We start from the raw sequence: 116,230 nt of genomic DNA on the forward strand, positions 1-116,230 counted from the left end.
CCAACGCTCTGGAGGGATACCTAACTTCCGCATGCATGCATGCAATTCATGGCCATAGTCTCTCTAGCATCTCCGCAATGACAACAGGTACGTGCAGCCTATAGATCATCCGATGGTACAACATGGACCGTAAGATTACTTCTGCCTAAGCGGTAATGGCATTTAAAGGAAAACTGGATCTCGGAATCCTGAAGCTCCCTGCTGACGCATTTCGTCTTGTATCAGCAAGACTTTTTCAAAGCCTACCCACCATCTTGTCAAGCCCAGTGGTTGAAGCAGTACACACCACCTTCATTGGAGCGCCAAGCAAAGTGCAGCATATAGGTGTGCCTTGCCTCTCCCTGAAATGGTTTTTCTAAAGTTGGCAAGTATGTTATATGTATATTCTATACATATATATTGTTTCTCCTATTATAACAGGCACTGTGTTAGCTCTGCAGCCAGCAGAGTGTGTTAGACCACTGACCACCAGTCTGACCAGTCCTGGCAGCCAGAGGCTATGCAGCCAGGCATTTAAAAAATAATTAATTCTAAACAAATATGTGTGTCCAGACCAGTCAGCAAGTGGGCAATAACCTTCAGTCTGTTACGGACTTACCTCTACCCTGTTCCAGCACCGCCCGTCGAATGTCGGAAGCCGCACTTTCAGGTATCGGCGGTCACATGACCGCAACTCGGGCCGGGAAATTTGAACTTACCTGTCTATATAAACTTCACTCTGACACTCGGTGAGTGTCAGAGCAACATGAGTGCTTCCTGGCTCCAGTTCTCTACTAGGATCTCTGTGCTCTCCAGCTCCAGACTCTTTTCTGTGTTCCAGTATTGCCTGTGTGACTATTCTTCCTCTCCTGCCCCGTGTAACGACTTGCTGACCACTCTCTTGTTATCTGGTGCCTCTGACTCGGCTTGTTGACGCTGCTATTGCCTCCTGTCTTGTACCTCTGCTCCCAGTCTGTGTACCAAACCTGTATATTGCTGATTTTGCCTGCTGCTTCTGTACTGCGTTGCTCCATTGTGTACCGGTCCCGGCTGTACTACGTTCTCAACTTGCTTTCCCTTCCGCTATACTACATATTGAGGTGTACCAAAAGGGCCGCGACCTGCGGCTCCTGGCAGCTAAGCCCACCCCGCCTTGCGGCGGTTCTTGGTGAACACCGGGGAGTTCATTAGACTCTGCACCTCAGGTTAAGCCAGTGCCAATCAAGATTACTATCAGATCCAGCTTATCCGTTACAGTTTGCTCTGACGGTGGATTCAGCGGCAAGGGATCTCTTGAAACACTTGGTAGGAAGCGTGGAGAAACAAGAGGCCAATCAAGAGCAGCTTCTAAAATTCCTCCAGAGTTTATCTGCCCAGATGGATACGATCCAGAATACCTTAGTGGCTTCCGGACCTCCAGCACCCGTGGTTCCTGCTCCTGACCTTTCCCCCACAGCCGCTGTTACTACCTCTCAATTGTGCATACCCAATCCCCCTAAATTCAATGGAGACCCTAAACTATGTAGAGGTTTCCTGAACCAATGCTCCATTCAATTTGAGCTTCTGCCGGGGAATTTTTCTTCTGAAAAAGCCAAAGTGGCCTATGTAATCTCACTTTTGTCCAGTCAAGGCTTGGCTTGGGTTTCCCCATTGTGGGAGAGAAATTACCCAATTTTGCACAATTATGCTACCTTCTTGTCTACATTCAAAAAGAGTTTCGACAAACCTGGGAAAGTATCTAATGCTGCCACCGGTTTATTATGTGTACGCCAGGGAACCCAGTCTATGGGCCAGTATGCGGTCCAATTTTGGACTAATTACGAGGCTCTCATGGCTACATTCTGGCAGGGGCTTTCATACTGTATGAAGGACGACCTGGTGTCACAGGAACTTCCCGCATCCCTGGATGATCTCATATCCCTCTGTGTCAATATTTATCTACGTTTCAAGGAACGTAACTCTGAAAAAGAGCAGTCTCTTCACACTTTGGTTCGTCTGGCTCCTAATTTTCAGACGCCTGTACTTCTTCCCGAGGAGCCTGTGCAATTAGGAAGAACTCGCCTATCGGCCGAAGGAAGAGAGAGAAGGTTTAGAAGCAGATTATGTTTGTACTGTGGAGAGAGCGGTCATCTCCTGGGGTCCTGTCTAAAGCGTCCGGGAAACGACAAGACCTAAAAAGTTCGGGAGAGGTTTAATTGGGCCATCCTAGTCAGTCTCTCTCTACCATCCGAAGTAAGGATAGTCTTATTATTCCTATTTCTTTCCGGATGGGATCTTCTACCTCTTCTCAGTTTGCACTTCTCGATTCTGGAGCTGCGGGTAACTTCATCTTGGCCGCCTTGGTATAACAATTCTCCATCCCCTCTCAACCTTTGGAACAACCTATGGGGTTCGCCAGGGATCTCTGATAGCAAATGATACTTAGGGGCACATTTATCAACAGTTGCATAAAATGAAAAATAGTTTTCAATCCTTATCGCATTGGTAAGGATTGAACTATTTCTCATATTTATTAAAAAAATCCCCCCAGGAGCAGCAGTCACGAAAAACTGCTGTTCCTGTGAAGTTAAAAACTTACCTTTTCACTGCCTCTTCGTTCCCGAAGCTGCTGTGCATTCCACAGAAGCCTTGTGCGCATGCTCCGTCTGAAAACTTCTCTGCACTTCAGTGTTGCAGAGAGCGGAGTGTGACAGGGAGGGATCATGTGATCCCTCCACACATGCGTGTAAAGCTCTGCTCTTTGGAGTAGAGCTGAATAGTGCTGAAAAATAGCAGAAACCGTAATGTACACTAGGCTGGCGTACATTACCGTATGTGTTAAACCATTTCTATTCATTGTTAAATTACGGTACATAACAGTCCTCATAGACATCTATGGGGACCGCTATGTATTACAAAAAAAAGTGCAAAGCAGCGATGCACTGTTGATAGACGAGGCAAATACTTAATTTGGCGTCTATTGCTCGAAAACTGCTGTTTTCAGGGAATAGATGCAAATTGAAGGTTTAATAAATAGGCCCCTTACTGCCATGAACTAGCCACCAATGTAAAATAGAGCCCTACTTCAGCCAGAAACTTTGGGGGGAATTCAGTTAGCCACAATGTCCCTCAGAACATCGCGGCTGCAGGATTGTTACATAAATCTCTGCTGATTTTTCCTTGCACCCCATAGCGGTGCGAGGAAAAATGAGCAGATATTTTACCGTAGCAATGGTAAAATTGCACAGCCGCGATGTTCTGAGGAACATCGCAGATTACTGAATTACAACCTTTGTGTTAAGCATAGGGCAATGGAGACAAAATATAGTTGGATAAAATTAAGCTGATTATAAATTGTATCTTCCTCTTCGCTTTCATATTAGCAAAGAGATATTTTTTGTAAAAATAATAATTAAGTGCCAAAAATAGAAAACCTATAACATATACGAATCAAGTGCCCTGGACAAGTCACGTGCTGTTTGCTGTCGTTTACATTTGTCTACATAATCCAAATATCAACAGGGAGGTCGCAAACGAAAAACATAGGGGTGGTAAGTGACATACCAACCAAGGGAGTTCGTTTAAATGATATGACAGTTTAAAACAAATCAGTGTCACTGAAGTTGTAAAAATGAATTTATCTGAATCTGTGATGTAAAGAGATAAGACTGTAAAATCGAAGGGGGATAGAGAATGGTACGGTCCAGGCCTGTCAGCTGCGGCCCGTCCTTTCATCAGCTGTATCCAGGGAGCAGTGGAACGTTCGGAGCACTGTGACGTCACCCAGCACAATGGAGGAGATCGAGTGTACAGCGCGGCGCGAAATTCAAATGTTACGACGGGGAGAGAGGTGCCGTGCTACCGTGTCCAAGTGCTCTGCCCTGGGGATGGAGATCAAGCGCAAGAAGATCCGAGAGAGTGCGATCTTCCCCTCGCTGGAAGTGAGTTTGAATGAAACCTGCGTTATCGCTAGTACACAGACTGCCTACTGTACTGATACAGGAAGGGGCGTCCATGTATTGTGTGCTCTGTGCACAGCGGGCAGCCTGCGGCTTTCCTGTTAGATCATTGTACTAGATAAACACAACGGGCTGGAGTTATCTATATATTTGTATGAGTACAGAAACAATGTGTCATTGACTGTCAGCAATGAACTGTTGCTATAAAATTGAACAGAATATCACCATAAATTATTTCCTGTGAAACTTACATTTTCAATGACATTGGAGCATTTTAGTAAACAGGTGCAGAGTTGTCACCCCCCTCCACTTTGAAAATCCTTCCTATGTTTATTGTGCAAATAGTAGGGCGTTTAAAGGGTTGGTAGCAAAAATCAAAAAAGTAATGTGCTCCACTGTTGTTCCTGATCAGTATGCCAATTCAGGTGTACCCCTTAAACATGTTTTACATGATTTACCATCAGATCTGTGCTCTTTATCTGTCATAAGCATCGGCTGAAAAAATTATTACTCTGCACACTCCATAGAGATCTATGGACACTGCAGGATTGGAACTACATTGTTGAAAGTCATTTTTTGTCTGGTTTAAAAATCAAATGAAACGATGCAATGTACTTTTGAACAATAATCGTTGTAGCATACACACTAAGGCGATATTGAGTCGAATGGCCGTTTATCGTTTGGTTGGCCCGGTTAATCAGCTGAAAATACTGTAGTGTGTACCACCTCCACCCTTCCCCCACAAATAATATTGTACCACTTTGTGAAAAGTGATCTGAAGGTAAATTGAGTAGGTTGTGTACGCATAAATCGTCATCTTTCAATTGTTGATGAAATTGTTACAGAAATAGCAATTGAAGTTGGATTGCATAGGTGTGTACCTGGCTTTACTCCTATATTCTTTGGCAGCAAATGTTAAAAATCCTGTCCTTTACTGTCAAAGCCATTGTGACTTTTTCCCCTTCTTATTCAGTTCAGATTCCTGTTTTAAGATTTTAGTTTCTGTAAACTTGAAATCTGCTAGAGAGCTCTTGTTTTTGTCTGTCACTTAATCCCCTTAATCACAAAGCACATCTGTCATACTTTATTTATTTTTTTATGCATGTGAGATAATGATCTCACAATATTACAGCTTGGTTGGGGGTGTGCACAGCATCAATGTGTGTGTTATGATGTCACTGGAGCCATTCCAGGCCTTGAGGGCCTGAAAGTTATACAGCAATCACCACACCTATAAGTTTGTTCATAGACTGTACAGAGAAGTAATAGTGTTTTCTCCACCTATCAGTTTCCATATTTTAAGCACTGGTTGTACTATGTTGCTGAGTTGAACACAGATCGGGAGATGGCTTGTTCGCGGATAGTGTGTTGCTCACTCAATGTGGGGCTGCCAGTTATAGGAAGAAGTGATGTGTAGCTAGTGATAGTACTATATGTTTGTAGGTCACTGTTGCTAATGTAATTCTCGAGTTAGAGCCAATTAATTATACATTTTCTACAAATTTGCAATGTTACAATTGTATTGTACGTTCACTGAATACATTCAAGGTGAAACAGCAGGCATAATAAAAACAAAAAGAAAACACACAGCATACTATATGGCCATAGCACTTACAACAAACATTTACTATTTTACAAGCACTTAAAATTTGTCTTAAAGTTTAATTCAGGCCTGTCCAACCTGCGGCCCTCCAGATGTTTGTGAAACTACAAGTCCCAGCATTCCCTTCCAGCTATCAACTGGTTGTCTACCAGCAAAGCATGCTGGGGCTTGTAGTTTCACAACACCTGGAGGGCCGCAGGTTGGACAGGCCTAGTTTAATTGTCTCTCCCATATATTTCTAAAGCTTTGGTCGGAGCACCTGTGGTTGGCATGTTTGCTTCTCATATTGACCATATCTGTAGTCTGGTTTATAGGTGACTGTTTATTCTGTTTCTACTGTTCAAACTAATGACTTTTGCCCCCTATTAAGCCTTGAGATAACATTATTAGAATTTAGCCTATCCAGTCCAAGTCGCGAGCATGTCAAAGCCATGTAGACTAACTTGAAATCCCACTTTGTTGACAATGTACATGTTTTCATTCAGAATCTTTGTGGTAGTGCAGTGTGAGAGTCTCTATCCTTCTGCATTTCCTGCAATGTAATTAGAGGCATCTAGATGTTTGTAATCCTATTATCACTGCAAATTATAAAAATTGTCATTGCATTTTCTAACACACTTAGGATTATATTTAACTGAATATAAAAGTCTGACTATTACCATGTAACAAGTGTATGAAAGGCCGTTTATCACTTAATCATAGTACAGCATTCAGTACAGTGGATAGTGGTTCTAAATGATCACATGAGCTCAGTGTCATCTGCTCACACTAACAGCTAATTTAAATGTTTTTGTGTTTTTCATAGCACACAGAGGGAGAGACGCAGTTTTATGGGTGGTTTATCTCAATATTGATATGTGTGTAAATTACACATTGCCGTTAGCTGTTTATTCTGCCTGTACTGTTAATGTTTGATTTTTCCAAACTGCATGACCAATGCACTTAAATTTATTGCCCCATACTATGGGGTCTATTTAATAGGTGGTGAAGTTGTTTGTTGTTAGTTAACAGACAGTTAACATCAGTGATTTCTCCGCCTTAACATAAGTTCCTGGAGTACCAATCAATTAGTCAATTTATTAAGCTGCAAATTGCTTCTCACAGCAAAGAAACGGCATCTCGGGATAGCATTATAGATCCTTTTCAAAGGGATCCAGCCAAAGGCTCCCAGTATCTGCTGGATCCGTTATGGGTGCAAGTGCTATGTGCATGAGCAGGAGGGAGAAAGGAAGGGGAAGGAGGGTCTTCACCAAGGCCCCAAGGGCAGCCCCGGCATGGTAAATTGTAGCGGTAGTTTATTATGTATCGCTGGGATTTGGATCGATACACATTCATAATTGCCACGTTGGGGTCATAAATAGACCCCTGTATCTTTTTTAAGCGGTGTCAGAGGCCTCTCACACATTCATCAAAAATGAATATTTAGCGTAACTTCCCATTTTATAAATATGAAGTGTGTGAATTGGGTTGATGCACATATTTAAAGCTATTTAAGCCATTTTTAAATCTGAAATGGTAATTGCAGATATCATACTTTTAGGGTGCAAGTTCTGTTTTATTTTACATTGTCAGATGCAGTTACATGGCTAAAAATGCCTATATTTAAATTTGCATGTGTGAACGGGTTCATGGTTTCATGCTTAATAAGTTTATTCAATACTTGTTTTGTTTGTTTATATAATTTTTGCTTTGTAACAGGGTAAAGTTCTAAATAAACCACAAAACAACTGCAATAACAAAGCAAATGTATGAATGGAGTTTAAATAATACATGTACACAACAAAGAACATATTGGGGGGGATGCTGGACATCAGCGAATGGTGGTTTCGGGATTTACAGAGACCCCATACAACACATCTATGGATGGCAAACAATGCCTTGTGTGGCAATTTGCAAAATGCTTTTGTAATCAACATTATGTTTTTAACTGCTTATGTGACTTTAATTAAAATGAACATTTTAAAATTGCTTTGCAAACAAATTAATGTCCACTTCCTTCTGAATTTGATTGACCAATTAGGCATAATTATTTCTAATGAGTTAAAGGCACACAAACCCTATATGTCAAAGATTTCCCATATGGTTTATGTGATATAGAGACTATATATGTTGTACAGAACTGCTTTCTTGTGCATTCTGTGCCTACTACAGACAGCAGGTAAACACATACTGTTCTCAGATTGTCTCTGTGTAACACCTTAACCTGGTGTGTGCTTTGAAGCCCTTCCCCTGCCCCACCTCTGTCTCCTCACTCCCTTTACACTGGGGAGATAGAAGGATGGGATGAAGAACGGTGGAATAGCAAATCACTGAGGAGAACTCATGGCTGCCAATAAATATTCTCCCACAAGAAGCTCTCTTCCAGGTACAACTAGAAATGGGCTGTATGTTCACATTTACTTTCCTACACACAACACAAACACTGAAAAACTGAGCTTAGAGTTTGATTGGGTCCCCCTGTTCTCACACACCCTTCCTTTCCACAGAACACATGGGGGAAATGTTTTATTGTATGTCATGTGCAGTGTCCTCCCCAGCACCTATTTCCTCGGTGTTCCACCCTTCTGGTTTTACTTGCCACCCGACTCTTGGGGCCCAGCAGAGTCTTGTTATAATAGAATAAACCATTGTTTCTCCTATTAGAGCAGGCACAATGTGAGCAATACAGCCACCAGTGTATGTTAGACCACAGGTCTGACCAGTCCTGGCAGGTGTGGGCAATAACCTCCACAATTTTTCAATATTATTGCAAAGTATTACAACTGCCCCCACCCGTCTGGCAATATTTTCTGGGTAGAACACTGATGTGCAGTTGGCACTTTGGTAATACAAATAATATATATTTCTAAATGTTTAAAAATGTATTTATTTGAAAATCTCTTTATTGGTTTTAAGGAAGAGAAAACAACAATAATAAGGACTTTGAACTTTTCCATAAATTAAGGCATCAAGTACAAATGATAGCATCAGCTTAACTTATCAGAATAAAAATTTGTTAGGTATATCAGTCAAAACAGGCATCATATGTGCATAGGCATGAACAACAACGATATTATAATGGAATGCTTTGGAATCTTGAGCATTCATAAACAAGAAAAGAGTCCAGGGGGTAATAAGGGATATAAACGAGACAGTGACTGAATGGTAGTTGTTTACGTCAGGGTAGGGCCTGGTTATATCATTGAGGGTGAGACCACCAGGTATAGGATGAATACATGTACGTGGGGTGGGTGGGTGGGTGGAAGACCCCCACAACAGGGAAAGTAAGCACGTCTGCCAAAGACCAGAAATCCGCAGTGGTGATTTTAAATGTATTTGGAAGTGAAATGTTTGTCTAGGGGGTCGTACTGACACTCATTCCAGAGTCTGGGGACTGGCATGTAGCCACATCACTGGTGGGCCAGTGGAGGGGTAGCGGCAGCTGCCCTAGGGGCGCTCAGTGGTAGTGTGCCCTTGCTCTACTGAAGCTGAAGGACTGCCACCCTGGAGCCAAAAACATGTTTGAGGCGGTGCTGGACTTTGTTCTCAAAGTCTTGTAAGTCAGTCTGTGTGGCTGTATGTGGGTAGGGGGCACCCACCTCACCACTGAAGAGAATGTAAGTGCATGGTCCAGACTTATTTTGTGTAGATAAAAGGATCAGTCTGAATTGGATAAGGATGATGGTGGCCGGTCACCCATCTCCAGCCCGGTGTTAATAAGTTGTATAAAAACACGGTCTGCTAACCCCTCTAACTGTGCAGCATCACTGCTTTCAAGTGGTGTGTGTAACCGATCAGCTCTTGGCTATATGTTTCTGTGACCAACAGATTAATGAGCACAGCTCCCTGGCTGTTCTATCTCAGCCCTCTGCCAGCTACGTCCTGAACCAGTAAGTGATCAGGAGGATTGGCCCAACCAGCACAGAGGTGCTACCGCAAACTACACACGACCCAGAAGCATTTGCAGGTTCTAGTCAACATATTACACATACTTTTGTAACAATCTTTCCTCTCTAAAAGTGCCGCATTGAAAAATTTCTTGCTTATTTCATTGCTTGTTCAGAAGACGTTTATTTTGAACCATGTGACAATTGCTTTCCAGTGTATCATCCTTTTTAAGTTTTTGGATCCACTGGCAGAATAATTTGATCATTAATTATAGTATCTATTTCAAAGTAATCCTTGTGTTACACCTCTCCTGAATGTTTGTGTGATATATTTAGGGTGTTTTTCAATCTAGTACTTTATTTTTATTTTCCTCTCAATTTTGCTATTCATGTCTTCCAATCTTAGGACAATTGCATTCAGGAAAAGCTTGACTTTGAAATTCGAATGCGGGAAGGAATATGCAAGCTGCTGTCAGTCAGCACTCAGAAGGATCAAATCCTGAACGCAGTGAAAAACCTTATGATCTGCAATGCACGTATACAGGGTTATATGTCACGGCTCCATTCTCCACTGGAACAAAGTAACATGATGAACATCGGGCGAAGGTGAGTTTATTTAGAGAAGAATAATGTAGTCCTTTTAGACTCCATATGAGTGTCTATCTGCAGTGTGCTGTTTTAGCTGCGCATCACTGAACTTCACTAAACTGCCTTCATGTAGCTGCCTTCAAAGATTCTTTGCTAGAACTGTACAACTGCGTGAAGTCCTCTCCACATATGGAGCCAAGGCCACATGCAGAGTGTGACTGGATGTTGTGCAAGAAGTTACAGAGCTGCACACGTTTGGTTGGAATTTCAGATCACAGTATAATGTAAAGAATGGAGGTTTCACATCAGGTATTATATTTAAAGGACAGAGGGCTCAGTTATATAGTTATCTTGTAACCACAGACCACTCGGGCAGATTATTTGGAGACCAGTTATTCCAGCTGTGCTGTCAGTCCCTCATAATGGAGCAGTTCATGCATTTTGAGAATTGCAAATAGTCCCATTCACCGTGCAGATACCAATTCACTTCATCAGACGATACAACATATAGGTGATATTTAATTTTATCGTGCCTTAATTTTTGTCAATCTGTGTAGAGTGAATATTTTTGAAAGAATGATTTAAAATATGTATCGCCTGACTGGGGCCTCGGATCCTTCTCTGATCAATACAACATTATATTGCTTGATCAGTATCAAGACAAAGTAACCATTTATGACAGAAGGGATCCCTGTGAGATCTCTTGGTGAGTGGATGACTATATATTCCATCACCGCATGCCCTGCATACTGATTGAACCAGTGCATGCTCTCCATGGGAAGGAACTTTCTCAGCACTCTTTTGGAGTAACTGTATTGAAGCCTTATCTGTCATGGTCTGTCCAATGTCCTGTCGCCACAATTCTGTACATAACCATTATCATTTATTTATATAGTGCCAGCAAATTCCCTACTGGGTAATACAGAGAGACAGATGGGACATTTTTAATCGTTATCTATATGTGTAACTTAAGCTATCTGTATGGGAGTGTTTGTAATGCAGAATTACCTGTCTTAGTACGGTGTCACAGCAAAATCTCTTTGTGGTTCAGTGTGAAAGATTGCTGTGTGTGTTTTTCATTAAAACCTTCTTATTTATTTTTTTTGCATGTTATTAATGTAGTGATTGCTTTCTATGTCTGTCTATACTTCAGTGAATGTCTATTTCTTCTCATTAATTTGATTCATCTCCTGTGTAGGAAATAAATGCCACAGGTATTATTTTAGCATTGGTGTGCTTCCTGTGCTTCTTCCTCTTTGATAATTATAATTATGCGCTCTATTTATTAATAATAATCTCAGGCAGTAGCATACCTCTTTGCCGTGCCATTCTTTGCAGATATACACGAGCTCCCTTGCTCACTCGCACATTCATAGTAGAACTTAAAGCCCACATTTCAGCTTTCAATTCCAGTTCTTTTAAATAAAACGCATTTACAAAAATAAGTTAGAAATGGACAAAAAAAGTAAAAAATAAATAAATTAAGAATCCTTTCATATTAAAAAATATAAAATAAAGTAAAAAAATGCTTTATTCAAAACACATGCCCCTGTGATGGTAACAGGTATTGTGGTGGTATAAATTGGATTAAATATGCTTCCCCCAAGGCATACTGCCAACGGTAATACTTTCAAGGGTGAAGCTAGATTAAGCCCTAATGTTGCTCATCAATATTGTAAACTCTAAAGAGTGGTTTCTTGGTACCATCTGCTGGCCAAATCCTTCAACTGCACAATTCATGGTTGTACAAGCAGTCTTTCTTCTTGGGATTCCAAAGTCCTAGTTACATTATTTTTAATCTATTGTAGATTGTTACTCAAACTTCTTGTATTCTCCGGTAATGAAAATATAATTATACTTTAAGCATGAATATTTAAACGTCTCAACCTCTGCAGTCTCTGACTTGGAACAATAAATAAAAAGGCATGCCCAATATATGATTTATATTTTAAGGTGTGTTATGCTGAAAAGCAAAGCGGGTTAATCCAGATAATGTATTTATGTATTTTATATTTATAAGAGAATATTTTCTTTTCGCCTTGCTCAACAAAGCATTGCTCAGGTTGAGACACCTCAGCGTGACAGCTCTCAAGTCAACAAAAACTGACTGTAGACGTACCATAATTGTAAACGCATTGCGATGTGTGTATATCGTATCCATTCTGTGCAACAAGAAACATTTGGGTTATTGTCCGTTTAAGAAGCCTCAAATTTGTGATATCTGACAGTACAGTCAGTACGTTTTACAATGTCCTCTTAGCCATCAACTTTGAATAAAATTTTCTCTAAACATTTCTTTTTTAATAAATATTCATTCCTGTTCGTTTGTAGGTCATCAGATGTTGGAATAAAGGAACGCTCAGTTTGTCCAGGAAAACTAGCTATATCAGGTACCAAAATGTTTCCTTTACTGCAGATCTATAGTTGCTAGCCATGCTTGTTTTGCATTTTATGTTGTGAGTTATGTTTGTTTTATGCTTTTTGTTTTACTTACTGAAATATAAAGAGAAAATAAAAATGTTATGTTTGTCTTCAAATATTGTTGAGTAGGGAAAGCTCAAATAAAGGCTTATGAGTATTAAGAGACTCGTACAAAGTTCTTAAACTGCATTTTTTTGAGACACTAGAGTACTGTATTTACATGACTACCACGCCTGCAGTTTGAGACATGAGTTGTTCATTAGCTCACAGATAAAAGGATCGCCTGAACTTTTGTTTGTTGATAAGATGGGTTCGAAGGCGATGTCTAACGTCTTCTGGATAATTACTAGGAAGTGTTTTATCAATTATAAACTTCACTGCTGAATGTTAACCTTTGTAGTAAAGCTGGTCATGTGCCACAATATATCAGCCTTGGCATAATATTACAGGGTATGTTGGCCGACAATGCCTGTGCCGGATTGAAATCTATTAGATCTTTATTTGCCATCTTGGTAAATGAGGACAATAGATGAGACGATGAACCCTCACCCAAAGCTATAGCGGTCCTCTTCCAGTAGACCCCGTAAAGTGTCCGGACTAGTTCAGGTTGGTCATCTATGTGTGATCAAATTATATATTGTTCCACAGAGCATCAGGACACAGTTTTGTGTGTTTAAGTCAAAGCTGAACTTGGGATATGTGTAAACCAACAGACATGGTACAACAGTCGCACTGACTTCGTTGGATTGAAATTATTTATATAGCTGTGGCAAGAAAATATACACCTATTCTGTTAAACAGCAAGGTGGTCTGCAACTTTTCATTGTTTTAATTCGGTATAGATGTTTTAGTTATGCCAAAGTCTAGTCCTTTTTACGAAATAAAAACAGGAATTGGATTAGTCCCTCTGATTCCCCTAAAAGCAATGGGAAGGGGGTTTTAGCTGAAAGGACAACGGAAGGATATGGCTAAATACCACGTAACTCCTAAAGTAACGATTTATGTGTTTGCTGTACTGTAATTGAGTGAAGTAAACATAAAAACTTTGTTTAAATTTAGCTTATAATATTAAAGTGCTTTGTTTGATATGTTATATCTCAAGAAAATAAGTGAAACAAATAAAATTCTGCAGCATTGTGTGATCCACTGTAGGATTTGTAAATCGCTTGTATTCTCTCTTTCTGTTCTCCACTGTTGGTCAACATTTTTCTGCTCAGTTGGCAATCAAGCTCTATTCCAGCTGCGATGAGCAACTCTGGGTCCAGGAGTCGACCCCCCCCCCCCCCCCCTCCCCTCCAATCATCAGCAGCAGCATTCATTTATATTGCGCCAAAAAATTCTGTAGTGCTTTACAATTGGAAACAAGCACAGTAATAAAAAATACTGGGTAATACAGACAGAGGTAAGAAAGCTTACTCTGGCACTCCCCTGGCATTCGGTGTGTGTATAATAGAAGATTAAGGCACTTCATCCAGAATTGAATCTTCCCCCTATGGGTTGAAGAGAAATGGGAAAGACCAGAGGTCCTTCATGTTCTAGGCAAGGACAATGATGGAGGTATTCTAGATATCCTGCTCATATTGTGAGCACATACTCGGCTGATCTGTTAACTACAGTTCATGCAGAAGTTGTTTAATGTTTGCTGCAATGTTTCGGTGAATGTCTTTCTAACACCCAGAGTTGCTGATTTAGGAATACATAAACTGCTCTACATGCTTCACCTTTTACACTCTTTCATTTGTAGGCTCACCGCATATTCTAAAAATGATCACAAAAAGTTGGAAACTGCAAGGTGTTATGATTCCTGTGATAAGTAATACACCCACACAGAAGTGGAACGGTGGAGGAGTGACCAAAAGTTTTGAGAATGACACAAGTATTGGTTTTCACAAAGTTTGCTGCTTCTGTGTTTTTAGACCTTTTTGTCAGATGTTATGGTATACTAAAGTAAAATGACAAGCATTTCATAAGTGTCAGACTTTTATTGATAATTACATTAAGTTTATGCAAAGAGTCAATATTTGCAGTGTTGACCCTTCTTTTTGAAGACCGCTGCAATTTGCCCTGGCATGCTGTCAATCAACTTCTGGGCCACATACTGACTGATGGCCGCCAATTCTTGCCTAAGCAATGCTTGGAGTTTGTCGGAATTTGTGGGTTTTTGTTTGTCCACCCGTCTCGTAATCCCAGTGAGAACTTGTGGTCAATCCTTAAGATCTGGGGAGTTTCCTGCCCATGGATCCAAAATTTCAATGCTTTGATCCCAGAGCCATAAGGCAAAAGTGATCAATATGCTGGAAAAGGCATTTGTTACTACACTGTTTTTGGATGGTTGGGATAAGTTGCTCTTGGAGGATGTTTTTGTACCATTCTTTATTCATGGCTGTGTTCTTAGGAAAAATTGTGAGTGAGCCCACTCCCTTGGCTGAGAAGCAACCCCACACGTGAGTGGTCTCTGGATGCTTTACTGTTGGCATGACACAGGACTGATAGTAGCGCTCATCTTTCCTTCTCCAGATGAGCGTTTTCCAGATGCCCCAAACAATCTGAAAGGGGATTCATCAGAGAAAATGATTTTATCCCAGTCCTCATCGGTCCAATCAATGTACCTTTTGCAGAATATCAGTCTGTCCGTGATGTTTTTCCTAGAGGGAAGTGGCTTCTTTGCTGGCCTTCTTGACACCAGGCCATCCTCCAAAAGTCTTCGCCTCACTGTGCGTGCAGATGCACTCACACCTGCCTGCTGCTATTACTGAGGAAGCTATGCATGGTGTTGCTCTGATCCCGCAGCTGAAGCCGGTCCTGGTGCTTGCTGGATGTTCTTAGGCACCCTGAAGCCTTCTTCACAACTATAGAACCTCTCTCCTTGAAGTTCTTGATGATTCGCTAAAGGGTTGATTTAGGTGCAATCTTACAGGCAGCAATATCCTTGCCTGTGAAGTCCTTTTTGTGCAAAGCAATGATGACTGCACTGGTTTCCTTGCAGATAACCATGGTTAACAGAGGAAGAACAATGATTTCAAGCACCATCTTCCTTTTAAAGCTTCCAGTCTGTTATTCTAACTCAGTCAGCATGACAGAGTGATCTCCAGCCTTGTCCTCAACACTCACCTGTGTTAATGAGAGAATCACTGACCCGAAGTCAGCTGGTCCTTTTATGGCAGGGCTGAAATGCAGTGGAAATGTTTTTGGGATAAAGTTCATTGTCATGGCAAAGGGAGACTTTGAAATTAATTGCAATTCATCTGATCACTCTTTATGACATTCTGTTGTATATGCAAATTACTATCATAAAAATGGAGACAGCAGACTTTGTGGAAAACATTTGTGTCAATCTCTAAACTTTAGTCCATAACTGTATAAATCATGAATCTAGGATTAAATGAGGTACCTGAACCATTTAATAACCCTATTTTTTATTTTTTTTATTTCATTTTTTACAAATTTCATTTACATGCCTGTTTCTCAGCATCTTTCCTGATCCTCTAGTGGGTAACACCATTTTCATTATCAAACAAGGCAGGTGAGCATTGCTTTATGCCAACAACATAACTAATTATTCAAAATGCTCCCCTAGGTGCCAAGTTGGTATCCATGCGCGTTTGCGGCTGCTCTGAGTTAATGCGACGTACCAAAATGTGTCACGGACAATGCAGGCGGGATTACACCCGATGACAGAAAGGGTGGTGCACAAAAAACAGCAGTGTCAATCAATATGACTCTGCTGGTCTCTCGGAGTTTTCCTCCATGCTGGCTGCCAAGCCGTAGGGGAATCCTTATTAATGCCTGAAGTTTCCATTGTACTCCAGATTCAGGCTTCTCCTAATTTTCATGCATTACGTTTCATTTTACCTCAACAAGGGATGCCGACTTGGGAGTACTCAACATTTTAATTGGCTAACGCTGTAATTAGACTTCACAGGGTGTGATGCAACTGGAAAATCTATAGATTCCGTTGTAAATGTATGTGATTTATACTGTCATTTCTTTCATTTTTTTTTTTTCGTTCATGAATTGTCCAGTTCAACGGTGCAATCCATGACTGAATGAGATCTTCATGTACATTGGTCAGTATGGTGACACTTGCTTGCAAAACCACAGTGATACATTTAACAGCAGTCAAGCTTTAATGTGGCATAGAGAGAATGTAATGGCTGATGCAAGCAGATAGCGGCTTTCTGTCAATGTAAACATGATTTTATACAGGTAGCCCACTCGCCATCATCAACATTTATTTATATAGCGCCAGCAAATTCCGTAGCGCTTTACAATTGGGAACAAACATCAATGAAACAATACTGGGTAATACAGACAGACAGCGAGGTAAGAGGGCCCTGCAAGTTCACAATCTAAGGCTTATTTCTCTCTTACCATGCTTGGGATATACACTTTTTTTTTTTTTTTTTTTTTTTTTTTAAGTATGCATTATTATTTTGGAACAAACGTCTAAAGAAGTACCTGTGACCGTAATGGTTTCTTCTTGACTATTTCACAAGTTTTGTTATATTTAAGGCAGACCACGTTGAAGAAACAACTGCTTTTTGGGGGCAGCAGGCAAATAGCGAGTATATGTTATTGCAGCTAGTGCATGCATCAGTCTCCTGGGATACAAGTTATCCCTTTCAGGGCTTAAATGGGTTAAGGCGTGAATAGCAAGATTCTATAAAAATAAGAGCTGGCCTAGATGGGCAAGCTGTTTTTGTTCGCAATGTATCAACATGTATCCTCTGAGACACATTACATAATTACCTTCTTGTAGCTGAAATGATTAAAGAACAGGCTAAGTAGAAACACTGAAAGAAGTTACTGTTGCTTTAGCAACATCGGATTAGATCATTCATAATTCTGCCAGCAACGTTTCTTGCAGTGGATACCGGCAGCCTGGTTTTCACACCTGTGATTTATCTGTAACAGAAACACCAGCTCAAATTTAATGGTCATAAAAGGAAAAAAACAAATCAAAATAAATTCACACCTTTTGCAAATGCCAAGCATGAGCTGTGCTGTGATCATAGTTTAATCTCTCAGATGTAATTTAGTTTCCTGCAGTCAACAGGTACTGAAAATGGTTTATAGGTTTTTTAAATTGAGTATTTTTTTTTTTTCTTTCTTTCCGTATTTTCTTGCCCATCTCCCCAGGGACACCCGCCCCTCCCCTGCTGTTGTTTTTTGGGCTGCGCTTGTACCGGCAAGCAATACTCGGGGTGGCTGATGATAAACACTGCCCGCAATATGTCAGTCGATCGTTTCTTTGTAGGCAAAATATTACAGACCCTATGAAAACATTACTGCATGGTTCCATTTATGGCTGTTATGTATTGAAGGGTCTGTTCCAGAACAGGGATGGGGGACTGGTTTATGACCACATCGCCAGTACCTGTCATCAGGAATTGGGTAATCAAACCCTACTTCAACAAAAACAAAGCTTCAGAGTATGACTCGCAGATTCTTAAATGCAAATTGCGTTACATGAAGGAGCGCCTTGTAACTGCTTCTTGTCACACTAACAGGAGCTGGAGACAATGGAAATGCTTCCACCATGAACGGCAGCCTTAAGTATACACCAGACTTCATGTCACTGGGCTTACTGTAGTACATGGCAGGGAACCATCCTAGCTATAATATGTTGAATAACTGAATAAAAGCCTGGCTGCAGGTAGATGGCGAGATTACACCAGATTTAAAGTAAAAGTTCTGTCATGCTAAGACACACATAGCAGCTGCCCTAGGTGTGAGTAGTCCTCACATTAACCTTCTCAAAGGTGCACACAAAACAGGGTGTAACCTTTGCCAGAAGATACCCGTGTGCGACAAAACATGATATACTTTTTTTTTAGATCAGGGTGTCCAACCTTTTAGCGTCCATGAGCCACATTGGAAGACGACGAGTGTGTTTGGGCCGCACATAAAATACACTCACACTAACGATAGCTGATCATCCAAAAAACCATAGAAAACATAATTAACATATTAAACTTACTTGGAAATGAATTTAGTGAGATGTTTGACATTGTTTCTGAGCCACCAATGCTTCCGTATTTGCTTTGATGGAACTTGTTGCAATTCTCAGTGAGTTCTCAAGGTGCTCATCACATATTTTGGTTCTAGTTTTATTCTTCGTGTGCTTTATCCTTGAAAATAGCTGCTCACAAATGTAGGTGCTTCCAAATAGCGATGACATGAATAAGGCATGATTGTGAAGAAAGGGATATTTTTCCTTGGGAAGATATATCTTATAGAAGTCCATTAAAGAGACGTGATCAATTTTTTCTTTCAGTTAAATGTCAGATTGGAGCTCTATGCATTCCATTTGAACACTGGCAGAGTTCTGAAAATGGACGGGGGATGCGCGTTGGCGTCACTGTTGTGATGCCTCCCATTTACGTCAGATTGGGCTATCCTGGGTATCCTCCCTCAAGGTCAACAAGTATAGAGGGGTGAGGAAGACTCCTCCTGGCTTTTAGTGCAGTGGCTATAAAAAAAACACATTTCTCATCCAGTCTGGGGGACACTGCTTACCATGGGTTGTGGAGGGGAGCTCGGGAGTTGGCACCTAGCTAGTTAACTTTAGCACTGTTGACAGACCCCTCCCCTTCAGTGCTTGTGCTAATTTATTAATTTACATTTAATTTTTAACTTTTAATTTTTTTAGTACAGATACTTTTATTTTGAAGGCAGACCTGGGAGTGTGTTCTACCATAGAGAGCACATTCCCAGCCCACAGCGCAGACACGGCTCTGTCGGATGAGAGCCGAGGGCTCTCGCTGGCATAGCCTTGGGTGTCTGGAACAGAGTGACAAGCGGTCTCACGGACCGCTGTCACTCTCAAAGCCTCCCCGATAACCGGCGCTGCCACTGCAGGCATAGAGCGCCGGTTATCGGATTAAAAGAAATGCCGGCGGCCATCTTGGATCGGACCTCCGGAGTTAAGACAGTCGGCAAAATGGGGGCTATACCAAGATCCCCCCTCAGTAATAGGAGGGGCATCGGGGTCAGAATCGCTGCAGGAGACCTCCATCTTTTCGAGGTCTCCATTACTCTGCTATTTATTATTTATTTTTCGACAAAAAAAATGGAGACCGAATATGGAAGAGGGGGAGTTAAAATTATGTAGAACTCCCCATCTCTTTAATTTACGGGCAGTATTCCGGTCTTCTAGAGCATAAGAAGAAGCCCGGGAACAGAGACTGCCTTGTGGGAGCAAGCATCAGGACATGGCTGGTGGACGTCTCTCCTGTTGGCCTTTTGGCTAAGTATTCTTTTTTTTATTATTAAGCATTTATAAAAACTGTATTGCTTTACTGACAAAGTGGGGCTAGTATGGGTAATATTATAGTACTCTTACTTGCCAAAACACAAATAACATTGCTTATTTAAAGGAACAAGTGCAACTTTTACTGTAGATTACTTGATTACTTGTTTTCCTTCAAGTCAATGGTGTGCTTGTGACGCTTTCCTTTGTAAAATGTTAGATAAACGAAAAGGTCCTATGGAAAAATATTTTACCTGTTATAACTGCAAGATTTACTTACCGTAGTCAGTTTACTCTTTAGCTCAGCTTCTCACTAAATCTACTTAGTTATTGACAAGCTCAGCAACACTTTCTTCTATATTGGATAAGGCGGGGGGTCCTGCTGCGGGGAACGGCTGTAGCAGGCCCTTCTCTTTTTCATAATGGATCAGACCCATGTCTCGACAAGCTAGACCAGTTTCTGAATCCACATATTTGGCCCCTACTAAAAGAAATCTGTGTAGATCTGCAAATCCTTTTCTGAGGAAGGGGAAACAAAATTTAATCCTGATCAGGTTCACGTGTCTAATCAGGAAAAAACTGCCAGATATCGGGCCATTGATGATTGCTATTAACGGTAAAGCAGGCCTTGGACCTCCCAGAGTCAGACGATCCTAGTCCTATAAACAGAAGTCTCGTTAAGAAGCCCAAAAGAAAGGTTATTCGTTTTCCTCCATTGGTGGAATTGCACAATGTTGCTGAGGGAATATAGAAACAACTTGTTTTAAAGGTTTCTATTCCAGAAGATTCTCTTCCTTATATCCATTACAGGAAAAGGACCTGGCTCACGGGGAAGGAATCCCTAGGGTGGATACTCCTGTAGCCCGTATAGCCCCCCATGCTACCTTGCTGGTCCTGGACACTGCAGAACAGACTAACCGCAGAATTGAAGCGCAGAAATAATCTATATTGTAACAGCGGGTTCTTCCTTTAGACCCACATTTGCTTCGGCTAGGGTCCCTAGAGCCATGGAAGCATGGGCAGAGCATCTGGCTGAGGCCTTGCAGAGCTCCTAATTGCTTTCCCAGCCTTTACATTTTGAAAGGGGTAGCTCAGAGTACAGCGTCTGTGTCTTCCTCTATTCAGGCTTCGAAAATTTCAGCAAAACAAATCTTATGGCCTGTCTCTTTTCTAGAACAGTGGACAGCATCTTAGGATCCCTGGGTTCGGGGCAGTATAACTAGGAGATACAGGATAGATCTCTTGGGTCCTGTTCCGCATGGTCTTTGTGTAACTCAAGCTAGCAGGGTTACAAAGTAGGCGGGTAATACAAAATTGGATCGCCTCTCTTCTTTCAGCATGAGTTATTTGCAGGGTCCCAGTAATCCAGAAAAGGGAAAGGCTTTATTCAAACCCTTTTTCTTGTCAAGAAGCCGTACGGTTCCTTTCGACCCATCTTAAATCTAAAGAACCTAAATATCCACTTAAAAGTGGGTAAAATTCGGACGGAGTCCCGGAGGTCAGTAATAAACGGATTGGAAAGGAATCAGTTTATGGCCTCCAATAGACCTAAAGAACGCATACCTCCACGCTCCTGTCTGGAACGGTCATCAGTCTCTCCTGAGATTCCGAGTGGGGGCCTTTCACTATCTGTTTAGGGCTCTTCCCTTCAGCCTCTCCTTGGCTCCAGGGGTTTTTCACAAGGGGAGTTCAGGGCGTGCCTTACTTAGACGATCTTCTCATAAGATCCACCTCAGAGATTTGCTTGCAATTGCAACAGCACATGTCCTTCACATAGCTTTCCTCAAGAGCCATGGGTGTTTAATACACTCAAGGAAATCCCAGGTGATTCCGCGCCAACGCAGGATCTTCCTGGGACTCTGCATGGACACCAAACAGCAGAAAGTGTTTCTGCCAGAAGAGAAGATCAGGTCGGTTCAGAGGATAACATCGCAGGTCTTGTCCTCTTCCAGCCCTTCAATACTCTTGTGCATACGTCTCCAAGGGAAGATGTTGGTCTCCTTCGAAACGGTCCCCTTCGTGCTTGTAGTGGGATCTCTTCACAGGGGGGTCGGGATCCCACCTACATTTGGAGCGCCAGAAGTCTCTCTGTTTCCGGATACGAGAAATTCACAGACACCAGCCTCAAGGGTTGGGGCGGTATCCCTTCATCTCCGGCTCCAGGGTCAGTCCAGGAGTCCTCTCTATCCATCAACTCATTAGAGTTGAAGGCGATCCTTTTGGCCCTTCGGGGGGCCCGAACCTTTCGCCAGGGTCATCTTCTCAGAGTTCAGTCCGTCATGCCATGGCTGTGACATAGGTCAACAAACAAGGAGGAACGAGAAGAGCAACGGCAATGCGGGTATCGGCTCAGATATTAGCTTCGGCGGAACAGTGTGTTCCAGCACTCTCGGCTGTGTGCATTTCAGGAATAAAGAACTGGGAGGCCGATTATTTCAGTCACAATGCGATAATGCCAGGGAAGTAGTCCCTCCATCCGGAAGCTTTTCAGTCTCTGGTTCAGAGGTGGGGTCTACCGGATATAGATATCATGGCCTCCATACACATCAGGAAGTTTCCCAGGTTTTGCGCAATTCCCATATTTCCTTGAGTACTCAGACGAGTGAGGCAAGGCGGTCTGTCGGTAATTCTGATAGCACCTGCATGGCCGTGGCGAGTGTGGTACGCGTACATAATCTTTATGGCAGTAGGGCAAGAACTTCGTCTTCTGCACTGACAAGATCTTCTCCTTCAGGGTCCTTTTTCCTCACCAGGATTTACCTCGGCTAAATTTAACCGCATGGCTGTTGTAGCCAGGCTCTGGAGGGCTAGGGTTTTTTTCCCCCAGTGTAGTGAACACTCTGCTATGAGCTTGTAAGCCTGTTCGGCTCACATATATCGTCGCATTAGGTGAGCCTATGTCACCGGGTGTGACAATAGGTCTTGTCATACGTCCTCTTTTCTTCTTATCCGAATTCTGGCCTTTTCTTAAGGATTGTCTTGAGGCAGGTCTCTGCTTAGGCTTCTTAAAGGTATAGGTTTCTGCCTTTCAGTTTCTTCCACCTGAAGTTAGTAGATATGCCAGACATCAGGACGTTTCTTCAGGAGGTCTTGCATATCTAGCCTCCTTTCACTTCTCCTACAACACCATTGGATCTTTTCCTGGTGCTTCATATGCTTACAGGGTTTTCTTTAAATCCTTACTTTCGGCAGATTATGTCTCTAACCTGCAAGGTTATGTTTCTCTTAGCCATTGCTTCTGCTCGTAAATATTCAGAGTTGGGATCTCTGTCCTGTCCACAACATAATTGATGCTACAAAAATGATGACAGAGCGGTATTCAGAACTCTCCCTTCTTTTGTTCCGAAGGGTGTTTCAGCTTTTCTTTTGAGCCAGAAAACTGTGGTTCCGGTATTTCGGACAGCTTTCGTATACACCTGTCTGATCAGGTGTATACGGATATATATATTATATGTGGTTAGGGCTCTCCGCTTATATGGTAGAGAGCTTCCCAAATTCGTTGTAACGTGTTTCTGTTTATTCTTATTGATTCTCATAGAGGCATGCCAGCCTCTAAGCAGTGAATTGCGAGATGGATTAGGGCAACAATTACTCAGGTTACATCAAGGCTAACTATCCTGTTTCAGAGAGATTTAAGGCCCATTCCACCCGGGCGGTGGGGGCGGCTTGGGCAGTGAGAAGTGGAGCTTCTGCAGACCAGCTTTGCAGGGCAGCCACCTGGTCCTCTGTCCACACCTTTACAAAGTTCTACCAATTTAATGTATTTGCATCCGCGGATGCAAATTTAGCTCGTAGTGCTCTACGAGCGGGGCTTTCAGAGTGGTCCCACCCTTAGGGGGCTGCTTTAGAACGTCCCCATGGTAAGCAGTGTCCCCCAGACTGGATGAAAGAGAAGAGGATTTATGTACTTACGTTAAATCCGTTTCTCTGATTCCGTCTGGGGGACACTGCAATCCCTCCCTTCTGCTTTTCTTCTGTGTGCTTTTGGTTGATTGGCTTTTTCTCCTTTTGGCTTTTTAATTAACTGACAGAAAGAGGAAGAGGCAGGGGGATTGTAGAGGGGAGGGGTCTGTCAACAGTGCTAAAGTTAACTAGCTAGGTGCCAACTCCCGAGCTCCCCTCCACAACCCCATGGTAAGCAGTGTCCCCCAGACGGAATCAGAGAAACGGATTTAACGTAAGTACATAAATCCTCTTTTTGCAGGTATGGTCACAATTGGGGGTTCCACCATTCAGCCTTTGCAAGGACTATTATACATATTTAAAATGGACTGGTTAGAGGCCACACTGGTAGTGGAATCTAGAGTCGGGATGTTTTTTGATATGTGCAAGAGTTACATTGACTCCTTTCAGCCAGATGTTAAGTCACAGATATAATGCTGCTTCTTATCAACGTCTTGGTTTGAACTAAGGGTCATTGCAGATGACCCTCCTATTCATATACAGGGGAGGAGACCTTTCCTGTGCGGATTTAATTGCCTGGTAGCTTGTCTGTTACCAATAAGAAAACATTTCTATAATATTTCTGTTATTTCGTACACCTATATCTATGTTTGGACCACCTTGTAAATAACTATACTGTTTGTTTATTCAGCAATGCATTTCAGATTGTAATGATCTGTTCTGCCTTGCTTTGTTTTGGAACAGTGACAATAAATAAAATAAAACTCGGGCCAAAACCAAATTTACACATGACCTAAATGCCCACTCCATATGTTTTTGCTGCATCCAATGACACAACTATCCTGTGTCTTGCTTTGCTATAGGGGGATCTGAATATGTGTCTTGAGTTGACCATTAGGGGTGGATTTACTTTGTCTGATTCCAGTTTGGTCTTTATGAATTATTGTGGTAATGACATTGTTCAGTCTTATCACTACAATTTTTGCCAGTATTTTAGAATCTGTATGTAACCATGAGATTGGACAGTATGACTCGCGCTTCTCTGGATCCTAGTTGTTTTTTTATAATAATAATTTGGGCTTCTGCCTTTGTGAGAGGCAAAGTAACCACCTCTTACACCGTATTGTAGGAGTTGTGGGGCTGTTTATGTCAACATGTTGTGGTGTGTGTGTGTGTGTGTGTGTGTTTTTTGTTTTTTAAATAATATGTTGGAATGCCATCAGGACCTGGTGCATAGCTGTAGGGCATTGCTTTATAGTATCCAATATCTCTTCTATCTGTTTAAGAGCATCAAGAAAGTCTCTATTGTTACCATTGAGAGCCCGGTCATTCTCCACTGTCCCTCTGTAATGCCTAGACAATGTGGTGCTATAAAGGTAGCCATAGAAGGTGCAAAATCCGTTATTATTAGTATTTTATCCCTAAGAATCCTTTGTAGCAATGGTAGGTTGAATGTTATCCACCTGCCTACACTGTAGTGTCGGCAGTCTTCCTGCTTAGTGCTCATGTTAAAAATAAATGCTTGCTAAGTCCAATCTTCTTGCTTTTAGAGACATTTAATCATCTTAGATAAGTTTGCCTCTCTGTATTCTGCAGTTGTATATTCTCATTGGTTTTCTGGGCAGTGTAGTCTCTTTCTGCTTCTGCCAGGCCCTTACCTTGCTTGTCATCTTTATTCCATTGTGTTTTATTATTTGTACAGGTGGATGTTCTCTGAGCTGCAGTATTGGTTATTTATGTAAGGTTTAACCTTGAGGGGTCTATCTGGCAGCTTCTATTTATTGTGGGGGCCCAGAGCTCAAGTTCCACCATGACTATGGTCCGTTATACCTCGAAGTAGGTATAGGGCATCCTTTACATTGGGAATAAAAGCTGTGGAGACATCAGAGTAAGTCAGTCTGTGGAACGCTCTGCTCAGTCACAGAATAACAAGAGTTTGTCCTATGTGTAGGTTATGTAACACTCCGGACACTTGCAATTTGTACGCCGGTCACAAATGAGGGAGCCAGTGGCAGATCGCTGGACATAGTAGATTATACTCTGTCTAACAGTGGGTCAATTATTGCATTAATAATTTCCTGTATGGTTGAGCGATACATCGGAAGCACTTTTCGCAAAAATCATAAATGCAATCTTGGCATGGGACCGTGAGGATGGAGGTGAGGTATACATGGAGCAGAGCAGGATTAGGATGTATGAATGAGACAATTAAGAAATACACAACACCCAGATGGGTCTGAAGCTATTTATATGGGGAGGAAGGCTCTTTTTGTCATTTGTTTGCTTGTTTTCATAAATAAACCACAGTGAGACACCTCTGACATTGTTAAAGTGAATGAAATAGAATCCAGGTTCTGTTTATAGCCCTACTCTTATGTGTGTCTCTTGTAAGCACAACGTGTGGTGCATATCTTTCGATAAGTTCAAAACACACACAGCATTTTAATTAGTCTCCAATTCCCCTCAAATTCTATGGTACAATTTTTACTATATTGGATATTGTCCCAAGTCTAGCACATTACCTCCGTATTCTCTCCTCTCTCTCTTACTGTGATAACCATAATAGTTGATGCTCTATGCTAGCTGTGATTCTTTGCTTCTACGGGTTAGTGCACTATGTGCTTAGTGAGCACTCCCATAGAAGTCAATTATGTTTTACTGAGCATTAAATCTTCAGGCGGTGTTGAAAGTGACGAGAAAGTCTGTGTACATAACCATTTATTACAGGATATTGTTTGTAAAAGTAAAGCTTATACTCACTACTCTGCCTACAGCTTTCATTAAATCTGTTTTCTGTAATTACTTGATGTGGATCCTGCTGCTTTAAAGGGAAGTCACATGTACGTTTTCTGAATAACTTTTAATCTTTCACTTTTTTGCTTCCTTCTGCAGGTATTCGAATTCCCCTGATGTGGAAGGACACCGATCATTTTGGCAACAAAGAAAGTATGTATAATGGTGGAAAAAATGTTTTCAGCATTTCATCCGTCACCTCTTTTATATATGAATACTGAAAAAAATAGATTTTTTATTCACAGCGACTAGTACCTTATTTATTATGCTTTCCATTCTTTCAATGGACCCTTGTCTAACCTAAGAGATAGATAGATAGAGATATATATATATATATATATATATATATATATATATATATATATATATATGTCTCCTACAATTGATTGTAGCACTCCCCTTGTCTCCCAATGAGAGAGAACCTGTCACTAGGTCCTCTTCTGTCATTTGTTTGCTTTACTACATAGACCATTGTGTTCTAAGTATTTATCCAAAGGTACAAGGGCCCCCCATTAACTCATTCTCCCTGAGGGAGGGAGCATTGAATTCACCATGCTCTTTATGTCCTGTGCTCTTTCCTGCACCGGCTTCCTGCAAGGCTGTCCAGCTGCACAGAATAGCAATGTGAGGCTACTATAAAACAGAAAGATGGTGGTGTCAAACGCACACCTCTGTGAAAGAAACTTCATACGTAAAACTGGAGCTGTGTTAAAAAGAAGAAACAAAAAACAAAAAAAACAATGAATTTTGTTTTCTGCGCGAGAGATTAGTATTTTTTATTTGCTATTGTGCTTGTTTGGAATTAGAACCTATACCTCCAGCATATGACTCAGGCATTTGTGTTCTCTTTCTCACCATACAGTAAATATCTTTATTTTATTTATTTTTTGTACTCATGGACCACGAAACCATTTGTTTAGACACATGGCTTAATTCTCCATTCTATACTCCTTTTACAATGCATGACACCCTCCTATTTATCGCCAAATAATCGCTGTGACTGATTAAAACCCATTCTTTTTGGATGCTGCTTCTCAGATTTGAAAATTGAAGCCAATTATCCCCCCCCCCCCTTGTGTGGTGACATTATCTGACCTGTGTCCATTTTATATTGTAAACCAGATCATTCCAATGCCAGAGGAACTGGAACTGCATACATGATGTGATTTAAGCTGGGTGATAAAGAGTACATATAACTGAAATGATTCTCTACCTAATTATTTTTGTTTTGTTTTATTCCCTAATTGATAAAACAATTTGCCAATTTTTATTGAAATTGGGAGATATTAAAGTATTTCGAAACTTATACTTGTGAGCGGAATAGTTCGTCTAAAATCTTAATTCAGCCTGAAAAGAAGTATTCTGAGTTCGGTGGTACTCACAATTGCAACAAAGGAGCTTAGTGGTACTCACAATTGGGACTAAGATAATCCCGACACCCCTGACATTGGCACTAAAATTCCGAATGGTGTAATGCAGACCTGCACTGAATTTTGACTTTTTTTTTTTTGTCAACATTTACTGCATGAGAACATAGCATCAGTGACATTGACGTCACTTGAAAGCTCGACTGTTAGATTTATGCTATTAAGGGGGCAATGCAAGAACCCCACGGGTGTGTAATGTGTTGTACGAAGGGCTGGATAGTGGGGGTCCTCGCATTGCCCCTTTAATAACAGAAATCTAACAGTCCAGCTTTCAAGTGACGTGAATGTCACTTACACTCTGTTCTCGTGTCCGAATGTGGACAGTCCTTTCCGTGTCGAGTCGTATTTCAGTGCACTCATCGGAAGAACATCACGTGGAGAATACCGGACCGAGTGTCAGCAGAAAAAATAAATGACAGGGTAAGAAATAGAATTAGAATAGAAATAGGGTCAGTATTCTGATCCATCTCTATGGTCTCCGCTGCGCTAAATACTCTATAAAAGTGGCTATAACATTACTATATGTGTATTGGGTTGTAAACCAATTGCATTAATAGAAGCTGAATGTATTTTTAGATCCCATTGGTTTAACCCCTTAAAATAGGAGCAGAATATTTTAAGTGCCCATTGCTTTATACATAATTTGAGTGGACATCTCTTTAACTAATATATATTTGTTGTTTTTTTTGCAATGTGTGCTTGTATGACTAATGGACTTGCTGATCAGTGAAGATGAGAACACAGTAGTACACAAAATTAATGCCTCTTTTTAGCAATAACCTCCAGTGGTTACATAAGATTCCTCCTATGCAGTCTCTGCAGCTTCATCAATGGTTCATAAAACATTTTCAAGCACCATTTATTTAGATGTACTGCAAATCACTGCAGCGATGACGTGAACTGCAATAACACATCGTCTGTTACCCTTAATGTGTGTAACATATATTTTTATACATTTCTCTGTTTTGATTCACAGTGCAAATAATTCTAGATGCAGTAGAAAGAAAATCTGTGTGAACTGGGTTTGTTTTAATTTATTGTATTTTTTTTGTTTTTAATATACTTTCTCCAGGCTGCGCTGTACTGATGGCAGCAACCCGTTCTCTGAAGCCAAACACATGAAAAACTCTTGAATGTATAATTAATGAAAACAAGAGTGATTTGACAACTCCGTGGTGTATTGGGCTTAACCGTTTTATTTGAAACACATCCTGGTTTCTCTACATACAGGAAATGCCAAAGCACATTTAAACCCCTAAAAATAAACCCTGAAAAATCTTGAAATAGAGTTCGAATTACTGAGAATCTTATGTAATTGTATCTACATTTTTTTTTTCTGCTGCAATAAGTGTCACAAATTGCTGCACAGCCGTCCTGAACACAAAAAACCCTTTGTCTTTGATACTGTAATCATGTTCTATATCTTGATCGGTAACGCTAATTACTGATTGAGTTACTGCATGTTTGTATTTTGTTAGTGTATATTGTTCAATGTGTGTCTAACATACCAGTGAGACATAATGCATGAAGTCATCAGTAGACAAGCTGTTTCTGATAGCATTTTGTCAACAGTGTCCATCTTTGTTTTCCCCAGGGTATGTCCTACTCATACCTATATGAGAGAGACTTTTCACTCATTCATGGTCTTTAAATATAATTTGTTTTCCTGTTTGTATTCTGTTAAAGATTTGGCTGCCATGCAGGGCTTTCCTGGATGCCATGCAGGGCTTTCCTGGATGCCATGCAGGGCTTTCCTGGATGCCATGCAGGGCTTTCCTGGATGTCAGAACAGCTGTGTTTGCAAAAATAATTTAAAAGATGCCCCCTTCACAATGTCATATTTCACGGACTCACAAGCTCATGGGATCTAAAAATGGGGTATGTCCACCAACATGGCACAATACCTATTTAGGTGCCGACTTGCTAGTCCATTTTGTTTAAATCAAAAGGACCGGTATCGTAAACTATAGAACGCCATATGGTGAGAATCTCCATGCAGTGCAAAGCTCAGAAATTGGGAAGATACTGGAGGCCAGACAGAGGGATTCTTATAGTTTATGAGAAGGAAATAAGGGGGGGACATTCTTAGTTTCCTTTTTAAGTCTTTGTCTATTTTACATAACAAAATACCCCTGTAAAAAAAAAAAAAAAAAGAAAACCTAATTCACACAATACATGAGATATCAAGTGCAATATCAAATTAGGGTTGCATTTCCGATATTACAAAATAAAAATCTGCAAACCTTACCTACCATCAGTCCTGATTTAGGTGGGACATGGCGCAAAAGGGAGTAACAATTTAAGAACTTCGGGCCTGATTCATTAAGGATCTTAACTTAAGAAACTTCTTATTTCAGTCTCCTAGACAAAACCATGTTACAATGCAAGGGGTGCAAATTAGTATTCTGTTTTGCACATAAGTTAAATACTGACTGTTTTTTCATGTAGCACACAAATTTCAACTTTAAATTTCAGTGTACAAATAAGCTATCAAGTATTTGTGTGCTACATGAAAAAATACTCCGTATTTAACTTGTGCAAAACAGAATACTAATTTGCACCCTTTGAATTGTAACATGGTTTTGTCCAGGAGACTGAAATAAGAAGTTTCTCAAGTTAAGATCCTTAATGAATCAGGCCCTTCATTATTTAGTGGTGTGGCCTCACCCATTCAGGGGCATGTCCTTGTATATCCTTTATTTCCAAATGACAAATGTTGAGAGGGTCCACATCCACCCAGCCATGCCCCCCATTTCCCATGACTATTCCACCAGTTTGATTAACCAGGTCCCTGTAAAACATTCATAAAGCAGTCCTGTTTCAATGTGCTGATTGACATTCGTTCGCTAACTACTCCAGTCTGCCCGAACCAAGTGGCCCATAAGAGGTTAAAGTGTAAACCGATCATTTATTACATATAATAAATCATTTCATTCCAAAATAAGGTATTTTTTTTTCTTTTTTCCAATACATTACATTTATACTTCATATTCACGAATATCTTTTTCCATGGTGCTCCACTTTAAAATAAAGGTTTTATTTAATATTGATGTTACTAAGTGGATTTATGTTTCAATTTAATGGATGTGCTCTGTAATTGTAGCATGTACAGCTATTGAATGTGTTTAGAACTCTCCAAGACAATATGATCAATAGCAGGCTAGGATTATATAGCCAACTGCTGTGTCTTTATTGCATTTTCAATATATGTTGCCAAGAGGACATGGTACGGGTTACATCTACCTTGAAGAACCACTGAACAGCTGGGGGACTGTATTGGATTTGCAATAGAGAGGAACAATTACATGTATAATGAAAGCTACCATACTATTTGATGCTGAGATAAAGAAAGTCGGAAAGATAGCTCCTTCTAATAAGGAACCACAACTGTTTACTTTAAGACATCATAAACAGACATTAATTGGCGCAATGATGCAGGACATTATTAATGATAAGATCAGTCATTGTTCACAAAGTACATGTAAATCGATTGCATTAATATATGTGAAAGGAAGCAGCAGTATTTTCATAGAGAGAAATAGCATGACTGCCTTAAATTTTCATAACCTTGAAGGATTGCATTTAACTATGTTTTTGTTTTATTTCCATCCCTAAGACAATGGCTAAGGCCAGTTACTTACAATGTCCCAAAACGAGGCGGTATGGCTGATTCCTATTCCTAATAGCCCCTACACACACACACACACACACACACACCCCACCCCCCCACTGCCGCCTCCCTTACAGTGACACGGAATACTAACCATTAATGGTCAAAGAAAGATTATCTTTATTTTACTACAATCAAGTTCCAATTAACTGGATGTGCTGTGCATGTAGGGAATTTGGTTTTATTGTGCTTTATTTTTTTTCTTTTTCTTTTGTGGTTCTTAATAGAAAACAGAAAATACATTTTCATAAATAAGACATCCATACATTTTTATTTTTCTATATTTAATATCTTCATCTTAAAATGTTTAGTTTTTTTAATTTACAGTCTTTCATAGCACTATAAGCTGCTTTTGCTTGTAATAGGCTTTTTATACACTGCCAGCAGACTTAATCTCTTAATACTGCCAAGATAATGTTTCCATTAACGGGATAGCCGTGCTCTTTAAAGCTCATCTTTTAATATACTTTAGTTAGTTGGTATAGAGAAAATGAAGCTTACCTTTATTTATCTGAGTATGTATGTATGCATGTGTATATATAATATTTATGTATATTATGTTTGGGGAACCATCTATAACAGATACACAGAGAATTATGTATGAGTATTGCTGAAAGGTTAGAATGTACACTACAACTATATCGGCCAATTGGCTTTTCTCTGTATACTGAAGGTTAGGCAGTTAAGCCGAATGTCTGTTTGCTTTAAACAATGTTCGTAAATAACCCTCATTATCTGATGTCCATAAAATAATTCTCTTTATTAGCCTTCAAGTATACCAACATCTATGTTATATTCAGTTTACTTTCTGGATACTGTGACGGCTCTGATTTAAAAGTGTGTCTTTTATGTGTGTTTATCCCAACAATGGACATTGCCTGCTAAGGTTTAGCAACTGACATCAACATGTCATTAAATGAATGCCAACTCTTGGCGCCTTTGTATAATCCTGGTGCCTAGGACAATGTGCTCCTGCAGTTTGTCAGCATGCCGCCTAATTTAAAACCCATCTAAAGGCTTGTACACACGTTGTTTAACATTTCTACAGTGCAGGTTCCAGCATTAAATAACTTCATTCTTTTTTTTTTTTTTTCTTTACAGAATCACAGCGCTATGCAGTATTCTGCATGTTAAAACTGGGGCAAGAAATATTCGACACAGACATGGTCATTGTGGACAAGACAATGACTGATATATGTTTTGATAAAACCGTTTTATTGTAAGTATCTAACTACTGCTCCATTGTTATGTTTTACTGATTGCCTCCTGAGAGGTTTTCCTCCTTCTGATGACACTTACACTCTGTAGTTTAGTAAGCATGTGCAAGTGTGCACTAACTTAGCAACCAATCAGACATTTGCTTTCATTGTCTACCTTGCACTTAATAGATCTAAACTAATTGCTGATTGGCTGATATGGGTTACTGTACATTTGCTCTTTATTATATAACCCACACCGCACAGTATGTCATTTTTAAGTATTTATATTCTTTTGTTTTTCATGCTAATTTGTGTTTTTCTGGCATGCGTGTATATAATCGGACACTGTGCTTTTTGTGCCGTGTATTTTGTAGCGCTGTTTTCATCAAAACCTTTATATCGCCTTCGGTGGTGCGTTTTTACTCCTGCCTTTACATAATTGAGGCGTGTACATGTCAGTCATGCATTTATATAATCAGCCATGGTTATCTATTTATATCATCCTGGTAATAGGGACAAAGCTGCTCTCTGGATAATATTGTATCCAATAAAGAAAGCAAAACAGAACTGTATATATCCCAGTATGTTTATGGAGAGAATAGAAATGTTAGTTATAACATCCCTTTTCTGTTTTAACCAAATGTCACCTAGACCTGTGCTCTGCAACTTCCTAGCCATGGAAGAATGTTTTTATTTATTCACTTAGTAACGGACAGAAAACAATACAAAGAACCAAGTCAATTGTTTTCCTCCATATAGACATTAGGGTAAGTGACACCGTGAAGGTGATTTCCATTTTTGGTGTCAGCAATTTTTCTTATCCCTATGAGGCTAAACTGGCAAAAGTCACAGTATATGGTTTTCAATTTGTCTATCTCTCGATCAACAAAATTTAGAATTTAGGAAAGTTTATTTTTTTTATTATTCTTTGTTTAAGCCTTACTGTGTAGCTGTGTAAAGTGCATATACTGTATGTTATACACATACCGATATGGGATCTCTTATATGGAAAACACTTATCCAGAAACTTCCAAAATACAGAAGGTAAATAAAGTTAATTATTGAATTTCATTGATTTTACCATACGCTTACATAATCGGAAGGTTTCTTTCCATTGTTATAGTAAACTTAGATGGCTAGAGTCTTGCGCATATCGTGTGGTGAGCAGAAATCTGGCCAATCCCTATGGCCATGCACTTCCCACCTCTTGACGCACACAAAGGCACACACGAATCAGACTCGTAACATTCCGCTTCTATTGTCCTCCAACACCACCACTCCTGACAGCTTTCTGTCGGGAGCGGTGGTGTTGAAGGAGAATAGAAGCGGAATGTTGCGATGTCACTTCTGTACACTCCACACGCAGCATTCTGAATGTAGAACTGAAAGCTGTATTGTCTCCCCACCCCACTTTTTCTTTATATTCTTTCCAATATTTAGAGGGGGCACTTTATTGCATGGCTACAGATCCAGGTATTTCCTGGCCTCAGCTCTTTTCCTGCCCCTATACCCCATACCGAGCCACCTGCTATATTCATCAGCTTTAGTGTATAAAGAGGCTCCGTGTGAATGAGCCACACCCAGAGCAGCTATAGCGATTTCTAACAGTGGAGGGATCCTGGAGCACATATATATAAAAAAAAATGTACTCAAACATATATAAAAATTACACACACCTCTACATCTTTTCAATCCTCAGATAGCAAATAATGTTTTACTCTGGGACACGTATGGCGCGCAATTAGCAAGAAATTAGACCGATCTTTTAACATCACTAAATACAGCACCATATGGGGTAATCCCACTTTTTATCCTGGAATAACCAACAACAATTTCTTGAAGTGGAAAGATAAAGGGATTTTTCCTCTGTTAGGAATGTGTTCGATCCTGGAGGATTTTTATACTCATTTCAACAATTATCTCAGAAACACTCGTTCGATAATAAACAGTTCCACATGTATTTACAAGTTCGCCATTTTATTACAACCATGATGCTCAATACAACCAGATGGCAAGCATCTGACAAGTTAAAAAAAATGTATTACATTTTCTTAAAACGAATACATTTATAATCCGATCTTGTACCAGAACCTCTTATATTGTGAGAATTCTAGACTCGGGAATAACACACTCCAAGGTTGGAGTCGCGATATCCCTTCAGTAACAAACCTGGACACTTTGATGAAGTATCAAGGTAAAACATTGAAATGTTTAACCTCAGTGAAACTACAAGAGTTAAATATTAAAGTATTACACAGAGCTTATATATCACAATCACAAAGAAAACATTTCATATCAGAAGAGAGAGGTTTATGGCCAAAGTCTAAGCAAAGCCCAGCTACCTTTTACCATAATTTTTGGGGATGCAGAAAAATCTCTCTCTTGCTTTTGGAACAAAATACTAGCTTTCCTGAACTCTATTTTTAAGATCACACTATTCAGGGATCCCATCTCATTACTGTTTTGTAACTTCGACACCTGGAAGGATAGCTTGAATTCTTTTAATATTATTCTAATTCTAACAGTAGTTTTGACAATGGCAAACAAAGTAATCTGGACTTCCACTTCTCCTCCATTCTTAAAAGATGTACAATTGGAATTATTAGAACTCCTCTTCTTTGATAGACATGCAGCTATTCCAGACATTGAAAAGGGAGTACTTAAATTCTATTGCAAGTGGGGTCCTTATTCAAGTGGGGTCTGTAATCATTGCCAAAATCCCAGCAGGATGACATTCTTCAAGTATTTAGTATTTGAATCTACTAAATGGACCTTATATAGGCGTCTAGGTTCAGATGATTAGTGGTTTGTTTTTTTTGTACTAAACATTTTCTCTGGTCCGTCATACATAACTTGTACAATGTACTATTTTGGGGAATTTAGTTTGTGTCATCTCTTTACTCCCCCTCTATCATTCTTCCTCCCCCTCCGCCAATATTCAATTTCCAATACCAAACACACAGTATGAAATAGACGATACAAAGCACCAAAATAAATGTTTGCAGTATGTAGAATGCAGTATAAGTGTTGGAGAAAAACAAATGAAGATTACCTTATGCTCCGAGTTTGATTCTGATTATAATAAGTTATGTATGTTAGTATATATGTCTGATATATGTCGCTATTTGAAAAGTATTGAATATCTAGAATGGTTTTTTTTCCTTGTATTTGAAAATGTAAATAAAACGTTTTTTAATTTAAAAAAAACAAACAAAAAACATATATAAAAATAAATGGTACCCAGTGCTGCCAACCACCCTGTAATTCAGGAAGGATAGAGACAGATTTCTCATTTACCATAGAGATGAATAATCTCTCTAGTGCAGGGGTAGGCAACCTGCGGCTCTCCAGGTGTTTGTGAAACTACAAGTCCCAGCATGCTTTGCCAGTAGATAACCAGCAGATAGGTGGCAAGGCATGCTGGGATTTGTAGTTTCACAACACCCGGAGAGCCGCAGGTTGCCTACCCCTGCTCTAGTGACTACCACAGACCGGTTGTGACACAGTCCCACCATGCGACAGGTTTAATGCCAGGTCATTTAGTATCAATGACCAAAGGCCATTTCATGGTCAGCTCCAGTTACCCCTCTCCCCCTTTATGTGCTGGCATTGTCCTGCTCATTCCATCCTCACACTTCAACCATATTGTGCTCTTGTATAAATAATCGGGAGCGGTGGAATGGTCAGACATTAAGAGCAGTGATGATGGACGCAGTACAAGTCCATGTGAAACATGTTGTGTTTGAAATCTCACAGAACCACACTTTAAATCCAGGACAGTACTCATTTATATAATCCTTGGCTTCATAGAGTATATAACCTTTTAAAAATAACAGTCTTGAAATTTGTTGTGATAAAACCATTGTCTTCACTGCCCATTCTTTCTGTGAGGGAAAACATGAGCCATTGTTTATAGGAATATCAGCAGAGATCAGACATTGACCTGTTATTAGTCTCACAGTAGAGCTGTGTGTATAATTCATATAATAGCTTTAGGTAGATGAGAAGCAGAGCAACCTTTTTCCATTATGCTGCACTCCCAGCTTATAATATCACTCAATTATTTCCACAAATCCTTGTGGTCAAGTACCCCAAAGCTTGGTAATGTGAAAGCTCTGCACACTTTAATATAAATCAACAGATTTCTCACCTTTTAAAGTTAAGCTGAGATTTCACAGCTGATTTATACTGTGTAATGTGTCTAAATTTTATTTTATCAAAAGGCTCATTGTTTAATCTAATTTATCCATTGCCTGTTTTATTGTAAAATGTATTTTCTCAACTCTTGAGGATGTCACCCGCTGGCCTTTAAACACTGCAAACACACGTAAAAATCAAACCCATTCTATTTCGGGTCCCCATGTCCATTTGCATACATACTTCGTCCCTATGCATTACGCCATTTTTGGCTGTTCCGTTTCAGTGTGTTAAAAGAATGCCAACACACTGGGAAAGGTCCATTGATCTCTAAGGGGTGCACTGTGTACATAACACTTGGGGCTAACACCCCTGCTGTATTTTCCCATTCACATGTATGGCCTATTCATTTAAATGGAGTTGTGGGCTACATGTTGAAACTGAATTGAAATGAATGGGCTATTGACATGAAAGGAACTGCACAGGCATCAGTAATTCATTTTCCCCCACATCAATAGAGGTTCAGTTCATTTCCAATGAATTAATTTCTAATTAATTGCTTTAGTGTTAACCAGGCCTTGCTGTCTAGCCTAGGGTTGCTTTCACGATAGCAGGGGCAACCCATCATTATCATCACCATTTATTTATATAGCACCACTGATTCCGCAGCACTGTGCAGAGAACTCATTCACATCAGTCCCTGACCCATTGGAGCTTCCAGTCTAAATACACACACACACACACACACGTAAATTTTGATAGCAGCCAATTATTATTATTCATTTTTATTGATACTTATTAACCTACTAGTATGTTTTTTGGAGTGTAGGAGGAAACTGGAGCACCCGGAGGAAACCCACACAGATAAGGCCATGGTTGGGAATAGAACTCATGACCCCAGTGCTGTAAGGCAGAAGTGCTAACCACTTAGCCACCGTGCTGCCCATACGGGTCTGGATTCGTGTGTTGTCCTACAATATACAGTATACTGGTTCTGCCTTCTTTCAACTGCTTTGCTTTGTGAGACTTAACTCAACTCTGGAGCTGGTTGATCTATACTTACATTGTGCGTTAATCGTTATGTAAACCACTAATAAATCGGTTCTCTTTAATAAGTACTTTTCTAAATGAAATTAAAATAAATATATATGTATTATACTTAGGTACTTTATTTGTTTACCTTTCATGTTTCTTCATGATCTGCCTGATTATTAATAAGCTCTTAATTATAATATGCGATTGAGTAACCCTTCAGCTTTTTATGTCCTTTAATGTAAAGTACATATCTTTTTATTGTGTAATATAATAATTTACAACACAGCAGATGTTTACTTGTTTTTGCAGCGCTGAAGCAAGGCCAGACTTTCAATTAAAACTGGAGGTATATAGCTGCAGCATGGAGGAACAGTCTATAACAAACACTCCCAAGAAACTCGCGCGGAAGCTTAGAAACTCAATTGGGAAATCTACAGGGAAGAAATTTAATTCAGAACTTGAAGAATCTGAGACAGAAGCTTTTTTGTTCTCCAATCCTCACATGCCGTGAGTTATTCTTTCAACTAATATTACCATTAAAATGTGTGTGTGTGTGTGTGTGTGTGTGTGTGTGTGTGTGTGTATATATGTATGTATGTGTGTGTGTGTGTGTATATATGTGTGTGTATATATGTGTGTGTGTGTGTGTATATATATATATGTGTGTGTGTGTATATGTATATGTGTATATATATATATATATATATATATATATATATATATATATAATTAATTGTTAATAGTTTGGAGGGTGTGCTTTTTCAACATTCTTACTATATTTATTTGTAGCTGCTATATGCAAATATAGTTAGACTTGAACTTGTTTCAGGACAATGCACCATTGTTGTTGTTACTGTGTTATCCTTTGTTTATAAGTTACCAGCATATTATGCAGCACTATACTGGTTTTTACCTATAACATTATTTTGATTACTTTTTTTTAAATTATCTTTCTCATCAACATGATTTGTTGCTGTGAATCCTGCCAGTGAGGTTTAGCAAAATATGTTACATAAAAAGGCAAATGTTATTGATCAGCTTTTTTTTATCCTTGCATAATTGCACATTTGCTATCAGTGATCATCTTTAAAAACATGATCGTGGAAAGGAAAAAATCCCCTTGGTTAGCAGAACAGGTGTGTATTAGGCTTGCGGTCTCCTAGGTAATGGAAATGATTTTCACAGATGGTGGATTCACAGCTTAGTTTTTAAGATGTTTTGACCTGCTATGTTTTGCTATTTTAATATTTCTGTGCAATATCGGTATCATTGTTTTAAGAGCTGTATTATGTGTCTCTTGTGAGTTATAATAGAGAGGAAGGGCAGTATGTGTTTATGGTTTTGTGTATTAAATTTTTTTATTTTTTTTTATAAGAACCAATCTCTTATATTTATTGTATAACTGTATGTTGTTGTAGCCAATATCCACAGCGCCATGATTCTGTGTATTATTAGTTGTGCTTTATCCTTCTACTATTAAGAAGGTTTATAACTTACACATTTTTCTTGGGCTTATTGCCATGCAGCTGATACCATATACAATATGGGATATACCGAGCACAGGCTTGTTTTTCTGTGGTTTTGTTTCAAAATATTGCCTTATTGTCATAGCAGCTGTCCATCAAGCCAATATAAGGCACATTTGGGTATGGCTCACAAGTCAGCCCTTGCTAAATGTAAACCCCTATAGCTGGGAGGTGAGCACATCTGATTTTAACTGCATTTTAATGCTGTTTAAAGCATATAGGTCAGTGTAGGACCTGCATATAATGAGGTGCCCTTGACCCTGGGATGCAGGCTTAAAGGATTTGATCAAAATATGAACTAATACCTAATGTTTTGTTAATCAAATGTATCAACAAATCACACACTGGGTTAGCTTGGTTGAGCTATGTCTTCTTAACAGGCTAATGGATTCGTTAGAGTTTCAAGGATGCAACATATTAAATTATAGATTTAATATACAAAAGTACAGGGTATACAGATATAAACAATTAATAGATTGACATACACAAGCAAAACAGTTTAAAATAAAAAGGGTTACATTCAGATTAGCACTTGCATGAATTGCATTCTGGCCAAGGGAAATTTGGCTTGGAAGATGGACAGCTTTTCAATGTGAATTGATTTCCCAGTTTCAAAGTCTGACAATTTTCTGTGTCTCATCTCAGCATTTTAAAGATGTGTCCCTACCCCCAGGGGGTTGTGGTCTGTGACACTTTTTTCAATCACCATTTGCATGTTGCCTGATTTACTAACCAATTCTAGTATGTGATCTAACTTTTCTGTAGAGCGTCGCATCAATCCAATTTTATCATTAATAAGTCCCCTATGACTCTGTACATCGTTTGATACCAAACATGATGAATTTTGACACTGTGACATACCCTTTTCCAGAGATATGTGATTTTAGCTGTTCCCAGATACCACCCGAACTTGTCATTCACAACCCTGGTGTGATTTCTGCTCCTCAGTATACAGTGCCACCCAGATTTCCCAAAATATGAACTATGAAGACATTTTCCTTTTGAAGGTCATATTTTTACATACCTGTATAGGCCTTCACATGCTGCCTACAAGGATCTCCAGCTGTGATTGGCCCCACAAAGTCTATTCAGGTGTCCAAAACTCCATCCCAGGCCAGGCTATCTCACAGAAGAAGCTCTTTGAAGCTGCCCCAGGTGACACTCTAATGGCTTTACACATTCCAATGTGTGAAAAGATAAAATACATTTACATCAGACTCTGTCTTCACATTTTACACTTTAACAGCTCAATATATCCATGGATTCATTTGATATAACCTGATATTTAATATTTACACTGCAGTTATGATTTATCCATTATAAATAACTGTAAGCTCTCTATGTTCACGACAACATTGCACAAATTATTTAACACTAAAGGGCTCATAGGACTAATTTTAAGGTTTCCTGTCTCCTGTAAATGTCATTGAGTGATTGTTTTAAAGCTAATCAAACTTTTACTGAAAAACCCTTACGGATGTATTTGTTTTGTCACCTTTTAGGGGAGCAAAGTACAGCCTCCTGGCTCATATTACGTTCACTCTGGACAGTGTGGAGGATAGCTTCGGAACTCACGCACTTACTGTCACTGGGCACGGTAAGTGTAGGCAGAGTGGGCCTGAATCATTAAGGAAAGTAAAGCAAAGGAGTAACTTTGCACCTAGGCAATACCATGTTGCATTGGAGGGGGAGGCAAATTTAAAATGTGATGGCAGATTTATAGTTGGGCTAGGGCATGTCCTAGATCAAGCTTAAATTGCAGTGTACAAATAAAGCTATCAAGTATTTGTGTGCTACATGAAAAAACAGCCAGTATTTTCCATATGTGCAAAATAATAAACTAATTTGCACTACTTGCATTGTAACATGGTTTTGTCCAGGAGAAAACTTACTAATTTTTTTGCCTTACTTTCCTTAATGTATCAGCCCCAGTATCAGTAAAAATTATATAGACTACCTCTATAGCATACCTCCAAAGAGGAAGTGCACAACGGCACACACATTAGGAAGTCTGTATACTACATTATTAAATACAGAAAATGGATACTGAATGCATAAATCAGAAACTAAGAGAGGATTCCTAGGCACTTGGACATCTATATCCTTAAATATAGCGAGTCTGCTGTTCACTGAGGGAACGTGCCACCTCCCTCAATATAGCAACAGACAGAATAGAACAGGAGGAGCGCCAAGCTATATACGTATTGTATTATATTATATTATGTCACATATAAACAGAGCAATTATTTTGAATAATGCAGAAAAAACACAGTAGGCTCCCAACTTAAAAGAAAAAAACTATTAAATATTTAAGTTAGGAGCCTGCTGTGTTTTTTCTGTATTATTCAAATGAATTGAAAGCGTACATAGCAGTTGACAAGTAATATCACTGATGTACAAACACTAATAGGTTCTAATCTAGGTTACATACTTACAGGTTAATAGTGAAAGAAGCTTGTAATTAACCAAACAAAAGGTGATCAGGTAAGGGGAAGGCAACTCTCATTAGTTTTTCTTGATTTTATAAAGTGGTAAATTTAATGCATCAAAACGAAACCGTTTTTAATTTAGATACATAATTCCTGCTTGAACTTGAAACTCAAAACTGCAAAATAACATGGCCCTAAAACAAATGGTGCATAAAAATATTTAAAAGCTTTTTGGCCACAATTAATGCTATCTCATAGCATAGGCCGATGCCTGCAAAACAGGGGGAAGAGAGTCCCGGGTGTCTCCTAAGCACAGATTTTCACATATCTGTTGTAGGCGAAGGATAGGACACTGGTAATGAAAGTGAGCCAGGCACACAGATCTGGAATGATGGTGGGAGGGTTGGTAAGTGGCACAGGTTGTATAAAGAATGTTCAAACAAGGACACACATGACGAACAATGAATTGACGTAAATGGATATAATCTATCAATATGGTATAGGGCATATCCATGGATAAAACCTGTATGAACTGGGATTTTCAATATTTGCAGAAAGTCAGTGTCATTAAAAATATAATTCCATTACTAGAAAGAGCATTTTAGATAAGTTGTCTAAAAGCACCTGTTTATTTCGGAGCTGTAGTAAATGAATGAACTGACTTTTTTAGGTGCTTTTTGATTTCTAGTTTATGACCTCAGTTTCTGTTTCATGTTTTATTTTCTGTTCCCATTGGCAGAAGAGTCGTCCTTTTGGCTCCCTTTATACGGGAGTCTATGCTGCCGTTTGGTCGCACAGCCAGCCTGTATGACGGATGAAGTGATGATGGGGTTTCTTAACCAACAGGTACAAGCTTGTTACAAGTACAGAGGACACTATACCACAGCAGCAATGTCACTGACCACAACATTTACATTGTCCTCACTCTGTGAATAGGAAATGGCTTCAGATGTAGTTTGTAAAGCAGAAAACAAAGAAACTTTTTAGGTTGAGGTCTCCTTTTTTTTTTATTTCATACCCAAGATGGTACACCTGTCTAACCTTTGTTTACAGCCCCTACAACAAATATTACGAGCAATACAGTGACAATCCTTTAGATGGCTCCAGCATATTCTGTAGTGCTGTACAATCAGAGAAACCGGTGAATAGAAATGCAGGAACATGCAATGAAACGGGTCAGTGGGCCCAACAATCTTGTTTTCTTTTCTCTTCTGTTCAGTTAATAGGATCAGTGTTTAGTGTATGTATCTTTCTTAGAAAGAGCAATTGGACACATTATGTTTCCCTGCGATGTAAATATTGCAACAGGAACATAAATAATTCATCCTATGCTCCCGTATGTCCACCGGAGCTAATCAGGCATAACTTGGTCAGCTGTTGACAGCTGAGTTGAGTATCTGTACGACAAATCGGTGTAATTGTAGATATGAAGCATCCCATAAAGAATTATGTAGCATTATTATTTAAAGCGCAGCTGTCACCTACACATGCATCCAATCAACCTGCTGCGTTTATCCACTGCGCGCTTTGTGTGTTGCCCACAATTTTCATAATAAGTTAGATTTTTTAACAAAAAGGTGATTTGTTTGGGGATATTTTTTAATTATAAACTATGATGTCTTCACTTTTCTTTCTTGGTTTTCTCCAGGAAATGGTTGGTGGTCTCCGTAGCTGCATCAGGCTGTACTGTGTACTGAGAGGTGTGAACCTTCAGTGTTACTACACACCAGAAGAAATTGAGGCTAAAATTGAACCAAGTATTACCATTCCCATTACCAAGGTAAACTTTATTTATGCGTCTGTGTGTGTGTATACACTAAATAGTTCTTGATTTGGATTTATGAAATAAAACTTATAAAGTCTAACCTGCTGCTATGTATATGATTAGATAACCAAACACCCTTATTACATAGTACGATGGAGCACCTCTTTAGTGCTTTGACTAGTACCTTCTTAAGGGTTTCCTAAACATGGCGATTGCCTGACACAGACCATTCCATTGGAACTGCAGTCACACAACTTGAAGCACTGTCTAAATCAGTGTTGGCTAACCTGTGACACTCCAGGTGTTGTGAAACTATCAGTCCCAGCATACCCTTCCAGCAATAAGCTGCTATATATTGGCAAAGCATGATGGGACTTGTAGTTCCACAACACCTGGAGTGTCACAGGTTAGCCAACACTGGTCTAAATAGTGTTTATTGAACCTACCATAAATATGACGTAAGTGCACTGAATTCTTGATGGGGGAGAGGCAGCTTGCACCATTTCTCATATGGAAAGTGTTGAAAAATAGTGTTACACGAACACTATTTTATGAGTTCATTCAGCAGATCTTACAGCTTGTGATCACTAAGAGCCTGTGCTTAAGACCTCTAAAGGCTTCTGGTGTTTCTGTGGCTTCCGCTATCACTTATATCGAAAATAATGCGGCGGCCTTTCAATCTGAACTCCATTGCATTACATTCAAGCATTTTTTTCTACATTTTATATATATATATATATATATATATATCTATCTATCTATCTACAGTAGGATATTGCCCTGTCATTTGTGCTTTCCCCTACCTACAATTAGGAAAATCAGGAGGTTCTTGCCTGTAAGACATATGCGGCAGTGTTTGTTTTATGGAGAGAATGACCAGAGAGGATGCGAAAAGTTTTTCTATAGGCACTACCTGCTGACTTGCATAATGATATGTGCTATTATTTCTGGTCCTCTGTTTCACAAGCGTCAGGGTTTTTAGAGGGAGAGGATTTGTTTATAGGATATAAAATGGTTTTTTTTTGTTTTTTTTTTACATAAACATTTGAGACTCTTTTATAAAATGTTTCCATTTCAGGAAACCAGAATTCGGGCCGTGGAGAAAGATTCTAAGAAAAGAACGAACAGTTTTACTATTATCAACCTGGTGTCTGGTGAGCCGGTAACTAAAATATTTTCAGCTGACAGCAAAGAAGAGCTTCAGAAATGGATGGAGACTTTCTGGCAGCACTTTTACAACCTCAGTGAGTTTATTCATCTGCTGGTCTCCATTGAAACTGTGTACTCCTAAGAATGTCATTTGTTACCAGTGCTGATTAACTAGATCTTCTATCCACCCCTGGTCTTTGTAAATAAATGTTTAGTCTTGGAGCAGGGCCTTCTCTGCTCTTAAAATGGTAATAATACATTTTCTTTTTTGTTGCCAATCAATTATGTGGTTGCTGCCTATACCAGCCCTCCAGCTAGTTGAAATTCACTTGTAGTTTGTTAGCGACTGGAGGGAGAGTTGGAGTCTTAGAAATGTTACTGGAGAGACCTCAATCTCCACAAATGTCTCAATAAGTTACCTGTTACCTGAACAGAGCTGATACTAAACCAAACTCCATGAGCAGCAACCTATCAATTTACTGAGAATCAGTGACATCACTGGGAACCAGTGACATCACCGGGGAATCGTCATAATCACCATTTATTTATATAGCGCCACTGATTCCGCAGCGCTGTACAGAGAACACATTCACATCAGTCCCTGCCTCATTGGAGCTTACAGTCAAAATTCCTTAACATACACACACACACACACACACACACACACACTAGGGTCAATTTGATAGCAGCCAATTAACCTACCAGTATGTTTTTGGAGTGTGGGAGGAAACCGGAGCACCCGGAGGAAACCCACGCAAACACGGGGAGAACATACAAACTCCTCACAGATAAGGCCATGGTCGGGAATTTAACTCATGACCCCACTGCTGTGAGACAGAAGTGCTAACCACTTAGCCACCGTGCTGCCATTATGTAAGATGAACCATTATCTATAAAAATGCACCCCATCAATTCAGCAGGTCACTTGTTTCTAGAGAATTTCCGCCTCCACTATGTGTAATCGACGGGTGCACCTGCATTGTGCTGAGAAGTACTTCTTTAGATGTGTGTTAGGTGTTACTATATAAATAGGACTGCAGGAAAGTGTATAGCCACATGCTTTACTGATAGAGTAAGAGCAGGCCCTCAGGGAATCTGTTTCCACTTTAACACCATAGGCGTGTGTAGTCCTTTAAAATAATAAAACTTCTAAAATAAAAGTTAACAAATCTCTGAGTTTAAATAGTTTGTGTAAAGTACACCAATGTATAAGGAAACATATGCTTTAATAAAACCAAACAAACATATTGACCTAATTGTCGGAGAGAAGAAAAGAAAGATTATCTTATAATGGGGGCGCTCCTCTATTCTCAATCTTAATACACTGATAAAAAGTCACTTATTGGTTAAAATACTTATCCACAAACATTTTATTTGGCCAAATTTTCTAACATAAACATATAGTAAAAATAAAACAAAAGTGCTTCAAAATGAAAAGTAGCAGCTACTCCAGCTCAGCACACCCCAACCAGCAAGGGAGCGATCTAGAAATGGAAACAGAAATATAGCCGGAGAGCGCTCATAATGCAGCCATTGTTCAACACAAATAAAATGTGTATAGTTCTTATATAACTGTGTACAATTAATAAAATTCAAAAAGGCTTCTCTGTAATTCTCCTGAAGTTGTCCCACATCAGGATATGAATCCAAGGAACAAGCAGTAAATTCTTATGAAAAGCAGAGAAAAAGCCACAAGTGGCCACGACATGTGTGGAATAGTTTCCAAAAGGTTTTATCACAACGGTTAAAAACACTTACAGTAATAAATAAAAATAGAGCTTATCTGTATTGTCACAAAAAGTACCTTTCTGTCAGGCAGAGCTGGGAGCTCTGTGTGTTTTTACCCGGTGGTAAAAGGGGATTGCCCCAAATCAGTATTGTGGGAAATGGGGAGGGGACTAAATAAGTTTATTGGAATAGTCCCACATCTATAGAGAGCATGAGAGTATATTGTGGATGTGAACGATGGTGTTTAGGAAGACACAGAAGGGAGGGGAGAGAGTGAACGAATGCTGTCTGATTCTATATTATCCTGGGTAATTTATAAAGGTTGGGTAAAGTCCCGAAACTTGTTGACCACTTTACGGGGGTCATGTGTTAAGGATCCTCCTTTGGATAGATTGATCTGGTTTGGGTCTGTTTGTTGGTGGGGGGCATCTAAAATTGTCTCTCATATTGGAAGCTTTTTAGATAATAGCTGTCCTCTAAGAGTTGAGGTTTTCTGAGGCACTTTGTGGGATGGGTATTGTTGTTTGGCTAGCAAGGGATCAATTCTGCAATCTCTAGGGTAGATTTCTTCTTTAACACTATGGTGTCCCTCGCATGGATGTACGAATTATCGGCTCTGACAAAGTCGACAGACTTAACCACTACGAGTTAACCCCGAAACCAATAACATTGATAGTATGACAGTATGCACTTACCATATAGCAGGCAGTCATTCTGTCCTGCAGTTCTAATGATGCACAGATGTAACATGCGACTGTCAGATCTATATAAAGAAATAACGTCATTTTTAATAGACTCAGTGCAAATGCCGCCTTTAAAGCAGCAATGCCCGGACCCGCAGTCTGGATTACATTATACAGACGGTGGGGCCACCCATTTGCCGCTTTAAAAGCGCCATTTGCACTGTGTCTATTAAAAATGACGTCATTTCTTTATGTAGATCTCTGACAGTCCCTATTTACATCTGTAGATCGTTAGAGCTGCCGGACAGAATGACTGCCTGCTATATGGTAAGTGCATACTGTCATACTATCGATGTTGTTGGTTTCGGGGTTAATTTGTAGTGGTTAAGTCTGTCGGCTTTGTCAGAGCTGATGACACCACTACCACCGCCTCGGATAGCATCCCTACGGGTATCTCATAAGCTTGCCCAGAAAATATTTTCGGAGGCGTTGATTAAAAAAAATGATTTAATTGTTTCGATCCCCAAAGTGAGGGAGCGATTTAGGAGGGCGGCATAGTCTAATTAATAATAAAATTATCACGGGTGAAGTGTGTAATTTCGAATTTAAATAAAACTGGAATTGGGGGTTGATATCAGGGATGGTTATTTTCTGTGTGAGTAAGAAGCCTGTCTGTGGGAGTACATCTGCTGGGGCCTGAGCAATGAGTAAAATCTATAGCTGGGGATTTTTTCACACGCCATGTTGGTTTTACAGCTCCAATAATGCTGAATGTTTTGAGTCCTTCAAGGGGGGGCCTGAGGAGTGTTAGGGAGTACAGCAATAGATTTGTCTATGTGACCAAAATAAGGTGTCCTTATGCATCTTGCCTGACGTGTTCTAACCGCTTCGCTAAAAGGGGCTTTGCTTTGCTTTGGCACATATATGGAGACCAAAGTGATAGTAGTGTCTACCTTCTGGATCAACAAATGAGGGGAAGGAAACTCTATTGTGTATTAGGATAACACCTTTTTGTTTGCCATCTGCTGAAACATAAAAAGTCTGGAAAAACTGAAAAACCATCAGCCCCCCTCCTCCATTCTGCACATTTTCAACATCGACGTGCGTTTTTTGGGAGAGTGGAGGCCGTCACCATTAACAGATAGCAACGGTGGTCGGCATAGCTGTTCAGAGGGATTAGGGGCACGAATGCCAGGCCTCTAGTTGCATTGAAGGGGGTGCATAACGACCAGTCGACTGAAAAACAGTATCTGGAGAAAAACACACAAAAGGTGAATATTGGGAGCAGATGGTGGGGAACAAAAAACAGTAAAGGGTAAAACTGAAGTAAACAGAGAAAAGGTCCATCTACATGTAGAACAAATCATTGTGCCCAACTACTCTTTTTAAGAACAGTTTGAGCCGAGTTGGTAATCGCCATGTCAAGGAAGAGGGTGCCTGGTACTAGAATGGAGTTGTAACAATTGAATATCTAGACTAATCTAGGATGAGTTTGCTTTCGTAGTGAAACAGTCATGCACAAGGTTAAGGCTGATACAAGCGAGGTCCCACTTTATGCCTATTTGGTGAGGGAGCTGTCTCAAATCATCGAGGTGGATTGTGTGGAACAGAGCTTTCCGGGTTTGAGTAAGGAAGGATGCACTGCTTAGAAAGGATAGCTTGCCCTTTTGGCAAAGTTTGATATTATAGTTATTTGGTTTCTCCAAATATCTGTCGTTGAAATAGGAAGCACCAGAGTTATTTGTAGTCATAAAATGGTATCACTGCGCCACAATGGCTGGTAGAGACGGGAATATTTGGACTCCTCTCACTTTACTTATCTCGGACAAATCACTGCTCATTATTAATGTTATATTGTACAGTGGGATACTGAAGACTGGCCAGTATAGACTGTAGTTTTTGTACTGTGTTTTTCTTTTCTTTTCTTTTTTATATTTTTTTCTCTTTTAACTCGATTTGGGTATGTCTCTAATTTACTCATTGGTATATATTACCCTGGCCTCCCACATCATATGGGGATGGGTAGGGCCCAGAAGGTGGATGTGCTCCTACCATCACGAAGGAACATATTACAGAAACCTCAAAACAAACAATCTCCTTGAGCATATTCAGTTCATGTGAACATCAGGTGAACACCAAGAATAAAAAACAGAACTTGTTGCTGGTCATAAAAATGTAAGACGATTACTATTAAGTATACAATCTAAGTCTATTTTTTAACACAGTATGCCCACTTTAAAATGACATATGAAATATTTATTTTTAATGAATAGAGTGCTAACATGTATATTTAAGATGTATCTTATTTGTCTATTGGTCTAAAATTGCAGTTTTCCTGGAAAACAAATCTGGGGCATATCTGCTGACCTGTGGGGCCGCGGGGTGTTAGTGGATATATTTTATGATTTATGTTTAAGGGAAACGCTCCTAACGCATACAGCCGCTATGAAATCTTTCTCTATCTGACTCCTTTCTCCTCCTCCACTTGTGATAATGTCTCCTGTGAGTACAATTAGTATAAGCCACATACAGATTGCATTTCCCAAAAGCCTGCATCTAATTAAACATTTTCTCCAGCAGCAGACAATGAAATATGGTCTTTTTTTTTCTTTCTTGGTAGATTTAATTACCATGTTTCTGGTGTTTAAAAACTGACATTTTGTTGCAACATTAATTTTAACAAAGGTAGAAAAAATAACTAGTACATCTGCTTAATTTGTTATTATTCAGAAATTTAACTCGCTGATGCCTATTAAGCATCTGTATTTTATCACCACAACATTCGTCATATTATGAGCTCTAGTTCACATATCCTGTGGGCAGCACAGTGGCCTAGGTTAGCACTTCTGCCTTACAGCACTGGGGTCATGAGTTCGATTCCTGACCATGGCCTTATCTGTGTGGAGTTTGTATGTTCTTCCTGTGTTTGCGTGGGTTTCCTCCAGGTGCTCCGGTTTCTTCCCACACTCCAAAAACATACTGGTAGGTTAATTGGCTGCTATCAAAATTGACCCTAGTCTCTGTCTGTCTGTCTGTCTATGTCTGTGTGTGAGTGTGTGTCTATATTAGGGAATTTAGACTGTAGGCTCCAATGGGGCAGGGACTGATGTGAATGAGTTCTCTGTACAGCGCTGCAGAATTAGTGGCGCTATATAAATATATGATGATGATGATCCTGTGACTGATTCACACAATTGAGTCTCATTAAATGTAGTTTTTATTGTACAATATGTTGCGGTTTACATCATGTATATAGTTTTCAAATTACGATTATATTGATTTAGTACGGTACCGCAACTACTTGGACTAACACTCTAAGATAACTTTATAATAAATATATTCTAGATAAAGGTTGTTTTAGTTAACCAGTATAAAATATACAATTTCTATATTTCTTTAAAGGAAACCTTTCAATTAATCAGAAGATATTTAGTTTATTCTGGACTTCATGTACCAGTAAAATGCTGTCTTATGTCTAATAGATGTGTTTTATTTTAATTGTTTGTATATGTGTCTCACGCAAGAACAATAGACCGATTGACTTGACACATTCGTGGCACTCTTGCTTCTGATAATTAAAATATATATTTTCTATTCATGACGCTATACCCCCTGACGCCGTCATGTGACCAGTTTCAAGTCAATTGTAAGTTTTGAACAGTGGTTAAGCTTATCAAATGGCTGCCTCCATGTGGTATTGGATACATGTCTGATATGAAAAGTCGACAGTCATAATGTTGACACAGTTAAAATGTCAACATAGAAGTAAACAATAACAGCAATACATGCAAAAAATACAAAACGTTTAACCAACCCTAGTGCTGCCAGCCAGGCTGGTGCTAGCAGAATCGGAGGAACAGAAAGTGTGGGGTCCCCCCGATTTTACTATTACTAACACCAAGCTTTGGCACCCCACCCATAGGTGGTGGGTGTGGGGTAATAATAATGATTTGATCGTAAAGCATTTTGTCCCTGGTGCACCACAGGTCATAGCATGCCCAGGTGTCATTAGGTGTCTGGGCATACTGGCGCTTGTAGTTTTACGAGCACCAGCATAAACATGTCTGCCAGGGCACGCTGACACTGCAGGGACCACAAGTGTCAGAAGGCCCTTGTACCAATGACCTGCTGGGACCTGTAGTGCACCATGAAGAAATATGAAGAAAACAGATACAAGTGTGAAAAATACTTTTTATTTTAAATAAAAACACCCCTACACAATTCACCCTCTTTATTGCTCAGCTATGGTCTTCGTCTGTAATAAATCCAGTAATCCCTGGGCAGGCAGAAAAAACGCTCATGCGCTTTGCAGCTCCCTGCACGAATTACGAAGCCCAGACTGGCAAAGCCTAGTGTAATAGTAAAATCATGGGAAATCCACGCTTTTTTGTGCCCCCCGATTCTCTTAGTACCAGCCTGGGCTGACGGCAGTAGGGTTGATTAAACTGTTGGGTGGTCATGCCATTTTTTTTTTGTTTGTTTCTTTTTCTTTAAGCTCCATCCCATTGGAGACAGGCACACTTTGAATAAAGATACTTGTGTTCTATTTCTCTGACATTGCTTCTTTACGTCCAAGGTCGCTGAGAACGCCGTTATCCTCTCCACATGATTACCATTCTGTGCGTGTGTGCTGTACAAAATATTAATTAGCTATGAATACACTGGACTACGCTGTATTGATGTCCAGCCACTGCTGATTCCCTATTCCTCGTTGTAATACATCAGGCTGCCATAAATAACTTTATGTATTTAGCTGTAAACACCTCATCCAAACGTAATCCCTGATATTACATGTCATTGAAGACATTGAAATGTTTAATTTAAAGTTGACATCTTTGTGTATGAATGTGACTTCGTACTGCTCGGTTTGTTGTGTTGTCTAATAATAGTTCAACAGTGGTTACGCAAGTCAGAAAATAATGCAGCTGTGTTAATGAGTTGTCCTGGTATCGGCAGCTGACAGCACCATATGAATTGGTTTGGAACAGCTGTTAGAGAATCCTGACATCTCATGACAGCTGCTTCCAGATCATTCACCAAACAGATATGTGCTCTCTATTACATAACTTTGTGTGATGCAATGCCCTGGCCTAGTGGGATTACACATCTTACAGCATTATGCATGATGCCAGCAATGTTTTTTTTCTTAATGTCCAGTAATCAAGCTGTTTAGATCATTCATGACAATACTCCTGATCTTTGTAGATTGGTTATGATAGATATTCCTCAAACCAACTACCTTAAGAGTAGCCATCAAACTTTCATTGTAACATAAAGTACATGTTCTTCATTGGTTGGTCATATATTGTGTTCAGCATCATTTCTATTATATTAATATGGTAGATATAATCTATTAACCTATGCAATTATCGGGCAGATGCACGGCCGTTTAGTCAGACGAGTGTGTATTTTTTATTTTATTTTACCAGAACGCATTTTTGTTGATTTGGTTTTCTAACCCTCTTAAAAACCGCACTGGAGCGATTTCGGGCAAATGTGGAGGTGACTTTCAATCTTTGGTGAAATCGTTATAGAAATTGCATCTGACGTATGATTGCATTGGTGTGCGCCCAGCTTTAGGATGTTGTGATGATGATTAATATTAATACAAAGGGATTGTACATTGTCCATTTTTGGACAATTATTAAAACATGCCACAGTTGTGTTTTGGGGTTTTCTTCTGAAATAATGGAGAAATGTCCCCAGAACACTTTGTTAGGTCACCATGAAGGAACAATGTCAGTAACACATCTAGAAGTACGTTGGCATCATGCAGGAAACTGTGTTTTATCTGTATTCATCTTATTAGTCTTTGCAGGTAGCCCTTACTTATTGTCAGTGACAGTATATGGAAAGAGGGTGGGAGATAAATTTAATGGAGAATTTAGTAATCTAAAGGCAATATAGTGCTTGCCAATGTCTGTTAGAGAGGAGGATATTTATGTAATTCTGTTTTTAAATAGACAAATACTTTTAAAGGGACTTTCCACCTTGGGTGGGGATATATAATCTGCACTTCAGAGAACACCTCTTCTGCAATGCTAGATGTCTGGTCAGGGGCGCACGCAGGATTGTAAGTGGGGGGGTTTCCCCCCCTGCCCCCCCCCCCCCCCCCCCCCAAAAAAAAAAACCAAAACACACCAGAGAGCTGCTGCACTTGCGCAACAGCTCCGTTTCGGCACTGTCAAAGAAGCGTCCACGGAGGTGCTGTATACAATACAGCACCGCGGCTGCTGTACAGGACAGTGCCACTATGGTGGGCACTTAGTTAGCGGAGGGGGGGGGGTTTCTGGAGACCCAGAAACCCCCCCTGCGTGCGCCACTGCTGGTGTACTGGCTTGTACTGGAAACATCTGGAGCACTGTAGAATCCTCATTGCAGCCTTCCAGGGACATTCCCCAATACAAGCCAGTAAGGAGGTCTGTATTATAGCACAGGCCGTTCCCAGGGGGAGGGACCTTGATCAGTGTATTAGTAGGTGGGATGTTGGAGGATATGGGGGTGGGGATTGGTTGAGCTGTAAAATCCCCTGCAAGTGAGAGAAACTCTTTTTAAAAGACAACAATAGTTTTGTGATGCTTCTGCCTTTCCTCCTATGTTGTGTAGTACCTTCTTTAAACCTGTAGATGGCACTTTAGCGCATTTTCTTTGGAGAGATTTTAACAACATAACTTTCACATACCAGATATTTCAAACAATAGGGTATATTTATTAACACCCGGCAATGAGGCTGTTTTTTTATCGATTCAAGAAAATCATTTTGCTGCAGTTTATCATTAAAATATCTCCAGGGTAAGGCTGTGTGGATAGGCGGATGCATGACCTGAGCTTTCAGTTCAGCTTGGTGGAAGAAAAGGTAAAAATAAGATTTTCAAATATTTAGAAAAAAAATGAACAGTATTTACCATTGAGAAATGTTTTATTTAAATAATAAAAGTTATTGCCACCCTGAGCTGTGATAAAAGAACAAACACTGGTGCATTACATGTACCAACCACTGTGATGCTTATTAAATAGACTTCCCAATGGTTTACATGGAGTAGCTATTGTCAGCGAGACCAGGTAAAACCTATGCACCATTGGGGTTATAGTGCAAAGCCATATTGCCAGCGAAAACCACTCATTTCACCATAGATAATAAACAGACTCGTATACCACATTACCTACTTATACTGTAGTTAAAGATGCTACACCACAGTGATGATCGCAGTTTGTAAGATGAAATGTCACCAGCCAGAAGCATTTACAGTAAAGCTGGGTACACACCTATGTAATCTTACTTCAAATGTGATTTTTGTAATGATTTCACCAACAAGTGAAAGTCCTGATGAGCATGCAGATTCATGTGTACACACCTACACGATTTACCTTCGGATCTGTGCTCTTCATCTGTCATAACCATCTGCTGAAAAGATCACAATGCTGCACACTCTGCAGAAATCTGCCTACACTGTTGGTTGTGAGTGTGTACACACTGCCACATTTGCCCAAAATCGCTCCATCGCTGATCGTGATTTTTAGGAAGTTTCTAAACCCAAATCAACAGATACAATGTGTTTGGGTCAGATAAAACATGGTTGTGGGAGCGTACACACTCTTGCAATATCTGCACAATAATTGCGTAGATGTGTACCCAGCTTAAGGAAAGCGGTATTAATTGTATGTACTACTTTCTAGCATGTTGTACTTCAAGCTAACTCTTTTGAGTTTTACGCATTAACTGCAGATTTGCAGCTTACATTTTGGAGCCAGATTCAGTCCTATATTTATATATAATTAAGTCATCAGAGGTATTAAATCATGCCGGTGATCAGATAACCTATTTTATTCTAATCATTTGCATTCACCCACTGTTGATCACTACTTTATATTGTTAAGTCTTTAATAGCTATAAGAATGTTACTGGACTTTGCTCAATATAATCCTAGACATTACACACACATCTCTTAAAGGAAAATCTATATTGTACAGTGTATATGAAGATGGCTCAATGCTGTCCTGCTAACGCAGTTGTTTCTCTCTCAGGTCAATGGAAGCATTGTTCAGAAGAATTTATGAAATTTGAGATTATGTCACCACGGAAACCTCCATTGTTTCTTACAAAAGAGGCAACTTCAGTGTACCATGATATGAGTAAGTGTTATATAGAAGTGGAAGGTTAAAAGAGTAAAAAAGAATGGCGCAGAATACTGACTTTATTTGTGTTCATGTTTCTCTAGTTCAAGATAATTATTTGCGCTCACAATAATCTGACTATGGTTTTTGTATCTATCCACTAAAGTATAGATACAATGCAAAGCACAGTTAGAATATTACATGTTTCTATGCTCATTAGACTGTGTCTAATTTAAATGGACATTAATGGAAGTAGTTAAATTGACTCTTCAAAATCTTCTTTTTATATTGCCCTTTTGTATTTTTCTAATGTTTAAGTAGATTTGCCAAGCTAAATTCTGCAAGCATAGAGCCCATATTTATTAAAATCCCCCTCTTAAGTTTCACTGTTGGTTAGATACACTCTGTGAAAGAGTGTATCTAATTGTCCCTGAATCTGCTGCCATCTATCTTTAGGGAAGAGGGCTTTGTATGTTAACATGAGTGACCCATCTCCAGTGCCGTGACATTGGTCGACATTATTGGGACTGATTTCTACAGCACTAAAAACGATCTGTCCAGTGGAATTAAAACGACTGATGGCAGACAGATGAGCCAATGGTAATGATTATGTGCACAGCTGCATGCAATGCTCTTCTTTTACAGCGGGGGCAGCAGAACTATGTACAATTAGATCAGGGTTGGCTAACCTGTGACACTCCAGGTGTTGTGAAACTACAAGCCCCAGCATGCTTTGCCAGTAGAAAACTAGCTGATAGCTGGCAAAGCATGCTGGGGCTGTAGTTTCACAACACCTGGAGTGTCACAGATTAGCCATCACTGAATTAGATAATGCGATAAAGAGGAATGAGAGTATATCTAACAGTGACAATTAGTTGGGAGTTGTATATTGCAAAAAAGACTATGGATATCTTACCTATGTTTATTAAAAAGACAAAATTCCTCAAAGGTGGACATGTACTTTTGAAGTCTGTCATAATGTTGGAATGTTACAAGTTATCAGTAGAACGTGATGGGTACTATTCTTGACATTCTAGAGATACCCCTTAACAATGGCTGCTTAGTGTATTTAAAAGAAATGGACTGAGATGTGGTTCTGAGTGGCAGCGGAGTATACCTGAAATGCTTCATGTACGAACGTGTGCCTGCTTGTTCACCACGTACGTCCTAGTGCTCGCCCACTTCAGTCTTTGGTAAGCCAGATAAAATCAATATGCTCCTAGTTTTGCGAGTTGTCAGACGCTCTGGAAAATACAGAGAGAGGAGAATCATCCTCACAGGGCCAGGATACACCTCATTCCGATTTCAAAATCACTGTTTGAATGAACGGGTGCTCTTACCATTGATAGCATAAGGAGAAACAAAAAAGAAGAAAGGCAATAGATTGCCAGAGTACTCCTATCCAATCTAAATAAATAAAATATATATTTTCTCTGGTCAATGCCTTTATTAGTAGTTTATATAAAAAACATATCTAAACATATATTAGTAATGCCCTAATTAATAAGAAGTGAAATATAAGAGAGAAAAATATTAAATGTGAAGGAAAAATATAGTAGTGTATTAAAATTAACCACGGATTGTGGAGCCAGCAGAGAAAACGAGTATTTATAATTAAACCAAGTGTAAACCAATCCTAATGGCTCCTATCACTACAAGAGATAATAATATATCAAATGTATATATAATATAGAGGGGTGAATTGGATATCATACATGTATTCCTGTATATACTCAAGGAAAATAAGGACTAAGCATTACATCCCTTCCAAAGGGAGAGCACAAGGAAGAATCTATGTAGATGCATATAATATTGTATAGCCATTTGAGGTCCTATTACCCTTTCCCCAGAACATGTATTGAATATGACAGCAGTTCAGTATGAGTTCAAATGATCAAAAATATCAGAAATGAATGCTATAGCAAAGGGATATAAAAATCCCATATAAATCTGCGTCAATTACTGTTCATATAATAAGCGGGGTCCAGTATTGTATTGCCCAATCTAATAAAGGCAAAATATATATTTTATTTATTTAGATTGGATAGAAGTGCTCTGGCAATCCATTGCCTTTCCTCTTTTTTGTTGCTCTGGAAAATATGCATGGTAGAAATAATAAGTCTTTATTTAATCTGTTTTATTTATATAGCACTTGCGTAGTATGTAGCGCTTTACAAAGAATATTTAATCTTTCACATCAGTCCCTGCTCCTTTGGAGTTTACAGTATAAGTGATCTGCCCCCTGCCTTCAGCGTCACTCCCTTTTGAACCATGTTTCTGTAAAATAATTAGTACTATACTTAGCCATTCAACATCTAAATAAAAACATTATTTAAAGGAGAAACTAATTACCTATTTTCCGTAGTATTTTGTTGGTAGCAGAACTTAAACTGCTTGACAGGAACATTACAGAGACATGCTGAAATATGATTTATTTATTTATTTTAAATTACTGAAAATATGTCTGAAGCACTTGTAACTAATAGCTATATACATGCTTAATGGTTAATACAAGGGTATCAAGGGAGACTTGAACTGTTATTGCTAGTAAAATCAAATATGTACTAGACCATTTTACCAAGTTGACCACTAGGGGCACTATTGCACTGGAGTCTGTGGCTGATATTTAAAGTGCATCCGTGGCCTGCACACATGAGGACAATGTGTGACTTTGCATACCCACAACTTTTTCTGGGTAATCACCGTTGTGTATTGGCATTGGCATCTTGCATTAAAATGGAATCTATTAAGTTATTGATATATTTTTGTATTCAGTGTTTTACTACTTCACTTTTTTTTAGGTATTGGCTCACCGGTGCAATTTGAAAGCTTAACAGATATTCTGCATAGGAAAATTGAAGAAACGGATGGTCAGTTCCTTATTGGTCAAGAGGAGTCTGCTCCACCTCCCTGGGATGCATTATTCGATGGTAACCACCAATTGCACGTTGAAAGGAACACTCTTTCTCCACCTTCAAAGAGCAGCGGAGTAAACCTGACGGATGGGAAAGGAAAGAAGAGACGAGCCCCACCGCCACCCCCCAACAAAACACCATACAGTGCGGGAGACCATAAGATCACAGACCCATCAGATAAGGAGAACATCTGGTCACGTTCTAGCTTGTCTCGCAAGTCTTTTGATGTAAAATTATCTTCTATAATGCAACAGTTCCATAAGCCGATAGCTGCACCTCGAAAGTTAGTATCTTCTGAGAAGAACAGCTCAAGCAATGACCAGCTTCAGAGACACGCAGAGGAGGACTTTCCATCAAAACCAATGCCTGCTCCAAGACAGAAGTCCATAAGAGAGCGATTAGTTCCTAGGTCCTGGTTACAGTCGCAAGAATGACTTCAGTTTACCCATGATTGACTATATGTATATAGTTTGTTTCTTGGTTGTTCCTATACTATATGTTAAAACTGGAAGTTAATAATCCACAGACAAATTGACTGCAATTTGCTGCAAAGAACTCTGTGAAAAGAACAAGACTTTGTTTTCCTTCCTCTGAGCAATTTGTTGCATAGAATAATTGGCTTATTTTAATCACAATCCTATCCTCGTGTTACTTTGTAAGGTGCTCAGCCTATGTATAGGAATTTTCCGAATATCCTGAAAGAAAACTGGGCTCTTAATCTTCAAAGACGGTTTTCTTTTTTTTTCTTTTTGTTATCATTATCCGCTGGCTTGCAGACTGTTCTGCCTCATAATTACACACAGGATACATAAGTAAAATGTCAGTTTAAGTTGACTCGGAGCCATTATTTTTTTCTTGCCACTTGCTGTCCTGAGCTGAGGCTTCTAAATGATAAGTCTTATTAAGTATCTATTATAGTTCATAGTCTTTAAATATATGAAAATGGTACACAAATACACGTCTTACATTCAGTAATGGGGAGAAAATGTTTACCATGCTTACATAATATAATGTATATTTCTACTATTTTCTTTGTAGAAGGATCGCAAGATATAAACTATGTAACACCTAGTACTTTTTCATTTAACCTAACTAAACTAGTTTTTCTTAAGCTGCTTCACTGCCAATATTCCTGTCTAAGAGCATGAGAATCCTCTTACAGATGGAGCACATTTGTTTGGGGCAATAATCGCTCCCCTCCGCTATAGGTTTTCTTTCAAGGGTACAGCTAGCGCAATACAACTTAGTGCAGTGTCATCAGCAGATCGGTGGTTGCTTGATCAGCCATCTGTCCCAAAATCTGTCCGCCTTGTGTATATGGATTACCTGTTAGACAATATAAAGAAATGTATATAAATGAAACCCTAACACATTGTAATGTGGGTAGGGCGTTAGATGGTATTTTTTTATGGTAGAATGTTTTATCATTATTTTAATGAGATGGAACCAGAGAGCTCTTGGCAATTAATCTCGCTTTCTATCGTCTATTCTCTGCACCCTCAGTTGAACTGTGAAACTTCAAACCTTATATGTGTATTTGTAAGGGTGTGTGTATAGTGCTTGGGAAATCCTTGTCCTAGTTGGTGCTGAATAACTACTAATCATATGACCTACAGAATGGAGGTTGTACCAATATTCATGGAAATACAGCTTATAAATTCACTGGCATCTAGTAATATAGGAGAGTGCAGAGGATCTACGTCTGTTTATACAATGTAAGTCCCATGACTCTTGCACCCCATTCTTTACATTAATTCATTCCAACTTGTGTCAGGTGAGTCACAGGTCTCCCAGGGCTGCTAGTGCTTGGGAAAGTCTTGCCTTTAAAAGCTGTGCGCAGGTAAGCCTTAAGCCCAGATAAAATAGCATAGTATTTGATCACGTTAGGACTGACCAGGTTGGGAAGACTTTGGCATGAGCTGGTCAACTTAACATATATTTTAATATATGGAACTAACATTCCCTGTTTTTAATATAGAAAAGTATTTAAGTATTTAGTACAGCATTAATTATGTGTTTGGAGAGTGCAGAGTATCCCTGTTTTTTTTTTTGTCTACTTCTGTGTGTGTATATGTATGTATGCGTGTTATTTTTTTTTTAATATATATATATATATATATATATATATATTAGTGTGTGTATGTATGCGCAGTATGGCAGTGTCTATTGTATGTAGCTGATGTGTATACTTTAACACCCACAAAGTTCAGTTCCTCTGCTATTGCAGTTGGACTTTAGAAATGTGCTTTTTACCTGTATATTAGGTGAGTTGTGCTAAAGTAAAGGATTGCTCTTGAGAGATGTTTTTGCCCATATGTATGTAGTCCCTGCAAATTATTTGAGGTCACCTTTTGAATGCTCTCCATGGCAGAATCAATAGAGAATCATTAAAAGCAGAACACTAAGGAAAAGTATAACTATTTTAAGAATTAATTAGGATACCTCATTGCTTAGTTTCCAACTATTTCAAATTACCAGTTGCCATCTCAGATTTTGAAGATTGTCCATAGAATATTTTGACCTTGTCAATATATTTTTGAGAAAAAGGGACTCTCAGGATAATACTACTGGCCGGGTGTATGCTGAGTTACTTTTATTTGTGCTAAATCTGCTACCATTTTTTTTTTATGATTAATATTTAGAATACAAGTTTTTAATTTGATTACTTTGTGTAGTGGTCATATATTGGTTACATGTAGTATTCCATATCTGTATAGAATATAATAGAAACCTATTATGATTATATACAGAGGCCATGGCAGATTGGGTAGGTGTTGTGTCCTATGTCTGTATAGAATGTATTAGCGATTGTTTGCAGTGCCCATGTCCTGTTGGGTAGGAGTTGCGTCCTATGTCGTATTGAATGTAGTAGGAATGTATTACATTTATATGCAGTGACCCATGTCATATGGGGTTGGCATTGTGTCCTAGGTCTGTATAGAATGTAGCAGGAATGTATTATGATTTTGTGGTCATGTCCGATTGGGATGGTGTAAAACCCTAAATCTGCACGCAGTATTGCAGAAGGTTCCTTAGACACTAAGCGCTGTCACTGCTGTCTTGTTGATATACTGCTGCCACTTTAAAAATGATTTAGGCACCAATTCCTTGATCTAGAAACTGGAAATGCAAACTTTGCAGGTCTGAATCTTGGTTGTTGGGGAGGAGCCTCAGGATAGGGGCACACTGGTGGTTTTTCAGCAGCAGTTATAAACAGTGTAAAATCGCTGTGTTTATTTTCGTGAATGATTTGAGCCATTTTCTGCTGCCCCCACAAGTTGTTAAAATTTCCTCTACTGAATATTGAACATTTTTCATACAATTTTGGGACTTAATATGTACACACCCTGCAGCTACAACTTGTTACATCACAACATAATTATTCTTCGTGTGCATGTTAATATTCAAAGACCATTGCTTTCAGTAGAACCGGATTTTCGAACAGCCTGTTATCAGCTGTTGGACAATGTGGTTATGGGATAATCGCTGGCGTGTCCCTCCAATAACTACTAAATAACGTCTTTGGGAACATAATTAAGTGAAGTTTTTACCATCATCACTGTGGAAATATTGTCCATGCGCTACTAACCTTACTGTCCTCCTAGTCCTTTGATAGGCTTGTGTTAGAAATATGACAAAGGTGGACATCCCCTTATATAGTGCGTACAATAGTGATTAGCCAGCACATCTGTAAAACCTAATTTACTGTGTTTTTGCTTTTAAATAATTTGCCATAAAATTGATTTTGCAGTATCTCTGCAATCGCTTCCTTTTGGTTAATGTTTATGGAGTCTCTTTATCTTTTCTCCCACCGAGCCATGAAAGGACTTTTTGTAAAATCATCTCATTTTACATTTTACATTTCATTTAAACTCTGAAGGGAAGGGCTTTTTATGTTTTAAGGAACGGTAGGATTTCTATTAAGGTCAGTCCTATTTTTTACAATTCTCTGTGCTTACATCCTGAACACTCACTGTGAAACATGAAAATGGCCATTAAACAGGAATTGATGAATTACTGACATTTCCATCAAACGGCTGTGTACAATAGATGCTTTTGGTCCAAAGTATGGCGCAATTTAGAGAATTTTCAGATAGTAAAATTGACGACAGACACATCGCTCATTCTAAGTTTGTGTCTGTGATCTTTAATGCCTTCAGTGTTTCCTCCAATGACTCACAGACGTAAGGTTCAACTATATGACAACTAGATTCAGACAGTCATCCATCATTCATAGAACAAACCTTATGCCAGGTCTAGTTTATAAATAAGCTGTTCTACAGCCTAAAGCCAACATTTTTATTATTTGTAAGTATAGTAACATAATACTATAGTAACATGCCTAAAATAAGCTAAATAATTATTAAAAATGAACCACTGTCTTTCCTCACTCTACACCTGGCCGATCCTACTGTGCTTCATTAAATTGTTTACCAATCATCCTTACAGTGACTGTATGGTGATCATTTCTTTCTGGAAAACTGCTTAACTATATGAAATTTTCATGCATCATATATACAGTATATATCACTTCAGTGTTCATTAGGAAAACTTAATGTACATCCTACTATAAATGTATACAGATATTAGATGTCGCCACATATTTCTGTATGGTTGCAGAACTCCCGTGTAACTTCTAATATACATATAATTTGCAATATAGATGTAGAATTCTATGCTACATATATGTCACTGTCGGGGTTTATGGATCAGAATAAAGTTAATTTTGCAAAGTTACTGACCGTTTAATCAGTCCCTGACCTATAGTAGGAAGCAGTCTTCTTTTGTTAAATAAAGTTCACTTTATACTGATTCAAAAGTCCTGGGGCTAGATTTACTAAACTGCGGGTTTGAAAAAGTGGAGATGTTGCCTATAGCAACCAATCAGATTCTAGCTGTCATTTATTTAGTGCAATATACAAAATGACAACTAAAATCTGATTGGTTGCTTTAGGCAACATCTCCACTTTTTCAAACCCGCAGTTTAGTAAATATACCCCCCTGTTCTCCATGTATGTACACCTGGAACTGGAATGCTGTATGTAAGAATTATGTAACATCAGACGAGTATTGTACAGTGTTTGATGATTCTGCATACTTTGTAGTGTCACTTGATTAAAGTGCTCTTATTAAGGGCCCATGCTGGACACACAATACAGGCAGATTTGTTTTGTATGTACAATAGAGATATTTTCCTGTGACGTCTTTCACCTTTAAATAGATCTTCGAGAAAAATAATCTAAATGTGATTATGAATGCTGCAATTCCAAACAGAAAATCAACTTCTTGAGTTTAACTCTAATGTGTCTTCCCTTTGTTCCTACTTCTTGGTAAGCATTAATTATTCTATACATGTGATCATATAGAATACGCTGAATGGCTTTGTGCTTTGTCAGTCAACTCCAAGGGTATAATTAGGAAAATACTTGGGAGAACTGAGATGATATGATTTATTTCTGCATGTAGCTAAATCGATATATTGAATCTTCCTTATAATTAATGGTACTTAGTAAAATGGACAATACGAAAATGACGTAGATGTTCTGATAAGTTTACAAACTGTACAATTAGCATTTGTGGGATTTTGTAATTGTTTTGTTGGTTTTTGTTATAAATTGATTATTTTGTAGTAGACTTGTTTAGTGTTTCTATTTTTGTATAATCTGTTAAAATTTGATTTTAGCTTCTCATTTTGGAAAAATGTAAATCAGGGTTATACTGTTCATAAATAAAATTTTCTACTTCATTATTGGTTGTTTTAATCCGCGCCGGTACCTCCCCCAGATAATACACACCATATTATTAAGGTACACTTTTATGTGCATTTTGGATATTTTTTGGCGGTTAATACAGCAAGTTGGCAATGAGCATCCACTCCACTTCACTGAATAATTTTTATTGCTATTATTAATTTCTGTAGCCTTCAAATAAGTGCATGTAATAAAACTTGTTGCATGAGTGACAGAACAAGGGAAATATGACTCCCCTATACATAGCAATCATACCTGTGAATGGGCAGTGTCTCCATCTGCAATCCCTTGACAGGTGATGGCGCCCTCTACCGTGTGCTGCCTAGATGGTTGTATAACAGTAAGTGCAACTACACCTTGATGCATTAAAGCCCGGGTATGTTTTGGGGGTTTTACCTGTGGATTTCTGTATTTAAACAGATGAAAGTATAATAATCACATTATGGGACTTTTTTTTTTTTTTGTGCATACACATTTGTGTCAGATTTGGCAATACATGTGTGTGGCCTTTATGAAAGATCCAGCCTTGCAGTGCTCAGGACGATTGGCCAGATCCGATAAGGCACTAGAAGATAAATCTAGGCAGACATTGGTCAGGATAAGAGGGCTTTTTGGACCCATACATTGTTATTTGAGGTCTGTTAGGTCTATTATGGTGTGATAGGCAATCCAAATCTCAGTGTGTATGTGCACAATAAGTCAGCTTGCTTGCAATGCTGTTGACTTGCTTCCTCAGAATCCCTTTATAACCACCTAAAGCCCTACTGTGCATCTTTAATCATGTACATTAATCCTCTCACAATACAACGGTCCGGTAACACGGCCTAGCGGCTAGGGGTGGGATCTGAAGATGTGGGGGCGTGGCCAAGTCTGTACTAAGCACATTTTAAGAAAAAACTGTAGAGATTAATGTGCCTTTCTAAAATTTAAAACATTTGCAATCTGACTACTTTAGATGGTCAGAATAAGCTCTTCATTTTTACTTAACTATTTCAGTGCTAAGTAACTCATCCTGCACATATATTCGTCCTTAGAACATTGGGGATTCAAATAATCAAAAATTAAACTTGCCACCCCCTTCCCACCGGTATTTCCTGCTAGAGGGGAGGCAGGGCATGTTGACGTCGCCAGACATTTGCATTTAGTTCACTTTCTCGCAATTTCAACACCCAATTTGAGTAGATTTATCTTCCATGCCAGGAGGTATAAGAAAACTAATGGTGTTTTCTGAAAATTTAAAGTCTTCTGAAAAAAAAAACATGGTATAATTTGTGTGTGTACTGCATAAATAAATTACTCATAGTGATGGTAGAACACGACTAACCCAAAAAATGCCAAAATAGGCTCAGCACAGGGGTGGAAAAAAAGTCGGCAGGGAAGGGGTTAATTTATAACTCCATCCAAATGTAAAACATTAGTTGAACAGTGAATGGGAAGTTCACAGAAAAGGGCCATCAGCACCCACTAAGGTAAGCATTCTTTTATTTTATTTCTTAGCTTAACTCAAAGCAGAACATTGTATAAATGATTTTCAGAAAAGCGCTAACTTATACCTAATTTACAGCTAGATGAGTGCTGCTAATGTGATTTCTTTCATAATGTGCATCACTTTGCTAACAGGGGAGAGAAACTGTCTGTGTGCATCGGACCAGGCGTCCTCATTGTCATAGCTACATCCAGTGTGCATAGAGATAGGTCACTGTTTTGATGACCCTTGACATTTCAGTCATCACTAAGTTGCAAGTTCTTCATGTAGAAAAGGTACAAATAGCATTAACAGTTTATGGGCCTGAGTCATTACAGAAAGTAAGGCAAAAAAAAAAAGAGTAGATGTTCTCTGGGACAAACCATGTTACAATCCAAGGGATGCAAATTAGTTTATTATTTTGCGCATAACTTAAATACAGGTTATTTTTTTCATCTAGCGCACAAATACTTGATAACTTTAAATTTCAATGTAAAAAATAAAGCTAATTTAGGACATGCCCGATCCTAAATATAAATCTGTTTCCACATTTTGAATTTAACTCCCCCTTCAATGCAACATGGTTTTGCCCAGGTGCAAAGTGACTCCTTTTTTTATGGTCTGCTCTCCTTAATGACTGAGACTCTATACCTACAACTTTCAATAGCTCGTCACAAGAATAGGAATTAGACTAGATTATGTATTTTAGATATTTTTCCTAGACACAGTAGTAAACCTGATGACACTAGACTCTTAAATGTCTGATTATATCAAATACACTGCTGGTCATGCTATGGCTACATTTAAGTTATTTAATGGAGAAGTGCTATATAACTACTGTGCAGTAAGGGGGTGTCGAAACTTATTTCCCTTCAGAATCTCTTCTTTAAATGTATTGCATTAAATCTTTTTTGTACTAGTCATAAAGATGGCAAACTGTGCCTGAGACCAGATTAACAGGATAATGGAACTGTTTTTGTGAGGCTTTGTAACCAGAAGCTTTAGTCTGCTCGATGCATTATTTTGCCAAAATATTTAGTGACTAGCGTAAACTTTGAGGTTTGAAAGATTTTTATAGCCTCTGTGGGAACTAATTTCACTTCACGAAACAAAAGTAAACATCTGGTAATGAACTAGGTTTGCGAATGCCACCCAGGCGGATAAAACAAAGTAGCCCTGCTGTTGTAGCTGTACAATTTAGTACCATTTGCTTTCTCTCTTGGGCTTTTACCGTTACTAGTGGGACAAAAAAAAAAATGAATATAATTGAAACACATTGAACGGTACATAGTACAATATAGCACGGACAGATGTTACATTAATCAATATCTTTGAGATATGTCTGTCTTATAATAAGGGTTGAAAGAGCCTTATAATTGCCATATATGAATGTGTTGTTTTCCTAGAATGGGATGATGGTGCATATTTTTTTTTATTTGCTTGGATTTTCCAATTGATGAAAGATGATTTGCAAACAATTTTATTCATTTTTCTTGATTACAAAAATATATAAACTCATCAGCTTCTCTTAACTAATTTTCAGATAGCTGAAACATTGTTGTCACAATGTATAGAAAGACAACAGTAATCCTGGTTTCCCTGTCATTGTAGTGGGTAGTTAAGGGGGGTGGGATTATGTCAGAGCTGAGACTATTATCTTTGTAAATAGGTCCGTTAAAATCGCCAGTTCATGTTTGTATCAACTTTAATATAGGTATACCATGGGCAATTGTACTAATTACGTGGTCATATAAAATAAATACATTTTACGGTTGCTTGACCAAGATAAAACCCATTGCCTGCACCCAGTTAAGACAGAAGCTGCTTTTATGACAATACACCCGAATAATGTCACTTGCAACAAGTGACATTATTGGTTCCTCAGTGAATGGATAGATGTTGTTCCTTTGAATAATGGTTCTGCCCCCCAAAAAGTCTGTCTTTATTAGATGTGTTGCTTGTCTCAGTGATGATACCAGGCAGCTGAAAGGTTGCATTCTCATGAATGTTGGTTGAAGCCATGCAATGTTTGCCTGGGCTATCTGCCTCTTTGTTGCTGTGCTTAATGTGGCATCCATAGATTGTAAGCTTGCGAGCAGGGCTTTCTCACCTCTTTGTCTGTTTTACCCAGTTTGTTAGTTTACTGTATTTGTCCCCAATAGTAAAGCGCTACAGAATATGTTGGCGCTATATAAATAAATTATGATGATGATATTTTTACAAACAGCAGGTGGAGGGGTATGTTGTGTCAGAGCATGAGAACACAGCTTGCAACAAGACTGCACAGGAGCACCTCTCTGCAAGCAGTGCAAGAAGAAGCAAGAATCCAGCATAAGCCTAATCATCATTATTGCAGTTCCAAGGCTGCAGAAGCCAAAACGAAAATTTGTTTTAGGATCTACAGAACTACTCTGTCTGTCCAGCTGTGGGTCCCACAGAGCTCAACTGTCATTGCTGTTTCAACATATATTCAGCTACTCACTGAGCTCAGTTGTGATTGTTGTTGCCATCTCTGTTTGGCTGCTGGACCCTCCACACCCAACTATTAGCATCCTCCTAGATCTCGTTGTGTCAGAGCAGCAGAAACTGCCTACTCTGTTAACCCCAGCCAGGGGGAGGTAAATTATTCTTCACCTTTTCCATTGCTCCGCACAATTTGGATCAATTGTTCCTTTCTACTCTCTCATTACCTACCCTAGCTAATACACATTCATTCACATTTCTCCATCATGCACCTACTCAAATTACAGTCTCTCCTATTTACTGTCACCATACTTCTCTTTAAACTACTCCTCTTTCTCCATCATCCTATTCCTCCCTACCCGATTAGGATTTCCCCTTCACTACTTTTGTCCTGTACACATGAACTGTTGTCTCCTGCACACACACCACACTCACCAGCCTTCATAAACAGCAGAAATAAACCTCACACTCACAAATCCTCCTCTCATGTCCTCTTTCGCACCCTGCTCCTTCTCATGGCTGCTGGTGATATCTCGCCTAACCCTGGGCCTCCGATAATCCCCATTATCTGCTCACGCATCCATTACATATTTCCAATCCAGCCAACCTTATCCACATATCTCCACTACCATCTCTTCCCTTCTGTGCACTATGGAATGCCAGATCTGTTTGTAACAAACTTACTTCCCTCCATGACCTATTCATTTCTAAATCCCTCAACTTCCTTGCTATTACAGAAACTTGGCTCACCTCCTCTGACACTACATCCCCTGCAGCTCTTACCTATGGGGAACTCTCCCTCAGCCACTCTCCCAGACCCGGAAACAGACAAGGTGGTGGAGTAGGCATTCTACTCCCACCAAGCTGTACCTTCCAAGTCATACCCTCTCAACCCTCCCTCTCATTCTTTTGAAGTCCACACTATCCGTCTATTTTAACCTCTCCACCTTCGTGTTGCTGTCATATATCGCCCCCCAGGTCCAGTTTCCCAATTCCTTGACAACTTTACGTCCTGGCTCACTTATTTCCTATCCTTTGACCTGCCTACACTCATACTAGGTGATTTCAACATTCCCATTGATTGTCATACTGTCTCTTTTGCCACTAAACTTCTTTCGCTTACTTCCTCCTTTGGTCTCTCCCAATGGACCTCATCTCCTACCCACTGTGATGGGCACTGCCTTGACCTTGTCCTCTACCGCTACTGCTCCATCTCTAGTTTCTCCAATTTAGCCTTCCCACTCTCCGACCACAACCTCCTTTCCTACAACCTCACCTTACCTCATGACCTTCCCCCCGCACCCAAATACACATGTACACAAACGAAACCCAAGTACTCTCAACCCAATCCACTTCTCATTTTCACTAAAACAACTATTTTCTCCAATGACTGCAATGTCCTGTCCTAATCAGGCTGCCTCTTTCTATAACAAAACACTCACTTCAGCCCTAGACCATGCAGGTACAGCTACTACATATAGTCTCAGACGATCCAAACCCCAGCCATGGCACAACAAACAGACCCGCTACCTGCAAAAGTGTTTCCACACTGCAGAGCGCCACTAGAGGAAACCTCAATCCTATCCCGATTTCCTCCATTATAAATTGAATTGCCAAACAAACATTCTTCAAATCTCTAATATCCACTCAATCTTCTAGCCCACGTCACCTCTTTGCCACCTTCAACTCACTTCTCTGCCCACCTGCACCTCCTCCTCCTTCCTCTCTCACTGCCCATGATTTTGCCACCTATTTCAAAGACAAAATTGAAACCATTCGACGAGATATTTCTTCATGCCAAATTACATTCACTCCACTTTACCAACCTTTACATACACTCCCCAATCCACCCTTAATTAATTCTCTCCAGTAACTGAAGACAAAGTCTCTGCACTCATTTTTTCATCTCTACAACCTGTCCACTCGACCTTATTCCCTCACAAGCCCGCTGCCTTGGTGTCGCACTTGACTCCGCCCTCTGCTTTATTCCTCACATCCAGACTCTCTCCCAGTACTGTCGACTCTACCTTAAAAACTTTGCCAGAATACGCCCTTTTCTTACACAACATGCTACCAAAACTCTTATCCATTCTTTCACCATCTCCCGTCTTGACTATTGTAACCTCCGGCTATCTGGCATTCCTGACACCCATATATCCACACTTCAATCCATCCTAAATGCTGCCGCAAGACTGATCTTCCTCTCTCACTGCTCCACATCTGCTGCACCACTTTGCAAATCCCTACACTGGCTGTGTCCTCCAGAATCAAATTCAAATTACTCACCCTTACCTACAAAGCCCCCAACAACCCCTGCATACAACTCAAAACTCATATCATTATACTCTCCCTCCCACCCTCTTAGATCTACCTCTGGCCTTTGCCTTGTCTCACCTCTGGTAGCCACCTTTCACTCATGCCTACAAGACTTCTCCCGTGCTGCTCCCCACTTATGGAATTCCCTACCACGCTCAGCCAGACTTTCCCACAGCCTTCAAATCTTTAGATGCTCTTTGAAAACCCATCTTCTTTTTTTTTTTTTTTTTTTTTTTTTTATAAAGGTGACCTTGTCCTCTGAGGATTTAGGAAGATAACAGTAATTTTACATTGACTTTTACTAGGTCCTTGACTGTTTGTGGAGAGCACCTCAAGGCTTCTACAAAGTATCTTTACTTGTCTCTAGCATAGAAAGCTCTAGCCCCCCCCTTATAACCTCCTCCCACGCGCGTATCCAAGACTTCGCCCGCGCTGCCCCCCTCCACTGGAACAAGCTCCCTCCCTCCATCAGAACTTCCCCTAATCTGTCCAGCTTCAAACGGGCCCTAAAAACCCACCTTTTTCTTAAAGCCTTTCTGTCTCCCACTTAACTTCCTACCTTATCTTCTGCCTCTGTCCCCCTACTCTCCCTCTCTCCCCTGCGTCTCTTTGTCTGTCCACCCCTCCCCTTAGATTGTACGCTCCTCTGAGCAGGGCCATCTCTCCTCCTGTTTCCACCACTTCTAACTCTGCTCTCCAGCTACTTAGCCCTCCTCCTCAAAGGTCCTCCACCCCACGTCCACTTTCGCTCCCTCCTCCCCCCTGGGGGTCTCCCTGTCTTCCGCGCCCCCCTTCTTGGGCCCCGTTGTTTTCGGATCCTCCCTCCCCCTTCCCCGCCCTCTCTAGCTGTTCATTGAGCGTACTGAGTTGCTGTGTTTACTGTACTGTGCTGTCTCCCATTGTATTGTGATTTTGTTTGTCTCTGTACGGCGCTGCGGATGCCTTGTAGTGTCTTATAAATAAATATTAATAATAATAATAAAATAGGGCAATGTATGGTGCAGAAATTGCAATGTTTATAGTAAGAAATAAAAGGAACGAGTCGGTTAATGTTTGCGGAGGAGAGACTTCGGATCTGGCACATAGAGATTATCACTCTCCCTATTGCTGGATATTGGAACTCATTTAGATATGGCTTCATTCATTTAGTTGGTTTCATTTCCTCCAAATATGTATTATTGGAAATATTGAATTTGTATGCACATCTTACCTTTGCAAATTATTTTGAAGATTGCATGCACTTAATGTCTCTTGTCTACACCATGGAGTGAGGTGCTTTATACCTCCACAACAAGAACTTGATAGTTACTTGCTATCATATATAATAACCCTTTGGCTAAGTAAGTTAATGGACTAACTAGAAGAATTGCATCTTGGCAACAAGAAGTAATGCAAACGTTCCTAGGTATTTCAGGGAGCAGATCATAAGAAAGTGGCAGAATTAGAGGATTAAAATCAAGCCCAACCATTCCAGAAGTAAACTTGAGCAAAGAAAGGCATTCCATATACTCATGTGAGGAGCATTTATGGTGAGAGGATAAAGAGTTTTACTGATAGACAGAGGACTGAACTCCATTAGTCCAATCACCCATCCTTAACTGAGACATGAGATGCTTTTGGGGAACTAAGAAGTGTCAATATATCCAAAGCCTTCCAGATAGCCTTGCCCTTATTCGGTAGCTGACCATGTGTGTGCTGAGTGGAGGGATGATATTCAAAGTGTCATTGAGAGACATACTAAGAAGAGTTCCAAGAAGGAGCTTAGTGAGCAAAGCAGAGCAACAGAGACAGCATATGTGTACCATGCCTAAAACTCCATTACAGAAACCTCAATCCCATGAGTGAGAGCAAGGAGAACAGATGCATGAAAGAGAGAGAGAGAACATTTACTGGGTACAGTAGACAAGGCAATAGAGTGATTATCCCAAAGACATTGCTACATTTCGATGCAACTAACGAGTGAATTTTATTAAAAGTCTGTGTCCATGATTATGCCAACTATATTGAACTGTATTAATGCAACTCATGATGGTCCATTATCTACCAGTTTCCAAACTTGTATGTGCAAGGGACCCATTACTACATTTGCACCCACAAGGCCCAGGAATGTGAAAAGTCTAAGCTAGGCTGAAGGTATCTAGCAAAAAGGTATGTGCACCATCATTGACTGGGCCTAAAGACAGTGTGACAGAGCCCAGGTCTGCACAGACATCACCAGCACCCAGAGGCGGATTGGGCATAAGCCTAACCAGGAAGTTTCCCGGTGGGCCACTAGTCTTACGAGGCCACCTTGTGTGTCACTTATGTTAAAAAAAAAAAAAAAAAAATTAAAAATGTAATTATTATTTTTTAGTTTTTTTGATACCCAACTATTGAATGATGAAACATCATATATTACATTACAGAAGGATCCTACTACTTAATATATATCTGTATTGAGAGAGACCCTAATTAAGGGCTTACGTAAACAGGTGCTAACTGAAGATGAGTATCAATATCTCCTGGTGTTGAATCCTATTATCCCCATCTTCTATTACCTTCCTAAGATTCATAAATAATTGAATAAACCCCCGGGCAGACCGATCGTGGCTGGCATAGATTCTCTGACATCTCATACCTACGGAGTATGTTAATATTTTCCTAAGCAAATATGTTATTAAGCTGGAGTCTATCTGAAGGATACAACCAGCGTGTTAAACATTGTTGAAGGCTTTCAATGGAGCTCCAACTACACATGGCTTACTATAGACGTCCAGTCTTTGTATACAGCTATAGAGCATAAAAAAGGTATTAATGCGTGTAGCGTGCTTTTAGACTCTGACCCAGAGCTGTCTACAGAACATAAGGATTTTTTATGTGAACTTATAAATTTTATTCTCACCCATAATTATTTTAAGTTTAGATGGTTTTTATCTACAGGTATGTGGTACAGCGATGGGGACTATTTTTGCGCCAAGTTTTGAAAACCTTTTAATGGGGAGTTGGGAACAAGAATTTTAAATATATTCCTAATCCCTTTTCTAAATGCATAAAAATTTGCAAAAGATATATAGATGATATAATAATTGTTTGGGAAGGAGATGATGAGTCCATCAATTCATTTTTGACATAGATCAGCAACAATGATTATCATTTGAAGTTCACAGCTAATCGTAGTACTACTAGCATTGAATACTACTCTAAAAAAACATACTGGTAGGTTAATTGGCTGCAATCAAAAATTGACCCTAGTCTCTCCCTCTCTGTCTGTCTTTCTGTCTGTCTGTGTCTGTGTGTGAGTGTGTGTCTATAGTAGGGAATTTAGACTGTAAGCTCCAATGGGGCAGGGACTGATGTGAATGAGTTCTCTGTACAGCGCTGCGGAATTAGTGGCGCTATATAAATAAATGATGATGATGATACTTGGACTTAGTCTTAACAGGATCTAGCAATGGGGTTAAATCTAAGAATTTTATCACAAATGTTAACACTAATAGCTATCTCTACTATAAAGTGGCCACGTTAAGAGGTGGAAATCTAATATTCCTTATTCTTAGTTTTCTAGAATTAAAAGGAACTGAAGTGTTGCATCCCAATGCAAAGAACAACTTTCCCTACACGCACAGCGCTTTCAAAATAGAGGTTACCCTGAAAAATTGGTATCGGAAGCCCTGACAAAAGTTGAAGGGGTCAATAGATCTGACCTATTGCAATACATAAGGAAGGGGAAAAAGGGACTATGTCCCATTCATCACAAACTATAATTTCTGTGAACATAGAATCAGATTCACAATTTCCAAGCATTGTGATATTTTAAGGATGGACCCTGTTCTAGCTACCATTCTGCCTCTCAGACCTGATATCGTTTTTCGCAAGAACAGGAATCTTAAAGATACCCTGGCTCCAGGCATGATACCTGAGAATAATAATAGCACTACTACAACATTTCTGGAGATTAAAGGGTTCAATAAATGTAACCATTGCAGTGTCTGCAAGTTTGTAAACTCAGAAAAGAAAGTGTTTTATTATCATGATAATAGTCTGAAATACAATATTAAGCAATTCATGAATTGCCAGACACCATCTGTTATTTATTTGCTTGAATGTACCTGCGGATTGAAATACGTAGGCAAGACAAACAGAACACTTTAAACTATGAATACAGGAACACATCCGCAATATTAAGTACAAAATAATCACATTCTGTCTCTAAACATTTTATTACAGCACATAATTCTGAGTCCATCCACCTCAAGTTTAAGCGAATAGAAAATGTACGTCTGGGCCCTAGAGGTGGGGATATTCAAACGTGAGATGTTTTGGATCTTTCAGTTGAATGCTCTTGCCCCAGCTGGCTTTAATGAAGGATATGAAATTGCACCTTTTTTTTATAAGCATTGTTGTTTTATATTTTATAAGTTTTTCTGGTAACTGTTGGCTATCTGAAAAGTCATACATATTAAGTTGTATGTGGTCTTTTATCTTTTTAGATTTTGTCGCATTATTTCAGTTAATAATATGTATTAATTACACAGGTCTGCAACCAAAAAGCTGTTTTCATAATTTTGATTCTTATGTTTTTTGGTGCGCTGAATTCGAAAATGACCACCGTTTTTTCCTGGGACGTCAGGTTTTTTCACAATCTAAATGTGCCTTGGTCAAACAGGTAGCTGAAAATCGCTAAATTTCAAATTCATCATACTTGGGGGAAAAAACTGAACATGGAAAAACAAATTTATTTTCACTGCCAGTACTCCCAAAAACATGAAAATACATGTTTATTGGTCCTGATGGTGATCACTGCATTGTTGTGCTTGCTAGGGCCTGCCCGGACATGTTCTTTCATGCATTAACTTGTTCTCCGATTCCTCCACAATCTTGTATTTCATTTCAGTCGTCATCCTGCTATTGTCTGTGTGGTTCAAAATTAGTGCAATGCCTCCAACAAAGTGTGTAAATTCGCCTGACAGTTTCTGTGTCATATGTGGAGAGCTTGAAGTTGGTACTCAAGAAAGTGGGTTATCAAAACCAAAACTGGTTGGTATATGGGGATTTAAAAGTATTGTGCATGCTGCTGGGACAACAGGCCGGGTACACCAAATACCCTTGTTTTCTATGGGACAGTAGAGACCGACAAAATCACAGGAAGCAAAAAAATTGGCCACCAAGAAGTCTAGTTGTTGGTGAAAAGAATGTTCTCAGAGATACATTGGTACCCCCCTGAGAAGGTTTTATTACCACCACTCCATATAAAATTAGGATTAATGAAGCAATTTGTTAAGGCACTTCCCAAAGATAGCGAATGCTTCAAGTACTTGGGATCCAAGTTTCCAGGTTTAATGGAGGCAAAACTGAAAGAGGGGTTTTTTGTTGGCCCGGATATTAGAAAACTCATATCCGACAAAGACTTCATCAGTTAAAGGCCTCCAACTCAAAAAAAAGCTCGGGTTGCATTTACTGTGGTCATAAAAAACTTTTTGGGAAACCAAAAGGACCCAAATTACAAGGAAATGGTGGAAACAATGTTGAAAGCGTTCCACAAGCTTGGTTGCTCCATGAGCTTAAAAGTCCATTTTCTCAAATCACACCTTGACTATTTTCCTGAAAATTTGGGAGCAGTGAGTGAAGAGCAGGAAGAACGTTTCCATCAAGATATAAAAGAAATGGAAAGAAGGTATCGAGGGAAATGAAGTGTTACGATGATGGCTGACTACTGCTGGATGTTGTACAGGGATCTTCCGGAAGCCACCTACAAGAGGAAAAGCTCAAAAAGAAGTTGAGTTTAAAAAAAAGACGATTTCACAAGCAATCTACTTGAGTGTGGTGTTAATTTTGTCGTCACCTGTGTAAATGAGTTAATATTTTTCATGTAAATAAAATATTTGCATTGAGATTTTTTTACACGATGACCAACCGTTTGTTTGAAAACCTGACGTCCCAGGACAAAACGGCTGTCATTTTTGGATTCAGCGCACCAAAAAACGTAAGAATCAGTCAACGAAACCAAAACAGCTGTCCAAAATTTTTTTTTTGCAGACCTGTGTTATTAATCATTAGGCCATTTTTAAGTTATAATGTTTCTAACCATCTTTTAACATTTTGTATTAATATATATATATATATATATATATAATTTTTTTTTTTTTTCATGTAACATTTTGAGCGGATGTACATGTCAGTAATATATTATATAGAATTATCATAAAGAATTTATATCATGATACTCTGTAATACAATCAACACCAAATGCACAGAATGTTGATTTTTGATGTTATCTTAGAAGGGTATTACCTTCTTTCCCTTCTTTAAAATGATCGCTTTATTGTTGTCCTAATACTGTATGTGTCCACTGGTTTAATGTGCTTTGATGCCTATAACAGACTCATACCTCCACTTACCAATTGATATATGTGAAGCTTTGTGCGGATGTCAGTTTTTTAAACTCGCACGATCGCGAGACGGCCACGCATGCGCAGTAGGTGACGCACAGCGCGCATGCGCAAGATGGCTGCCGCACATTACATAAACCTCTCAATAGGTTAGATATGGTTTGCTATCCTCCTGAAGAAGTCTTACAGACAAAACGCATTGAGACAGAGGGACATCAGTACCTTCTTATATTTGCTACAATTCAGCTATTTGGTAGTAAAGGTTTCATGAGATCGTATCCATGGCTGTGGTGATTAATGACCCTAATGAGACTACAGATAAGCTATTGTTTACATTGTGAGCGTGCACTTTATACTCTTTTGTGAATAAATATACTTTCTTTTTAATATACTATACTATGTGGAACATGTTTTGTTTCCTATATATCAGCTGACGGAGTGTTCCGGGTGTGAACATCCATAACCAGAAAACTATACAGATAAACAATATCTTATCACTAAAACACAATAGCCATCTGACCTTTTTGGCATTCTGTCTTCCTTTTATATGTATGCAAGACTGGAGTAAAAGTATATGGTGTTTGAAAACTACCCAGGAACTTGGATATTATAGTATTTGATTATTTGTATACCCACAAAGTTCGGACTAATCACTCTGAAAAATACTGCATCATTTTGCGCCTACTTCTTTTGTTGTACCTATTGTATTTATTACAGACTTACCAACCAAATTATTTGAAGGAAGGCTGCCTCCTTATGTAGAAGAGATGCAATAGTGGGACTGGACTTGTTATTTGTTATTTCTTATACAATACAGCTTTGAACGCCATTGTTTATTGCTATATATATATATATATATATATATATATATTATTTTTTTTTAAAGAGAGATTTGACTGGCAATTTTCATCTCATGACGTCAGAGAAAGATGCAACAGTGCGGTGAGGTGCTCATATGCTGCTCTGGCAGACTGAACTACATTTGTGCCAACATGGTTTGTAATAGTTTAACTTATTATACAAAGTCAGATATGTTTCTAGGAAGGGAATTTTGTAAGGATGTGTTAGTAGGCAACTAAACAGGTTGAGCACAGAGGTATAAACCAGTTGCAGATCATCCAAAAGTATTCATGTATTTTTATTGCATAGGCTTGGCAGCCTTTTCAGTGCATTGCCTTAGAGATGACCCACTGTGTCTTAAGTCATCACATTCAGATTTTCCTAAATGTTACTACAACCAAATTCCAGAAGTTTTAAATCCTGCCTACTTTTGTGTTGGCCCCATCTACAGTTGACTTGGTCCCACCCACATGAGGCCACTTGCCAACACCCATAAAAGGGGACTATGCTTATGACTTATGTCTTTAATATTCTTTATTGTCCTCAAGTTTTATCTATCTTTTTGGGTACCCATGAATACATGTTTAAGTCTTTACTTGTATTCATCGTGTGCAGTAATGTGAAAAAGAAATTACACCCTCTTTCAAATCTGTGTTTTTACATATCTGGGCATAATTAACAATCATCTAGTCGTCACAAAGTCTTACAACATATTTTACTTTACAAAAACACAAATTCAACAATAAGGATCTGGCGCTGAATAGTTGTGGTTTATGTTCTATAAATGTGCACACTAAGCTGGTATGGGCTTACTCACTTACTGTGTGCATTCAAGTGATGTTATTCCTGTGTTGTTATGAGGATAGCGACTTACATACAAGGCTGGTGTGGGTGGTTACGTCTCACTTGTATGCTGATGTAACTCCTGTTTACAATAGTATCATGTGATAATAGTTCTTACAGTTATGAAGTGATGTCCTTGAAGAGGTGTCAGATACTTGTAGGTCTTCAAATTGTCAGAAATCTCCTCTCTGTTCTGATTGGTGCTTCAGTTTGTTGGTATTTCCCGCATGCACTTACTTCAAGGTAAAGTAGGTAATTGTAAAAACCATAGTCGTATTTGGTGCATCTTCCCTGACTTCCAGCCTATCAGTGGTGTTGTACGGAAGCCTATGAGGGTCACTTCAATCAGTGGATCTGATCAGTACATACAAACCCTGCACGCTTTGTCATATACTCTACTACATCAGGGGATAGTGCCTAGTGTTCAAGACTTCCTTTTATAGTGGTAGCTGACTCGCCATTGGTCAGCTTTTACTGCACATGTGCTATGTGTTAGGAAGAATCATTTTGTTGCTGTAGTTATCCCTTACCCTTAGTCTAGTCTTGAGACCAGTGTTTGTTAAGGCTTTGTTAAAAGTCCTTATTTCACACCACCTTCATGTTATCAATGCAAACAAAAATACATAAATCAAATAATGAAACAATGTACTCCAGCAGAGCTACCTATACATATCGACCACTCTCTACCCTCCGGACAAGGATAAAAGGCAGCAGCTATTGTTTTTCATATTCTCTGAGTGCTGATCTAAATTGTGTGATTTTACTTAACTACATTATTTATTCAACAAAAAATAAGCCAATACAATGAAGACATTTCTAAAAAAAAAAAAAAGAAGAAAGAAGATTAAGAACAGGTGCTGTAAATGAGGTGCCCATCGTTATTTTCTCATCAGAAAGTACGGCCACCTCTATATAACCTTTTGTCAGTTCAGTCTGGAACGTTAATGTTTGTATTAATATCATGCTATCGAGAAAATGGTCAGATCATGGGGCGATATGTCAACACAATTAATGTTCATGACTGTACCATAGAACAAGACTGACCAAGTATGGTTTTCCCAGGAGGTTAACTAGGAGAAAGCCGTTTCTCTCCAAATAAAAACATTGTGAACTTGGATCGTGCACCAGACTCGGAAAGATGAAGGACAGAAATCAAACAGAGGAAAAGAGGAATAAATTTGTATTCAGTCTTGCTGAGAAAAACACACATCTGCATTTGCAGAACAACGTGGAACAGTTACAACTAATAATTATGAAGGGGCTTCATGTGCCAAGCATACCAGTCTTCCTTTGTTCCGAGTTAAAAATATACTAATACGTTAATATTTATAATACAACTGATCATCCTCCAAGTTTTCTTCACTCTCTGTTTTCTTAAGCTGATCACAAACAGTGGGGTCCTGCCGTCAGCCTGAGCAACAGGATCAGAGTCCAATATGGCTAGACGTAAATATACAAATCTCTTCCAGCATCCCTGGGCCTGTTGGTGTAGTCAGCAGGAGACCCCATACACTGGTCAATAAATGATATCTGCAGTAATCTTACAACCGCATTAATCAACATGTGCTAAAGTGTTCCAAATTATTTTGATTGGATTAGCATAGGGTATGGAAGTCATTTTGGGATCACACACACAAAGTGATGTCGGGCTATTTGCAGATATTACATCATGGACCTGATTCATAAAGGAACACAGTGGATGCAATTTGCATTTTTTAAAATTAGTGGGAAGTTGTGTGCAGGTTCAACCACAAGAGGGTCATAAGAAAGGTTTCTAGTTGAATATGGGTATAAGCACGTTATGTCTATATGGTACATGCCATATGCAGACAGACAGAACATACTGCAGGATAAGCACAATGTATATATAATGTCCCATCCGAACGCACCAATACAAAAAAAATATATTAAATACGTTAATACTTGTTAATATTATAGTCATTAATAATAAATTTAAACAAAAAATATTTTTCCTTTTTTTTTTTACAAGATATACATCTATCAGGATGTTCTTAATGCCTACTGTACATAAATTGCATTTTTATAGTTGCACTTAACTGCAAACACTTTATAACAAGTATACGCCTCCGTCATCACTATCAATCTGCACTTACACCAGTCCTGTAGCTGGTGCGAGTGATAGAGCCAAACATCACATACCCTAGAGATGCCCAGAGCTTGAGTTGGACGTGTGTGCATGAGCTTGACCTTGGCACACCCTTCCTATACATTGTCTATGTGCAAGTGACCCTTTCCTCGCTTGTTGCGCCCTTGATATCCTAGGCAGTCAGAAGCGTCTTTTGCATTCGCAGATGAATTGCATGCACTTGCGTTCACTGGCGTACAGACCGTTTATGAGCGTGCACAAGATACGGCACATGTTAGGATTTACGTTCTTTATTGAAGCAGGCCCCATGTGTGGTCAGCTTGGAAAATATGCAAAACAATGATTTTGTGTTGTATTTGCAGTCTTTAGGCTAAATGTAAATGTATTTTAAATGAGTACAACATGCCCTTGATGGACTTATCTTTTATAATAACGATATTTCAAAGGTGTTCTCCTTTGTTAAATTGGACACGAGATATTGTGCTATCTTTGTTCTTCGTGTTTAAAAAAATTAAATTTTTTAGTTATTACTAATTTTGTGATTCTTAAACACCACAAGCATATAAACCAAAATTGTATAATTTCAGGCAAACATCCTCTGAATAAGTTCTCTCTGCCATCTACCAGATCACTGACTGTTTCAGAGTGATTGTAAAGACTTCTACAAAGCATCTTTATTGGACTTTCTTATGGGAAACAAACCCAGTAATCTTATGATGGGAGGATATTGTACTATATGGTACAGAAGCTGACACAGATTCTTGGTGAAAGGTAAGAAAAAAAATCTCTTGCTAATAAACAGAACTGGTAAAATAATGTAATGTTTGAAACTAGACTGTCAAATCTAGTATCAAGGGACATTGAGATCTATAGACATTTTCACTAAAGGCAACAACAGAACTGTTTAGAGCTAGGAGCACCTACAGTAGCATAACCATGAGACAATGGCACTAACTGCTTAAGTGCCAATATTCTCTGTTGATATATCTAGAGGTGAATGAAAGTCTCTTTGATAAGGTTATTTTAACAGATTCATGAAAGTCTATAAAATATTAGTGTACAGCATATTACAACTATGCTACAACTACTGTATGTCCTCAATACTGACTTCAGTAGCCTGAATCTAGCAATTTACTGGGAAAGACATATGTGTTCTCGTAAGGTTTACATACAGGGGCTGGCTAGGCTGGGGACCAGGAGGGCATCTGCCCACCAGGCCGGACCTATAGTGGGCTACCTTGGGCTGGGTCACTGTGCCACCTGCATTTTCTTCTTTAGACTGCTGAGTCGAGTCTTGCCCCCGGGCTAATATTTGCCAGCTCTTCTCTATTTACATGTACTTGTTATTGATTTTATTTGATTTAATATATATATTTGGATACTGTTTTTTATGATTGTTTTTAATTTGGCTTCTCAATTTTTTTTCACTTTTTTTGTTTTGTTTTTTCTTCACCGCATTTTCCCTCGTAGTTTATTTACTAAGTAGAGGAGTTTCCAATGAAGGTCTTTTCTTCTATCTATCTACTGTATCCATAAACAGTACTCATGGATCTCATCAATCCAATGGTAAGCTGTTCATTGAAGACCTTTTTATATTTGTTAAAAAAAAAGCATTTTCCCACTTAAACACGTTTTTAAATATAAGAATACACAATTTATGAAAATCTGATATTCCAAATCTGCCTTCATCTGATATTCCAGTAAATGCAAAGCTAGACTCCAGTAATGCAAATTGCACAGTCTTTACTTAAGTTGCATTTTAAAATGTAATGCTCCATCCTATTTAACTTTCTTCTGTTTTCACTGTCCTGTGTATAACAAATGACTGAGCGATAATTTCAGTGATCATCCCGCCCACTGCGGTATCAGGTGTCCATTGAGTTCCGCAGGTCTGGTTTAAGGGGAAGGCTGCAGCTTGGGTCTGTGATAGACAGGACTGGTCAGAAGTTTGCCTTTTAAAGAGGCACTTTACATATTATTGGAGAGAGCAGGATAGAATGTGATGGGAGGGTAAAATTATGAATATTCGTTGCTTACCCAGAGATTATCCATTCAGAATGATTGCGCAGTTGTTACGATCCAGGCACATTAGACAAAAGTTTTTTTAAAAAAATTACATATGATAATTTGTTAAATGTCAATCAAAATTACATTTAAATAGCACTCTGACTTTTTATCAATTTTTTTTTTCTTTTTGTTTAGTGGGAAAGTACAGTAAATGTTCTCTAACATTGTTTACATTTCTTAAAATGAAGCAATACTAGTTTTTATTGTCTTGTCTGTAGTTTTCTGACTTCCCTCACCCTTATAAGCGACTAAATTGCACTGGTATTTCCTTCTGTAAGAAGGCTTCAAGGAGATTTAGTAGTTTCTGGAGTCCAGATTCTGGAGCAACAACAGACAAGAGACATAAATGAGCTACATTAATATTCCAGATATATTTAAGGAGTAGTTTACTTGGCCATACTTGCCGATCCTTCTTGGTCTGAGTAGTTGGCCATATTACAATTGATCCAACCATGGGCATAGTAGAGGCCGAGCGTTCAAATCTCTTCTAGAACCTGTTAGTACTATACTAGTATTGACCTGTAGCTAAATAAAGCAATGTAATTTGCATGTATAGGGTGCACCAACCGTTATTGAATATGGATTTATTAAGAATAAAATAATACACGGGATTGTGACTACCTAGTGTGGTGGAGACCTTTGCAGTATAGTATTGACCTGTGTGGTCATCTTCTGACCTTATTTGTCAACGATGCAATTCATTTTGTTTTGTGGCTACACTTTGTATCTCGACCAATTGCATTGTGGGACTGGCTACAAGGCAAAGTTAGGGAGGAGGAGTTACAAAGATCAAAGTAGGTTCCTGGTGTAAACTTTTGTGAGACAAGAATGTAAACGTGTACTTGTAATGTTCAAAGTGGTGGCAGCGCTTATCCTTAACACTGTGTGTGTGTCCTAGCAAATGAAAACATGAGGTATTAGTTCATATTTTGCAGGTCCTACATTGTATACAGTGTATACATTGTATGCAGGTCCTACACTGTTTATATTGCCACGCAGTTGGTACCATATACAATATGGGATTAACCGAGCGCGGGCTTATTTCTTCTCTGTTTATTATTCTTTCTATAGTTCCAATACATTTTGCAGCACTGTACAATTAGATCATTTGTTCAAGGATATCAGTCTCTACCACAGTGCTGCTTAGTCAGACAAACACATACACCAGAGCCAATTTATTCATAAACCAGTTAACCTTCCAGTATGTCTTTGGACTTTGGGAAGAAACTGGAAAACACCTGGAGGAAAACCATACAAACCCCATGCAGCTATGGTTATGACCAGCAGATTTCGCTTTCACTGTTTATGAAGCATGTAATAACACACTAAAAGGCAATTTTATGTAAACCGTGCACAGCTAACTACAAAACTGTTGCTCTAGCCCATAGCAACAGATTAGATCATAATTGCAAATTTCTAGTAGAATTTGGAAATGGAAACTTTCATCTGGTCACTATGGGTTACGTGCATTACTAATACACAGATGGCCCAGTTTTCATAAACATTCCCATCATTATTATCATTTAGATAGAATTCATATAAAATATAGTAAACAAATGTAAGGAGATAAGGTAACTATGATGTTTAATCATCAATAACCCCCTGTTCTATGTGTCTCTCTCTCTCTGGGCATGTTCTCCCCGTGGGTTTCCTCCGGGTGCTCCAGTTTCCTCCCACACTCCAAAAGCATACTAGTAGGTTAATTGGCTGCTATTAAATTGACCTTAGTCTCTCTTTCTGTCTGTCTGTGGACAGGACTGATGTGAGTGAGTTCTCTGTACAGCTTATTAACTTATGGACATGATATCAAATGTTTGCGTAAATCAGTATTTTGCTTTAGATGTTTACTACTGTGATGATTATGTCAATAAATTGTTAAGGGCTTCTCCTGAAGGCTTGTAGTGTGTTTGCTACTTACCTTGTGACTTTCTTCCTGTACCATCCATGGATTCAGGATGCCGCAGGTATGACATTGGGTCAGGTATGCCCAGTGTAGAGGTTGTAATATGAACTGTTGGAGGTGGTAAAGGTTGGTTATATTAGGAGGCCTGGACTAAGACTTCCAGTGTCCCAACAGGTGTTGAAAGCATTGCAAGTTAAAGATTTACAGTGGAAAGTAAGACTATATAATGTTATTATTATAGCAATAATATTTTATTTGTAAGGTGCCACAATAGGTCTGTAGCACGGTACAGGACATTTACAGTAGTATACAATAAACAGACAGCAATGATTCATAATACATTACATAGTACATAAAAAACAAAATAATACAAGAACCAGACATTAACTGATTAAACAAATAATACAAAGATAACTTGATAATTTAGATCAAGTTACTTACAGGACAACGAGTGAGAGTGATGGTAATGGCCAACGTCAAGTAGGCGTGAGCTCAAAATAACAGGCCTAGGGAAGCAGTCTAGAGGGACAGAGGGTGATAAAATAGTAGAAGGAGAACATGAAGACAAAGGAGAGTGGAAGACACAAATAGGGTGGCACCAAGTGGAGGTGATAGTTGAGGCAAAGGAGTTAGGAGAAGGGTGATAGACTTGAATAAAGAAATAAGTTTTAAGAGAATGCTTGAAGCTTTGAAAAGTAGAGACTAGTCTGATAGGGTGCGGAGATCATTTTATTGGTGGAGATCAGCCCTGATGAAGTCCTGGCAAGAGGCAACGGTCATTGGTAGAGCAGAGGGTTGGCAAGGATTGTGGGTAGAGAGGAGTTTGGAGATGTAGCTTTGTAGGTGAGGGTAAGGAGCTTAAATTTAATTCTGTAGGCCACAGAGAGCCAATGTAGCAACAGGCAGAGAGGGACAGCAGAGATAGAGCGGCAGGGAAGAAAAATAAGGTGGGCTGCAGAATCGAGGATACACTTAAGAGTGGCAAGGCAGGAGTTGGGAAGGCCAGAGGGAAGAAGGTTACAATAATCCTTGTAATCTCGCACCTTGGAGGGAATAAGAGTTTTGGTGGAGGAGGCAGGATTTGGAGGGGGACTGAATGTGAGGCTTGAGAGAAGAGCAGAACGGGGGGAGCCGAGGATGACCCCTAGGCAGCAGACTCGAGTGACAGAAAAGAGGATAGTGTTCTCAACAGAAAGAGAGAGAGGGATGTGAATTAATAGTGTTGTTACTATATCCGCAAGGACTGAATACGATTTAGAAAGAGATGGATGTTATACATTATAGTCTATAAACGTTGTCAAGGATGGTAAGGGCAACAATAAACCCTGGAGGGACGCATCCAGTCTCCAAGCCGCCAGTTGGACAGGATTAGCCCATTCTACAGATGTACCAGTACGTTCATCACCTTTTTGTGGACGTGAATAAATGTTTATTTTAAATAGTACCAAGACTTCCCAGCATCTGCTTTGCCTTGTTATCCACACAACAGGGAAAACAGCCTGATCTGCTACAGTGTCTTCCCAAGACACACGGGAGTGTAAGTTCATAATTTCAGCTTATTACACCTTTGACTTTGCTACAAATACTATTACTTTGCGTTTTGTTCCTATGCCCTTCTTCCATAAAGATGTATTGATCTGATTTCCAGAGCTACATAAACCTCCCCTTTTTAGTCACACACCGAGTGTAATATTAAGTGACAATAATTCACCCTCTCAATCTGTTATTATTTAATTGTGTAAAAGCAGCTGTTTAATATAGCGGTTAAAGATTTTTTTTCTTCTTTGCATGCAATTAGTTTTGTAACTACATCCATTAACATTGATACATACATACTTCAATATCCTATAATTACCAGCATACAGTGTAATGTGTGCATTTAAACGAGAGTTATTTCTGTCTAACTGAAAGAATAATATTGCGTTTTCACATTGCTTGGTTCCCAAGGAAAACCATCTAAGGTTACAAATGGGACACAGAATTGCAGTACATCCCTGCCAAGTTTAACTACAAAGATGTGTTTTTGTATCATTAATAACATCTGTATCCCCAAGCAAATTGCATTTAAACGTATTCTTCAAGTTGTCAGTGCTGCTGAAAGACTGCCTTGATCTTCCATGAAATAAAGATGATACTTTGATAATATTTCTCAACAATTTAATTTTGTACTTTCAGTTTCTACCTTTTGAAGTTTCTGTAATGAGCAGATTAGGTATTTTGGTTTGAATTTATTATCAATATTCTATTGTATCATGGATTTTTTTTTTATCACACCAGTAAAAATTTTATAGGTTTACTGAGATACAGATGTTTCTATGTAGTCTGAGCCACAAAACCAGCCAATGTTGTGGTTGAGCCTTATGTTGGTAGGATGTCCACTCTGATTACACATCCTCGGCTCCCACTGTGACTAACGGAACACTTCTAGGCTAATTATTATTCTTCAGATCTCCCCTTGACGTTTGAGTTCACTAGGAACTGATACTTGAAGAATTGAAAATTGTCGGGATCATCATCATTAATTTATATAGCGCCACTAATTTTGCAGCGCTGTACAGAGAACTCCCATCAGTCTCTGCCCCAATAGAGCTTACAGTCTAAATTCCCTAACAAACACACGGACAGACTAGGGGCAATTTTGATAGCAGCCAATTAACCTACTAGTATGATTTTTTGGAGTGTGGGTGGAAATTTGAGTGCCCGGAAGAAACTCAGGCAAACACGGGGAGAACATACAAACTCCACACAGATAAGGCCGTGGTCGGGAATCGAACTCATGACCCCAGTGCAGCAGCACCTAACTAGAAATCGCCAGGCTTCTATTTGGCCAGTCAGGGCATCCCTTCGATCAGACACTGATTTAGTTCAGAAAATGACATTAGTTTGCTTATACCTCCTGTTTTTGCAAAAAAATCTAACTAAACTGTCCAAAAAAAAGTGAATAAAAAGCAAATATGTTTTTTTCCTAAATACCAGCAAGAAACACTTTGTGGTTCTTGCTTTCGCATCAATTCCCCTTTCCAAAACCACAAAAGTCAAGATTCTACAAATAGTTTTTCATAATAAAATTTGCACTTGAAAATGGGAGAGCATTTTTTTTTTTTTGCTAGTTTGAAAGAACTGCAAAAAAAAATTGTAGGAGCAATAAGGACAGCCCAACAAGTCATACCATTTTGAAAACGAAACAACCTACCGCATCAAATGAGAGTATCCTTGAATTTATTGAAGACAGGATAGGGGAGATATGTTCATTGTTATCCCTCCCCCTTTCCCCTCTGAACTTTTTAACTCTTTCTGTAGTTTAGGGTACTATTGTCTGGTAATACTAGTAAATAAATACTAAGGGCACCTTATTTGAAAGACTGGACTCCTCTCTTTCAAATGAGGGTGCCCCGAGTTTCTAGGTGTGAGGGAGAGAGAGATCTGTGCATTAAAAAACCCTTCCCTATCCTGGGTCCATATATGTTTCTGTAGTGTAGGGTGTTGTCTGGTGTTCACCAAGCAATAATTACTAAGCGGGCATATCATTTGAAAGAGGGGACTTCCCTCTTTCAAATAAGGGTGCCCTTGATTTTTGTTTAAGCCTGGATGGGGAGATCTGCGCCCTCCTCTTCCATTAATGGACTTCTATTTATTTTTGTAATGTAGGGTAGTATTGTCCTTGATCACCAGATAATAACTATAAAGTGGGCAATTCATTTAAGACGAGATTCCCCTCTTTCAAACTAGGGTGCCCCTGAGCTTTTTAGGTGCCAGGATGAGAAAGATAGAGCACTTTTAGTGCCCTCTCAACATTCCCTGAACAAATTTTCCTGTAGGCAGAGGCTGAGGAGGTGGGTCTTAATGATGTCTTCACAATGACGATCCCCACTTGTCCTTGGCACTGAAGAGATTAAATTATATTTATTATCTCTTCTTTTATAAACGGTTTCTCTTAACTACTTGCTTTTAATAAAACCTTATTTCTCATTTGCCCAAGTTTTTACATGTCTTCTCTACCACATTCAAGTCATCTGGCTGTTTTAAGTTAATATAAGGGACCTTCAGTTTAATACTGATCAGCGCTACATGTGGTTCAGCTTATAAAGCAAAAAACTCGATGCAGCCAACAAACATGAACACACCTAGAAAGTAAATTTAGTGCTACACTTAATGCTTGTTAACAGACTCCTGCAATGATTATATGTTAGGCTAGTTGGTGTGCATTTTTGAACACTATTTAATTTTATAAATGTCATAAACTGGACCTTGTCACTATTAAATATTTGACGGTAGTTGAGTTTTATTACGTATTTACTAAAATATTGTGATCCTTAAATTGTATCTCCTGAACTACAGGTCCCCTAATCTAAACAGAATCTACAAGTGACATAAATATATTTATAAGGTGCTGAGATTTATAATAAGGTGATAGTACAGTATTCTAGCATTCTCATTTACACTAGAGCGCTCATTGGCTCATACATAATTCATCCTAAGTAGGTAGAATTCCCCTGATTCGTCTTTTCATTGATTGTGCATTCTTTTAGAACATTCACATCCATTATTTGTAAGTCAACATTTATATTTCATATCTCTTTACATTAAAAATGTTTCCGCAGAAATGTCGTCATGTTTTGAATGTTTCATTGTAAAAATAGTATGGGAAAATATCTGTTATACTTTTCAACAGTTTTTCCAAAACAAAAATGTAAGTTATAATACAGCAGAGGGCCCTATCAATCACCCAAATATAATACATATTTGTGCAGCAATTTCCCCAGAAGATACAGTATATAAATATCAGGGTTTTTGTTTTATTCAAATGTAAGTTTAGATGCCTTTGACTGGGGTCTGAGCAACTTATTAAATTCAGTCTATATCTGTCCCTCAGTTTGTCTATATTGGATTAGAAAAAAGGGACAGGCAAGGGGAATTTTTTAATGAAATATAGGTGGGGTATTGACAAACGGGGCACAACACTGTTCTTAAACAGCTGCAGGAGACATACAATAACAGAGGGCAGGAATTGGCCCAAAGTAGCATAAACGCTGAGGTTGTCTAAACAGAGAAAAACATTGAGCTCAGCATGAGTTAACTTAGCATAGGAAGCAGTGCTGTTGGTGTCCCACCACCCTACCAATCCAATTTAGTTACCTTAAATTCTGATATGAGTGTTTCCTTACCTGTGCCTGCTGTGCATACAGCTGACATGGTTCTATTAAATTTAGCGCATATTCCTGCCATATCCATGGCTACAGTTGCACGACCTTTACAACAAGTTTTCGTGAACTCCCTACCCGCACCTATTCCCCATCCTTCGCCTGTAGTGCAAAATTTCCTTTCTCCCCAGTGTGGGAACCCCCCCCCCCCTCCCCCTTCTCATCTCGGCTTTCAAGTTTTTATTCTCACACACCATGTGCCCTAATCAATCATCAGCTACAATTTTTGGTGCATTCGGACAGATAGTTCCCTCTTCTACCCCTGAGGTTCTTCCCTCTACGCTAGCTAGCAAGCCTATGCCCCAGTGGAGCACTGCTTTTCATACGTCCCCATAAGTTACGTCATGGACCCCTCTTTCTTGTGTCATTACACCCTGGTCTACAGGCCAGGCTTTTAGTGATGCGCCTTTTCCCTCATTTTCACAGCCCGTTTTTTCCTGGTAGAGTGTTAGTTCGGGCCGGTTGTCGTTTAATCAGAGCACCCACTCTTTACCTTGCCCATTTCCGAGCCAACCTTTGGTTTTCCTCCTTGCTTTCCCCTTCTCTCTTCCTATGGCCCCTATTTTGATGTTCCTACATGTCAAAGCAACACATTATATAACTCAAGTGCTCCTTCAACAGCTATATCCCCTTTAGTGTTAATGAGGTCAGATGTAAGGCAGGCAGCTGTTTTCACCTCATCAGAATCACGAGCCAGTAGTACCGTGCAGTTGGCTGCTGACGGTGCAGGTCCTGGGCTGAGTTATGTGTCCACCCTGGTGGCTCCGCTGGTTACTTCCTGCATGGTTGCATCAAATTTAACTAGTATGCAACTGGCTCAGCCTGCAATTGCCAGGTCGAACCTGTCAGAATTCAATCCGTTATTGGCTACCTCAACACAGCTAGTTGTTTCTTCGAGTGCTGCTCCTGGTCCTGGAAGTTCTGTTTCTGTTTACTCCTCTGCAGGTTCGACCGGGCAGTTGCCATCAAGACACGGGAGCAGGCCTGCGTCTAATGCGGAAGTTGCATCCACATCTCCTCAAGGATCTTTGTCGCAAGTGATTGGTGATGGTCGCAGAGGGTCAGTTGCAGCCGGTGAGCATAGCAGCAATGTTTCTGGTGGTAGCTTGATGTCTGGCTCTTCTTCCTCTGGGAGTGAGGTTCCCAGGAGTTTCAGAAGTAGGGATAAGAAGTTAATAAGGCTGCTGGACAGGAAGTGGGGCGGTGCCTGCCACCGTGCTAGGGGTGCAAGTGAGAGCTCCCTAGGCAGAATATCGGGTGATGATGTGGTGCGCTGTACTAATACAGCCGTCCTTAGGAACATTAGAAGTAAGGTGGGTGGTAAGATTCACACTGGGCATTTTGTGGATCTGTTTGCCCTCACAAATAAGGCAAGGTATGCCTTGGCCGCAGCAAAGTCACTCTCTGGTGTCAGCGAGGAAGCCTATCGGAGTTGTTCTAATTGGTTGGAGGGTATCCTTGTCTTTGCTGCGTGTTATCTAGAGAGCAGGCCAGAGAAACATATGAATGTCATAAAATACATTTACTTGATTCAAGGGATGCACACTCGATCTAAAAGTAACAAATGGAGGCGTTATGACGAGGTATTCCGTAGAAAGCAGGATGGGTTGCTGTTTATGGATCTTGGATGTAAGGATGTGGAAGTGCGGGTTGAAGTAACACAACCTAGAAATGGAGTGCATGATGTGGGTGTGACGAGACAGAGACAAAATTATTGGACCATTTTCTATTCATTAGTCCGAGTGGTTCCACAGTATGCCCAGATTTGTTGTTTTCTGCTCAATCATTGTTTAGGGTTATGGGGGTTCTTGTTGCAGCAGACAAGTCGGAAGGGCCGACAGTAAAATATCTTACTTAGGTATTGATATTGACACTCAAGCTGGGTGTTGTAGGCTACCAAATGAGAAAGTAGGTAAGTTGCGGGGTATTCTGGATGTATTGCATGGAGTGCATAGGGTGAATCTAAAGCAAGTTCAATCACTGTTGGGTCTTCTTAAATTTACCTGTCGTGTCATTCCAATGGGAAGGGATTTTTGTCACAAGCTGGAGAGGGCTACAGCTTGGGTAACTATGTCTCATCATTTTGTGAGGCTCTCTAAGAAAATGAAGGATGATTTGGTTATGTGGTGCTTGTTTCTGGATAATTGCAACAGGGTTTGTTTGTGGACTCCTCCTCCTGCCAATAATGTTGAGCTTCAACTTTTCACTGATGCTGCAGGTTCTCCTGGGTTTGGGGCTTATTTGGACGTTGAGTGGTGCATCGCCTCTTGGCCCCTTTCTGGTGGCAGGAGGGTCTCACAAAGAATCTTTTGTTGTTAGAATTGTTTCCAATTATTATTGCGGAGGAATTGTGGGGTCATCGCCTTAGGAATAGGTACATAAATTTCTGATGTGATAATCTGGGGGTTGTACATGCTATGAATAATCAGAGTCCCACCTCCCCTCCTGCATTGAAGTTACTGAGACATTTGATTTATAAATGTTTACCGCTTAAGATTGTTTTTAAGGCAAGACTTGTGCCTAGGTCTTCTATTGGGATTGCGGATGCTTTGTCACAATTTGATGGGCGGAAGTTTTGTTCTCTAGCCTCCGATGCTAACGATGTTAGTGTTTCACGCTCTGTCTGGTAGATTACAAGTCCGGTGTCACGACTGAGTATAGCGTACCTGCTATCATTGGCACTACTCAAAGGAAGGTGCGGAGTCTAACGTGCCCCTGGTGTTCACCAGGGACCCCCGCAAGGAGGTATGGACTCAGCTGCAGGAAACACGCAGGTCGCGGTCCTTCCACGAGTCAGATAGCGAAGCACGAGAGGAATGTTAGACAAGCCGGTTCAGCAACGGTGCGGGCAAGGCAGGTACACGAGGAGAATCCAAAGGGTTAGTGAGTCAAGCCGGGTCGGTAGCGTTCTGGCAGCGTGGTACAAAGGGAGATCCAAAAGGGTAGTCAAAGCAATCTGGGTCACAGGCAAAACGGCAATAATCAGGAGGCAGGCAAAAAGGTCAGGAGACAAGTTAAACACAGGAACACTGGGAACGCTGGAGGACAGGAAAGGACCTGAAACTCTGGCACTGGAGGTGGACCCAAGAGAGGCTTAAATGTATCCATTAGCCAATCAGGCTCAGCGCCGCAGCGCTAGTCATAATTTTAGCGCCATAGCGCTTCTGCAATACAGCCCCCCATTGCCTAGCAACGGGGGCGCAACTGAATCTGTAGCCGGGCGGCCGAGCCTATGAGTAGCAACTTCCGACACAACATCCAACAAACGAACTTGCATTCCCCTATCAATAGGCCTCCTCCTATCTTCTACCGTTGAAGAAACCTAGTCCAACCCTTTAATGCCTTACTAACTTGAAAAACCTTAGTGACATCACAAAAACCCTTAAGCTACAAGAAAAAGGAAATGCCAACAGGATCGTCGCCATATATGCTTTAGATTTCCCAGCAGTAAAACAATGCCAAACGAAAGACAGAATGCGCTGTTCATCAGTCTTACCTCCGGCCTTCCTTGATGAACAAAACCCTTCCCAAGCTGACCAGCCCTCCTTATACTTCTTCAAGATACCCGTGGCTACAGCATTTTTTGCAAGGTCTTCTACACTGGATGTCAGGCGCCGCCTGTAGAGATCGGGACGGATGTCCCGCTGTGCCGCTCGGCGCGTTTGGTTGCTAGGCAGCTCCATGAAAAAAACAGTCAGTAATTAACTTATGTGCAAAACAGAATACTAATTTGCACCCCTTGCATTGTAACATGGTTTTGTCCAGGAGACTGAAATAAAAGGTTTTTTAAGTTAAGATCCTTAATGAATCAGGCCCATAGTGTGTATTATGGCATGCAAAGAGATAAATTTTGCTCTCATCTGACCACACTATATTCTCCCAGTATTTCACTGGCTTGTCCAAATGTTGTGCAGCAAACTTTAAATGAGCTTCAAAATGTTTTTTTCCTCAGCAAAGTAGTCTTGCGTGGTAAACGTGCATTCAGGCCATGGCGGTTAAGTGCATTACTTATTGTTTTTTTTAAACAATTGTACCTACTAATTCCAGGTCTTTCCGAAGCTCTCCACAAGTGGTCCTTGGTTCTTGGACAACTATTCTGATAATGTTTTTCACTCCTCTGTCAGAAATCTTACAAGGTGCACCTGGTCGTGGCCAGTTTATGGTGAAATTATGTTCTTTACACTTCCGGATTATGACCCCAACAGTGCTCACTGGAACATTCAGCTGATGTGAATAAGTTCTCTGTACAGTGCTGCGGAATTAGTGGTGCTATATAAATAAATAGATAATGATGATGATGATATGCTGAAGCATTAAGATTGCCCTTCGCTGGAGATAAGGGATCTAGCCCAAACCCTGAAAAACAGCCCCATACCATTATTTCTCTTCCACCAAACTTCACAGTTGGCATAATGCAGTCAGGTAGGTAATGTTGTCCCGCCAAACCCAGACTCCCCCATCTGCCTGCCAGAGAAGCGTGTTTTGTCACTCCACAGAACACATTTGCACTGCTCCACAGTCCAGTGTCCGTGTGCTTTACACCACTCCATCTGACATTTGCCATTGGTCTTGGTGATGTGAGGCTTGCATGCAGCTGCTCGGCCATGGAGACCCATTCCATTAAGCTTCTGCCGCACAGTTTTTGTGCTTACATTAATGCCAGTGGAAGTTCGGAACTCTTCAGCTATGGAATCAGCAGAGTGTTGGTGACTTTTACGCACCATGCACCTTAGCAGTCGTTGATCCTGCTCTGTGATTTTACGTGGTCTTCCACTTTGTGGCTGAGTTGCTGTTGTTCCTAAATGCTTCCACTTTCTAATAATATCACTTACAGTTAACTGTGGAATATCCAGCAGGGATGAAATTTCACAAACTATCTTATTGTAATGGTGGCATCCTATCACAGTACCGTGCTTGATGTCACTGAGCTCTTCAGATCGACCCATTTTGTATCACAAATGTTTGCAAATGGAGACTGCATGGCTAGGCGCTTGATTGTATACACCTCTGGCGACGGGTCTGATTGAAACACCTCAATTCAATAATTAACAGGTGTAGCAAAATAATGTTGTCCATATAGTGCAGGCCTGTCCAACCTGCGGCCCTCCAGGTGTTGTGAAACTACAAGCCCCAGCATGCTTTGCCAGTAGACAACCTGCTGATAGCTGGAAGGGCATGCTGGCACTTGTAGTTTCACAACATCTGAAGGGCCGCAGGTTGGACAGGCCTGATATAGTGTATATGTCTCCAGCCATCAAACCTTTGCACCTCCACAGATCTGAAGACTCGCATGGGGTTTTAATCCAGCTCTGTCTGTTTGTGTGTGTGTAAAAATTGGAATTGTGCTAAAGTTGTGATTTGTTCTGTGTTTTTATGGTGGGTTGTTTGCAAACTTGTCCTGACATCATTGTTATGAGATTACTTTTTCAAACCTCCGAAATTTAAATCCAAAAGTATCTCCCCAAGAACCCCCAAGGTTGTGAAGTGGAACAACCGTGCAGTAGCTTTCTTATTTATATATGGCATCTTGTATTTTAGGTTTAGTGGTCATTTAGAGTGTGTATCCTACTTTGGCAAAACATTCGTTATTTATATGCCAAGATATGTCATATAATAAATGTATTACTCTATAATCTAATACATGCATACATAATGAAACACAGAAAAAAGCAGTTAAGTCAATCATTTCATGCAGCCAGTATCACATCAGAGAAAAATGAACTACAAAACATTACTACAATAATAAACTAACTTTCATATTCACAGGGTACATTTTTGTTGGCATGTCTTATTCTTCACTGCTATTTTTGGCTTTCTGCATTGACATATGGCCATATCTTTCTTAGAGGAGAATTTTAAAATTACTTTGTCAACAAACCTCTTCAGCTATATTATGTCCTTGGCTAAAAAATAAAATTATGACAAAATAAATATTCAAGTTATTACTAAATGTCCTGGGGATAAATTTAAGGCACCGAGCAGGTGTTTCATGTTATTAACATAAGTCATCTCCTATCTGGTAAGGGATCTTTTTGAATCACATAAACATTTTATTAAAATAAAGTTTAGAAAGTCAAACAATTCTTTGAGAGTGCATTAAAGGATTGTTGTAGCAAAATATTACCTGTTCTACAGCATTATTATGTTTTGTACAGTATTGTTTAATGTTCTTAGCTTGCCAAGTGTCTCTCTCTATATGTAAATTATTCATTTAATGTGTGCGTTTATATAAATATATATATGGTAATTTTCCCCATCTGTAAATTATTGGACTATTCAAAGTCATCGAGAAATCATGAGACCATATACAGTTGTGGCCAAAAATATTGCCACCCTTGGGAATAAATTTATTAAGCTGCTGGCTTGAAAAAGATTTTAGCTGTCATTTATTTAGTGCATTCTACAAAATGACAGCTAGAATCTGATTGGTTGAACATATCCACTTTTTCAAACCCGCAGCTTGATAAATTTACCCCTTGGACTTTCATCACATAATGCACAATTTCCTCTCAACATAAGATAAAATGAACAACAGTATTTAGTCTCTGAAAGCTTAATTTTGCTTCCTGTAAACATAGGGATGATGCGCTATAGCAAAAACTCTCATCTGTCCATAGGACATTCTTCTTGAAGAAATTTGCCTTGTGGAAACCTCCAGCTGGGCTATCTTATGTCTCTATCCCAGCAGTGGTGCCCTTCTGTGCCTTCTATCATATAACCCCCTTTCATTGAGTTGGCAATAGATGGTGCAAATTGAAACTGGCGTATCAGGTGTCTGAAGGGTAGGTTGAAGCTGTTTGGTAGTTGATTGAGGTGCTTTCTCCACCAGTCAAACAATCCTGCGATGCAATCTTCAATCAAGGTCTTGTGTCCATCTCCATGGAAGTTGGCTACAGTTCCATAGGCATTAAACTTTCTAATAAAGTAACCTAAGGTGGCATCAGGAACATCAGGGATGTCCATGCTTGGCTACAATCTTCTGTCTTACCTCTTCAGACAATTCTCTGACTTTCTTTTCTCCATGCTCATTTCAGTACACACAATGATACAAAGCAGGAGAATGAGTGATTTTCTCTATTTAAGTTAATTTAATGAGTGATTTTTATATTGCAGGCACCTGCTACTTACCACAGGTGAGTTAAGGAGAATCACCTGCTTGAAATCTACTTACATCTAAGTACTGAAACGTGCCCATTAAGGATTTCTCTGTAGAATAAGCTACGACTTGGTAAACTGTTCTGCTTTTTCTGTTTGTAATGCAGTGCAACCCAAATAAATACAAATCTGGAAAAAATAAAAGTAAAAAAATTAATAATAAGATAAAAGTGCAAGTGTGTCTGCTGGGTGAAGTGTTTCTAATACAAGTCTCATAATTTCCCACCATTTCCTGTGTCACTACCCAAATTTCTCTGAGAGAGACTGCAGTATAAAGCGAGCTGCTCACTCTTCAGGTTACAGCACTAAGTTCAACAAGCATTTAGGACGGTTACGGGTTTTACCTGGTACAGAAACTTAACGATTTCAAAGAGTTCTGCAAACTGGATGATTTTACCGTAGATCATAGTTGCCTACTCTCCCCTAATGTCCGGGACACTCCCGGACTCCCGAGAGAGCAGGCAAAAATCCTGGATTCAGCTGTCTCCGTTGTTGAATATGAGTGGGGGCGGGGCTAAATGTGCCATCATGGCCACGCCCCCTGCTGCGATTGGCTGAAAACGCATAAGATTGAGATGGGCGGAGCCTACTGGCACACTACACATGGCCACTCCCCTTCAAAGGACCCCCTCCCAGACAGCTGCCTTCAAAAGTAGGCAAGTATGCCGTAGATGAGCATTTTTAGACTATTCATTATATCAGAGATTGGGGAAATATATGCTTAACCCCTTCCCATCTGACGGGTAGTTTGAATAAACTATTCTGAGATCAATAACCGCTATTTGTTTGTATGATATATTCAAGCCACCCTCTATTATGCTCGTGTTTATATCTTCCCATGTTCTTGGTGTTATTGTTTTATTTAAATGAAGAACATTTCTTTTTTCATTATTCTATTGTATCCGAGCCATTTGTATGTTCGGAATTCTGTCATATAATATATGGATACTAAGTATTTTTAAATGTTATAATTTTTGAAACTAAAATCAATTTACCTCAGCAATGCATTTATATATTTTAATAACACATGATCTGGCTATTTCCTTTCTCTTTGTGTTTCAGTAGAATGACTCCACAGGGGCACACGGAGGATTTGTCAGGGGGGGGGTTTCCTCCGCCCCCGGAAAAAAAAATAATCTATAGACCTGCCGCGCATGCACGGCAGCGCCGTTTCGGCTGCACTGTAGTATACAGCAGCCGCGGCGCTGTCAAAGAAGCGTCCGCGGTGGTGCTGTATACAATACAGCATCGCCGCGGATGCTTCTTAGACAGCGCCGCGGCTGCTGTATACTACAGTAGGGCACTTGTAGGGCACTTTTTAGCGGAGGGGGGGGGGTTTCTGGAGACCCAGAAACCCCCCCCCCCTGCGTGCGCCACTGCTCCATCCACTCCTGAGTGGGACAGCTATGGTATAGATCTCATTCCTATTTTTACTACATATGGGGCTATTTATGAAAACTGTTTCCCAACAACATTGTCATGATGGTGTTCCTGTAAGTGGACATGTCTGACGTTTCTTAAACACACAACAGGGCTGTGTCCAAACAGGCCTCTCTTTTTTGTCCGAAGCATTTTGATGCTTCATTTGGGCTTCTAAGACTCTCCTAGATCACCTCTCTAGTCCCTTGTATGGAGTTTTAATAGAAACACTTTACTTTGTGCGTTCAGTGTACACACTGCCATCTTGTGGCCACATAAGAGCCAATTAAATGTTATCTGGATGTGTGCTAAACCAATTCCACTTTGTTCTCATGAGAGCAGTTACATGTTCACCCTGAAACAATGTCTGCAATGCGAGATTTGATTGAAAACAAATGGCTCGACTTCACCAGTGAAAGCATTTTGGACAGGAGTTTTTCTTTAGTGTTATTTTTAAATGTTGAGATTCTGATACATAAAAAAAACATTTTTTTTTTTTTTACATTTTAAGATCTGGTTTCTACTCTATTACTGAAAGTAAAACCTTGCACATTTTAAGGACCAATTGTTCTTTTCACAATCCCTTAGATTATATTTACCTAGAACACACAAATTAGGTTACTACGTGTATAATCTACTGTAAATATTGCACAATTTGTTGTGATGTCATTCCTTATAAATGTTCTGGTATGAATTATGCATTAGGAAATCTTGTGTATTATAATAATTAACACACTCTACTATAAATTATTAATGATATCCAAATTTGACTTCTTATATCCTTATAATTTTCAGTATGGTGTTCAGTTATCCTATATATGATCAATTACTGAATATGTAACAGTTATACTATGTTAAAGCAGCAATCACACAAAAAATTTTTTTTTCTTTAAACAGCAAGATAAGCATCTTTTTAAGTATGCATGATGGTCATTTTTCTTGGCTACCCTCCCAGAAATCATTATCCCATTGAAAGTCTCTCTGGTTGGCAGACAAAAATGGCTGCCAGACACAGTCACTGGCTCACAGCTCTCAGCATGTCATGTGATATCAGATGAGGAAGAAGGAGGATGTCACAGTGCAGACAGAGGTCAGAGTCATGTTTTAAACCTCTTTGCTCACTACATTGTGTCATGTGACTGTGGTTGCCATGGTAGTCCAGAATCAAAAATCATTAATAGCAACATGAAGGAAAATAAGCTAAATAACAACATTCTTCTTATAGCATGTTGTGGTACCCCAAGTGTGGTGTATGGGCACAAAGGTATAAATAAGGTGGATGTTTCCTCAGGGTGACATGGGCTGACAGGCTTCTCTTCCGGACTCTCGTTTCCTGTTGCCTCACTGGATCTGTAGGAACACTCGCCACAGCAGAGAGGCAAGGATCTCCCCCAAGCAGTGTACAGACAAATAGATGCCAACAGGAAGTGCAAATGGGCTTAATCAATGCAAACTTATGAAATATGGTGATGAAATTCACATTTTCATAAACTGAAACCATGACGTCTACAACGACTAGCATACGTTTGCAAACGTAACATAAGCTAAAGGTTATATATTGCACAATGTCATGTTATACTTATTTTTGAGCTAACCCAGTGATTCCAAAACTTTCTCAGTTCAGGGCACCCTTAGGGTCAACATAATCTTTCCAAGGCACCCCTAAGCCAAAATAATTACCGGGTAGTCCCATTTTCTAAGTAGTTGGGTAAAAATTATGTAAGATGTATTTAGGCCCCTTCACCATCACATTGTGCCCCTTCATCACATCACTGCTCCCCTTCACCATATTACTCTGCCCTCCTCTTCGCCATCTCACTCTCTGTCCCCCTCCTTCAGCGTGTCTCTCTGTCCCCCTCCTTCAGCGTGTCTCTCTGTCCCCCTCCTTCAGCGTGTCTCTCTGTCCCCCTCCTTCAGCGTGTCTCTCTGTCCCCCTCCTTCAGCGTGTCTCTCTGTGCCCCTCCTTCAGCGTGTCTCTCTGTGCCCCCCTTCAGCGTGTCTCTCTGTGCCCCTCCTTCAGCGTGTCTCTCTGTCCCCCTCCTTCAGCGTGTCTCTCTGTGCCCCCCTTCAGCGTGTCTCTCTGTGCCCCTCCTTCAGCGTGTCTCTCTGTCCCCCTCCTTCAGCGTGTCTCTCTGTCCCCCTCCTTCAGCGTGTCTCTCTGTGTCCCTCCTTCAGCGTGTCTCTCTGTGCCCCCCCTTCAGCGTGTCTCTCTGTGCCCCTCCTTCAGCGTGTCTCTCTGTGCCCCCCTTCACTTTCTTTACTTACCTTATTTCCTGACGTCCTCTCTGCTGCTGCTCCTCACTGAGGCTGACGGACTTGACCATGTCATGCCCGGCAGTCAGTGGGGAGGAGGATCCGGCACGGGATGATTTTTTTGTTGTTTTTTTGTGTTTTTTTCTTCTTTTTATTGCTAGGGCGATCGCGGCACCCCTGTGACAGCGCCGCGGCACCCCAGAGAGCCGCGGCGCACACTTCGGGAACCGCCGAGCTAACCAATATTAAACGGTTCCTTAATGCATCTAATATATAGCCAATTAATTGGTAATAAAACATTTAACTATTTGTCCCTCTTTTTCCCTTTTATGCACTCAAAACATTAAATAAACTTCCTACCGACAATTTATTCCGTGGGGTTAATGTAGATACATAACGGTTCAATCTCACTTAGTCGTAAAGGACTGTAGGTTTCAGTGTCTTATTACAGTGCCATGTAAGGGTCAGAAAGTGGATAAACGTTATTATCCTATAGCCACAAGGGAACCCTGGAACATGTAGACTAATATAAAACATTTATCTAACACTATGACATAAATATCTGCTAATCGTGTAAACATCCAGTTTTGATAAAAACACTTGTGCTGCATAAAGTGAACAGGTCATTAATGGCTATGAAACATGCAATGCATACTAGAGATTTGTAGCAAACAATAAAACCATGTACCAAACATAATCTGTTACATTATACATAACTCCACAGAGTAACATTTAATAACGCTGAAGCAATGAAATGTGTAGACTGCTCTAAGGTAACAGTTCAGCATTTGCAACCACTGTGCCGTTTGCAGTCCAGTAGCTTCTAGTTCCTATATCCAAGAGCATAGGCTTGGTGAGTATGTGAAGGTAACTCAGTAAAGCGTTGGTGCAGTTTAAACGACTCCGTTGATGGCCAGTGGTTTGAACTTCACAAAGACATGAAAAGTATTGACAAACAAATGTGATTGTTATAACTTGGGTTTTTTCCAGCCTGAATTGATAAATTGCTATTGAGGGTTAACAAAGTTGGAGACTAGGGGAATATATTTACTCGCAGATTTGCACTCCTAGCTGAATTATAGTAAGTTCAGTCTAAGATACTCCACCTGTCTCTAAGAGGCTTCAGTGTATATAAACATTCCTTTAAAATTGGAAAGATTAGTTATCCAAAATAATGTGTCTCGCACACGATTTTGCCAATTTTAATGTGTTCTTGCAGCTTTGACTACTTGGTGCTGCTGCAGGTATCTTAAGCTTAGTTGCTGCTTGGCCAAATCCTTGAATGTTGTGTTCCTATTTGGAAAAGTTACTGTTTGCCTCCTGCAAAGCTGAGCAGTGAGTGAACAATCTCCCCCCTCCCCCCCAACCAGATGGATAGTACATGGGTAGATTTTTGGTTTAATAAATAGGCCTCCATCCACCCAATCAGTTTCAGAATTTAATTGCACTTACGTTTAATAAATATGCCTATCCCCCCCTTATAGCCTGAACATTAAATTAATAGCACCCATGTTTAATAATTAGCCTCCTTCCCCCTGAACCAGTCCCAACATTAAATTAATAATATTCCTATTTAATAAACAGACTTTCCCCCCCTCCCATTAGACCAGACATTAAATTAGTAGCATTCACATTTAATAAAGACATATTCCATCTCTACCAGTCCCAGCATTAAATTATCAGACCAATTTTACCCTTTATCAGCCCAACATTAAATTATTATCATTCCCAAAATCAAATTATGGCTTATAACTTTACTCACATTTAATATAGATTGTTATGGCTATTGAATATATTGCTGATTTTTTTTTTTTTTTTTTTATTACTTTCATGTATCCATATATTTATGTGCTCCAATGACAATCCCCCTTCTCTCCAGCCCCCTGGATCTCCGTTTATTCTCTCCAGACCCCCTCCCCCATTCTATCTATCCCTGCCCTCTCTTCTCACCGGCCCTGCAGACATTTAATTACCTTAGTGCTCCTGAGCTTCTCTTCCTCTTCTATCTGTGTCTTCTTACTCTTCCTTCTTGTTGCTCCCCTGTTGCCTCCTCTTCTTTCCTCTATTCTAACATCGTCCTGACATCATGTCTGCAGATCAGTGATCCTGCGGGGAGCCGGTGTTGGCTCTGTCAGTGGGCACGTACAGCCCTCCGGTGCTGCTCTATGGCATGCACCGCATTGTTGTTTGGTGACGATTTGACATATAGCGGGCTGGTGGACGTTGCGGCCCATCGGACGCATCGCCTGCACCGCCCTCATTATGGTCTATGGGATAATATCATTGACATTTGTAAGCTTTTTCCGCTACCTTAGTAGCTACTATGTAGTGTAACTGATACACTCTGTTAAAAAAACCAAAAACCTTCACTGCGCTGAGCCATTTACCAAAGTGGGTCACTGGTTTTAATAGTCTGTATGAGATACCTTTTCTGACATTTAATAGTCATTGAGGGGATAGATTGACCTCTCTGAAATATTTTGTAAAACATTTCTCTATGTATACTAGCTGCTAAAACAGATGTGGAATATGATAATGATTTAAGGATCACGTCTATCATTACATGGGGGAAGTCTTCCAACCATAATGATAAACCTGACGTTATCTTTAAATGATAAGAGATGTCCGTAACATTTTATAATGGGCAGTCCAGTTATGTGCAGTATCTTCTGTGTAATTACTCTGCGCATTCTCAGAAACTGACATCATGAACTTCATAACCAAACTTCTGGCAGCCTACGACCTGCAGGGCGGAACGTGGGTGGGAAGGGGTGGACACAAGAAGGCAATATACAGTGAGGGCGTGATAAGGGCACGTACACGCGCATTCATCTTATTCAGGCTCAAGGCATCTCTTAGGTACCTGTTTTTTAGCCGTATGGTTTACACTAACTACCGGGCAGGCGTAAGTGCCTACAGTGATGTCTGGCAAGTATGCATGCCAGTACATGTGGTTGTAGTAAGAGAAACTATAAAAATGCATTCTATGTTCATTACATATTAAGAACATCCTGATTTATGTATTTCATGTAATAAATGTGGGCAGCACGGTGGCTAAGTGGTTAGCACTTCTGCCTTACCGCACTGGGGTCTTTAGTTCAATTCCCGACATGGCCTTATCTGTGAGGAGTTTGTATGTCCTCCCCGTGTTTGCGTGGGTTTCCTCCGGGTGCTCCGGTTTCCTCCCACACACCAAAAACATACTGCTAGGTTAATTGGCTGCTACAAATAAATTGACCCTAGTCTGTGTGTGTGTGTGTGTCTGTTTGTATGTGTCTGTATGTCAGGGAATGTAGACTGTAAGCCCCAATGGGGCAGGGATTGATGTGAATGAGTTCTCTGTACAGCGCTGTAGAATTAGTGGTGCTAAATAAGTAAATGATAATAATAATAAATCATAAAAAAAGAGAAAGCAATTTTTTTTGGTCATATATTTTTATTACCCATTATAGTATTAATAGTTGTAAATTAAATGTAAATTAATTTTGTCCAAGTTTTTAATACAAATTGCATTGATATTGCATTCAAAGATGAATCGGGCCCATTATGCCCAAACAAAGCATTCCACCAGTCTAGTGGTGATAAAACCTTATTCACTAGTATTGGGATTACTGTAATGGTAGAGTCTGTGAATGAGGGATCTCATATTTTTCTAAAGCTTGTCTAATCATAATTGGCTTTCTAGCAGAAATGTTCAGAAAGCTCTTGTACTGATAATGTCTTTACTCAATGATATGCTAAATGGGTATGAGGCTTGACCATTTTTTAAATTCAGCTACCAATGGTAAGAAAAGGGAATTATGAATATGTCAAACTTGTGACAAAAAAAATGCCAAGATGACATCAACAGAGAGAGTGTTCTCAGCAATATCACCAGGGACTTCCTGCCTGTGAGTATGGAAAAATGAAATTACTCAAGTTGTGTAAAAACGATTTTTCAACTGATATATTGGAATACATGTCCCCAATGAATCTAAGTATTTCTGCATAATTGTAACAATTAGATAAGGAAAGTGGATTCCTAACTCTGATGTCTTCTGTTTCAGTCTAACCAAACTTATTCTGGGCCATTTGTTTTGCCAAACAAATCTTCTAAATCTCCTACTAATTAATATAAATAAATTGTCCTTGATGGTGAATATTATAGGTAACTTTGAAATGGATATAATATATTGGAAACGTAATTATGTTAATCAGATTAAAACTGATAAGATATGATAACGAGGTGTTTTCAACTACTAGAAGTTTAATCTATTGCAACCTTGATTATAGTTATATATTTATATTGATTATATGCTTCATCAGTGATCAAAGTGGAAATTGGAAGGGGGGATAAGGTAAATGTGAATGGAATATAATAGTTTTATAATAGAAACAGTAGGAGAAGTGACTTACATGGCAATACCACCGTATACCAGCCCACTTGTACCACTGACTAATATTAAAAGTGTATAAGTTGTGAATGTTTTTTGCCAATTGAATCCTTAAATATGTAAGAGACTTATTAGACCGGGGCAGTATATACGTTTTTACTCAAGGTCAGTTGGGTTGTTGGACCTAGGGATATGACTATTGATTTTTTTTGGTTTGCTGTAAAACCTGAGGTTTTTCCAAAATATCTGATTTTATCGAACATTGAATATAAAGCTTGGTGTGTGTCGGAGATATACAGTAACAGATGATTGCAAAAGTCATGAGTGTCATTTCTGTGTCTCTCACGTTTACAACTGCTCCCACAAATGTAGTAATCTAATTAAAAAGTCTTTATTAAATAGTAATGGCGAGAGTGGGGTATCCTTGTCGGTACCTGTGGAAATAGCAGTTGCAGGGCTGCGCATAATATATATATATATATATATATAAAATCATGGTGGAATGCTCTCTGCAGGTGTGTCCAGGATTCCCTGAACGCTGTTTCCACGTCTAAGCTCAAGAGCAGTTCTTGTGCACATTTTTTTGTTTGGGAGTTTGAAATAATTGCTGCCAAGGCTGTCCTAACACCCTTTACAGAGTATCTATTATTAAAACCAAGCTGGTGAGGTGTAACCAACTGGGGTAGAATTGATTTCAGTCATTTAGAATTCAGATATTGACTAAATTCATTATATTAAAAAGTAGAGAATGGATGCACCAGAATTTATGGTAAATATTAGGCACGTGATTTGTATCAAAATCCTACGTACTCTCAAGGAATGTCCGGGAGACTCTCAAATTTCAGGGAGATCTCTTCTGGGTGAGTAAGCTACCCTCCAGGATGCCACCTTTCCTCCTGGTACAGAGGGTGGGGTTTGATGACGTGATTTGCAGGACGGGTCCTTGGGCCATAATGATGCAAGTCGCGTCACCAACTATGCAATGATGAATCATTGCAGAACAGGAAGAGGGTGTTCTTGTGCAAACTGTGTAGTCACCCCCACACTTGCATTTTGTAAATCCACTCTGGGATCTCCAAGAGGCGAGGTCTAAAGTGTTGGTGAGTATGATCAAAACGGGTATAGCATATGATCAGACATTACAATGGGCCCATGATTCCTTATAAATAATGTGCTCACCAGATTCATTTTATGAACATATAATTTTATAGAGTTTACATTTTTTAATAACATTGCTGTATTAGAGTGGGTGCTTTTTTTTTGTTTTGTTTGTTTTTTAAAAAAGGAGATAGGCGTCCAAAATTGTGCAACCCTTTAATGCTTACAATCAAATCCCGCAATTTTTTCTGCCAAACTGGAAACTGATTGTGATCTGAGCATGGCCTGGTTAAATAAGGGGCGTAACCAATTGTGCTTCATGTTTTATTTAGAAATATTAGGAGGTATACCGTAGGAGATGCATTTATAATTGAGTTTAAAGAATGTGATATTAACAAATGGATGAAATAGGTGTAATATTGAATAATTAAGGTATCATATAATGGTATATGAGTCTATTTCCTGCCGTAATAGACAATATATTAAGGAACGAGAAGTATCATAGTGTAATTCTATTATGGAGTATTCCATCTCCCTTTCTGTTTTATGCTGTTTTCATGGTAGTGATATCTGGTTGTGTTTTTGTGAATAATAAATAAACTACTGCTGTTCCTTCCATTATAAACAGGAGGTTGGATGCCAAGTGATTCAGTGCATGTAATAGAATCCCTTAGGAGAAATAAACAAGATAATATAGAAATGGTATTAGCTGAATCAAATATACAGAATAAAATATATGATCACATCTGTTGTTTGCAATACATTTTAATGCTCTAATGAAACTATTTTAATGATGAGATTAGAGAAAAATTATGCCTAAAACACAAGTTGCTGTAACAAGTAGGAACATTGTGTTACCATTCACAGATACATTTTCAGACCTTGCCAGGACTTCAGCACACAAACTCAACCTCAGCACTTTAATCCATATTATTGTTATTATTATTATTATTATTATTAATAATCTTTATAAGGTGCCACAAAATTTCTACAGCTCTGTACAGAATACAGACAGTGGACCACACAGGGTAAAACTGTACAGAACAGTGAAGAAAATTACCAGTACTTCAATAGCTCCAAACATAGCTAGCACAGTGGAGTTGGAGGAGAATAAAAGGTAGAGAGACAGGAGGGAAGAGGGCCCTGCTCCCAAGAGCTTACATCCTAAAGTGAGGGCAAACACAAAGGAGCACAACAGGGAGTCGGAGTGGATCGTATCGCAGTAACGGGGCAGGGGAAGAGAGGTGAGGAGATCAAACATGGAGAGAAGGTTAGGTGGATGGCTGGTAGGCTTTGAGGAAGAGATAAGTTTAAAGTGCTCATTTGATGGTGCACAAATTAGTCAGAGAGTTGGATGGAGAGTGGGAAGTCGTTCCAGTGGAAGGGGGCAGCCCGATAGATATCTTGGATTCCGGAGTGGGATGAGGTTATCAGAGTGGAGGAGAGGCAACGGTCATTGGCTGATTGCAGGGAACGGGATGGAGATGCTAATCCATAGATGGGTCTCTACTCGTAAAGTGCATTTGTCACCTGGAGGCAGCCATTTTGTAGCATAAATTAATGTTAAGGCACTCTGTAACCAAACCATTGCAAATAACAAATGATTTTATACAGAATGTTGTCCTGAGGTATGTCAATAAGGATTGCAGCAGTTGCATTCGGTGCTGGAGCTTTCATCCTTTTCAACCTTTTACTACTATTTTTCAGCCATAATAATATCTCATTATCTCCTGTGTAGGTACTGTTCCTGAGAGATGAATTAATTAGGTAGTTAAAGCGCTACTAACCAGCTTAGAGCATATTAAAAGCCACTTAAGACTGAATGGACCCAGAAGGCTCCATCATCTTAAGCAGCAGTGCCAAGGCAGAGGTAGGGCAATGGGAGCCAGTGGAGGGCTAGGTAGAGGGGGGAGACAGAAGTGGAATGACGAGAAAGGAAGATGAGCTTAGCAGCAGCATGGAGTACAGATTGAAGAGGAGCGAGATGAGAGATGGGGGAGGCCAATAAGGAGAAGGTTGCAGTAGTCCAAGCGGGAGATAATCAGAGAGTGAATGAGAGATTTGTTGGCATCCTGGGGGAGGAAGGTTCGAATGCGTGCAATGTTGCATAACTGGAAGCGGCAGGATTTGGCAAGAGTGAATGTGAGGGGCAAAGGAGAGAGAGGAGTCGAGGATGACGCCCAGGCAGCGAAGTTGGGAAACAAAGGAGAGGAAAGACAATGAGTTCAGTTTTAGCAAGATTGAGTTTAAGAAATCTAGAGGACATCCAGGAGGAGATGGCAGAGAGGCATGCAGACATCCTAGAGAGAAGGGAGGAAGAGAGATCAGGAGATGAAAGGTAGAGGTGAGTGTCATCCGCATAATGTTGTACTTGAGACCGAAGGAGCTGATGAGTTCACCCAGAGAAGAGGTGTATAGTGAAAAGAGTAAGGGTCCAAAAACAGAGCCCTTTGGGACCCCAACTGGAAGGGTGGAAGAGGGGGAGAGAGACCCAGAGGTGGAAACAGAGAAGAAACGGTCGGCAAGGTAAGAGGTGAACCAGGAATGGACGGTGCCGGAGAGGCCAATGGACTGGAGGGTGTGAAGCAGGAAGGGGTGGTCAAAGATATCTCGCTATGAAGGGTACATTGGGTTTGATATGCTAGAGCAGGGGTAGGCAACCTGTGGCTCTCCAGGTGTTGTGAAACTACAAATCCTAGCATGCCTTGCCACCCATCTGCTGGTTAACTACTGGCAAAGCATGCTGGGACTTGTAGTTTCACAACACCTGGAGAGCCGCAGGTTGCCTACCCCTGTGCTAGAGTGTGCATGGAGACTAAATACAAACGTTCACAACTTCTCTGGAACACCCTTCATAGCGAGATATCCTTGGATATTACCACCATGATAGACCAGGATCCCAGAAGAAAAATAAAAAGCTGCTAAAGGAGGCCAGCCAGGAATGTTAAACTTTATGATACAACACTGTTACACAATAGACAAGGAAGAGCTGATTTTGATGGAGAACACATTTTAAAGGACACTCAAAATGCAGATGTCTAGAGCACATGATTGGCCTGCTGAGATAAAATAAAGTTACTTTTCTAATGTTTCCTTGTGGAAGTCATAGTGAAAGGTCCAATTGGGTTTAGATTTCTTGCTAACCTCAATATCTAGTACAAGCCTAATCTTGGCTCCTGTTTAACTTACCCTGTGTAGTTCTCTATTACACTGTAATACTTATCACTGTGGTACTGTACATTTACCAGGATAGGTATATGACATGGTGTGAAACTGCCATACATGGTAACTCTGTATTCCATTGTAGTAAATGATCTAATTGTGGATCTCTAAATAGGTAATTCTATCACATTGTATAGAAGCGCAATTGGATTGCGATCTGGTGACCAGAGATTCTTTTATGTTGAGCTGAATATGCTAATATGCATAGGTACACATATGTCCTGTGATGCTATGAAGGGATATATATTCCCACTAACAATGATCAGATATCTTGTAGTTTTTGCAGATAGGGACAAAAAGTATTGTCACCATCAGTCTGCATTGTACACACCAGCTATGATGGAGCCATGCAGTTTTCACCATTTCCTGGTCCTCCCATCAATGTGAATGAACAAGAACCCAGATATCATAAGATCAGACATATATTTTTCCAGTGTTTGAGATCTTTAGCCCACAGTGAGTTGTCTTTACTATCTGACTCTATCGGCACCACTGTGGTAATGAACTCTTACTGTAGTCCGGTGTTACTCTGCGGAAGTAATGTCAGACTCTTTCCTCAGTGTTCTGGTTCTGACCACAGCACCAGGGTTGGGCTGATGATATTCAGGTTTTGGAAAAGGTGTGGGTGAAAAACCCAGAAGTGTTGCTGTTCCTGATGGCACTGTGCCTGGTGTTAACTATCATGCCACACGCCTTAATCTTTTGCCTTGTCCATGTTCCCTCTGAAATGTACATGCAAACACAATAAAAGAAATTGTATACAATTGGTGTAAGCAGAAAGTGGAGGTAAAATACTGGTGTCTGGACTGTGTACTGGATAGAGTTACCAGCTGGTATTAACGCAACTGAACAAGGAGGTGCAGAGTCGAATGCACTCCTGGTATTCAGCAGGGACACCCGCAAGAAGGTTTGGGCTCGGCTGCAAGGAATGGGCAGGTCACGGTTTTTCAGCACAGTTACCAGAGTAGTAGTGGTGTAGAATGGTTGAACGGACAGGGTCAAGCCAATTGAGATAGGAGATACAGAGGTAGATCAAGACGATGGTCAGGAATAGCAAGGGTCAAAACCAAGAGAGTCTATATGTCCCCGAGTCACAATCCAGAACAGTGGTCAAGAAACAAGCTGGGTCAATGCCAAAGGGAGCAGCAATACAGGATACAGGAGACAGCTCAAGGCAACAATACAGGAGCGCTGGTGGCAGGACAGGTCTGATACTCTGGCATCCTAAGAGCCATGTGTATATAGAAGCAGGAGGCGTCTGATAGGCTGAGAGAACGTGATGACACTGACAGGTTCCAAGAGCTATTGCGCATGCGTGTGATGGCGCCAGGATGGCGGGAGCTGCGTCTCCGCAGCCTAGCAACAGGACGCCCTGGCCGGAAGTGACAGGCAGCCATCCCTACACTCTGGAGAAAATGCAGAAATGGTGCCTGACAGCTGGTAAATTAACTTTACATTCTACTAAAAAGTAGCATCATTTTTCTTAATATGGTGGTATTTTGGTAATAGAATATGGAGTAAAGTTTTTACCATGTCATGGACTCTCCACCTCCAAGTTATGGACTCTCTACCTCCACATGTTGCCTCTCTTCCCTTTAATAGTATCCCACCCTAGCGCCATCACCCATCCCAATATGTATGCTCCTGCCTACATCCTTTTAAAAATAATTCCTGGGATTTAAGTTGCTATCACTGATTAAACAGTCAGATTCATGAGAATTGCTGATGTAGTTTTGTGGCCCATACAGTATCCCTTTGTACATATCTAAGTTTTATATTTTTCTATTTGAAATTTGTTTATGATCAAAGTTAATATTTAATAAATCATTCAGTAGTTATTTATACCATGAATGTAAGAATGTAGCTTTTACATAATTAATGTTGCTCTTTTATGCCAGAAAGCAATACATAAAGCAATATCTAAGTGTTTCAGGCTGGCTTAATCTAATTTACTCACAAATATAAGTTAATGGAAATACAGGCTCTCATAAATGCCCTTCTTGTGGCAGAACAGAACAGATTCCATTCTTCAAAAGACTTTTGATAATTCTTTTTTTGGTTAAAGTTGGATAAGCCACATTCTTTTGCTGGAAATCTATCCTGCCAATACTGAGTGTGATGCGAGTTAGGAGATATTTTGTATGCATTCCAGCTGTTCACTCTTCTCTTCTGTATTTGTTAACCTTTAGTGCAGATTATTTGATGATTATATAAAGAAATGGTAGAATTTAGTCTTGTCAAAACTAATATTAGAGTGTCATAAATTAAATTAATTTCAGAATACATTTCAAGCTATGTGCAGCTAAGCTTTAACAAAGATAAAAAGCTACGTATTTGATTGTGTTATAATAAGACGTGAGTTTGTCAGCTTAACATATATAGTACCCCAGTTTCTACATGGAGAATATATTATTTATATACAGATAGATAGATAGATAGATAGATAGATATAGGGGGGAATTCGATTCCCCCCAAAGTACCGATGCATTAAAGCTATTACAGCTATTACGGTAATTTTAACTCTGCTTTCTGCTTGCAGCTCAGGGAGCTGCGAACAAAGGGTCAGCGTTAAAAGTACCGTAATAGTATTTACACGCACTATTACTGTAATAACGGTAATAGTGCACAGGTTGCATTACTTTTTCAAGTAACGTGGCCAACTGAATTCCCCCCATAGATAGATTGAGATAGATAGATATATAGATAAATATAGATAGATATATGTATATATATATATATATATATATATATATATATATATATATATATTATAATATTAGTTCACTGAATAGAACAGACCAGCACCAGTCTTCTTCAGATGTGTGTTTTCTACACTGTGTGTTTTTCTCACAAATTGATTAGAAAATACAGTTAAACAAGACATCATGCTAACTGCTAACCATTTTTCATCTGTTCTATCCCCAGGGTCCCAGCAACAACAGACAGGTTGGCATAGGCAGTCCATCCTGTCACAGATTTATGGTGGCAAGCGGTGGGATAATCCCAGGCGGGTTTCTGTGCACCAGTCAGGATAGCCAAGTTATTCAGGAGCGGAATAACTGCAGCCAGGAGAATGCACAGGATGTCTGAGTACAGTGCAATGTCCAAGGCAGACCTCGAGATACTGTGCCAAGTAAAAAAGATAGACACTTATACGGCAAAAAAGAACAAAATGAGAGAGGCGCTGAAGGCCTGGGATGAGCAGCACGAGATAACAGATGAACCAGACAGTGACCAGGAGGAGACGGGAATGCCAGCCCTAGACACATCTGACATCCCAGGACACACCACCTGTTCTCAAAGACAGTCACCCCCCCACAGAGTGAACCAGTGGCACAAGGAGACAAAACAACTGAGGCAGAGCCGTTGCTTATCATCAAGTTGTGGGGCAGTCGGTGGGCACCGCCTTCTGCAACGGCCCGTGAACAGTCATCTGCTGCGCCCAGATTGGGCTATCTCCACTTTACCAAATTTGATGATAATGTTGGAGATATTGACAGACATTTGCAGGTTTTAGAAATGACTTGCCCAAACAGGAGTGGGTAAAGTAACTGGTTCCCACGCTACAAGGTTGTGCAGTGGAAGCTTATCGCGGAATGGCCCCAGAGGACTGTGTGGACTACGCTGTGGTAAAACTGATGCTCCTTAAGTCTTATGTTATTACCCCGGAGACCTACCAGCTGCGTCAGTTGGAAATAAGATGGAATAATGGATCTGACGCCAAGTCGTGGGAAGAATTAGTGGACTTAATTTGCATAGAGCAGTTTCCCCGCCGGTGCGCCCCGGAGGTGAAGGACTGGGTATTGGACTGTAGCCCAGCAACCCTGGGAAAAGCAGCCCAGTTGGCTGATCAGTATGTGGCTGTCAGGCCACACTGGCAGAAGAGTCAGGTTAACAGCCAAGCCCAAAGGACTGTACAATCAGGGAGAAAGCCCTCTTCTGCTCACCCCCAAAAGCAAGTACCTAACCCTTCGAGTACCATTCGCCAGCCACCACCGCATCGTCCCTGGGAGTTATCAGAGACCACTGGAGCCCAGGCTGGAGAAGAAGTGCTACAGCTGCGGGAAAACCAGTCACCTGCGGATGGACTGTCTGACAGCCCCAGCACCCCAGACTCGTGGCTCTAATCCGAGTCCTGGGGCCCGGCTGACTTGCTTAATTGGCGAAGGTGAGCCATTAGAGACTGTTTCGCCCCTGCCAGCCCAATGGAGTGTGGCGTGTCTGAAGGTGACTTGGAGGGAAGAGTCACCTGTGTGTCCAAAAGACCCCACAAAAACATGTGGAGGAACCTGCAGCCGGTCCAAGTGGGACCTCTGCAGGGGGAAGGACTCAGGGGCATCCATAACTGTAGTGAGTCCCCATCTTATTAATCCTGCTGCAATATTGCAGGGTTGCACTGCCAAAGTTACAGTGACAGATGGACTGGAGAAGGAAATGCCTGTAGTTAGGGTGTATCTGGACTGGGGAGATGGCCAAGTTGCGAGATGTTGCTGTTATGGATAGCCTCCCAATTGATGTGATCTTGAAACCGTGACTGCATTTCTCAACTCTATTACCCGGAGCCAAGCTGCTAAACTACAGTCTTCAGAATCTACACCGGCAGAACCCAGCCCAGGAGGGAAGACCACAGGTGCTATTTCTTCAAGAAACAGTCAGCCCTTTGCCTCTGGAAAGTCTGCATCCCCTAGCAACACAGAGGATGTTGTATCTTGCCTACCTGAACTTGTGGGGATGCCCGATGATGCTCCTATCCCTAGAACTATTCTAGCTCCAGCGGTGAGTATAGCTGACCACAGTGACCCCCCTTTTACTGACCCCACTTTGACTGACTCTAGTAACCGCCCTTCCCCCCTTGCAGCGTATCCTGACTTAGATAGTGAGGGCCACAGGGAAGAGTTCAGGGCAGCGAAGTTCTCTGATTCCTCACTGAAAGGCATGAGGGGCCAGGCTGGCAGAAGCCTTCCAGCGATGGAGGTGGGGAGTGTGACCTGGCATAAATGGTTGTTGTACCGTGTAGCTATGAAGGTAAATGGGGATAGACTGGTGGTACCATGGGGCTTTTGCGCTCAACTGATGTCAGTTCCCCACGAAATCCCTATGGCGGGGCACCAGGGAAGAGACTGAATACTGAAGCACCTGAAACAGAATTTTTTCTGGCCAGGAATGTTGGATGATGTCCAGGCCTACTGTAAGTCCTGTGATGTGTGTCAGCATCTTGGGTGCCCCAGTGCTCGTGCTACCCTCAGGTCCTTGTCAATAGTTGGGAAACTTTTTCAGCGAGTGGCTGTGGACATAGTAGGTCCCCAGCCTGTGCCCAGTAGATCAGGGAAGAGATGCATCCTCACCGCGATGGACTTTGCTACCCTGTATCCAGAGGCTGTAGCTCTCTCCTCCATAACTGCGGAAAAGGTAGTGGACGCGCTGCTAGGAGTATTTAGCAGAGTAGTGTTCCCATGTGAGATCCTAACTGATCAAGGGAACACAGTTCATGAGTGAACTGGTCCATTGTCTCTGGGCAGTGTGCGGAGTGCGGCAACTCCGTACTGTCCCCTACCATCCCCAGACAAACGGACTGTGCGAGCGTTTCAGTGGCACTCTGAAGCACATGCTACAGGCTTTTGTAACTGCGGAGGGGGGGACTGGGAACGATACCTGCTGAACCTGCTGTTTGCTTATTGGGAGGTCCTGCAGGAGTCTACCGTTTTCTCTCCCATCAAACTACTAAATGGCCGCAGAGTCCATGGACCTCTTGACCTGTGCCGGGAGTCTTGGGATGGGAAACTACCCACCCAGGATGTCTCTGTGGTGGAGTATGCATTGAAGCTCAGAGATCGGTTAGAGCATCTCATGGGGCTCATACAGGCTAACCTAGCGGAAGCGCAGGTAAAACAGAAAACTTGGTATGATCAGGGCGCGCATGCCAGAGTGTTTGAGATAGGGTAGAAGGTCCTTGTTCTGATGCCCACGCGCCAGAACAAGCTCCAGGCTGGTTGGACTGGACCATATATGGTCTCAAAACACCTGAGTGACATCACTTGCGTGATGTCATTTGATAGCGAAGTAGGTGGCAGCGGACCTACCACGTAAATATATTGAAGGCATACATGCATGTGGAGTCGGTAGCAGCAGTTTGCTGCTTACCAACTGAGGAACCAGGAAAAAACCCACTACCTGACCTCCTTGCGACTGCCAGAGGTGAAGGAGGTGTAGAGGAAGCTGGGATAAGCAGTTGAGTGCCCGCAAGAGGGAACAGCTTGATTCAGTGACTCAGTTCAGTAGGAAGCCCGGTCAGACTTCTTTGATGATGCACCATGTGGACACTGGTAAGCATAGGCCAGTTAGGCAACCCTCTTATCGGGTCTCACCAGAAGCCAAATAAAACATATACAAGGAGGTACAGAAAATGCTTGAGCTAGAGGTGGTCCAGCCATCGCATAGTCCATGGGCATCTTCCGTTGTATTGGTTCCCAAGAAGGACAAGTCAACGCGGTTTTGCATAGACTACCGCCAGTTGAATGAGTGGACCGTGTCTGATGCCTATCCCCTGCCCCGAATTGACACTCTGTTAGACAAGTTAGCTAGAGCAAAGTATATTTCCATCATTGACTTGAGCAAGGGGTATTGGCAGATAACGCTGATTCCCGATTCATCATCCCATTTGGCCTGTTCGAGTTTAAGTCCATGCCATTTGGGATGAAGAACGCTCCAGCCACCTTCCAGCATTTGGTTGATTACCTGCTGGACGGGTGTAAAGGCTTTGCTCAGGCTTACTTGGATGACATTGCCACATTCAGTAAATCCTGGGAGGACCATCTGAAACATCTAGGACAAATGTTGGAGAAAATTCAATGGGCAGATCTGTCCATCAGAGCAAACAAGTGTTAAATGGGGATGTCAGAGGTGCAATACCTGGGGAGGTAGGGTTAAGCCAGAACCAGAAAAGATAGAAGCAATCTGAGATTGTCCCTGGCCCACAACCCAAAGACAAGTACTGATCTTCTTAGGGACCGCAGGGTATTACAGATGTTTTGTCCCAGACTTTAGTACTGTAGCGAAGCCCCTGACAATTCTCATTAAGAAGAAACTCCCCAAAGTAGTTGACTGGACACACACTTGTGAGCTGGCATTTCAGTTATTAAAGGAAGTCCTGGTTCGTGCTCCAATACTGTTGGCGCCCAATTATGACAAAGACTTTATTGTGCAAACTGATTTGTCACAGTATGGACTGGGAGCAGTACTTAGCCAGGTGGGGCTAGATAGGCAGGA

The 116,230-nt window shown here is 40.0% G+C and overlaps 1 protein-coding gene across 1 annotated transcript; it reads left to right on the forward strand.

Moving 5' to 3' along the window:
- The first annotated feature begins 3,651 nt into the window (after positions 1–3,651).
- On the forward strand, positions 3,652–60,259 carry RTKN2 (rhotekin 2). The gene is made up of 12 exons (XM_075216336.1): positions 3,652–3,899; positions 9,793–9,992; positions 12,306–12,364; positions 26,443–26,496; positions 32,542–32,659; positions 38,121–38,318; positions 40,840–40,934; positions 42,506–42,612; positions 43,415–43,546; positions 44,610–44,775; positions 55,117–55,224; positions 58,008–60,259. Exons 1-12 carry the CDS (start codon positions 3,750–3,752, stop codon positions 58,553–58,555), a joined length of 1,935 nt encoding a protein of 644 aa, XP_075072437.1. The 5' UTR covers positions 3,652–3,749; the 3' UTR covers positions 58,556–60,259.
- Positions 60,260–116,230: the final 55,971 nt, after the last annotated feature.

This window comes from Mixophyes fleayi, chromosome 6 (assembly GCF_038048845.1).
Source record: "Mixophyes fleayi isolate aMixFle1 chromosome 6, aMixFle1.hap1, whole genome shotgun sequence".
In the NCBI taxonomy this organism is placed as follows: domain Eukaryota; kingdom Metazoa; phylum Chordata; class Amphibia; order Anura; family Limnodynastidae; genus Mixophyes; species Mixophyes fleayi.

What these genes read in the sequence shown, in the direction of transcription:
- RTKN2 (XM_075216336.1), top strand. Translation starts at nt 3,750, where the DNA reads ATGGAGGAGATCGAGTGTACAGCGCGGCGCGAAATTCAAATGTTACGA. An exon ending in TCATTTTGGCAACAAAGAAA is followed by an intron (nt 26,497 to 32,541) that starts GTATGTATAATG and finishes TTTTCTTTACAG; the next exon opens with AATCACAGCGCTATGCAGTA. An exon ending in GCAGCACTTTTACAACCTCA is followed by an intron (nt 44,776 to 55,116) that starts GTGAGTTTATTC and finishes TTTCTCTCTCAG; the next exon opens with GTCAATGGAAGCATTGTTCA.